General features: G+C 45.1%; 2 protein-coding genes and 1 long non-coding RNA gene across 6 annotated transcripts; 2 read left to right on the top strand and 1 right to left on the bottom strand.

Annotated features, from left to right (window-relative positions):
• Positions 1-30,143: 30,143 nt before the first annotated feature.
• Positions 30,144-119,841, bottom strand: TRAF3 (TNF receptor associated factor 3). 4 transcript variants are annotated; one of them, XM_083615126.1, is made up of 13 exons: positions 119,650-119,782; positions 118,011-118,070; positions 83,805-83,924; positions 75,412-75,670; positions 69,448-69,499; positions 63,879-63,983; positions 62,016-62,183; positions 60,378-60,458; positions 54,748-54,822; positions 48,713-48,805; positions 43,645-43,785; positions 43,103-43,277; positions 30,144-40,061 (listed from the first exon to the last, which is right to left on the bottom strand). In XM_083615126.1, exons 4-13 carry the CDS (start codon positions 75,648-75,650, stop codon positions 39,490-39,492), a joined length of 1,701 nt encoding a protein of 566 aa, XP_083471252.1. In that variant the 5' UTR covers positions 75,651-75,670; positions 83,805-83,924; positions 118,011-118,070; positions 119,650-119,782; the 3' UTR covers positions 30,144-39,489. The 4 variants fall into 4 exon arrangements, with proteins under 4 accessions (XP_083471252.1, XP_083471251.1, XP_083471253.1 ...); XM_083615125.1 differs by lacking the exon at positions 119,650-119,782 and adding an exon at positions 118,632-119,313; XM_083615127.1 differs by lacking the exon at positions 118,011-118,070 and having other exon boundaries at positions 119,650-119,841.
• Positions 76,905-77,789, top strand: LOC310766821. Its single transcript, XR_014550426.1, has 3 exons — positions 76,905-77,072; positions 77,150-77,250; positions 77,708-77,789. It is a non-coding gene; the product is annotated as an uncharacterized lncRNA (long non-coding RNA).
• Positions 117,893-123,119, top strand: LOC310746375 (uncharacterized protein; the record flags this gene model as incomplete). Its single annotated transcript, XM_083580112.1, has 3 exons — positions 117,893-117,897; positions 119,313-120,528; positions 121,687-123,119. 2 exons carry the CDS (start codon positions 117,893-117,895, stop codon positions 120,367-120,369), a joined length of 1,062 nt encoding a protein of 353 aa, XP_083436238.1. The 3' UTR covers positions 120,370-120,528; positions 121,687-123,119.
• Between the last annotated feature and the right edge of the window lie 15,876 nt (positions 123,120-138,995).

Raw genomic sequence — 138,995 nt, 5'->3', positions numbered from 1 at the left:
AAAAAAAGAATGTTATTCATCCAAAGGCCTGGTCGTAGAGAAACGTTGTAAGATTTGTAATGAAGGCACGAGGTGAGCCTCCTTGGAGAGCGCATTCTGCAAACAGGGAGCCACCAGAGGGGGCGAAAGTCCCGAGCACAAGTGGTTGTCTTGACCAATCCAAGCACCTTGTCCACATCCTCAAGCCTTATGAACTGAAACTCGTCCAACACAACAGGACTAGACGGTGCTCTGGACACCTCTTGAGATTCACCTGCTGGAACAATGGAATCAAGATCCCGGAGGATGTAAGTTATTTTGTCCTCGAAATGCTTTGCAAACAAGTCGCAATGAGCTACGTACGGTCAGCTCTGCCACCTCCTCTGGGCCAGATTGCAAGAGGTCCTGTAGAACTCTGCCGGATGGCACAATGCAAATGCAATGGAGGCAGCAAAGTATGCCTTCTTTGCTGCATTCGCTGCCGCTAGTTAGGTTCCATGATGCGCCCTCAGCAGTGTTTGACTGCATTTGACTGGAGAGAGAGCCTGGAGAGAAAGAGAGAAAGAGAGATCGAGAGAGATCTATAGACCACAGCAACTCTTCCTTCCCAACCCTAAAGTCTGCCCTGATACTGCACCAAGTACTCAGGGGCACATCTGGGTGAGACCAACTCCACCCTGCTCACCCACCCAGGTCTCAGTGATACAGACCACCAGATCAGCCTACTCAGCCTCCAGATCAGCCTCCTCCTCATAGATGAGGGAGGTCTTACTCAGAGTCGACCTGGCATTCAGCAACAGCCACCGCAGACCAGAGAGCTGGCTGATAGGTCAACTACAATTCCCCAGGTTGGAGGACGGGCTGGCACAGGGCACAGCCATGTTCCTCTCAAGCCTGGAGGACAGTCAAAATGAAGAATAGTCATGAGATCACCCCAGTCATGGCTTTGCTGGAATACTCTTTCCCAGAACAGCTTCCACCATCCCCACACCATAGGAGTCAGTGGTGGCAGAACAAGGCAATGGTCTTTTGCATTCCTCTGTCCAGGGTCCTGAAAGGTCTTGCCTTGCCTCCCCTCTGCTAAGAGGTACCACAAACATAACCTGTTCTCTGGATGCAAGTTTGAGCCCAGCTGGGAGGAGACCAGGACAAGTGCATCTGCTTTCAGCTCCTATTTCTAAAAAGCTAGATTATACAGAGGGAACATTAAGAATAATAATCACCATTCCAGATCGCAGCAGTTTCTTATTGAGGTTGCACCAGTTTGCCAGCTAGCTAGGGGCTAAATTCACGAGGAATCAGGCTTCCACATATGTCTCCCTAGGAAACCACAGGCACAAATGTTGGCTTAATGAGCAGTGCTTCTCTCTGTTCCTTCTGCCAGCGCTGTGCACATGGAGACATCTTTTAAAAATAAGTAGCCACACAGACCAGTTCTTTGGAAGGGGTACAAGGGTACAGAAGAATAATTACTCCTCCCAGCATGACTACTGATTCCCAAAGAGGGTTTCACATTTGAAGCCACAGCTACAGAGTGTGTCTATAGCTGGAAAGCAGCCTGCGTCTATTTCTGCAGTCGTGTTGATCCCTTTTTCTTGTTGACTGTGAAAAGGATGCATAAATACAGCCAAAGTGGTGTTCTGAGAATAGGGATGGGCAGACCTGCCAATTTCAGCTCTTATTTGTCCAGTCTTAAATGCGGTCCTCCACATTTCTGCAGCAATTTACATTTTCTTTAATTAAAACAAACAAACCCAAAACCCTCAAGAAAATTCTTCAGCCTGTTAGTGTGAATTTCTCCTAACAAACAGTTTTGACTAATGTACACATTGTTTTTGCAAGAAACTTCCTCTAATACTATGCACTTGTACGTTATTTTCACCAATATATTCATATATATATATATTGCGCCTATTCCCCTAACATATGCACTTTTGTGAATGGGCCTTTTCCGCAGTGGTCTCCTGTTTGTGGAATACTCTCCCCAGGGAGGAGCCATACTCCCCACAGAAGTGGAGTGGTGACCTACTTTGGATGGCTTTAAAAATGGATTAGACAAACCCAGGGAGGACAAGGCTATCCATAATTATTACTGTAGCTACAATGGCCATGTAGCTTCACTTTCAAAGGCAGTTTGCCTCCGAATATCAGTTGCTGGGAATCGCAAGTGAGCAGAGTGCTGTAGCACTAAGGTCCTATTTGTGAGGTTCCCATGGGTTGACTTCTGTGAGAACAGGATGCCGCATTAGATGGGCCATTGGAGTGACCCAGCAGACTCCTCTTACGTTCTTGACATTTTGAATTGCACTCAACAGCCAGTGCAGAAGAAGAAGAGTTTGGATTTTATATCCCGCCTTATCACTACCCGAAGGAGTCTCCAAGCGGCTAACAATCTCCTTTTCCTTCCTCCCCCACAACAAACACTCTGTGAGGTGAGTGAGGCTGAGAGACTTCAGACAAGTGTGACTAGCCCAGGGTCACCCAGCAGCTGCATGTGGAGGAGCGGAGATGCGAACCCGGTTCACCAGATTACGAGTCTTCCGCTCTTAGCCACTACACCACACCGGCTCTCAGTGCAGCTGTTTAAGCAACAGGAAGATATGTTCTGTATGACCCAGCTTGCTCCAGCAGCTGCGCTGCAGTAATTTTGGACCAACTCAATTTTTCAAGACATCTCCAAACTGATCCCATGCATATGGGGAGGCCGGGATATAAATAAAATATTATTATTATTATTATTATATCCAAATGCAATAGTCTAGCCTGAAAGGACAACAGCAGCAGATCTATCACTTTTTTAAAAAAAGTTTTTTCAAGTTTATACATTTCATTAATTTTACAATCAATTTAACATTTCAAAATCCTCTTTCTGCAGTTCCTTAATTATTATTTTTAATATCTTCTGCATATCCAAATTCATTTAATTTGCTCATTTAATTATCTACTTTAAATATATACTCTTATGAAACTGGAGGTTATTACAATAATCCTGCTGATGTTTTTATCTGTTTGCAATTTATCTGTAAATATTCAATAAACCATTTCCATTCTTTTATAAAAAGTTTGTTTATCTTGCTTTCTTATTCTTCCGGTAAGTTTCGCCATTTCTGCATATTCCATGTTTTTGTATCCATTCTTCCTTTGCTGGGACTTCTTTTTCTTTCCACTTTGGGGCAAGTAGCATTCTTGCTGCTGTAGTAGCATATATAAATAAATTTCTATACAATTTAGGTAGTTCTGTCCCTATAATTCCCAAAAGAAAAGCTTCTGGGTTTTTTTAAAAAAGAAAAGTTAATTTGAACACCCTTTTCAATTCATTGTATATCATTTCCCAGTATGCTTTAACCTTACTACAAGACCAACACATATGATAAAAAGAACCTCCTTTCTCTTAACATTTCCAACACTTGTTTTAGATTTATACATTTTTGCCAGCTTACTCGGTGTTAGATACCAACTACATATCATTTTCATATGATTTTCTCTTAAATCATAACATGCTGTAAATTTTATATCAATAAACAAGTCTATCACTGTTAATGAGAGGCCACAGCTGTTACACAATGCTGGGCAGTAAAAAATTGCTTAGTTCAGTGGTTTGAGATGGGAATCCAAGAAGGGTCAATTTTAAGAGCCTCTACCTACTCGCTCTGAGCTACAAACCTGATCTTTCCAGGGGAGTCCACATCAGGTTGAAGAACGCTCACCTGATTGACCAAACCACACCAATAGTATCTCCATCTTGTCTGGCTTGAGCTTCAGTCCACAGTGGGGGAGGCTAGCCTGGACACGGTGTATAGTGAATAATTCCTTGAACTTATTTCCCATGCATGGACTCAGGGTGGTGGATATAACAGGGGACAAGCTCCACTTTTCATGAACAGTGAAAAGACAGGCTCTCTTGTGTGTGCAAGGCAGAGCTAGGTTGCAGTAAAATTGTATGCCTTATCATAAGCCCATAGAAATTGGTGGGTTGCACTGGAAAGGAAGGCTAGCTCATAAAAGCTTCAGGGAAGAAGAATGGCTTAATTCAGAGGCAATCACAACAGCATAGCCTGGAGTGTGAGACAATGGCCGGTTTTACCATTCTGCAATGCATCTGGTGCGCAGCTAGGCATTCTCCAGAAAACCCTTAAATCTTAGCAAATATCCACATATAAAAGCAAACGTCAAGTCCCTGCATCCACTGGCGGGTTGCGAGTGCAAATGAAACACGAACCAAAAGGGAAGTTTCTGCTATGAAACTTGTGCTGTTAAAAACCACCTGAGAAGCCAATGGCAGTGTTTTCAAAAGCCACACCCTCCCGAGTCAAGCACAAGGCTTGCAGAAGCCAAATCTAGCAGCTTGCTCTTCTCAGTCTTTCTTGTCAAAAACACCGCTTGAACAAACTGCACTCACCAACAATCTAATAATAAATTAATAAATGACATGCCCAGTGAAGAAATGAAATGATGAAATAGCTGGCCATTTGCTCTTCTTTTACATTATGACCACAGTCAGTCACCTGGGCCAGGGTCCACACTCTATCACACTCAGGTAATGCCCCCCCCCCAATAAATAGGCATGAGAAATCATTGCCACCCATTAGGGATGGGGGGAGGAAGAAAGCAATCCAGTTCACTTTTAAAGTCAAATTTATCAAATTTGTACTTTCCAAAACAATATGGGAATCCAAGCACGCTCATCCTTCGAAATCCCCACTTATCTGAATTTTGCAAGCGTTCAACCAGTGTTTACAAAAATGCATATATCAGGTAAAAGGGTGCATCGAAATGAATGAATTGGTGAAAATAACAAAAATGTATTATGCAAAAAATGTGTACATAGGTCAAAACTGCAAACACAAATGTGTTATATCAGGAGAAACTCATACCAAAATGCTGAATAAATTTTCATGAGGATTTAAAAAAGAAAAAAGAAAATTCACCACTTGCTGCAGAAATGTAGAGATTGGAGTGTAAGATTGGAGAAATGAGAAATCGAGAGACCTGAAATTGACAGATCCACCCATCTCTTCTACCACCTATTTACTATTTCTCTGTTCTTATTAGTAAGTGTATCAACCTAAGTGGCCCTTTAATATGAGAACTGAGAGACATAACTGATTTCTTTTCTGTTTTGCTTTGACAGCTTTCATCCTGTTAACGAACACACAGGCTGTTATTATTTCTACGCGACGCAAGCCAAACTGAACATTTGAGATGGAAGATTGCTGGGATATCTTGTCTAGGCTATTAGTACCCCGCTGTCTTTGGCCACATATCTTCTCAAGGGATGCTGCAATCAAACCACTGGTGTCAAGTCGGCTGCTTTTAATGAAACCAGGATAAAGGAGCTTGATAAAAAAAAAAACACCAAGCTGCGTTTCCACTGTCTCATGGCCACTCCTCATGGAGCTCTTTGGCATTAAAGTTTCCAGTGCTGAAGGTTCAGTGTCCTAAAAGTCTCCAGGTGAGGAATAACCATTTGGAAAGGCAGAATCAAGGGAGCAGACTATTTTCTGCTTAACTCGAGAAGTGGAGCATTAGAGAGGCAATGGCTGGGGGGAAGGAATCCCTGTTGCACAAGAAGGCAGCCCTGTTTAGGGAAGCTTTTAATGTTTAATAGATTATTGTATTTTAATACAGTGGTACCTTGGGTTAAGTACTTAATTTGTTCCAGAGATCTGTTCTTAACCGGAAACTGTTCTTAACCTGAAGCACCACTTTAGCTAATGGGGCCTCCTGCTGCCGCCGCGCCGCAGGAGCACAATTTCTGTTCTCATCCTGAAGCAAAGTTCTTAACCCGAGGTAATATTTCTGAGTTAGCGGAGTCTGTAACCTGAAGCGTATGTAACCCGAGGTACCGCTGTATTCTGTTGGAAGTCGCCCAGAGTGGCTAGGGAAACCCAGCCAGATGGGTGGGGTATAAATATATTATTATTATTATTATTATTATTATTATTATTATTATTATTCAGGTCTTTCACTGGCAGGACTCAATTCACATTCATGTGGCCGTGCTTCACCCTCACTCCACAAATACTATATATAACACTGGCTGCTTCTAACAAGGTAACAGCAAAACTTCAGGCTCCCACACAAGATGGAACACACAAATTCACACCCAAGGTGACGCCAGCTCATGTTTTTATCTGCCTTAAGAGAGGAAAGGGGTTGTCTGTCCCACCACTTGGGTGGCCTGACATTAAGGCAAGTGACTTTATGAATCAAATGCAGAGGAAGGCAGAAACCAGGGTTTTCGCCAAACCATCTGTATGGATATTTAAAGAAATGCATTCATTTATGTGTCAGTGCTGTAGGAAACATTGGTATGGGTTGCCATACGTCCAGAATTTCCCAGACATATCCGGAACACCGCAGTTGGGAGCTCAAAAACTTCCATTTTCTTTGTGAATTTGCCAAAAAAAGCTCAACAACTTTTCTGTCTGGGTTTTCACTGTTTGAAATATGGCAACCCTAATAGACAGAGCAATTATATATGTTACATAATATTGCAGATTCAAGGAGGTCAGCCTGGATGATGTCGGTGAGTTCCTAACCTGCGATCTTGTATCTGAGAGGGTACAGTGTATAACAGAACAAGAGAATGGGCCTTTTCTGTAGTGGCTCCCTGGTTGTGGAATGCTCTCCCCAGAGAGGCTCTCCTGGCGTCGTCACTACATGTCATTAGGCCCCAAACAAAAACACTCCTCTTTACCCAGACACATGGCTATTAAATACTCTACGGCCTGTGAAAGAGCTGAGGAGATGACTGTTATTATGATGACTATTTTATTATTAGGCTATCTGTCAGTATGCTTTTTATTATGCTTTTATCACTGATGTTCTGGAATGTGCATTTAATGGGCTCTTCTGATAAGGGATGGCATATAAACTGAAATTATTTATTTATTTATACATACATACATACATACCCTGCCCATCTGGCTGGATTTCGCCAGCCACTCTGGACAGCTCCCAACAGAATATTAAAAACACAATAAAACATCAAACATTCAAAACTTCCCTGAAGAGGGCAGCCTTCAGATGTCTTCTAAAAGTCAGAGAGTTCTTTATTTCCTTGACATCTGATGGGAGGGCGTTCCACAGGGCGGGTGCCACTACCGAGAAGGCCCTCTGCCTTGTTCCCTGTAACCTCACTTCTCGCAGTGAGGAAACCGCCAGAAGGCCCTCAGAGCCAGACCTCAGTGTCCGGGCTGAACAATGAGGGTGGAGAGGTATACCAGTATACTTCAGGTATACTGGGTTGAGGCCATTTAGGGTTTTAAAAGTCAGCACCAACATTTTGAATTGTGCTTGGAAACGTACTGGGAGTCAATGTAGTTCTTTCAGGACCAGTGTTATATGGTCTCGGCGGCCACTCCCAATAATAATAGGAAACCAGCCAACCCAGTCCCTTTGTTTAGGGTAGTAATGATATTGGCTGACTAGTTATGTGCTGTCATTTACATACCCTAAGCAATTGCTGAAGAGGCAGATGGGAGAGCCTTTCTCCACTGCCCCTCACCTGGCTGGATGCCACACCATCCCAGTGTGCTGGTCCAGGGGGGGAGGTTACCGTGGGGCGAGGTCCAGGACCTGGGTCGAGGGTCGGCAGACAGTCCTCCACTGGCGAAGTGAGGTCCACAGCTAGGAGCCGGGCAAGGACAGGAACTCTGGGGAAACAGGACTGGATGCTGGCCGAAACAGCTCTTCAACGACGTTGTTCCCGCAACCTGGGACCGGACTGACTGGCCTTTATCTTCTTTGAGGCCAGGGGTGGTCCCGGCCCCCAGGTGACCCGCCTCTCCTGGCCTTAAGGCGAACACTCCTCCTGGGAGAAACCAGTTCCCTCCGCCTCTCTGCCCTGAGCCTCTGCAGCTCAGGAGAGGCCGGTGGGTTACTGGACCCAGGGGGAGACTCACTTTCCCCTGACAGGGCTGGGAGAGGCACACCTGTAGGCAATGGGCCCTCAATCACCTCCAGAGCCAGAGTGGATTCACCTGGTGCCTGCTCCTGAGGATCCGGCACAGGTGCAGGCGCTTCAGAATCAAGGCCCTGCCCCAGCTCAGCCGGCCCTGGAGGCGGGGACTCCTGTGCAGGCTGGGATTCCTCCAGTTCAGCCTCTGAATCGGATTCCCAGGCCATCACACCCAGGGTGGGGGACAATAAGCCAATGACTTTTTATATGGGTATTAGAGTTTTGGCTGGAAGCTGGAGACCCAGAAACTTGTCTTGCTCTATGCTGGATCCAAAGCTGAGACCTAGGGCTTCCCTGGAAACTTAATGGGGAAGCAAGGTTTGCAGGAGTGATAATGCTGTGAGCCTCTCCATCCTATGCTCAGGTTGTGTACAGGGCCGTCTTTACCCGGGGGTGCAAGGGGTGTGGTGCACCCGTGTGCCGAATTCGGGGGGGGGGCACCAAATGTATACCTACATCAGTGGCAGTGAAAAGCAACGGAGCAAAAGCCCCCTCCCCCTCCACCACCGCTCTGTTACTCCATAGTGTCAAATATTCCTGACGAGTCAGGAAACAAAAGCAGTTACTGTGACGTTAACATATGAGAGTGCTGGAGGTGAAATAGTTAAACAAGTTACCCAATCAGAACCCAGGGGGGTGGAGTCAGAGGGACTATAAAACCAGCTCTGGGAGGGGCGAAGGAGGAGTTCGTTGGGAGTTGGGTGGTTGGTTGGAGTGGGAGTGAATAGGGATAGAGTCTGTGGGCAGGTTGAGTTAGTGTAGCGAAATAAGCTGAGTCAGGAACAGTTAGGAGCTAGGAAGACAAGTAAATATCTGAGAGGCGGTTTAGTGAGTGAGAGCAGGTAGCGGAAGTTATAGGTCTGGATAGGCACCCCATGGCTGCAATTGACCGACACCGTTGATGAAACCACACGCTTGTTAAACTGCAATAAATAAACAGAAGTTTATGTTCCAGTTTAACCCTGACTGGAGCCAGTATTGTACCAGGTAGGGCCTGAGTGGTGGCAGCGAGAAATAAAGTGGTGGCACAGGGATCAATAGATGGTGAAACGTCCGGGGACCCTGTGTAATCGCCCGTTATTTCCGCTTTGTCGTTGTTACAGGTGAGCGATTTTCCTCCCCTAAAACAACTTTGGCTTCCCCCCTCCCAAACAAAAGCTCAACAACTTTGAGTTCGTCTCTCCTAAAAAATCCGGGGGCGGCTAAACAAAATTTAGGGGTGCTGGGTGGATCTTTGCACCTGGCGAATAAAAAAGAAATAGAAATACTTTATTGTCACTGTACCACTTGTTTACAGTGAGATTAAACGAGCCCCCCTCCCCCCCCACAATCTCTCAGTCCTTGTTACACTCTGTGTGCTGTCTTACGACCACCAACCACGAATGTCAGCTGCAATCTTCCATTCAGCAGCCTCACGGCCCACGGGTAGAAACTGCTCTTTAACCTGTTGGTGTGGCTTATCATGCTTTTATATCTCCTGCCTGAGGGCAGGAGATTAAAAAGGTGCTGGCCAGGGTGTGAGTCATCCCTGAGAATGTTCCTCGCTCTTCTGAGGCAACGGTCTCTTACGATAACATCTAGCGGACTCAGGGGACAGCCCATGATATCGTGTGCTGTCTTCACCACCCTCTGTAGGGACTTTCTGTCCATGGCTGTCAAACCAGTGTACCACACCGTAATACAGTATGAGAGAACGCTTTCTATCGTGGACCAATAGAAGGAAATCATCAGTTGCTGTCTAACATTGCTCTTTCGCAAGACCTTAAGGAAATGAAGTCTCTGTTGAGCCTTCCTAACCACCTGGGCTGTATTGACCTTCCAAGTAAGGTCTTCACTAAGATGGCCTCCCAGGAATTTAAAGGAAGAGACACTCTCCACACAGCCGTCCCTGATATACAACGGGGCTAGCTCCCCTCTCTTCCTCCGAAAGTCCAACACTATCTCCTTTGTCTTGCCAATGTTTAGGTGCAGATTATTCTCTGAGCCCCATGTGGATACCTTTTGAACCTCCCCCCGTACGCAGATTCGTCTCTGCCTGTAATTAAACCCATTATGGTGGTGTCATCAGCAAACTTAATACAGTGGTACCTCTGGTTATGTGCTTAATTCGTTCTGGAGGTCCGTTCTTAACCTGAAACCGTTCTTAACCTGAAGCACCACTTTAGCTAATGGGGCCTCCCACTGCTGCCACGCCGCCGGGGCACGATTTCTGTTCTCATCCTGAAGCAAAGTTCTTAACCTGAGGTACTATTTCTGGGTTAGTGGAGTCTGTAACCTGAAGCGTATGTAACCTGAAGCGTATGTAACCTGAGGTACCACTGTAATTGCAGTAGATGGGTCAGATGAAATGCAATCATATGTATACAACGAATACAGGTATGGACGCATCCCTGGGGAGTGCAAGTGCTGAGCTTCAGGGAGGTAGATGTAACAGGCCCAGTCCTCGCTATTTGTGCATATGCTAAAGACGGCCCTGGTTGTGTATATGTGTAAACAGAACCATATACCCTTCAGGCACCATAGTTTCCATTGACCTTCCTTTCAAGGAAAACAAACTGCTCAGAGATTGTGATGCATGCAACAGTAATCTGTGTAGCTGCTCCCTGTGCCTGGATGTTTTCTGCAAACCCAGGTTCATAGCTGTCAACTTACAGATTTGAAAATAAGGGACCAGCAGCCTCGAAAATACGGGATCAGCAGCCAAAATAAGGGATTTTGCTTAGCTTATACAGAAATCCGGCACTGATGGAGCCATGCTGCTTTTGCTGCGACTGACTGTGTTTTGCAGGGGGTTGGACTAGATGATCCTAAGGGGCTACAACTCCGACCAAAGAAGAGTGGGAGACAAAACTGATGAACGACATTGAGATGACAAAGCTTACAGGCAGAATTAGAAACCAGGAAGAGGACCTCTTTAATCAAGAATGGGGAAAGTTTATAATTTAGTTGAAAAGCTATTGTAAAGAGTTACATACATTGGTAGGATTGACAGAAAACTTGTAGTAAAAATTTGAACTATGGATGGACAAATGGTTTATAAAAATAGAGTTATGAAAGGGATGCAGAGGGGGAAATCACTACATTAAGATGCTGCACTGGTTGGAGGGTATGCTAAGCAGCACGTCGGGGCTGCCATCGTCCTGGTGCGAGGAGTTCCATCAGCCCTTCCCCACCTGAGAGAAAGGGAGGGAAGGAGAGAAACTCTTGCCCACGCCGCCCGCGAACCCGACATGAGGCGGTTGCAGCACTGCCACGGCCGCTGAAGCGCCGCCCTTCTGCATCCCTCCCCATCCCCTCCTCTTCCTCCTCCCTCAGCCGCCGCCGCCTCCAGCTTCCCCTGGCAGCACGGTGGAAGTCTCACAAGAGAGGGGCTGCCTGCAGGCCCACCGCCACCCGTCTCCTCGCGACGCGCCCCTGAGGGGGAAAAGAAGAGACAGAGACGTGGCAGGTCGTGCGCGCTCTCTCTCGAGGCGGAGGACCCTGAGCCGCTGCTTCCCTCCCGAGCCGGGTGAGCATGAAACCCGGGAAATTTAAGGGACATCATCAATAAGGGACAGCAGTGGGACACGGCGCTGGGATAAGGGAGTTTCCCACCAAATAAGGGACGGTTGACAGCTATGCCCAGGTTGCATCCTGGCACACACACATCCTCCACCCCCAGTGCAGAATCAGCCCAGAGTGACCTCCCAGCAGAGACTCCAAGGCCCTGGCAACAGATGAAAGAGAGATGACTTGCTTGGAGAACACCAGGACCATTTCTTTGAGAGCTGCAAGCATCCGCAGCCACCGCAACTGTTTTTCTTTTTTTCTGAACGTGGAAATGTCGTTCCCTGACAGAGAGGTGTGAGGCAGCGACAGCTCAGCTCTGCTGTTCTTGACTCGAGGTGAATCACTTCACCTCACTTTATTTTACCTTTCCTGTCTATAAAAACAAAAGCCAGGCAAAAAAGATTTGAGATAATGATACAGCTTGGAGACACAAATGGACATGAATTGTTTAAAACTACTATTATTTCCCAGGATTGACAGCCACCCACCGAGAAGGACAGCGCAAACCAGCTGCCCGTTTTCTCCATGGAAAGAATGTCAGCCATTTCATGGCACACATTCAATATATGTATTTGTTTGCTTGTTGTTGTTTTTAATTCTCCCCCCCCCCAGACATCTTTATTAAAAGTTAAAATGTACATAATTATATGTAAATAAAAGAGAGAGAAAGAAAAAGATAAACAGCACCAGTGTAGAAGGGAAAGTAAAGGGGGGAGGGGGGACACAAAACTGTATACTTTACAAAGTTGTTATTGTACTTCACCAGATAATATTAATATAATAATTATAATAATAATAATAATCTTAACCTATTACAGTATTTGTAAGAATGGATTCCAAATAGCATTGAATTTGTCCATGGCAAGTCTGCGCTTATATGCAAGTTGTTCATATGTTGTGAGTTTCTATAAGTCTTCAATCCATCGTAGAAATGAGCCTCGTTTTTATTTTTCCAATTCATCAGTATCAGTCTTTTTGCTGTAGTAATGGCACAGAGAGTCCACTCGTATTGTCCTTTTGTAAGGTTCCATGTGCTGGGTATATACAGTAATTCAAAAGGATATTTTGCTCTGTAAATGTAAGGCTGTTCCGTACAGTTCTGTTGATAGTTTCAGTTAACTTCTGTCAAAACTCTTTCAATATAGGACATATGTTTTAGAGAAGCATTATCCCTATTGCATCTCCAACAGTTAGATACCTTAAATAGCCCTTTTTTAAGCAAACATAATGGGGTCCAGTATAGTTCAGATATTAATGTTTTGTATGATCCTCAATTTAAGGTCCAGAGACGTCCTTGTTATAGCACTTAAAACAGATTCCCACTGTGTGGTCAAAATTAATAATAAATTATTATTATTATTATTATTATTATTATTATTATTATTATTATTGCCACTGACATAGCCACTGTGATCCACGCAATGGTCACCTGCAGACTGGATTATTGTAACTCGCTCTACGTGGGGCTGCCCTTGAGACTGACCCAGAAACTCCAGCGGGTGCAGAACACTGCGGCGAGACTCCTTACAGTGTTCTTGCTGCGGGATCACATTCACCCGGTGCTATACCAGCTGCACTGGCTCCCAGTGGAGTACAGGATCAGGTTTAAGGTGCTGGTTTTAACCTTTAAAGCCCTATACGGCCTAGGACTCTCGTACCTACGGGACAGCCTCTTCTGGTATGTCCCACGGAGGACCTTACGGTCTTCAAACAAAAACATCTTGGAGGTCCCGGGCCACAGGGAGGTTAGGCTGGCCTCAACCAGAGCCAGAGCTTTTGTGGCTGTAGCCCCGATCTGGAGGAATGCTCTTTCACAAGAGACTAGGGCCCTGCGGGACTTGACATCTTTCTGCAGGGCCTGCAAGACAGAGCTGTTCCGCCAGGCCTTTGGCCAGGGCACAGCCTGACCCCCTCCTTTGGCAATCCTCATAGAACTCTAGCCCAATGGTTGCCATCAATATGATCTGAACTGATTTTATAATGAATTGATTTTATAGTGCTCTATTATTTTACTGACCTAATGGTCAGGGGTCCCTTTACCTTTATTATTTTACTGTTGTTAGCCGCTCCGAGCCCGGCTTTGGCTGGGGGGTGGGATATACAGTGGTACCTCAGGTTAAGTACTTAATTCGTTCCAGAGGTCCGTTCTTAACCTGAAACTGTTCTTAACCTGAAGCACCACTTTAGCTAATGGGGCCTCCTGCTGCCGCTGCGCCGCTGGAGCACGATTTCTGTTCTCATCCTGAAGCAAAGTTCTTAACCTGAAGTAATATTTCTGGGTTAGCAGAGTCTGTAACCTGAAGCGTATGTAACCCGAGGTACCACTGTAAATAAAATATTATTATTATTATTATTATTATTATTATTATTATTATTATTATTATTATTATCTTCTACAGGAAGGTGGGGGGAGAGCAGCAGCACCTCCTGTCCACCAAGAGGCAGCAATGGGGGCACTGCCAAGGATGTGGCAGCTTTTGGTGCCACAGCAATGGCAGTAGTAGTGGGCAATGCGTTCCTTGGAGGCTGGATCTGCTGCCCCTGTAGATCCTGTCGCCTGAGGCAGCTGCCTCACTTTTGTTAGTGACTTGAATTGATCCTCAGAAACGTATGCTCATAGCAACAAGTTTGACCCTGGCAACAGGTCTTCCCCAGCAACAGGGTTGCCCTTAGCAAAAAAGAAAAGAAAAAAGGCTTCTTTATAAGGCAGGCTGTGGAGGAGAGAAGTGGTCTGTGGTGTGAAGGCTGTTAACTCTGGCCAAGATGGCTGAAGAGCAGTGAGACAGAACGATTCTCTGTATATAGTTCTATTTCGCTTTCCTCTAGACCAGTTATTATATAGGTTGTAGTGTTAATTCTGCAACAAATACTTTAAGAAGAACTGAAATGGGTGAGGTGGTTATTCCCACATGGGAGTTCACCAACCGATAAGCGGTATTGAGAAAGGAGATTCTGGAAGATTTTCTGGGTGACTCTGGTGACTGAAACGGGGAACCCCAAATGACTGGCAAGCTGCACTAACAACCTTGCCTCATGGGTGAGCCAGCCCTGGTGCCCTCTACCCGAAGGGCTGTCCAGTCCAAGACCAGTTTAAAGAACCACAAGGCAGGACTGAGCAGTTGCGCATCTGGAACATAGAAAGCTTATTCTGAGTCAGACCCTTGGTGGAATTTTCTGAGTATCACCTATTTTGACAGACAATGAGGCAGCCTTTCTCAACCTGTGGGTCCCCAGGTGTTGTTGAACTACAACTCCCATCACCCCTAGCTAGCAAGGCCAGAGCTCAGGGATGATGGGAGTTGTAGTCCAACAACATCTGGGGACCCACAGGTTGAGAACCACTGCCTAGAGGATGGCGGTGGCCATTCTCAGCCCTACTTGGATTGAACTTTCTGCATGCAAAGCTGAAATCATAGGAGCCAACTCCTAGGGGCCGAGGGGTCTTTCCCCCCCCAAAAAATAAAACATTTGCGAGGGCCGCCGCCCCCAAGTTGATGGGCATTCCAAATCTGCAACCTATTGAGGAGTCCCTTTCCTTTTTAGTGTTTTGCTCGCCCTTGCATATTGATGAGAGAGGCTTCCTCTTCTGCTTCCTTTACCACACCAGTCATTGCAGTATGTGCCTTCTTCACCCTTCTGCATGTAACGCTTCCTGCTCTCTGTCTTGTCTTCTCTCAAAGGGGAACAACCCCTGTCATTTCAGCCTTTCATCACAGGCTGCTCCTGCTCCCTTAATCGCTTTCCCAGAGCAACTTTTGCCAGCCATATGCCAATTGCTGCTCGGATGTTGTTGGGGAGGGAGGGCGAAAGGCATGCATGAGAATGTAACTGAGCTGAATTAAAAGCACTTTGCAAAAACGCACAGACCAGCTATTATAACCATGCAAGTCTTTGTAGTGATGCCTTTGCCAGATGAAAGGAGGCAGGGACATTACGCTGGTGACCTCACAAATGGATCCTGCTCAGTTAAGGCTGCATTTCAGGTCAGCTAGGTGAACCCATTCCAAGGACTCCCCCCCCCCCGACATAATGTATGATTCAGGAGCTAATGCAGAAGATTGTAGCTTCACGAACAGAGGGAAATGGCCCTGACATATGGCAGCCATCACATTATACTTCAGGATAAATGAAGAGGGGAAATAGGTCTTTCATTGGTTTAGCTAAGTGGTGGGGAATCATTTGGCCTAGGCACGTCAGATCTTCAAGCAGATTCCAACTACAGTGGTACCTTGGGTTAAGAATTTCATTCGTTCTGGAGGTCCGTTCTTAACCTGAAACTGTTCTTAACCTGAGGTACCACTTTAGCTAATGAGGCCTCCTGCTGCCGCGCGATTTCTGTACTCATCCTGGGGCAAAGTTCTTAACCTGAGGTACTACTTCTGGGTTAGTGGGGTCTGTAACCTGAAGCGTCTGTAACCTGAGGTACCACTGTACTACATGCTCCCCCTGCATGTGTCTCATGCCCACCCACCCTCAAAAAAATCTGATCCAGAGAACTGGGGGAATACCTAGAGCAGATTTGTGGCGTACGCAGGGAGAGGTGAGGGCAGAGATTTCCAATGCACAAATGGAAATCTTTGCACTGACGGGATGCGTTAGTTCGATACCGCCCTTGATCTCTCCCTCATCCGGCACTGTGGTCTAAACCACTGAGCCTCTTGGGCTTGCTGATTGGAAGGTTGGCGGTTCTAACCCCCGTGATAGGGTGAGCTCCCGTTGCTCTTTCCCAGCTCCTGCCAACCTAGCAGCTCAAAAGCATACCAGTGCAAGTAGATAAATAGGTACTGCTGCGACGGGAAGGTGAACGGCATTTCTATATGCTCTGGTTTTTGTCATGGTGTTCCATTGCACCAGAAGTGATTTAGTCCTGCTGGCCACATGACCCGGAAAGCTGTCTGTGGACAAACGCCGGCTCCCTTGGCCTGAAAGCAAGATGAGCGCTGCACCCCATAGTCGCCTTTGACTGGGCTCAACCATCCAGGGGTCTTTTACCTTTACCTTTACCATCTGGGCAGGACCACTCACAATCTTATGTAATACAGTGGTACCTCGGGTTACAGATGCTTCAGGTTACAGACGCTTCAGGTTACAGACTCTGCTAACCCAGAAATAATACCTCGGGTTAAGAACTTTGCTTCAGGATGAGAACAGAAATTGTGTAGCGGCAGCGCGGCAGCAGCGGGAGGCCCCATTAGCTAAAGTGGTGCTTCAGGTTAAGAACGGACCTCCGGAATGAATTAAGTTCTTAACCCGAGGTACCACTGTAATGAGATAGAAAGTCGGATTGTACTCTCCACATATCAGCTGATGGATTCAACTGATACTATGCCGGGATTGGGTGTGCAACAGAGGGTCCCTGACAGGCTGGAAGTTCAATCCTGCTTTGGGGGGGGGTTAATGCTTGGGGTGGGGGGGACATGGAGCTGTTCTTTTGGCAGAGCTGATGGAGTGAACTCTCCCCCTCTGCCATAGACAAATAGAGTGGCAACTGGTAGATGACAATGAGAAAAATAAAAACTCCTGCTGATCTTATGCAGGATCTAGAAGACGTCCCAGCCTTTTATGCCTGGCAGCTGGACAGCAATTCAAAAGCTGGCATGATCCTTTGCCAGCAGAAGTTGGTCCAATAAAAGACCAGCATTATTTTTGTTATTTCGCAGATTTGGCTTTCCGTCACAGTTCGTCAATAGCGGACTCTGAAAGGCGTCCTTTCCAACTCCCTTTATCCTTGCAGGTAGAATTAATGACATGGTTTGTGTGACAGCGGCAGCTGAAGGAAGCAGAGATGACTTTATCACACCCCTGAGATGTGGATGAGCTGGAACCATTGGAGGCCAAATGCATTAATTTCAGTTACTCTCTCTCTCGCCCAGCCATCCACTCCCAGTACAGTTTGTGATGATCACGGCTGGTACCTCTCCTTGGCAAACCTATCGGGTTCCAATATGTAGCCTGTGAACAACAGAGACGTATATATTACACTCTCTGCTGTCAGATGCAATAACTTAAATTTAGGAACAGAAGAAGAGCCTTGCTGCTTTGTTGTTGTTGTTTAGTCGTTTAGTCGTGTCCGACTCTTCGTGACCCCATGGACCAGAGCACGCCAGGCACTCCTGTCTTCCACTGCCTTCCGCAGTTTGGTCAAACTCATGCTGGTAGCTTCGAGAACACTGTCCAACCATCTCATCCTCTGTCGTCCCCTTCTCCTTGTGCCCTCCATCTTTCCCAGCATCAGGGTCTTTTCCAGGGAGTCTTCTCTTCTCATGAGGTGGCCAAAGTATTGGAGCCTCAGCTTCACGATCTGTCCTTCCAGTGAGCACTGAGGGCTGATTTCCTGCAGAATGGATAGGTTTGATCTTCTTGCAGTCCATGGGAGTCTCCTCCAGCACCATAATTCAAAAGCATCACTTCTTCGGCTATCAGCCTTCTTTATGGTCCAGCTCTCACTTTCATACATCACTACTGGGAAAACCATAGCTTTAACTATACGGACCTTTGTTGGCAAGATGATGTCTCTGCTTTTTAAGATGCTGGCCTTGCGGCTATATCAGGGCAAAGGCCCATCTAGTCCAGCATCCTATTTCCACAGTGGCCAACTGAGAAGCTCAATAGCACTCTCTCCCTCAGAACTGGCATACAGAGAGAAGCATTTTCCCTCTGACTCTAGAGGTAGAAGCTAGGTACTATAGCTAGCAGCTATATATTCTACAGTATGAATTTGTCTAGCCCTCTTTTAAAGCCATTCAAGTTGTCGGAGTGAATTTCATAGTTTGACTGTGTGCTTTGTGAAGAAGTTCTTTGTCCTGAACCTTTCAGCATTCAGTTTCATTGGAGGGCACTGCGTTGTAATATTTTCAGTGCCTACTAAAAACATTTTTCTATCCACTTGTGTATTAGCAAGTGTTTTAATCTGGGGTTTTTTAGCTTATCGATTGATTGATTTTCCCAAAAAAATGTTTCAAAAAGTTTTTTTAAACTACTTTTTTATTTTTTTACTGATAATCTTAATCTTATTTTGTTCCTTTGGTAAGCTGCTTAGAGGTTTTAAGGTTGGGTTTTTTATTTTGTTGATTGTAATAAATAAATAGCTATATAAAGTTGGGGGGGGTGAGAAATAAGCAATAAAAACTTCTATCCACTCCCAAACTGTGTGAATTTCACAAGATGTCTTGTGCTTCAGTTAGCGTAGTGTTTTGGAAAGGGCAGATTTGGTAGGTTCGCCTTTAAAATGCAAACTGAATCTAGGCACTAGATCCCTGTAAACTAGGTTAGGCAGGGGGCCACACATTTTTTTTGCGCCACGGTTGCTTGAGATTTTAAAAAGGCAGGAGGTACACAGGAGGCAACTAAGGCCAGCAATTCCCCTTTCCTCAAATAACAAGCATTCTGAATAAAACACAAAGCTCTCCATGGCTCTGGTGAAAGGGCTCCAAATTGATAAACTGGCAAGAGTTCAGCGATGGCTGAGGTAAAAAAAGGAGAGAATTTGAGGGTCAAACTGTGCTTTATACGTAATGCATAGTGTGTATCTAAGGTCTCTTGTTTTTCTTAAGTTAATTACAGCCACGGGGAGGGAGATGTTTACACTGAATGCCAACCCTTCCAACACAGCTATACGAGGCTGAACAAAAAGCAGAAATAGTTCCTGTTGGCAAATTAAGGTCAAATCTACACCATGCCTTTAAGACACGCGGCTTTCCCCCCCCCCCCAAAAAAAAAAATATTTGGAGCTGCAGTTTATATAATATATAATAAAATTTTATTTATAACCCGCCCTCCCCAGCTCAAGCCAGGCTCAGAGCGGCTAACAACAATAAAAGTAACACAGTTTACATAAAATCACAATCAAATTAATTGAAATGCATTCTAAAATCAATTCATTCTAAAATCAATTCAAAATCAAATTTATGGCAACCATTGGGGTAGAGTTCTATGAGGACTACAGAAAGAGGAGGTCAGACTGTGCCTTGGCCAAAGGCCTGGTGGAACAACTCTGTCTTGCAGGCCCTGCGGAAAGATGTCAAGTCTTGCAGGGCCCCAGTCTCTTGTGACAGAGCGTTCCACCAGATTGGAGCCACAGCCGAAAAAGCCCTGGCTCTGGTTGAGGCCAGCCTAACCTCCCTGTGGCCCAGGACCTCCAAGATGTTTTTGTTTGAAGACCGTAAGGTACTCCGTGGGACATACCAGGACAGGCGGTCCCGTAGGTACGAGGGTCCTAGGCCGTATAGGGCTTTAAAGGTTAAAACCAGCACCTTAAACCTGATCCTGTACTCCACCGGGAGCCAGTGCAGCTGGTATAGCATCGGGTGAATGTGATCCTGCGGCGAGGACCCCATAAGGAGTCTCGCAGTGGCATTCTGCACCTGATGGAGTTTCTGGGTTTACCCTCCAAAGCACTACACTTCCCAGCACAAATCTACAGTTCCTAGGATTCTTGGGAGGCAGCCATGTGCTTTCGATGTCCTTTAAATGGTGCGGCTGTGACCTAAGTGCAGTGTGTGGTTTAACTCTGAACACTGTGTATCCCAGTAGATACTCAGGTACATAGGAACCAACTTCTAGGAGCCAAGATGGTGCTGGGTGCTCAGCGCAGGGCTCAGCACAGCACCCATCCTTCTTCCAACCATAGGGTGCTCCAGCGCCCTGCACAGGGGGCTTGGCACAGTGCCCGGCCTTCTCCCGACTGTGCAATGTCGTGTGAGCGACTTCACGTGCATGTCGTACACCATGCATGTGACGGCACAAGTGCATGTTGCACGTGCAATGTCAGGCCCCCTCAATCATCGGCACAAAGCAGCATCGTGGCTGCCTGGCAGCATGTCTCTGTTAGGATATAGTTTCGTTCCACCTTAAAAAGAACAGGCATGACGGTTGTGTGTCACATGCCTGTTTACTTCCAGCAAAGTTTGCTGGGAACTTCCGTTGGTATATTGCTTTTGCTATTGCTGTTTGCTGGACACGAAGGGAAGCAGACATGTTTTCCCTTTGTTCCTGAACTATGCAGAATAAAGGTAAAGGGACCCCTGACCATTAGGTCCAGTAGTGGCCGACTCTGGGGTTGTGGCACTCATCTCGCTTTATTGGCCGAGGGAGCCGGCGTGCAGCTTCCGGGTCATGTGGCCAGCATGACTAAGCCACTTCTGGCAAACCAGAGCAGCGCACAGAAGCACCGTTTACCTTCCCGCCAGAGCAGTACCTATTTATCTACTTGCACTTTGATGTGCTTTCAAACTGCTAGGTTGGCAGGAGCAGGGACCGAGCAACGTGAGCTCACCCCGTCAAGGGGATTTGAACCGCCGACCTTCTGATCGGCAAGTCCTAGGCTCTGTGGTTTAACCCACAGCGCCACCCGCTGAATAAACGCCTGTAAATAATGCTTACACATGTCTCTGTCTGCCACTTCCATTGTGAGAAGTTAGTCACTCTGCTGATTAGAGAGTGCTCAGCTTCTGAACGTATCTGAAGCTTGTGTCGCTGATTGATGCTGTTTCGGATTTCGCCCGGCTGCCAGCCGGTGGCTGGAAGAAGAGTTTGGATTTGATATCCCGCTTTATCATTACCCTAGGGAGTCTCAAAGCGGCTAACATTCTCCTTTCCCTTCCTCCCCCACAACAAACACTCTGTGAGGTGAGTGGGGCTGAGAGACTTCAAGAAGTGTGAATAGCCCAAGCAGTTTTTGGTGTGTGGGGGAAGAGAGATGTACCTTCCTCACCCACAACTCCCCACCACTACCACAGTCTTGAGGTTGTGCCCAGGTTTCCCTGTAGCTAGGGTATTGTTTTTGTAAACTGCTTTGAGGGCAGTGTATACATGTAAATAAATAAATATATTACTGTTGTGCTTGCGTCCTGCTTGTGTTAGTTGATTTCCCTGTTACTCTAATCATGGTGACAAGGCCTCCACAAGACTTATCTGAAGCAGCAAATTGTACGCCAAGGTCCAAGCAGCTTCTACAGCAGACATACACAGATGGCACAGTGTCATCCATTTAGAGCCACCATGGCTGCTGTACTGTGCACATGGAATATACCATAACTGCTGGTTGTGGTGGCTATGTAGGCCTAGCAGGACCCAGATCAAGAGCTTATAGGATTCCCACAGGCATTTGGTGCAGCTGAACTGGATGGGGCACCTGCCAAGGCAGGAGCCCGGAGTCAGTCAGCAGGAGCTCCCAAGGTGTCAGTTTCAAAGAACAGCTCAAGCAACTCTTCCCAGTGGGCCTTGCCCCAATGAAGCAGTTGCAAGGACTTGTCTTTCCCACCACTCTCTAAGTCTCCTCCTCCCCGGGGTCCTTCCCAAGCGACCTGAGACTTCTTCACCTGGTGTGCCTTTGCTCTGCCCTCTTCACACCTCTTCTGGGAGACCAAGGGAGAGGGGAGCTGGTCTCAGTAAGAGGGGAAGACTCCCTGGCTCCTTCAGCAGCCTGCCTCATCTCTGCCTCTTAGCCTCCCCTCCTCTCCAGCCTCTGCTTCTGCTTCTGATTCTGGCCTGCTCTCTGCCACAGCCTCTTCCTGCTCACTAAACCCTGTTACCTCTTCAGCTTCTGATGCCTCCTCATCTTGTGCCCAGTTTTCCCACAGGCATCTGGATGGCCACTGTAAGAACAGGATGGTGGGACCATTGGCTTGATCCAGCAGACTCCTCTGCCCTTAGAATACTAGATTAGGTAGGACTTTGGTCTGATCCATAAGAGCAGATGGTGGGAGAGGGGCAGCTCAAATGGATTGATTTATTAAAATAATCAAACCCAGTCACCCTCTTCCTCCATTTTGTCCTTCTCCATGTCTTTAATTTGTAAGCCATCCATAGCTCTCAGATTTGGACCTAGCAGAATGTCGAAGTCAATGGCATTTTTGTATTGTCAGGAAGTCTGTTTTCCTTCCCTTTACAGATAAAAGGGAAATAATATCCACCTATATAGGAAGTAAATGAAAGGAAATGGGCCGGTGACAGATTGTGGTAAATTGTGAGAATGGAAGAAATAAAAAGAAGATGACTCTGAGGCAAAATCGTGTTTGACAAAACTATCTGTCACTTCTAAACTAGAAGCAGTAAGAATAACAAAAAACATTCCAGTTCCTGCATGTGATAATGAAAAGTCCCATGTGTGAATGAACAAGTAAAAAAGACTTCGTAGAATCTACATCATTAAGTGCGCAGTAAATCCCTGAAGATTTTGTGTTTTTGTTTCAAGTTTAAAACACTGGGAGGCGGGGAGAGGAATGACTCTTTACTTCCTTTTCAAGAAATTCAGGCTGCAGTTATCATTTCTTTCCATCTCCTGCTCATGCAGAGAGCTAGCATCACACACATGAGAAATCATCTTAATTATTTCAACTTCATCTGCAAAGGGCATTAGGATTAATCACGCAGAGGCTGAGACACAAAGCAGGCTTCAGGTTTGAGATGAAGTACCCTAATGATGATACTACAGTTGTGTGTCAGCTTCAAGAGTGCAGCCTTGAATTTGATTCAGGAGGTATCTGTAAGATTTGAAGATGATCCTTTGTGCATGCCTTGCTATGCCGCAGGATTCTATTCAATGTGGTGAACTGGTATGTTAATATTGAGCAAACTCAGACTGTTAAACCACGGGAAGCTGTGTGTAGAATGTCCAATTGAAGCATATCCTCAGAATGTCTCCTCATTCTGGAGCATGGACAGTTGAATGAGAGAACAGGTCATTCCAGTGGTGGCCCTACATTTGCGGAAAACTCTCCTCTAAATAGGTCTGTCTGGTGCCTAACTTTAATATATTTTTTGTGCCGCAGGGCTTTCTACATTTCTTAACAATTTAATGTTATTTTAATGCAATTCATTGTTAGCCTCTGTTTAGTGGATGACGATTAGCTGGTTTTAGCTCGGATGCGGGTCTTTTAAATTTTTTAAACGTTAATATGAGTGTGCAAGCGTTGATTTCTATTTTTTTCCATTTTGTTGGCTTTGTTATCGTGTTTGCATTTTGATGCTTTCATCGTACACCGCCTAGAGCCCTTCGCTGCATGAAATTGATAAATATACCAGACAAACAAAATTATGGAAAAGACTGAGAAAACAGCGTGAAGTCACAGAGCTGGAAGCTGTCCCTCTGATCCAGAGGCATGTATGGCTCCAACGCCTGATCCTTAAGAACTCCAGAGCATCTGTGCTGGATCAGAACAAAGGCCCAGCAACTTGTTTACCACAGTGACTAACAAAATGCCTCTGGGAAGCCTTAAAGAAGGGTATGAGGGCAATAGCTTTTTGTTTTTGCTCAGCAACTTCCGAGAGTGGAAGGAGCATATCGCCATGACGACTGATAGCCACAGCCTCTATGAATTTGTCCAACTCCCAAAGCATGTTCGGGGCAAAGGATGCCAGAACCTTATTTGGTGCAATCCCATTCTGCTTATAAACAATCTGCTCCCAAGAAACTGTGATGCCGAAACCTGAATACTGTACCCCAATCAAGTTCATAGCAGTACGTTACTTCCATACTCAAGTGTCCTGGGGAAAAGGGACATCGCAGCAACCTACAGCACAGAAAATACCACCATTTTATTTCTCAACAATGACATCATTGGGCCTTAAGGTCCGTAAATAGCAACACCCTAGAGGTCCCGGGCCCTAAGGAAGTCAGATTAGCCTCAACCAGAGCCAGGGCCTTTTCAACACTGGCTCCGGCCTGGTGGAACACTCTGTCCCATGAGACCAGGGCCCTGCAGGATCTGATTTCTTTCCGCAGGGCCGGTAAGACAGAGTTGTTCCGCCTGGCCTTTGGTTTGGAATCAACTTGATCCCCTTCCCCTCTTTCGTTTCTCCTTCTGTGATGGAACTCCTATTTGGGGACTTCCCTGGCTTTTTTCTGGCCCACGTAGGACCAGTCTGGATAGTTGGCCTTGGCAAAGATTTGACGTTTTCATCCCCAAAAAGTTTTTGAGTTGAGTTTCTACTGAAATGAGGCTGCATTTTAATGTTGTGTTTTAATCTTGTTTTTAAGTTGTATTTTAATCAATTGTTTTTATGCCTGGTGTTAGCCGCCCTGAGCCCGGTCTTGGCTGGGGAGGTGGGGTATAAATAAAAAAATATATTATTATCATAATCATCATCATCATCCAACTGAACTCCTGCACTTTCTTTTAACCTAGCCAATGAAGAGTTTCAATATGTAAAAGAATCTGGTTTAAAATGTGTTAAATATTTTGGTTTTTCTAATACTTCTTTGCTGCTCCACATAAGAAAGTCTCAGCTCTTAGTATATCACAACTTTCATTGTTTCATTTCATCCTTTTCAGATTTTCATGGTTTGCCTGTTTTGTTGCTGAGTATATGAAAAAGCTGTGAAAACTGATTGGATTGAATTTCATATTGTTGTAAGACCAGCTCTACAAAATATTGAAATCTTCCCACTACTGTATTGCTGCCAATTAAGTAAGATGCTATCCATTTCTTTGTCCAAGGTATTAAACTAATGTAGTGAACTATACCTGATAGGAATTGATTGAGAAGCCAAACTTAATAGTTCTTGTTTACTGTCACTCTCCACTCAATAATACACCAAGACTGAAATTGTATGCCCACTTTCCTGGGAGTAAGCAATGCTGAACTCAATGCGCTTACTTTTGAATAGGCATGCATAAGATTGCACTATAAATGAAATGTTGAAATCCACCATTTGTCAGACCTTGATAGTTCCTTCAAGTTATTAAAAGGATGTCTATGTTAAGCCAAGAGATAGCCTGCATGCAAAAATTGATCCAACACGTATCTCAGTGAAAGAAAATTCAAATCCTTTGTGGAAACAAATCTACACAGGATTGTATTTATCCCAGTGTTTCCCAAAATCAGATCTCCAGCTGTTTTTGAACTACAATTCCCATCATCCCTGACCACTGGTACTGCTGGCTAGGAATGATGGGAGTTGTAGTCTAAAAACAGCTGGAGACCCCAAGTTTGGGAAACACTGATCTATACACCATGAGTTAAGTTGTGGTTCTCCAGATGTTGGGGGACTGCAACTCTCGTAATTCCTAACCATCAGCTATAGAGATAATAATAATAATAATAATAATAATAATAATAATAATAATTTTTTATTTATACCCCGCCCTCCCCAGTCAAGGCCGGGCTCAGAGCGGCTTACAAGCAATAATAAAAACAAGATGAATGATTACAACTTAAAAACAAAAATAAAAAACAACATTAAAATAATGGAACATTAAAATATTAAAATGTAGCCTCATCGCAGGAGAAGGAAAAGAAAAAAGAAAGAGAGGGAGGGAGGGAATCAAATTGGCTCCAAGCCAAAGGCCAGGTGGAACAACTCTGTCTTACAGGCCCTGCGGAAAGAAATCAGATCCTGCAGGGCCCTGGTCTCATGAGGCAGAGCGTTCCACCAGGTCAGAGCCAGAGTTGAAAAGGCCCTGGCTCTGGTTGAAGCCAATCTAACTTCCTTAGGGCCTGGGACCACAAGGGTGTTGTTATTTATGGACCTTGAGGCTCTCCGTGGGGCATACCAGGAGAGGCGGTCCCGTAGGTACGAGGGTCCTAGGCCGTGAAGGGCTTTAAAGGTCAAAAGCAGCACCTTAAATCTTACCCTGTACTCCACCGGGAGCCAGTGCAGCTTGAAAAGCACTGGGTGAATATGCTCCCATGGCAGAGACCCCGTGAGGAGCCTCGCTGCAGCATTCTGTACCCACTGGAGTTTCTGGGACAGCTTCAAGGGCAGCCCCGCGTAGAGCGAATTACAGTAGTCAAGCCTGGAGATGACCGTTGCATGGATCACTGTGGCCAGGTCGGGGCGGGAAAGGTAAGGGACCAACTGCTTGATGCGGCGAAGGTGGAAAAATGTCGCCTTGGCTGTTGCTGTAACTTGCGCCTCCATGGAAAGGGAGGCGTCAAGGATTACACCCAAACTCTTAACGGAAGGCAATGGCACTAATTGGGCCCCCGCAAGAGAAGGGAGTTGGTCCCTCATCCCCATGCCATCCCGACCTAGCCATAGGACCTCTGTCTTCGAAGGATTTAGTTTCAATCGGCTCCCACGAAACCATCCAGCCACAGCTTCCAAGCATCTGGTCAGTGTGTTCGGGGCCGAGTCAGTGTGGCCATCCATCAGCAGATAAAGCTGAGTGTCATCAGCATATTGGTGACAGCCCAGCCCAAAGCTCCGGATAATCTGGGCAAGGGGGCGCATAAAGATGTTAAAAAGCACCGGGGAGAGAATTGCGCCCTGCGGCACTCCACACACCAAGGAGTGGCGCGACGACATTTCCCTCCCTAGTGCCACCCTCTGTCCCCAACCAGAGATAAAAGAGCACAACCAGTTACGGGCTATGCCCTGTATCCCCACGTCTGCGAGGCGGTGGTCCAGAAGATCATGATCAACCATGTCAAAGACTGCTGACAAATCTAAAAGGATCAGCAGTCCTGACCCGCCTCGATCCAGTTGTCTACGGAGATCATCTGTTAGGGCAACCAGAACTGTCTCTGTCCCAAAACCAGGATGGAAACCGGACTGAAATGGATCTAATGCCGATGTTTCCTCCAGAAACCTACCAAGCTGTTCAGCAACCGCTCTCTCAATTACCTTACCCAGGTATGGAAGATTTGAAACTGGGCGGTAATTGGATAGGTCTAAGGGATCTGATGAAGTTTTCTTTAAGAGTGGACACACCACTGCTTCCTTCAGTTCCCCTGGGAATGTCCCCGTGTCAAGGGACAAATTGATAATTTCAACCAGGGGGGTCCGCGCAACATCTGGACACTCCCTAATCAGCCAAGACGGGCACGGATCAAGGAGGCAGGTGGTGGGCCTACCAACTTGGAGGAATCTATCCACATCAGTAGGGAGTATCCGATCGAAATGGTCCAACACTGGACCTGAAGTCAGTCGAGGGGCCTCCAGTTCAGTCACTGTATCTAAATTGGCAGGGAGGTCACGGCGGAGCAACAGGACTTTCTCCGCAAAAAAGCTCGCGAATGCCTCACAGCTGTGGGTCAAATTTGTGCTTAAATTTGGTTGTCCTCCTAAGGACGTTATTGACCTAATTATTCTAAAAAGTTGTGCCGGGTGAGAGCTAGCGGATGCAATGGAAGCTGCAAAGTAAGATTTCTTAGCAGCTTTCATAGCCATCTCATAGGCTTTCATAAGCGTCCTATAAGATGTTCTTGAGGCTCCGTCACGAGTCCGTCGCCATACTCGCTCTAGCCGTCTGAGATCCCGCTTCATTTTCCGGAGCTCCTCAGTACACCAAGGTGCCCGGTTTCGACGGGGTTGCAGAGGGCGCTTAGGCGCAATCTCATCAATGGCTGCCAAGAGCCAGTTATTCCAGTCCTCAACACGGTCATCTAATGAGTCGCCAGGAGGAGCAGGGTTCCGCAAGGCTTGTCGGAATCTATCAGGAGCCATCAGTTTTCGCGGACGAGCCCAAATAGGTTCGCCACCCGAGCCGGGGAGGAGCGGGAAGTCAATCTTGGCTTTCAGAGCGTAGTGATCAGACCATGGCACTTCCACAGCGGGGAGCATGATCACATCTATGCCAGCCCCAAAGATCAGATCCAGCGTGTGGCCTGCTTGATGAGTGGGGCCCAAAACAAACTGGGAGAGCCCTAGTGTTGCCATGGAAGTCACTAGGTCCAGAGCCTGTGAGGTGGGAGCGGCATTGGCATGGACGCTGAAGTCTCCCAAAACCAGTAGGTTTGGGAACTCCAAGGCCCAGCCCGCCACCACCTCCAGCAGGTCTGACAGGGTGGCTGCAGGTGTGCTGGGTGGTCGGTACCCCAGCCAGACAGCCAAGCTCTCCTTGGTGCCCCACACGAGACCAACAGATTCAATGCCGGAGATTGCCGGTGATGGCAGAGCTCTGAAAGAGCAATCCTCCCGGAATAACAACGCTACTCCTCCCCCCCAACCCACAGTCCGCGATTGATGGAAGACAGAGAAACCTGGGGGTGTTATCTCATGTAGGGAGACTACTTCGCCTTCCCGTACCCAGGTCTCCGTCACGCAAGCCAGGTCAATCCCCTGTGAGACAAAAAAGTCACGCATGGTGGCGGTTTTGTTGCCTATGGACCTGGCATTGCACAGCACCAATGACGGAGGTGTGTAATCCTTGCTCTCCCTACCCTCATCCCTTGGGATGGGGCATAGATTGGAAGGGGTTCGAGGATCACTGCATCTCGAAACCCTTCGCCGATAGAGATATCTAGCCCCACCGCCATTCCTCCCTAGCCCTTCAATTGTGGAAATCCCAGATCCCATACTAGCCTCCCCAATAGATGGGTAACATCCCCTCAATAACAAGTCATCCTTGGGCCAGGACTTCTGGGTCAAAATGGTATGGGAAAGAGGTGGAGGTCTGATAGGGTAAGTATCCCTAGAAGATAAAACCCAACCAACCGCACCCCAAGCAGGGGGGGCAGTCCCATGGTGTTTCATTAACTGTCAATCCCCCTCTCCCTCCTGGGTTAATTGGAGGATTGTTGGTTCTATCTGTGGCTGTGGAAGTATTAATGAGGTATGTGTTATAAAATGTGGATCACTGGCCAACAAAGAGCCAGATTCGAATTCGAAAGATCTGTCCATCCTGTCTCGCCAGGACTACAGTAGAGAAGGCTGATCATTCTGATAAGTTTTTGGAACATTAGGCAAAGGTCCAGATGTAGATTTGGTGCTGGATTATCTCCAGATTGTCAGCAACATAGAATTCTTTAGGTGTTGTTGCCATAGAAATGTCGGAGGCGCCAAATTCCTCATCTAATTTGGTGTCGTTTGAAAAGGGAACAGGGAGTTGCACTGATGTCTTTCTATGGGATAAAGAGCTGTTGGACGTCTTTAAATATTGTGCTCTAGGCTCTACTGTCCTTATATTTTGGGTAGAAATCTCAGTCTTTATACTCATTAGCCTCTTCTTCAGGTCTTGTAATTCTAGGCTTACAAAGTTCTTTTCTTCCTTCGGGCAATTAGTATTTCTAGTGTTGAGCTTGGTTTCCTTTATCTGCATTAGCTTTGACTCTATGCAAGGGACCAATTGCCTCCTAGTTTCATCCTTAAATACCCTCACTGGGCGGAGAGAATGGAACCACCATAGGGTATCCTTTATCTCCATGAGTCGAGATGGGAGGGTTGATGACCTAAAGGTCATAAATAGGCGCATGGTGTTTCTCAAGGTAGGCAGGAAATGGAAATTTTCTAGATCTACATTTCGGTAATGGTAATTCAGGAGCTGAGACAAGGACATAGCAATTTGTCTGCGGTTCATCCACCTATGAGTGTATCGGTGAATCTCAAGCATTATCTGGTTCGTTTGCAAGACTTGACAGGACCTCACTTCATCCATAGTTTGAGTTGGTGAGTTATTAACAGAGTCATTTCTTATCATCCACAGATAAAGGGATTTCGGAGTCCAGGAACATCTCAGGGACCACAGATGAATTTTTTTTGGGGGGGGGGGGTTATTGGGTTGTTGTTGTTGTTTCGATTATGTATTTTGTGATTTTGTATTTTTATTTTCTTCTGTGAACCGCAGTGAGACCTCTGGGTATAGGGTGGTATATAAATTCGAAGAAGAAGAAGAAGATTCCCCATTTGTGAGAGAACATGTTTCTAGGAGCCATGAAAGTGAACTGGAAATGGCTCAACACCATACGACAAAATAAAAACACAATTCTGTTTATTTAAAAAATATCACTTCCTATTTAGGTTTATTTCCCCTCCCCCCTTTAATACAGTTCAGCATTTCAAAGTTTTGCATTCTACACACTGTTCTCATTTATTAGCATCAAAACACAAGACATAGCAAGACCTTCAAACACAAATAAATACCAAATAACAATACAACAAACCGAAGGACAACATATAATAATGCTATTGGGAAATCAGGGCTTGTTGCTAATCATTATTAACAACCTGGGTATTGCTGAGCAATAAATTATACACTTTAAAAGTTCTTTTCCTTTAAAAAATAAACATACAAAAACCATTGATTACCAGATTCACTTACTTGCACTGTATCCTTTATAGCTATCAATAATTAAGACAGGCAGAATATACACAGTCAAATGAGGTTGGCCTTCTTTGGTCTTTGTTTCTGGATCAGAAAACCGAACACAACCAATGTACCTTTTTACCAAATATGAAATAAAAAGTAGTCACACAAGTTTTATACAGACTGATTTTGTACACAGTTCATGATTACTGGTGTGTTTTCAACAGATATTTCTTCTTGGAAAAGGATGCCCATATTTTTTTTTCCAGCTCATTCAATAAATGGCATTTTATGGATGTTAAAAGGTTATCCTACTTGTCCTAAAGGAGAATGGATTCATTGCCCATCTCTTCAGTACGGGGGTGTCTCCCAACACCCCCTTTTTATCCCTAAATCATGAGAGCTTTTGGATCACAGCTGGGCGGGGAAATTATATATTTTCTTATAGTCATACAAAATGCAGAAGATATATATATCCTAGATAGCTACATGGAAAACAATACTATGTGAATGATTTGGTGCCTCAGCACTAGCAAAAGCATTATTCCCACCCCCGCCCCCAATTCTACAAGTACCAAAAACTCCGCGAGCAGAAGCAGTAATGGCTGGGAAATGATTTGCTCGCAAGCGCCAGCCCAGTTCATAGCTCTAAGAGTATTCTCTCTGCAGGGAATGAGATCCCTTAAAGTATGCCGATAAATGGTTTAATCTCTCTCTCTATATATAAACCAGTTTACCAAGCAATCTGCAGGCAGCACTGCCTTTTGTAAGAAGTTTAAAGTCCTTGCAGAACTAGCCACTGCAGTTAATAGTTTTGTTCTTAAGGACGACTTTTGAGTCCCTTACATGGCGGGTGGGATGGATGAAATCTAATCAGCAGAGTTAGGAAGGGAATCCCAATCTTAACTCCAAAAGCATTATGGGATTCCTGCTCAAAGCTGCATGCTTACAAATATTAAAAGTGTTAGCATGAATTCCCCATGAATAATAATGAAAATTATTGAATATTGACTCTCACTGCCTGATCCTAAGCTTCGATAAACCTTGCCGATCCTCGCTTGGAATATGGTCTCCTGACAGCTGGTCCCGCAAGTCACGCTCAGCGTAATGCCAGAAGTGCAAACAAATGTTTAGGATCAGGGCTTGAAACTGGGAAGTGGAAGACAAAAAAGCTACATAGTCTTGCCAATATGTCAGAAGGTAATTTAGGATGAAACAGATCCCTTTTGTGGTGTATCATTGCTTCGAAACAATGAAGGATGCCCCCTCATCAGCACCCACTAACGTACTTATTCCTACATCTGGCACAGATCTCAATAAAGCCTAGGGATCAGTTCCAACGTAATATTTTGCATCTGAAGGATGGCTCCTGGATTAATCATTCTCATGGGTGCATACTTGGAAAACACTGTCAGAACGGGCCAGTAATTCTACAAGAGGAGAATGGAACATCGAACTCCTCAGTATGCACATGTAAGTTATGAGCAAGTTATATAACCAATAAGTGCATGGATAGCATATACACATTCCTTGGGAATACATTTCAGTAGCCATGCTGCAGATGCAAGAATGTTACGTTGGATTAAAAGGCAGGAAGTAATAGTAAAGCCCTCAGTATTTTATTTTTGTTTAAAGTACATAATTAAAGTATTCACAGTGGAAAAGGTGACAGAACCAGAATTAAGTCATGCACTTAAAAATATTTTGAGTTTTCCTTGTCCAATAAAGCCCTTAAAAACTGAATCCTCTAAAACAAAGAACATAAATTGCTGTATCAGAAGATTTATTTTTTTTATAAAACCAAGACACAGGTTATCGTTTATTACTGGGCACAAGTGGGAATATGTTATGCTAAGCTTCTCGTTAATCTCATGAGCTCTGAAGAGTAAAAAGGGACACTGGAACATGGACAGCTGAGTCATCACATCACAAATACATTCCCAAAGCATGACAGCCGATATGTCAGTTATAGACTTTGCAATCCGTAAAACAGGTTCCTTGTCCCCCATCCTCCCCCCCCCAAATACCCCTTCTTTATGGGTTAGAGATCAAAAAGGATGTTTCAGTGGCCTGAAAGCAGCACAAGGAAGTAAGAGCTGGTGTTTACCATATAGCACCAACACCAGCTTTTCCTCTGTGCAACATTCAATTTCTACATAAATAAGCAATTCTATATTTATTCATTTTTTGAGGCTTGACTGACATTTTGTAAAGCAGTGCACAGATGAAAGATGCACCAAGCACCAAGAGCTGTTATTTTAAACAGACTTGAAATCCCAGGTTCATTGGCTTGTAATTGTTTTTGGATTTATAACAGTGAAGAGTACTAAACACAGTTAACTGTGGAAGCTGGTAGACATTCTCACACTGCCAATTTACTTATTGTTTTGTCCCTCCTGTCCCCGTATTCCATTTCGGTCTGCTGAGTTCTATGGTCAGTTTCTAGCTTGACCTTATGGCCCCTCCAGAGGCTCTCAGATATGGATGTTTCCAAGAAGCAAGCAGGCTGCTACTTCACATCAGCCAAAGCTGATCTTTTATGTTCTGGGCTTTTGTTGCCCCAAACTATTACTTACATCCATGAGCCCCTGACAATCACAGCAAAGGGAGGAGGTGGAAGGTAATTGAGCTACTAGGAAAGGACAAATTTCTGTGAGATTAAAGCTTCTGTCTTTTGCCTTGGAAAAAACCCAAACAGAACACATCATTTGTAGCAAACCAAGGCTATGATCTATTATATTAGGGTTTGTGCGGCGCCAATTTTAAGGTTTCTTTCGTGGGCTTATTTCACAGAACCACAGTTCCCCCACCCCCAGTGGGAACTGGTTTTAAAACTCTTCTTGGATTTGGCACAAAAACATTTCAAGAGGACAGCCCTGGCTGTGCACAGGAGCTAATTCTCCCTATCACCCCCTTTTTTGTGTACAAGGGACAAAAGGAAAGAACTTCTTTATGACCAGGTCAGACTATTTTGTTTCTGTCCACCTGGCTATTGTGATTTGCATGGGCCCCCCAGGAGAGGCCTTTGAAATCATCAGATACCTGGTCCTTTGAGGTGGAGATGCCAGGGATTTTATCCAGGACCTTTTGCATGTCAAACATGTGCTCTACCTCCCAGCTACTGCTTCTCTCCCTATTAAGGGACTTTAGAGAACAGTTGGGAGCAGCTATTGGGAGTATGTGCTTAGAAGAATTCCGGCATGTGCTACATGCCTTTAGGTCCAGACCTGGAAAAAACATTACCAAGTTGTTGTTGTTTTTCTTCTTAAAACCTGCCCACCTCTTTATACATTTGCATAGTTTGCATAAATGAAGGCATCAAGACTACAGGAGATTGGAACTTGTGTCATCGAGGTGCAGAAAACATCTCCTGTAGTGACTGCTCTATGCCAGCCTTTGCATGCACCAATCAGTATTTCTAAAGAGGCTGGTTTGTCAGTGAAATGCCTGTTCAGCACGATGAAAAAGAGATATAAACAGGTGAGGTTTTAGAGAGAGAAAAAGCCCACTCAAAGTTTTATAAGCAGGAGAAATTGGTAGTACAGTCATACCTCATGTTACGTTTGCTTCAGGTTACGTCCTTTCAGGTTACGTCCCACGGTGACCCGGAAGTACCGGAAAGGGTTACTTCCGGGTTTTGCCGCTCGCGCATGCACATAAGCGCAACATGACATCACGCGCATGCGCAGAAGCGCCGAATCGCAACCTGCGCGTGCGCAGACGCGCTGCTGCGAGTTGCGCTCTTTTCATGTTGCGAACGGGCCTCTGGAACGGGTCCCGTTCGCAACCAGAGGTACCACTGTACTTTGAGCAATACAATCCTAATCATTATACCAAATCTCTATTTGAATTTTGACAAAGATTAGTATGGCAAAACATAAACATTCCACATCTTTGAGTTTCCCTTCTCCCAAGGCATAAGGAAACGCAGCTTTTATAAAGGAACTGAGAGTGCACCTCACTTTTAAAGTTTTAAGAGATCTATTACATTCCATCGCTTGTAGAGCCATATCTCCACTTCTTTTCTTCCTATTCTACATTCTTCTCAAGAACAATGAAAGTTACAGTACAAGGCTGAAAGTCAATGCTGCATTTTAGCCGCTCGCATCTTACTCAATAATTGTGTCGTAAACAGCAGCTGAAACGAAATCAACAGAGAAGCAATGCAAATACAGTCATGCAGGAAGATCACACGTTGATCTTCAGGCACCGGAACAGTTTATTCCTGTTTGGATCTGAGACTTTAAAAAGAAGAAAATAGGAAACAGGGCGGATGCATGTGGTGCAAAAATTGTTTGATGCGGCAGTCTAAAGTGCTCTGTAGAAGGTAGGAAACAAAAGCTGCTTTGAAACATAGAATGGGGAGATAAAGAACAGCAGCAATGGGACTGTGCTTTCTTAAGCAGTCAGTGGCCAGAACTGTACTTTCAGCACTGAGTTCTATATACCCTCGTGTTGCAACACAAAAAGCTAGTTATGCAACACCAGTGCAACTGTGGGGTTATCACAGGAGTGCAGAAGGGTGACACCAATCAACTAATGAATGATCTATACATCACCAAATTGGCCCTACAAGGCCATGAAGGGAGAAGTGTGATTTTGGGTTGTGCTCCCTCACGAAACTGTAGGATCCTGACATTTGAGCATCTTTTCGAGCCATTTTAAGACCTTTAAACTGGGGCTGGCTTTTGCAATCAGAGTGGGGTAATTGCTTGCTATATTGCTTTTATTTAACTTGTTTTTTTATGACGCTTTTTTTAAACCTACCTGAGCATTTGAGATAGGCTACAAATGTAAGTAAAATAATTCTGAAAACTTGAGGAAAGTTAAAAAAAATATTAAAGAAAGGAAAAAGAAAGACATTAACCAATAGTGCAAACCCTAATCTTATTTGAAGGCTGCATCTTCAGAGAGTAAGGTTATCTTAATTTCAGGAAACTGCTTCCTCCCCAAACAATTGTCCTGTGTGGCAGGGCAGCCAAATTTACTGTAGTTGTTCATCAGAAAAAGTGAGCCAATCAAGGTATATTCTATGAGCCAGCAAGTACTTGGGCTTACATTTTTATTAAATATCGAGTACAGTGGTACCTTGGGTTTAAGAACAGCTTAGTTTATGAACAACTTGGATTAAGAACATTGCAAACCCAGAAGTAGGTGTTTTGGTTTGTGAACTTTGCCTTGGAAGCAGAAGAAGAGTTTGGATTTGATATCCCGATTTATCACTACCCGAAGGAGTCTCAAAGCGGCTAACATTCTCCTTTCCCTTCCTCCCCCACAACAAACACTCTGTGAGGTGAGTGGGGCTGAGAGACTTCAGAGAAGTGTGACTGGCCCGAGGTCACCCAGCAGCTGCATGTGGAGGAGCGGAGATGCGAACCCGGTTCCCCAGATTACGAGTCTACCGCTCTTAACCACTACACCACACATGTTCTGCTTCCTGTTGAGTGTGTTCCATTTGTAAATTGAGTCCCCCGCTGCTATGGGAAAGCACGCCTTGGTTTAAGAACGGACTTCCGGAACGGATTAAATTTGCAAACCAAGGTACCACTGTACTGTGATATATAACCTACTTACAACATGGCAGACTGCATACTTCACCTAAGATTAGTGGCCAGTATCCTGAGCTGAACATGATTTTGCTAAGATGCACAGCCCCCAAAAAACACTTGGCTTGAAGTGAGTGACAAAGAAAGTTGTGATGTGGAAACGGGAGTCCCAAAAAGTCATGTCTGTTGTAAACAGCACCATGTTTGAAAGTCAAAATCCCACCCAACCCTTTTGGTAGTCCAAGCTACCTCTTTTCTTGCAAGGTTGCGGGAGGGATTGCTTTTTAACAATGGAGAGAATCTGCACTATGAGTTATATGAGGAGCATTTGATATAATGAGGATGGCAGAAAGAAAGTAAAAAATCCACGTCACGATGGAGGGAAAATAATTATAGCAACCAGTGTCATAGCTGGTGCTGTATTTACTCTGATGTTCGGCCTTCTTTAAATGTAGTAACATTTAAATGCCGAGGTCCCAATCAGGATACGGCCCAACGAGATTTAAGCTTTGGGAAGCTGTTGACTTAATTTAAACACCATAAAGCGAAAACATAGAACTGTAAGCACGTCAGAGAGTTGACTTCAGAGAGCGAAAACATAGAACTGTAAGCACGTCAGAGAGTTTACAAGCTGAAAATTAGACTTCTGTGGACTCGGGAAAAAGAGAGACCGCACTGACTTCTACTCTGTTCACATTTTCTAGGGTTTCAAAAAGAAAGAGATGTTTTGAAAGGAATTCTGCACTGCATGGGGTCTGGGTCGTCCTCTAGCAGTATCATATTCAAACAGGACATAAACTGTTCGTAGAAGACCGCGCTCGTAAAATGCCCATGACGTAGTAGCAATGAGGAGGGTGAGCCCTTTGGACATTTCCACTAGGGAATCCTGTTTTCAGTAAAATTCTGTAATGCATATACAAAAGCTCAGCTGCCTACATTCATGACTATTAAAAGAGTACCACAAGCCAACTTAACACTTTCCTCTAAAGCAGAAGGTTATGGGTTTACACCGGCCTGCGTAAAACTGCGCCAGGTTGTCTCTTCGGCAGGAGAAGTCTTCCTTTCGTGTCAGAGCTAGGATTTTAACGCTTGCCTTTCTCACGTCAGTTTGCACCAGCGGACACAGCTAAGTTAGTACCATAAGAGAAAAATACAGTACTTTGAACCATGGAAGGCAAGAAGAGGAAGACAGGTTGCTACTGAATGCTTTGGCTGCCAGGCAGCAGGCAGTACTTAAGCAGGTGCCTGGGAAAAAAATAAAAATAAAAATAAAATAGCCCCACGAGGATCACTCGGCATGCACGGTACGTATATATTTGTTAACAGAACGAAAAGGGGGGGGAGCCTTTGGCAGGCACTGAGTGAAAAGGCACAGCCATAAAAGACAATGGCAAGAGCAAGGAACTTAACTACGATGACGTGAGGTTTCAACTGAGCCCTAGACATGGAACTCTGGCTATAACACCCGACCGAAGCGGAAAGGTTGAGTGGGTACAACAACTGACTGGTTAGGAAAACGGGGGCCACGATCCTTTTGCCCGCGTGCACGTCAGCTCTGTCCAGGGGGAGCACTCTCTTAAGTGTTACACAGCCACCCATGCAATTAAAAAGCAGCACCCACATGGTTGGTGTAGTACAGGTCAAGCGATGCCATTAGACTTACTAGTCGCACAAGGGACTATTAAAAACAGAAGTCGGTAAGTTCTGTGGGTTGCAATCAGCATGATTCGAAGGCTGGGAAATATGCTTCCTAGTAAAGGCTCAGGTAGTAGTTTATAAGAGCAGGGTCCTGTGGGTTTTCCCTGCAGGGATGCATGTCGCACCCGCCAGAAAACCAACCCCCCTGAATACATCCCCTTGCAAATTCTGAAACCGAGCCAGTTTGAAATGATGTTAGCTCTGCTACCTAGGAGCATGGCATCATTGAACAGCAGCTCTCCTTGGAAACAGGGGTGCTGTCAGAAGTCCTGGCTCCATAGGAGCACCGTGCACCAAATATATATATATAGCACCTGAAGAAGTAGTATTCCACAACACTGAGCGGATGGAATATCTGGTTAAGTCAGAAGCGCAGCTGTTGGGCTTCTGTTTCCGTATCTCGCGAAAAATATTGGCGTGGGTTTTTACAGACCAGTCAGCACATTATGCCTAAAGTCCAGTTTTAAAAAATGACCATTTTAGGAATCTGAACTTAAAATCTGAATACAAAGCTATGAGCTATAAAGCAGCACGTTACAGCTAAGGCACATGAATTGCATGCAAGCCACCGTTTCTCCATTTAAGACACTGCTTTCTCCTAACGGACTGTCCTCTGCACGATGCGGTGAATTCCTAAGCAGAGGACCAATTAGCAGGTTTCCTATATAGGTATTACTCAGCACTATGCCCCCTTCTCAAACACCAAAAATATGTTGCACATTTATGCTTTAGCAAAAAAATAGATTATATATAGATATATAGATATATTTTTATAGAGCTTGGTCTGAGCGCATGAGGCAGAACTTTAAAAACATACAGGATTCCGTTTAGAACTCCAAAGTTCAACAAATGCCCTATTTTAGGGTGAAAATTATAAATCTGATAATGATGCACAGCATCCATGAGTGATTATTTTTTCTTAATTTTGAAATAGTGTCATTAACTACGACATATATTGTTAGGTTTACATTTCTAAAGAGAAATAACAGCTGTAGTTGAATAGTTTCTTTTCATATCACAAGTGATAACCTGCATTTGATCTTTTTTTTTTCTTCCAAGAAATATCAGTCTATCAACAGTTTTAAAATAAAATGCTTTTTTTTCTGTAGCAATTAATAGAACTCTAAACAAAAATATGACTCTGATTTAGACACTTTCGAGAAGATCTGGACATTCTGTCGAGATCTTCTGGCAAAGTAGTTATTTTAAAACAGAGACCAGGAGAGGCCTTAAAAATAAACAATATACTGTATTTCAGACAGGATTGCACTTATCGATTTTCAAAGTAATAATATCTTTTAACTGCAATGTTACTTCATAATTTCTTCTTCTTCTTTTTTAACTTAACATGCTGACAGTTTCTAGCTAACCCACATGTGAACTTTTACTTTTGTTTTCTAGTTAAAAAGGAATAAAAGTTTCATGTCTTTTCCAGCACAGGATATTTTTGTCTTTTCCCCCCTTCCAACCGATTAGAGATTACCAATAAATTACGAAAAGGTATTCTGACTGTAATATCATTTGTCCTTGTGAGGATTAAGTGACTTGTCAGAACTCGAAGTGTTCCTATTAGTTTTAATTAGAAAATATACCATGGTATGACTTCTTAATGGGTTGCTACGTTTGCCATTGGACCCCTATGCAAATTTATGCCTCCAAACGCTTCCTTCTGATAACACAAGGTGGTCCCCTCTGAGCTTTAGGGACCTCTTATTGAAGACAGGTAGATATAAAAAAGAGCCCCAAATGGAGTTGTCTTCTGTTGAATCTGCCTCTCTGCTATACGTCAGGGGTCTGGTAGGTCCGATGTATCCACTATGACTTTAATAAAAATAGTATCATCTTTAATATATGTTCCGTTTTCTAGAACAGTCTGTGCAACGAAGACTGGGCAGCCAGAAGCAATATTCATTTCTCCGGTGGGCTTCTTGAAACTACTGCTGTTGGGGTCTGGTTTGAAAGCATCCCCTAAATGGCGCCTGGAAGGTCCTTGATCCATCAACATAAGGGTGACTTTTTGCTTGAAGGGCCATGGAAGCAACGCGTCGTATTCTCCCCGCATGATGACAAAGAACAATGACAAGTGCGTCCCTTTCCCCATGCCGTCTCCGTTGAGATAAACTCTGGCACACATCTTATAGCCGAAGTACCCCGTATAAAAAGGTTGACTGTATAAGGACAACGTCTTCCCCATCACCGCCTCTTGCTTCCGACGTTTATAATCTCGGATTTTCCAGATCAATATTCCATTGTAGCTGGCCGTTTCCAAAACTTGAAAGCGGAGATCCATATCAGCCAATCGGATGTCGTGGACGCTCAGCATCTGATCATGCCTAGATAATTGTGATTCTAGCAGACCTGGAAGGAAAAGAGAGAAAACCCAAACATTGTCAAGGAAAAACGTTTATTCGGGGGGTTTTCAGGTCAGTTTTTAAAAACGGTATTGGGCTTCTTTTCCTTGTGACCTGAAAACACAACGTGAACAATGTAATACGATGGATCTCAGCAGTTAACACACACACACACACACACACACACACACACACACACACACACAGAGTGGTACCTCAGGTTACATACGCTTCAGGTTACATTCGCTTCAGGTTACAGACTCCGCTAACCCAGAAATAGTGCTTCAGGTTAAGAACTTTGCTTCAGGATGAGAACAGAAATTGTGCTCTGGTGGAGCGGCAGCAGCAGGAGGCCCCATTAGCTAAAGTGGTACCTCAGGTTAAGAACAGTTTCAGGTTAAGAACGGACCTCCGGAACGAATTAAGTACTTAACCCGAGGTACCACTGTGTGTGTGTGTCTGTGTGTGTATTACTGCTCGTGCAGACAGATGTATTCCAAGTGCAAAAAAGATGTAAAAAGCTCAATATGAAATGTTATCAGCAACAAAAATGCAAAGAAAGAAAGCAATACTTTGACAACATGACCCAAAACACAGCCTTAAGACAAGGCACACCTCACTGCCAGTTTCTAATTAATGCTTAGTCCACAGCACTTTCACTGCGACATTTTGCTCTGTGAAAGTTGCAAAAAAAAAAAGAAAAACCTTGCAATTTTGACTAAGTGTTAAAGAAAGGTGCACAGTAGCATTCCACAGCAGGCAGAATTGGGTGTGGTGGGATGACTTACCTGGCTTCCCAACCCAGAGGTGGCTGCTGGGAACCAAGGAAAGAGGGGCAAGGCAGTGGAGAGGTCAGCAAAGTGTGGACACAGCAGCAGTAACGGCTCATCCCCTTCCCTGCTGCACCTGCCCCAACCTCTCCACTGCCTTGCCCGTCTTGGTTACTAGCAGCGACCTGGGCATTAGGAAGCCAGGTAAGCAACATCCCACCCCACTTGCCACTACTAGTACTTGTTAGTAATAATATAATAATTTATTATTTATACCCCACCCATCTGGCTGAGTTTCCCCAGCCACTCAGGGCAGCTTCCAATCAAGTGTTAAAACAATACAGCATTAAATATTAAAAGCTTCCCTAAACAGGGCTGCCTTCAGATGTCTTTTAAAGATAGGATAGCTGCTTATTTCCTTCACATCTGGTGGGAGGGCGTTCCACAGGGCGGGCGCCACTACCGAGAAGGCCCTCTGTCTGGTTTCCTGTAACCTCACTTCTCGCAACAAGGAACCGTCAGAAGGCCCTCGGCGCTGGATCTCAGTGTCCAGGCTAAACGATGGGGGTGGAGATGCTCCTTCAGGTATACTGGACTGAGGCCATTTAGGGCTTTAAAGGTCAGCACCAACACTTGGAATTGTGCTCGGAAACGTACTGGAAGCCAATGCAGATCTCTCAGGACCGGTGTTATGTGGTCCCGGCAGCCACTCCCAGTCTAGCTGCCGCATTCTGCATTAATTGCAGTTTCCAGGTCACCTTCAAAGGTAGCCCCACGTAGAGCGCATTGCAGTAGTCCAAGCAGGAGATAACTAGAGCATGCACCACTCTGGCAAGACAGTCTGTGTGCAGGTAGGGTCTTAGCCTGCGTACCAGGTGGAGCTGGTAGACAGCTGGTAGACTTGTAGGTATTTTAACAACGTAAGAACATAAAAAGGGGCTTGCTGGTTCAGACCGAAGGCTTACATATCATCCTGCTACGACAGCGGCCAACCAGATGCCTATGGGAAGCCCACAAGCAAAAGAGGAGCACAAAGCACTTCCTTGCTCGCAACATACAGCAACTGTGGTTCAAAGGCACACCAGAGATACTATAGCAATCAACTCAGAGAAGGAGAAGTTATATGCTTAATGCCTGTATATATTCTCTGTGATCTCAACTGAATAACAGACCTGCTCTATGGGACTCCAGAATCAATTTTTCAAAATTCATGGTCTCCAGCAACATAAGTCTAAATGGCTGTGCCCCATTGTGCCCCCCCCCCTTCAGGTGGCAAGGGGGAAAGCGCCCTGTGCGCTGGTGAAATTCCACCTGTCGCCATCAGGCACAACACCCCAACCTGAGCACTGAGTTACAGATCGATATACTACTGTTCAGCAATGAATGGACTGCATATTTACACAACAGTCCAAGCAAGGTGCATTAACAGATGGCTTATGCTTCATAAAAGTTTTTTTTTTTCCTTGCTGATTCGCGTTTGAAACAAACCGTATCGGGTAAGCCGCTAAGAAAGGCCTGCGTCATATTGCTAATTTGTGGTTTTTATTACTTTGTTCACAGAATAAGGCAACGGCCTCCTTTGTTTTATCATGGTGATGCTCAGATGAAACATCCCTCTGAACTACACATAAAAGACTGTAAGCCCTACAGTAAAAGCAGCCACAGATTATAAATGGGGAGACTATTAAGGATTGGGAGAGGAACTATGACATTTTTGAAAACCAATTATGCTTTCGAATACGGATTATGCTTTTTCCATCACAGTGGCTGAAAAAGCATACCAGCAACTTGTTTGAGAGGTACTAATGTCTGTATGAGGAGCATCTAAAAGCTGTTATTTACCATCAAATTCAAGATTAAAGAGAGTTAAAGCGGGTTACAACCACAGGAATAAGGTGGGCCCACAAAATTTCAGGTGTCAAAGGCAAGGTATAAAGAGGACTCATGATGTTCATTATTAAGGGGTCGGGCCAGACAACAAAACTGCATAGCCTGGTTTTCTCTGACAGCCACATGGTTTGGCAAGGGAATCGCATAGGCTAAGGCCCTCAATTGGCGCTGTAGCACAGACACAATGGGGATGAACTTCTGAGATGGCTATTAAGCAGACAGCTCTCAAGAAGCTACAAGGTTTGCAGTTATTGCTTGTCTTCAGAGGGAAACATCCCCAGCAGGAGTTCCACTTCAGAATGCACCTTATTAGTTATTTTGACAGGAACTGCCAGGCAAGTTCTTTGCTGGCTTTGTGCTCAGTTTTTTTTTTTAAATTATTTTTTACCTGCAGTCCTATTTCCTTGCCCTGCATTCTTATCGACGCTTTCCAGCTCAGTCACTCTGTTCTGGAGAGACTCAACGCTGCTCTTCATGCTGTCCGCTTCCTCCCAGTTCTGTCGGAAGGGACGGATCTCTTTGTCCAGTTCTTTCAGCTTCTCAGCTTGGCTGTCTATCACTCGCTTTGAATGAAAAGAATAAATAGTTTTTTTTAAAAAAAAAATATTTAAAAGGAAACCTCCAAAGGAAACAACAGACGAGGGAATACAGGAAGACTCGCTATTACTGAAGGAGGATGCGGGAACTGCTATGATGCAAGCATTTAAAGTAAATAAACGTGCATGGATTGTATTGAACAACCCACCCCAATAAGCCTTCGTAGCAGCAAAGTAAATGGCAAGAGACGTGTTCGACTGGACTTTATTCCTAGGAAAGTGTGTATAGGACTACGGCCTGAATTGTCATACTTTGCTCTGCAAACAGGAAGGCAAAGAGGAGAAAAATGCTCACGATGCTCTGCTCAAGCTCGGGAAGAAATCAATAACTTACCTGTAAGTGATGTATTTTGGACTCATTACTCCGCAGCATTTCCTTCTGTCTCTCAATTTCTATTTCAAAGCTACAAATCTGATTATGTAAAGTTTGTATACTCTTGTTCTTTTCCAAACTTTCATTTTGGAGCATGGCCACCTGGAGGGGGGGAGAATAATCTACAATTACTCCCACCAGACGTATGCAAAAAGAATCAGCCATCTCTCACAAACAAGGAGGAGCGTTCCAAATAAAATATATCTTCACTGTGTTTAGTGTATTTTCTAGCCCTTCCTGAAAGCAGATTTCTTCTTCTTCCTCCTTCCCCTGGATTAAAAGGAGGAGTACAACACTGGTCGTAACTCTTAACTTCTAAGCAAGTTTCACTTATTTAGTTGGTCGTTCCCAAGGCTTAGATTTCTGGAGATAAGGAAACTGCATTATTTGAGGGCAATCCATACTGGGCATCCAAGTCCTTTACAATAGACAGGCCAGTAGAAAGACTTAGAGAAGAAAACAATGACCGAAAAGGAAAATAGAAAAGAGGATGACACCCCACTTGGTGTCTAAAAAGAAATAGGCTGTGGCTGCTTTAAGAAACGTATCTGAATGGTTCTTCAGTAAAGGACACAAGTCAAAACCAGCCTGTAATGATTTCCATGAATGAAAGATACATACTTAGGGAGCAATATGAAAGAAGAGGGGTGTGCACTGATGATATCATCTAAAAGAAATCAGCTTGTGCTTTGTTGTCGGAAAATACTTAGCGCACCTACTGGACTGTGCTGGAACCACAAAGAACAGCTGACTATCATTTTTCAGTCACTGTGAGGATCTTTGCTCTATTCATCAGTGCTTTTCTTCCCTTCAACCATCTCACACCTGGAATCCTGCCCTCTCGTCCTGGCAAAACGTGAAGATTGCATTCAGCATTCATCAGCAAAACAGCCAAAAAAGGAAACAGCTAGAGAGGGTATTTATGTACCTGAAATACCACCACAGACTGCCTAGGACCACCACTTGTGATCCATCTTAAAAAAGTAGGGAAGGTTTCTCAAATGTTTCCGACACAATGCTGTCTATCAGTAACAGTAAAAGCACACCTGGGCCAGTATTGATAAGGATGAAAGCATCCGGTTTTCTACCACAAGAGGGGTCAAACTCTTTATAAAACTGGTTGTCCTTCATTTTGCAATAAAGCCACACTTCCTTGCCAAAACAAAAAAAAATTTGCTTCTTTCTCCCTGCCCCCAAAATGAAATTGTGTATGAGCAGGAAGCAGGTGCTTTTAAGATGCAGAAATACTAAGGAGGTGGGGGATTTGACAGGCAAATTGGTCGGCCCACTGAGATGGCATAACTCAAGGATAGTTTGTCAACCCTAGGATTTCAGCCCTCAATCTGCTCTTGGCTTTCCTGTTGGTTCCTGGATCTATGAGTAATTTGAGCATTCAGCCCAGATTCCTCTGAGACATCACAGTTAAGCGCACTCACCATGCCAACACGTATACCCAAGCCTAGGGGTTAAAAAAACAAAACAAAAACTAGAGCCGGATTTGTTAAAAGTAGTGGCAGAGATGAGGGCATAATACATGCTGGTTTTCTTTTGACATCTGAGAAGGGAACAGACCGTTGCCATCCTCAAAGGCATGGGTAGGCAAACTAAGGCCTGGGGGCCGGATCTGGCCCAATCGCCTTCTAAATCTGGCCCACGGACGGTCCGGGAATCAGCGTGTTTTTACATAAGTAGAATGTGTCCTTTTATTTAAAATGCACCTCTGGGTTATTTGTGGGGCATAGGAATTTGTTCACCCCCCCCCAAAATAGTCTGGCCCCCCACAAGGTCTGAGGGACAGAGGACCGGCCCCCTGCTGACAAAGTTTGCTGAGCCCTGCTCAAAGGGCTGACAAGGGGGTTTTCTTGGTAAACATCTGAAGAAAAACATCATTTTTCAGGTTCCTCTTCTGCACCAAAACAAAACAGAAACCCAAACCCAAAAATCTTGTGGCATTTGCCAGTTATATTCCAGCTATTTCGCACTGGACAAGCTGTCTAATACATTAGCACACTAAATTCCCTGATTATTTCAGAAGGCTATTTTTAGAAACCCAACCACAAATGAGCAAACTTCTCAGCTTGTACCAGATTTGATAAAATGCTTATCGCTATTGCCTCGGGCTAAAAGAATAAAATCTCTTTCATCAGCTAATAGGTTTTATTAGAGAGGGGGCGAGGGGTTCAAAATTTGAATTTGGATCGCTAGTTGCGAGATCCTTTTTGAAAGAAGTTTCCGTCTTGTAAAACTGGGGAGGGGTTGACATCCTACTTTGGAAAATTTTCTAAGTGAGGATTAATCTGGCAACTCTTCTCCAGCTGTGCGAAGACAACTTCAACCAAACAAAATGGTAAAATCAGTGCCAGTCTGAAGTACCAACTGTATAACTGCATCTGCAGATTATAGATACTACTCAGAGGTACTGCTGGGTCTTTTGAGAGAGCCTTTTTGAGTGAAAATGGTTGTGTCCCGTCCCCCGTCCCCCAATCTTTTCTACTATGCTACTCAGGGTATAGCTACGTAAGATGGCAGTTTGGTATCAGTTAATTGTGGCTTCCTCCGAAAAATCATGGGAATTGTAAGGAGAGCTGGACCATAAAGAAGGCTGATCGCCAAAGAGTTGATGCTTTTGAATTATGGTGCTGGAGGAGATTCTTGAGATTCCCATGGACTGCAAGAAGATCAAACCTATCCATTCTGAAGGAAATCAGCACTGAGTGCTCACTGGAAGGACAGATCCTGAAGCTGAGGCTCCAATACTTTGGCCACCTCATGAGAAGAGAAGACTCCCTGGAAAAGACCCTGATGTTGGGAAAGATGGAGGGCACAAGGAGAAGGGGACGACAGAGGAAGAGATGGTTGGATAGTGTTCTTGAAGCTACCAGCATGAGTTTGACCAAACTACGGGAGGCAGTGGAAGACAGGAGTGCCTGGCGTGCTCTGGTCCATGGGGTCACCAAGAGTCGGACACGACTAAACAACAACAAGGACATTGAGACCTTTTTAAAAGATCTTTAGCCATGCTCACAGAACTACAGTTTCCATGGTTCCCCAGGGAAAGGAGATGGCTTCTGAAGTCTGCTGCACAGATTACAGCTCAGTAGAGCAAAAATAAGAGCAAAAAGAAAAGATTCTTTGATAAGGGGACTGCTGAGGATGGCTGTTTTTTGTTTTTTTAATCTGTCAAACCTGCCTTTTATGTAGGCAGGATAGAAATCTCACAAATAAACAAACGAGACATGAAACAACCCTACAGAACAATCGTACGTAATTTTATTCCAGTAAGGTTGCGTTTTCTCCTTTGATTGCTAAGGATTTATAATTGTTCAACTTACTTTATGCTGATTTGGAAGAAAAAAAATAAGTTTTAAATTTTAACTTTGGTTAGTCCCGCCAACCAAACCTCTCACATCTTAAACCACATACGGGACTTCCGTTTTCTGAATACCTGATCAGTTTGCATTGAATTAGGTCAGGAGTCCATTTCCCCACCCAATTCCACTCCAGAGCTTTGTTTGCACCATGAACACAGTAACATGCAAAAAGGGAACAGGCCAATCAGGTTGGTGGTTTTTTTTCCCCTTTTGCTCTTGGGGGCTTTGGAGGTGGCAGCAATAAATGTGAACTATAACTACATATCAGTCCCTAAGTAGAAAAATGAATCAACTTAGAGCAACACCCATGGCTATTTCAAACCTAGATCTAGGCATCCAGGGAATTCTCCATTTTATTATTTAACCAAATTAACAAAAACCAACACACACAGAGACACGTATATTAAACTATCTAGTGGGGGAGGGGGCTATTGGTTTGTTTTGTTCTTATAGAGGTAAAGGGACCCCTGACCATTAGGTCCAGTCGTGGCCGACTCTGGGGTTGCGACGCTCATCTCGCTTTATTGGCCGAGGGAGCCGGTGTACAGCTTCCGGGTCATGTGGCCAGCATGACTAAGCCGCTTCTGGTGAATCAGCGCAGTTCATGGAAACGCCGTTTACCTTCCCGCCAGAGCAGTACCTATTTATCTACTTGCACTTTAATGTGCTTTCGAACTGCTAGGTTGGCAGGAGCAGGGACCGAGCAATGGGAGCTCACCCCGTCGCAGGGATTTGAACCGCTGACCTTCTGATCGGCAAGTCCTAGGCTCTGTGGTTTAACCCACAGCGCCACCCGCGTCCCCTGTTTTGTTCTTATTCTTATTCTTGTTCTTATTCTGCATTTTGTGTTTTTATCTTGTCTTTTTATGCTGTGAATCGCCCAGAGATCTACAGATGAAGGGTGGTATAGAAGAAGAAGAAGAAGAAGAAGAAGAAGAAGAAGAAGAAGAAGAAGACGAAGAAGAAGTCTTATACCAAGAAGGGGGGAAAAACATTTTCTGCAATGAAAGAGAGACACGGGTGCACTTATTCAAGTGTAGCCCTTCGTGGTACTCTCCAGATGTTGTGAGACTACAACTCCCATCATCCTTGAAGATTGAGCATGCTGGCTAGGGATGATAGGAGTTGTAGTTCAACAACATCTCGAAGGCACAACATTGGCTACGCCTGCCAAGTCTACCCAAGCAAAACCCTTTAAAACTGAGATGCCAGAGAATGGAAGTTGACACCTTGTGCCTGTAAAGTACGAGGGGTCTAATACTGAGTTATGGCCTCTCGCTCTACACCGAGCTGTTGGAAATTCCCACATTAAAAACATCCTTAAAATCAAGCAGCAATGCAGGTTTTAATAGCGTAGGTTTTTCTTACTTGCCTGTCTTTGTAAGGCAGCCCAATGGGGGAGAAATTATAATTAACCAGTTGGGAGTGAAAGACAAGTTTACCTATCTATATTATGCACATTCTACCAGTTAATGAAAACCTCTTTGGAAGACTTCTTGTTTTTCAAACCTTAAGAACAAAAATCCTGCAGCTACACAATTCATTGCTTTTGGAAACAGAGAAGTATTTCAGCGGCCGTTCCAAACTCCCACAATGGTATCCCTGCTAAACGCATAAAACATAAAAAGTAATGCAGATAAGGTGAGGAGGAGATGTACCTTATTTTCTAGACAATTACTCCACTCTTTCAATAAGTCTACATGCTGCACTGCTGAGGTGGCTTCATGTGCTTTAACTTGCTGGTTTGTTCCCTGTGACAAAGAACATGATTTAGCCAACTTCATTTCTTAGCCAACCCTGCATTCAATGTAGCACCAACCCACCCACCATAGGTCTGGCCCAATGATGCATTTTTCAGGCATATTTTTGCAACAAACCTGCTTTAATAATAATAATAATAAAGACACACAACACAGAGACCGCATTTGCACATCCTGCTAAGCCATAGGTTGGTGCAAGGTGCACAAGCAAGCAATGCGCCACAGGGAGCCTTGAGCTTGTGTGCTCCTGCTTTTCATGGCCCAGGTGTTGAAGCTAGATTGTTGTAAGGCAGCCTCCGCCAACCTGATGCCCTCTGGATGCTCCTGGACTACAACTCCCATCATCCTTGCCCACTGGTCATACTGCCAGGGCTGATGGGTTTTGTAGTCCATCAACGTCTGAAGAGTACCACGGCCATGAGGGGCAGCTACTTTAACCAAACCATAGGGTGTCTTTTCAATTGATATTTTATGAAGAGAATTTCTTTTATTAAAAAAAACAGGGTAAGAAAAGAAGTGAGAATGAACAAATAAAGAAAAATACTGTTGCATTACCACACATTAATATACAGATGAGTATATCCTTGTTATCCTAATACACATATAATTGTCAATAACCTAATATATTCTGTGTAGTTACAGATAGGTAGCCGTGTTGGTCTGCCATATTCTGTGTAAACGCATTCCAAATATCACTATATCTATCCAAAGAAAGTCTGCGTCTATAAGCTGCCTGTCCATATGTTGCCAATCTCACGTTGTCAGTCATTGATTAAGGGGAATTGTATCTCCATTCTTCCAATTTATCAGTATCAGTCTCTTGGCCATGGTTAATGGTATTTGCAGTTTGCCTGCCATGGCCAACTGTGGTTAAGTAACTGCAGAAGCAAAAGCTTCTGAACTCCTCCTGGCATGGGGAGTGCATGAGCCCAAGCCTTGCTGCAGCTCATTCCTGCTCATGCGCTTCACTGTAATCTGTGGCTTAGCATGATGTGCAAACACAGCCTGAATTCACCTTCCATTCAGGGATGCTGGAGCCCCACCCCAAACCCCTCCTGCGTGGCTTTAAAACTACCATGCAAAAAGAGGTTTTTGTTTTAAAATGCATTTCAGAACCATTTGTGTAACCACCAAAACACACACACACACACACACACACACACACACACACAACAGCCTTCAAAAGGTAAAGGCTCAATCCACCAAACCTTGCCCGTGGGAAAAAATATCCCTATTTATTTCATTTAAACGGTATGTTGAGGAGATGAACAAAGGGGCAGGAACCCTATTTTTCTACAGTGTTTTGTTAAGGCGAGACCTGAATCACTCAACTGCTTCCTCTACTAACCTGCCCTTAATTGCTGGCCATATAAGCAAGAGTTCTTCCACCAAGGGTCCCCGGAGGTAGAGGTGCCTCCACACAACCTGCTTATTAAGCATTCAACCAGCTTGCACGGTGGCTGTTACGGCATCTGCCAATTAGGAAGTGTCCAGCCCAATTAGATTTGCACGGAGGTTGTACAACTACCCATCAACTGCTTTTTCTCATAGAATCGTAGAGTTGGAAGGGACCCCAAGAGTCACCTAGTCCAGCCCCCTGGGGCTCAACTAAAGCATCCCTTACATACGGCCATCCAACCTCTGCTTAAAAACCTACAAGGAAGGAGAGTCCACAACCTCCAGAGAGAGACCGTTCCACTGCGGAACAGCTCTTACTGTCAGAAAGTTTTTCCTGAGGTTTAGTTAGAATCCCATTTCTTGTAACTTGAAGCCGTTGGTTGGAGTCCTACCCTCCAGAGCGGGAGAAAACACTCGTCCCACAATAGCTAAAGCAAGCATGTCCAACTCCCAAGAGACTGTGATCTACTCCCAGTATAAAAAAACTGGCAGTGATCTACCCATTGTTATTGTAGGGAGGAAGAGCACGCGTGAGGTGGGTGGATTGCCCAGAATTGTTGAGTTTTTTGGGGGGAGGATTGCACAGAGTTTTTTTAGCTTTTTCCATGAAACTTGTACACGATCTACCAGGATCAGCCAGGGATCTACCAGTAGATCATGATCTACTGGTTGGACACCCCTGACCTATAGCATGTTTCCCCATCCCTTTCCACTTATCACATTTTTTTTTTTTTTTTTTTTTTGCTGTGCAAGACTGCTTTAACCCATTTAACAATGCACACCTAAATTTGGCAGCCTGCAAATTCAACTGAACCCCTCCCGCAAAACAGCGAGCCTGGAAGTGACCTGCAATTCACATCATCCCTGAACGTTGGGCTAAGTTGACTGGAGATAATGGGAAATGTGGTACAGTGACATCTGAGGACCCAAGGGTAAAGAAGCTCTTGTAAAACCTACATCTACCCTGAAGACTCAGAACCCTAGAGATGTGGGGGCCATTCTCCAAAGGGCACAGACCCTGGGTTGCTGGGCTCTCTCTTCCACCGTTAAGCATGGTGTGGTCTGGAGAGAGTGCTTCTAACACTGGAACCCAAGGTCATCCAGTGCGGGTGATTGGCAGGAGATCCAGGTCAAAACAGTTTCTTCTCGCATAGCATTCTTGGGATTTGCTGCTGCGAGATGCTTATGATGCTGCTTTTACAAGGGGGATTAGTCAAGTACACAGAAGACGAGGCTGTCAAAGGCTGTGTGATACATCCTGGATCAGAAACAGCATGTTTCTGTATGGCAGCCCTAGGGAAAAGGCTGCTCCCTTCATGTCCTACTTCCCAGATGTGTCTAGCTAGCCACCATGAAAAACAGGATGCTGAACTGACAGGCCTTTGGCCTGTTCTCTCTTCAAACCTTTAAGGTTGGAAGCGAATCACAGATGTCCACACAGTCTGGCTTCACTGTGTCTGGGGGGCACAACAACGTAAGAATAGCTTGCCAGGGGGCAATTTTTACTTGCTCCCCAGCAAGTGGCTATTTGCAACCTGTCTTCCCAAGCAGCAGTTTAGCACAATGCCAAATTTAAGCAACAAATTAGCCAACAAATACCTTTCAAATCTACGTGCTCTATTTTATTTTACTTGCTTTTCTACTCTATGGTTATCACGTTCCCAGGAAAAGGAAGGAAGTGTGAGGCAGAGAGAGGGAGAATGGTGGAAAAACTGTGAAAAGCAATATGCCTTCTGCTCTCTTCCTGTGGCCAACGGGACACAGGTCTAGTTCTGCTGCTGCAAACCATTGCTCACAACCTGCTCTGAAGCCCCTGAACATCTTCACTCATTGGCTTAAAGGGTTAATTCCACAGGAGCAGAACTTGGTGGATTGTCTACCCAGGAAACTAGAGAAAGTAAACCAACAGGATTTGATGCTTTTATATATGGAAATGCTCATTGGCTGCATTTGGATATAATGCTAAACCATGGTTTAGTGTTACAAGGACAAGCTTCAGTGAGTCCTGCCCTTCCCCTTTCCCTCTTCTAATGCAGGTGCAAGGAGTCTGGAAGCTACCACTTCTGTTCTATATTAACAGCAGCTTTAAAAAGAAAAACTTATCTAGACCACTTTTTAAAAAAAAGAAAAAGAAAAATGTGTGTTGTAGCTTAGTGTTTTTTCAACTCTAAACTTTGGTTAATTTTAACTATGATTAAACCATAGTTAAAACCATAAACTATGGTTTGAAGTTGGTTTGTTTCCACTAACAACAGTTAAGATTAACTGCAAGGTTCAGATGACACACTAAACTATAGTAAAATAGAAAGCAGACACAGAAGCTCCGGGTTCAGTGAGGCTTATTCTCATAATGCATAGCTATGATTTAGCACGAAGCCCAAGCCAGTCCACTGAGTAAAAAGAGAACAAGATGTTTGTGGGGTGGGGGTGGGGAGCAGATTGAAAGATTAAAATTTAATTCATCAACCCTAGAAATGGCAGCACTGCTTCAATAGAGTGAAATTTTCCATTTTAGACAGTTTCCAAAATGCTCTGCTTAATGCTTTTAGGTAATCAGAAAATATGTGATCCTTACAAACACACACATCAGTATGAATAACTACTACATACAATTACACAGAAAACAAGTAATATGCAGAGTATGTACATCTGCTTGTTTCAGTCCCTTTAGGGGATGAGACACCGTGCAAAAAAGGTTTGTGTAAATTAACCTTTTAAATGTGCGTAAATTAAGATGCGAGTTTAATATTTCTGCGATTTCCAATGTACATGTTCTGTATAATAGGTATTCCAGTAAAATATATATCTACATACGCACAGAAACACGGAACATAAAAATAGTGATTGGTGATAAGGGAACAGAAAGCAGTGCCAACAAGACAAACTATTTCTACCACTGAGAGCAATTGTGTTTGTGTGCAAACTGTTGAATGCTTTGTTTCCCAGGTGTTAAGAACCCCTTGGAGGTTTCTTCACAGTGTAATCCTAATCAAGCCTACTCAGGAGTAAGTCGTATTAAATTCAATGGAGCTTGCTCCCAGGTAAGTAAAGATAAGATTACGGTCCCAGCCCTGTTGCTCCTCACTGCTCTTATGGCCTGTCTGTGCTACAGATATATAAAGGAAAAGGTAAAGGGACACCTGACCATTAGGTCCAGTTGTGACTGACTCTGGGGTTGCGGCGCTCACCTCGCTTTATTGGCCGAGGGAGCCGGTGTACAGCTTCCGGGTCATGTGGCCAGCATGACTAAGCCACTTCTGGCGAACCAGAGCAGCGCACGGAAACACCGTTTACCTTCCCGCTGGAGCAGTACTTATTTATCTACTTGCACTTTGAGGTGCTTTCGAACTGCTAGGTTGGCAGGAGCAGGGACCGAGCAATGGGAGCTCACCCCGTCGCGGGGATTTGAACCGCCGACCTTCTGATCGGCAAGTCCTAGGCTCTGTGGTTTAACCCACAGTGCCACCCGCATCCCTACTACAGATATATAACCCAGTTTAAAAGAATATTGAGAACTGTAGCTCTATATGGGATTAGGACACAGCTACTCACCACCCAAAAACCACCTGCAAATCTCACTAATTTTGGGATACCTGTGAGTTTTGGGGCTCACATTTGGGCTAAAGAGGGTTTAAAATTTTAAACTAAAAAAGCAATAAACTGCAGGTCTGCAGAATGTCTCTTTATATCCTTGTCCCGACACATTTCCTCAAAAGGAACAAGAAACGGGCAATTTATATTAGACTGAGCACTTCCCACTAATGTCCAACCGTCGATGGGTTTCACTGGAGAGCTAAGACAAGAGGCATGGCAGGAAAGGAAGAATCGATCTACCTGGCAAAAAGTCTCATTTTGAAGTTCACCGTCTTCCACACTCATTCTTGGTGGCTTCGTTTGCGCATGCCAAGGGTTGGACAATGAACCTACTCGTTGTAGGTACGAAGAACCAAGCTCATCCTTCCCCCAGCCCAGAATCCAGCAGATGTTTGGGGACCACTGGCCACACTGGGTACCCCGGCCTAGGCTGACACATTTTTAACTCCTTAAGGGACACTCACTAAACCTCCACATATACCCTGTTTAAACGCACAAAGGCAGAAATTGCAGGACAGCAGCTTATAGCAGGTTAAGCCTTCCGTGGATTTTATTGGGCACAAGCAGTATTAAGGGCCAAAAGTTTCATTGCAGAAAAGTAGTAAGCTTTGTGGAAACAACTTAAGTAATTGCAGTCTGCTTTCTTGAGGGGCAAACTGTGCCTTTCGAATTCCAAATGCAATGTATCTATTATGTTAAGCAACAGAGTACTGGAACCCTGACACACTGTGGTTCCTAGAAACACGTTTACACATTTAAATTTCTATGGCAGGTAATCTGATCATCACCCAATACATAACTTCAAAATCACTCAAGCCACTGGGTGCCTTTCTCTTAGCGGATAACGAGAGACGTCAAGCCCAGTCGAGAGAGCTATCAATAAGTATTAAGTTTTCTTATTGTAGACTTTCAATCAAGTATATAAATCATTATATACTGACCTGAAAAATGCAGCCATAACGCTTAAAACTACAGGTGCTTGGGGCATTAATACATTCTGACAAATGTGCATTCAACTGTAACGGGAAAAAAATGTGAGTTTTTTTCTTTCTTTCTTTCTTTTTTGAACGGAAAAAATGTATGCACAATAAGGTTCATAAGTATATTTGGGCACACAATGCAGGTTTGTGCATTGTGTGGCTTGGTTGTTTTTTTTTTGCTTGCTTTAAAAGCATGTGCTCGTATATTACCTCCAGTTGTACTTGAGGGGTATACATATACACATGTAATCACAAGAACATTCCAATAAGATATACAAAAGTGACACATTTACAGTGAAACCTCTTCGGGTGGCTACTGCAACCTGATTCGAAAAGGACCTCTGCACGCTTCCCGCGTAATTTTGATTTCTGACGAGAGACTAATTTCTCAAAGTTATCATGGTCCGCTGAGCAGCCACTCTCGACAGCAGTTTCACTGTATTAATAATGCACACACCCCCTCCCTCCTGCCCTCTCCGAAACTGTTTTTAATTCGGAACGGATTTTTTCCTCTTCCCGAAACGTGTCATGCAAAATTTCAGTGATAAGAATAAAGAACAGAGTGACAGAGACTTAGAACAAATATTGCATGAAACAGACATATACATTTTCAATAAAGAAACACGGGTTCTATATTTACAGAAGCAGCAGGCAGAAATAAGTGTTACTTAAAGTAGAGAAAGGATCTTTCACCCTCAGCATATATAAGCACCCTGGGATTTCAGCTAGTTTTGGCTGAGAGGGCAGCAGCTAAGATCAAAACAGAAGACAGCAAGGAAATGGATGAATAATAAAGGAAGCAAAGGTCCGTAAGTTTCCATGAAATGTTTTTGGACAGGCATTGCTAGACTACCACTCCCATAATCCCCAACCACTGGCCATGCTGCCTGGGGATGATGGGAGCTGGAGTTTAAGAACTTCTGGAGAACCATGTTTCCTGTTCCCTACATCTGCTTTAGGACCTTTGAGAGTCCTAATATTGCCTATTCCAGAGCCTAGGGCAGGGTATACCAAACTTGGGTCTCCGGCTGGTTTTGGACTGCAACTCCTATCACCCCTAAGTGGTCAGGGATAATGGGAACTGGAGTCCAAAAACAGCTGGAGACCCAAGTCTGGCCTATCATGTACATCTGGCCTATCATGTACAATCTCTCCAGAGCTTCAAACCGCCTCACTCCTCGGCCCATCCTTGCTGCTAATAAGAAGGCCTGCATAGCCAGCTTTTTGTTTGAGATTTGTAGCACATGGTGTGAGAGAAAAGCATGAGAAACAGCACATGATGTGTCCCTATTATCACAAAGCACAGAAATAATCTAGGAATTTACTAAAGGTCTAATCCTGAAAACTCTTTATGAACCAGAAGACTTAGTGAGGAGATGGAACTGATGGATTCATTCCTCTTACATTTATACCCCACCTTTCTTCCATCATGGAAACCAAGGCATCACACATGTTATTCCCAAGGAGTCCCCATTTCAGGCCACTGACCACATCCAGAGTTGGTTCACTTCGGCCTTACATGCCTCCAAAACATCCCTTGGAATTTGGTGCTGATCACAAATATTGTGTGGCCTCAAAAGTTCAGATCACCCAATTTGGGGCATTACCTCAGGTTTATTAAATTGCAATTTACCTTTCCAAGTTCACTACATTGTCTGTGCACAGTCTACACAGCCCAAACCAGGACAGCCCACAGGGAGATAAATCAGCTCATATAATCTTTGCACCAGATTCACCAGCGGATGGAAAAGGTGGCTCCACAGCACATCGATAATAATGACCATGCTCCTCTCTTTCAGAGATGCCTGTGGGATTGTTCCCCACCATTTTGGGGGGCGGGACTGAAACCTGTTGTTTCGTAGTATATTACTCATGAGAGAGCAGGCATTAATTATATGTTCTCTCTCTCTCTCTGCTCCCGACCTCTGCTCAGTACACACACTTTGACTTATGACAGGCCTGCTCCCCCAGTTTGAGAAATCACCTCTGTCGGTCGTGTTGTTGTGCTAAAATATTGATGTTTATTAGTATGTCCCGATATCAATACTGAGCATTCTTGGGGTGCTCTTGACTCTAGGGCCAGATTCAACTGAATCTGGCACAACAAGACTTCCCTCTCACTTGAACTCCCCCCAAATCAGCTCAGGAGAACCTCAGAACAGCATGCAGGGGAGAAATAGGGGAGATGGTTCCATTTGGCAAGTGAAATTCTTGTGTTGACGGAACAATCAACTTAGCATGATGCTAAGTTAGCATCTTCTAGGGTCTTACCTTACATGTCAGTGGACCATAAGTAAACAGGCTTGAGGATGTTATATCATAAGAAAGTTAACATCATTGATCCATAAAAAGGTAAAGGGACCCCTGGCCATTAGATCCGGTCGTGGCCGACTCTGGGGTTGCGGCGCTCATCCCGCTTTATTGGCCGAGGGAGCCAGCGTACAGCTTTCGGGTCATGTGGCCAGCATGACTAAGCCGCTTCTGGCAAACCAGAGCAGCACACGGAAACGCTGTTTACCTTCCCGCCAGAACAGTACCTATTTATCTACTTGCACTTTGAAGTGCTTTCGAACTGCTAGGTTGGCAGGAGCAGGGACTGAGCAACGGGAGCTCACCCCGTCGCAGGGATTCGAACCGCTGACCTTCTGATAGGCAAGTCCTTGGCTCTGTGGTTTAACCCACAGCGCCACTTGCGTCCCTCATTGATCCATACAGACAGCTAAATAGTATGCCTTACTGGACCATCACAAATACTATTTTCCCCCTATTTAATACCAATAAACTAATGTGGAACAACATGTGACGCTGGTCGATGTATTTCCATAAATGTGTGTGACAGTTAATGATGCGAGGTGCATTTATGTGCTCATACGAAAATGTCAAATGAGAACTGATGGGCAGAATATGGGGTGTTCCCAGAGATTTTCCGCTAGGGCCTTCCCTCCCCGCAGTTTGTTTTCAGTTTTGGACATGGTAGGGCACGGCAAGAAAAAAATGGCTGGACAGTGTTGCAGGGGAAAAGCAACAGACAACAGGCAATAGCTCCTCTACCCCTCCCACATCTTCCAGTTCTACCCTGCAATCCCATAGGATGTTCATTCTTACTTTCTGCAGCTAGATGTTTATCCTGAAGACTGCGTAATGAAGTCACTCTTAACGCTATACTTGAAAATGATGGTTACAGGAGCTGGATCACCTCTTTAAAGTTAAATTACCAGTGCATAAGTTTTGTTCCCAGTGACAAAAAAATTCCACAGGTCAAATTAAGTGTAGCAGGAGATGTCTGTCCGAACACAATATCAAATGCAAAGGGTGGTTGTGACGGACGGCCAAGCCAGACCAATCTGGTGGCGCAGTTCCCCTGAAACTCCACCAGAGTACCGAAGCCTCTCTCTGATTGGCTACAGAGTCGGCTAGTCACACAAGGGGGAGGAGCAGCACTTTGAGAGAGAGAATAAAAGGAGCGGTTTCGGAGGGAGAGAGTTAGAGAGGGCTAAGGTTCAGGTTATGTGACAGGGCTTGATTTGAGATGTTAGACAGGGTTTAGGTTGAGAGATAGGGCTTGATTTAAGAGGAGAGATAGGGCCGGATTTGAGAAGATGGACAGGGCTTGTTTTGAGATGGGAGTGAGACTGAGGGAGAACTGGTCCTGAGTTCAGTTAGACTAGGACAGAGACTTGCAGCTTAGATAGGGAGACTGGGCTGAGGGTCTGGGAAAGGTATACAGACAGGAGTGTCCTGGGAGGGCTGTGGCTGAACTGGGAGACGGAGAACCTGTGGGAATTCAGGCTAGCGGCATCTCTTTCTAGCCAGGAAGGGAGAGTTCTTCTAGCTCCAAAACTCCCAAACCAGTAACAAGGGGTGAGGTGATCCCCTGGGTCTGTTATGCTATTATGAAATACCTCAGGAGTGAGATTGTTAAGTGAGTGGGTAACTGGGGGAAAGTGCCCTTCTCTCATGATCCAGGGTAATAAATCTGTGAAGGAAGCTGTGTTGCAATAAAAGTATTTAATGGAACCGCCTGTCATAGCTAAGTAGCAGAAAGTGATTTAAGCATCTTACCAGCTGATTAATAGCGGCTGGAGTTTAAGAAGAGCTGTGCCTATACTAGTGTATTTAAGCCCGTGACATCTTTTCTGCCCACTTCTAGTAATAAGTTAACTTCTCTTTGTTGAATACACTTTCCTTGTTTGTTTGATCAACTCCTGACTGGGACTCTAAATCATTAAGTTTTCCCTCACACAAGTCCACCCCGCCCTCCCGACCCCGTGATAAATTTGCAAAACTCTGTATTAATTGATGTACGGTGAGGTGTGCACGCTATATTTAATAGGGGGCAGTTAGCGGGGTGAGTCCGCCACATTATTAATTGGCGATAAGCGGCTGGATCTGCTACAATGAGGTAGTTCTTGTTGAGGTTCTTTCAATTGCTGTTGAAAATCTGGTGCCCATGTTTCCCTTATCTTGCACCTACAGGTCTTGTAATTAATGTTTGAATGTCAAAGTGACCTGGCAACTGGCCAAGAAGGTCACTGTGACCTGGCAAAAGTGTGTTCGTTCTTGGGTATATTAAGAGGGGCCATGCATTGCCTTCTTGCTTTGCTGCAAGAAAGATCTGCCAGATTGATACTGAACTCTGTGCTGGATGTATGTTGTGAGTTGCACTTGCTTTGCATTTGAAGCCTGCCCCTTCTACTACGGATCTAGTGGAAGCATATAGCGTATTGCAACTGCCTTAAAGCTTTGGACCTGGTCAGTAAAGGACTGAACCGACTGAAAAGCTGGGAGTCTGACTGAATTTCTTCCAGCACAAACTGGGGAGCTGCACACGTTTGGTACATGCCATACGCCAACAGTCCTACTGGTGCAAAGACTTCTGGTTGCATAAAGGAACTTTCCATCCCCAACCCCCTAAATCCGTTTCAGGGTTTCTCCCAACCATCCAGAACAGATATGGGGAGAGCGCAGAGGTGCACAGAGAGCGTAGAGAGCAGGGATTTGTACTAACAGAAATCCTTGTGCTAACGGAACTGCTTTGTTTGGGTACTACACAAAACATTTTTAAAAACTGGGTCTTTTTGTAAAAAACAAAATCCAGCCTCAACGTTGGAGAAGCAGACTGCAAGACTACATATTATGAACTCTAATTCAAATTATTTTAGGGTGTTTTTTTTTAAAAAAAAACTTTTAAAGCATTTAAAACTACAACTTAAATTCAGAATACGAACACCACCTAGATGATGCAAAGGTTACACGGTGCCGAGAAATTCTTCTTTGATACCTGCAGTAAGCATTTTGAATTTAGCTCTAACTATGACTGAAGCGATGAGAAAATAGATGGGATCGATGCCAAAAATTTAGGAGAGGGGGAAGCGGAATTTGCATTACAAAATCAGAGAAGTCTATAGAGATTTCTTTATAACAGTACGAAGGTTTGTTTCCTTTTTACAAAAAAAAAAAAGCACACTAGAGCTGCTTCTCGCAAATTTCTTGCACGTTATTACTAAGAACAACATTCTAAGCAGAGTAATATGACAGGCTATTCTTCATTCTTTCATTTTCATGAATGGCTGTGCAATATGATCTCTTACCTCTTTTCTCAGGAGCGCTGAAACGCTACATTTATGAGGACATGTGACCATAACGCAAGGGCAGTCTGCATCTTCATGTTTCTAAGCGGAAGAAAGGGAAAATCACACACTTGAAAGTCCATTAATAATTTTTGCAGGAGGACATTAAAGAACCAGCACGTCTCTCCTTCGTAATTTACATCTCAAGACTCTGATCTTCGGAGACATATTGCGGTGTTTATGAAGTCATGCAACCCTCGTTACTGAGGTCACACTTAGAGCATCAACACACTTATTTCCTTTCTGATATAATTCACAAGGGTGCACATTATTTTAAAACGAATTATTAACGTAAATAAACTAAAAACCCTTGCTTCCAGATGTAGCACACTCTTCAACCTCGGGTCCCCAAATGCTATCATCATCATCATCATCATCACTACCACTATTTATTAGATTTCTTCCCTACAACTTCTCCCCCCGCCAAACTCCATAAAATATTAACTGCATGGATTTCAGACTATATAGCTGCAATTCCGATGTTACAGTTTTAAGCCATTTTAATTTTCATTGCATTGCATTCCTTAGACACAGTTGTGATTAGGTGATATATGAAATCTATAAATAAATAAATATCAGACATGCACAAGGGGGATGGGGGGCTGACACCGTGAATTTACAGTTCTCTGTTTGTGTTGTGAAGTTTATTATTACTATTACTGTTACTATTATTATTATACCCTATACCCTAGGGTCAGTTCACAATATAAAATCACAATATAAAAACACAAAATACATAATGAAAACAAGAACAACAACCCAATAATCCCTAACACATTTTAAAAGGGCATTGGATGTCAAACAACCAAACACCTGGTTAAAGAGGAAACGTATTTTGCCTGGTGCCTAAATGAAGTTAAACTAACTGATTAATTAACAGGCTTCTATTACACTGGTCATCAGTGCAGATACCAGGGCACGATACAGAATAAAGCAAAGCATTTGACATATAAGAGACAATAAAACAAGCTGACAAAACGGAAAAATTAGGAACCAGTGCAAAAGTCGCCAGGCTCTGGAAAGCTATGGAAAATCGGTTTGTTAGTTCTTGAGCTACAAAGGGGATTTCCAACTCTGCGAGGCATGCAGAGTCTACGAATCCTTGAGTTCTAGCTAGCAGAACAAAAGATATTTAAAGATCTCGTTTGCATAACTTTGATTCCCTTCCCTCCCCACAAAAAAAACCCCTTCCCCCTTCTGAAGGGCAGAGAGAATTGTTTGCTTTCTTTTCATTTTCAGAATGTCACTGGAAGGCCGCCTGATATGATAAAACATGGATGGGTTTATCTTGTGACCAAAAGAGGCGCCTCCAAGGAAGCAGCTGTTAATTAAGAGCAGGTCTCCTTTTGATCAGCTTAAAATGTTTCTCCAGTAAAGAGAAGAGGTGTCTTCCTGCACTGGGCACAGTGTCCCATTTACTGCGGATCACATTAGATTCTAAGCAGAGATCACAGGTTCTATAGTACAGCACCATTTGTGGGTCCAAATGCCTCCCTACTGTTATAAAAACCAACCTTTTTAAAGTTTCTGCTATACAGAAGTTGAAAAAACAACGACAACTTTTAGCAATGAACTATTTTAGTGAAAAGCAACACTCACCTGTATCATAATCATTGGGACTTGGTTTTTACAGTATTTACACGTTGTTTCCCGATATTTACAGGTCTTCTCTGCATGGTCTGGCAAGTCTCTTCGCAGTATTTTTTCCTTGCAATCAGCCCGAGGGCATGGAAGCTCTTCAAACAGACAGTCATTTCTCAGGTGGGTCTGAAGCAAACATGTACCAGGCGGTCATATACACTTTTGGGTTTCACATTTTCTCACTTTAGCCATTAACAGGTGAATCTTACCAAGTTAATTTAAAGAGAGATAGCACCACTCTTTCTCAAAATCAACCCTTTCCCTCGTTTCAGATTAAGTGCAAATATACCGTATTTTTCGCTCTATAAGATGCGCCAGACGATAAGACGCACCTAGTTTTTGGAGGAGGAAAACAAGAAAAAAAATATTCTGAACCCCAGAAGCCAGAACAGCAAGAGGGATCTGGCTTCTGGGATAGCCGTGCAGCCTGCATTCGCTCCATAAGACGCACACACATTTCCCCTTACTTTTTAGGAGGGAAAAAGTGCATCTTATAGAGCGAAAAATACGGTAACTAACCAGCACAAAGAAAAATCTCAAGACACCTGGCTACCTACACACCTGCGGTTGCCACCCAGAAAAGCTTTAAATATGACTTTTGAAGAAGTGGTGGTTGATACCTTTGAGGCTAACTCCTAAATCTTACCAAAGTAGCACCTAGAAAAGGTAAGGGGGTTTCCCAGCTTTGTTCAAAAAAGCAAAATATTGGTACCTGACATCTTTCGTGACCACACAAATCCTAACGGCACAGTTCCAGACATCTTGCCTCCTCTACCCACCGTTCCAAACACTTCCTTTTCACACACATTTAATGAATTAAATGCCCCACCTTTCCTCCCAAGGGAGCTCAGGATGGTAATCATACAAGCGATAAAACAATCAAAAAGTCGAAAAAGCAATTCCAATAGATGCAGATGAAAATGTAGGTTCTGCCAACGATGCTTGGATAACCAGCGCCTTTTCTCACATTGCATTAGGAGCTGGTTTACAACACCCCCTGCCAGATAGTCACTTTATTCTGGTGCTTTGGTTTTGATCTGACAGGTCACAAACAGTGACTGGAGTGTGACCTGACTGAGGGCTGGACCAGGAGAGAAAAAGCAGGGGGAGTAAGTGTTGGGAAAAGCAAGAGAAAGATGCTTGGTCTGTTTTTTTGAGATCTCAAAATCCACCCTTAATGTTTTCAACAGGGAATGATATTCGAGGTTTCGTAGTCTAGAGGTCATTAGCCGCTCTGCTTTCCAACATTCGTTCCCTCGTTTTGGTTAATAGGGTGGACACGTTTGCACATCACAATAAGCCAAGGTTTCTGGCGTGCCGTAGTTTGCTTTGGATGAACGGCAGGCTTGCACATACTGCCCAATCACTCCCTCCCTGTGCATGAGCCAGGAAGCAAAACAAGCAGCTGCAGTTAAAAACTGGTTTCCCATCGCATCCAAACCCAGGACTGTGGTTGGCTCCTCCCTAACAGGCTAGGATCTGCTAAGCCTATTGACTAACCATGGCTTAAGTCAATATCAAACCACGGCTTAAGGTTGAGTAGCAACCCTGCCTTATTAAGGAGAAATAAACGAGATGTAATGGGAAGCCATTCTTAGATGCAACTTCCTTTTTCATTTCTCCCACTTGCACCAGGGGAGGGGTGACGCAGGAGCATCTGGGCATCTCGTGGGTATTAAAGTGCGTAAGTGAGGAACCTTGGCTTACCTTAATGTGCAAACACAGCTGCTGGGGAACTTTAGTTAGTTGACCACAGAACACAGACCACGCCATTCTGTAAACTGGGGGGGGAAGTAATTGCAAGATATTCCAACTACTTACAAGCAACTGTCCCAAGGTCAATTGTTCTCTGCAACCTTTGTTTTCATTCCTGCAGAATATCTGAAGGGCAAGAAGCTCCCTCCGACAGCAATTATCTTTAAATATCTAGAATTAAGAGACATTTAACAGATGGTTATAGCAGTGGTCCAAGTCTTCACACTATTGCAGCTCTGCTGCATGATTGTAAGTGGCTGACTGAAAGGCCAGCTTTTTAACAGCTATATAAAGACACACAGAGATTCGCATGAAATGAGGAAAATTGTTTTCAGAGCAATTTCTCGAGAACAATATCGGCTAACACCAGTTTTGAGCGCGGGTGGTGCCGTTGTCACCTCGTGCCGACAGGCTATCAATCAGCACAATGAAAACATCCTGATTTCTGCATGCACAGCAAGACAACAGTGTTGCTGCGATGTCCAATGTAGCCTGGGAAAAAGCTCTTTTTTATTTATATCATGTTCTTCTGCTGTGCTATGAATATAGGTCTGAAGGTTGTCTACACTTTTAGAACACTTGTTTCTCAGCTCAGATAATTTGCCTTTTTTTATTAGCAGGCGCACGAGTACAAAAAGCTAGGACACAAGCAGGTTTGCTCTTGGTTTTGTGCAAAGCAACGTGAATGAGGAGCTACAAATTTTTTAGCTGGCATCCCAATGAATCAAAGGGGAGAGCATGACTGGCTATTCCAAATTAAATCAGAAGATTGCTACTGAATATTCTCTGTAGGTAACCTTTCATATCCTCAGCTGGTACAGATTTATACTTTAAAAAGCCCAGCCATGAAGAAGCCTCTTAGACTGAAGACACTGAACAGCCACAACATCACAAAAACTGGGGAAGAAGGTTCTGGAGTGATCTACGTTATTTGACTGTGTTATTCCTCACCTAACCTTTTGCGGGGATAATGAAGTGGCAGACCACAGACCACATCAGCCCAACTGGCACCCTTCCAAAGGGACTACAATTCCCATCATCCCTGACCAATGGGCCATTGCTGGTTGGGGCTGATGGGAGTTGAACAACATCTGCAGGGCACCAGATTGGGAAGGCTAGATTACATACACCAGTAAACTTGCTTTTATCTTGTATTTTAATCTGTGGACCGCCCTGAGATTTTAGAATGAAGGGTGGTATATAATAAATAAACAAAATTAACTGATTTTGAATCACCCAGACAGTTTTCTAGGCCCCATGGAGCCAAGAGAGCCTGAGTGAAGTCAATGAGCATTCATTCCTTCTGACCAATATGATGCCCACAGGTTTATTGTGGTGTATGCACAGACAAAGTAAGATCACAGGTGACTGATATGGTCCCCTCTACATATGCCTCCCAACATAGGTTGGAGTTGAGGCTTGGGCTGATGACACCTGGAGAGAACCAGTGTCTACCCCATCACAGGTGGCAGACACACTATGCTTCTTGTGGCCCAGCAAACACCCAATTCTCTTTTCCGCAGACCACACAGACCCAAGTTTAGAACATCTGAAGATAGGACAGATGGCCCGTGGGAAAGGAAATCGGCTTTATGATGAAACAAAAGCCTACACTGGGTTATAGAAATCTGCCATGAGCAACCAGGGAGGAGAGAAACGCAATAGGACAGTGAAGAGTGTGCACCAAAAACGCTCTGTAGCCAAAATGCAACAAGCTCAGCTGCAGTAGCAGCAAAGGAACAGAGAATGAGAGAAGGGATCAGGTGGCCAAACCCATGATGGAGTGAAGAAATATGAAAACAACCACAAAACAACAGTTAAGATTTGTCTTTACTAGGCACTGGAGAAGAGTCAACACTTCTAAGAAGCCTCCAGCTCAACTAGCTTTGGCATGGTGATGCATTATCAATTCCCACCTCCCTTCCTGCCCTCCACTCCAATAAGGAAGTAGGAGGAGTCTTCCTGGATGATGTCGTCAACAACTGCTGACCACTGCTCCATGTGGCAAGCCATCTCTCTACAGCTTCTTGAGGAAGAAAATTCCAGACTGGCCTTTAGCTGCTCCTGGGGATGGCAGAGTACAAGAGGGATAGCTGCCTTAGTGGATATTTGCTTGAGCAACAGGGCCTACCTGAGCTGTTGCTCACCTTGTGTTTCGCCATTTTCCTGCATTATGTTGGGATTCACGTTTATGTGCCTCTATGGGCATTAATTGCCCTTGAGCAGGCACCTTCGATTCTCTGGACCAATGCCCAGTCTGACGTCAATGCTATTGTTATATCCTCCCTAAGTGTCCAACATTTGGCCCAGGTGCTTGTATTAACTTGCTTGGGTATGGTTTTGGAACATGAGGTGTGCCTTGTGCACCTACCTCTGATCCCACACTGGTCTTGATCACAGATCATTGACCATAAAGCCTTGATCTTGACACTGATTCATAGACCACCTGGTTTTAAGGATTCAGTCCTGTTGGGTTTTCAAATGACCCAATTCTCACAACAATGCAACGGAGGCATGGGGCTGGTATTGACAGCCGTCCTTTTTCCTACCCTGCATGTTTCAAATACAACTACTGCAGTCTTGGTGCCCAGCTCCAGTCTGGATACCAGGACTACCTTCGTATGAACAGTCTCAGTATCCTGCTAAAGCTGTAGTACCTAGAGCATTTCTTGGCCGGCTCCAGTTCAAGCCTAAACACCTGGCATCCCTTGGATCTGGAAGTCTCAGTAGCCAAGCACATGCCTTGGTACCTAGAGTGTTTCTCTAAACTGGCAGTCTTGATGTTTGACTTGTATTCTGGTCCTACGGTTCCTCAGCACCAACTCATGCCTAGTGCTAGTCCCAATATCTAGCCTCTCTCTCTGTCCTGACAGGTTTGAATCCCAGCTCAAGTCTCAGTTATTGGGGTTTTTTAATGCAAAGTTTCTCTGCTTACATTCCAATTTCAGTACCTAACATTTCTCAGCAATGATGGTTTCAGTGGCAAGTCCCATCCTTTGCCCCTGATATCCAACTCTATCCTCGGCATCACGTGTTCTCTGTACAAAGGGTGTTCAAGCTTCAGTAACTCCTGTCTTCTCATTACTGGTCGCTCTAGGACCCGGACTCAAGCCTTGGAACCTCGCATCCTCTACATTTTATGGGCTCAATGTGGGCATCTTCTTTGGTACAGGTGGCCTTGACACCTACGATGGTGTCCCTGGGTGGGCATGAACCACCAACCTACTTCAACACCTAGTAGCCACTGGTGGCCTTGACATCTGATCTATGACTTGGTGCTCATTACAGAGGCAGTCCCAGCCAAAGCCCCTGTGCCCTACACTTGGCAACCCTTGGCGTAAAGCACATACAGTTGAAATGCACTCAACAACATAGGCACCACGTTTTCTGGGTACATAACTGCTTTTCCCTGAATGATCTGGGTTCCCAACAAGTTCTAGCACAAAGTGTATGCTGTAAGGTGAGAGGAACCTTAAAATGTGGCCCTCCTTGCATCTCCATCTGGTCCTTGGGGGTCTCACCCAGGCCTCACCTGTCACCAGCCCTGCTTAGTGCCTTCCTGGAGTGCTCTTGCCTGACTAAAATGTCAACAAAGTTTTTTGCTTGCCATGATGGGAGGCAGGTAAGTGTGCTACAAAACCTCTGGCTTTTGCACAATCGTCAAGAGTTGCATGCAGCTTTGAGTCTGGCCCCACATGCCACTGGCATCTGGTCCCCAGAAGCCTGCCCATGAGCAAAGGCAGCTCTAGGGGCCAAAATTGTTCCCTACCCCTGCTGTGCAGACTTGCTCCAAAAAACCTGTAGCCTTGTAACCTGGCTTCAATCCTGGAGCGTGCTGCCTTTGAAGGAGCATTTGGGTCTGTGATCCATACCACAACACTTAGCCTTCTGCAATGAAAGCTTTATTTGCACGGCAGGCTTTCTTCTACTCCTTCTGCGCTGTCTGCATGCTCCTCAGCATCCCTCCAATTTGATTCGCCTTCAAGTGAACTTCATCAGCAGCCCACGTCTGCACAGCCCTTTGTTAGCCTCTATCTGCATGACTGCACCTCTCTGGGACTGCGGAATGCAGCACTGTTCTCAGAGACCGCATGCTGTTGACTACCTGGCTGTATATATCGTTAAGGCTGGAGTTCCTATCTGCCTGTCATTCATTAGCCTCATCCCAGTAGCAGCAGAGGAGCTGTCCTTACGAATCAAAGCAGATTACACCACGGCTGTGTGTCTCCTGATCAGGGACAATGTGCACCTGCACACTTTCTGCATAGGGAGCATCTAACCTTCTAGGGCTTCTGGGACATGCCCTGCATGTTTTCCTTCAGCAGATGCACCTACCTAGTTGTCTTCCAAGCACCTGCCCAGCTTGAGTGTCAACGCAGAGCCACTAACTGGTGCAGCAGGACCAGAAGCAGGGTTTTCACGGCAGCCTCAACCATCCCACCAACTTTTGCCTAGTGACAAATCTCCATTAGATGATCGCTGCCAAGCATCACCTGCTGACTTTGCTACAAGACGAGTCAATACTTGTACTTGAGAGGAATACCTGCTCTTTTATCACTGGATGCAACTTCCTCTACTTCCCCCACGGGGACTGGACAAACTCCACACTAGTAGAATGTGAAGAGACAAGTCATTCTAATTTTTAACCACATTGATGCTGCCATGGGGCAACTATGTGCTTCTCTGGTGAATTGACCATGATTCTATAAACCTTCTACAGCTTCCCTTTCTTGCATGGATCCACATCCATGAGGATCTATTCACCTGCACAAGCAGAACGATTTCCACTTGCGCCAAGGGACTTCCTCCTCTCCCCCTTCCTTTTTCCCCCACAACCCCCAAATCTGCTCCAGAGTGTTGTGGGAACCTCCACAATAGGTTTAGGGGGTGAATGGGGTGAAGAACGTTCTGATGCATGAAGAGAAATCATTGCACTGATAAAACATTCCCCATAGCACTCTTGTGAATATAACCCATGATCCTCAACGCTACTAGCTCCTACGTTCTTGGGGAGAACTGCAGGGGTAGCCAATGTGGTGGGGTTCTCCAGAAGTTGTGGGACTATAACTCCCATCATCCTTGGCCATCGTCTCCACTGGCTGGGGCTGATGGTAGTTGCAGTCTAACAGCATCTGGAGGGCACCACATTAGCTACCCGTGGTGTACTGTTTGCAAACTCCCTACTGCAGAACTATCTTGTCATGCTTGCCTTGCTATAATAGAACTTGTGCAAGATAACTACATCTCTACCCGCCTGTTATGGATTGTTGGCTACACGCACCTCGGCTGATTCCTCAGGGAAGAACTGCAGTTATGTGTGAATGGCGAGCAAGTAAGGAGACAGTTCATCATTAGCTGTCTGCTATCAGGAGTTAGAAGATCAGCTATAAGAATCCCGCTCTACCTGCTTTCCTGGGGGTCAGGTGGGCCCTGTTTTTGAAAAGGACAACCCATACAAGAACTGCACTCATGAAAAATTCTGGAGCAAGAGAAAAAGAGCTAGAAATGCATTTACACTGCAGAAAGTAAAGGCCAATTTCTTGTCTGAGATAAGCAAAGCAACCTAGTTTAAGATGCACAATAAGGTGGTTCGTTTTTGGTTTTTTGGGGAGGGGGTGGGGAGATGGAACTATACCTTATCTTTCACTATTGTTTCTTGACATGCTGTACATTTTGGAATTGCAGAGCTAGAAAAGAAAAACAACAACAACAACTGATCTTACACCAAAACTTTGTTTGCATACATGTAGCATTTCATATATGTTGACAATAAATTTAAACAGAGGTCAGTACATTTAAAAAGGGGAAAAAAAGAAAACTAGGCAAAGTTTGGGACCGCACTGGTCACAGAGGTTAAATGACACACATACACACAAAAAGCAGGCAGAATACAAACAATCAAATCAAAATGCACCTTATAAGTTGAATCCAAAACTTTCTCCTGTATGAAAGGGCAAAGGAAACATTGATCCAACAGAGGCTCCCCACCAGTGAAAGGGAGCAGAGTGGCAATTTCTATTGGTTGTCCCTTTCCACTGCAACCCCCAGCACAAGCACCTATGCTGTTCCAGAAAATAGTCTCCCACGAGAGGTGGTGGACTCTCCTTCCTTGGAGGTTTTTAACCAGAGGTTGGATGGCTGTCCATCATGGATGCTTTAGCTGAGATTCCTGCACTGCAGGGGGTTGGACTAGATGACTCTCGGGGTCCCTTCCAACTCCACAGTTCTATGATTCTACGACCCCCTCAACACTCTGGGCTGAGCATCTCAGGGGGCTACAAGGAAGAAAAGCACTCAGCCTCACATCCCATCCTTCCAGGACAAGGAGAGCTCTGCTCAGTCTGGGCCCAGACCTGTGATGTTCAGAGCACCTTTCCTTCAAGCAGAATTTTATTATTTCCCCTTCCTTTTTGTTTGTTTGTTTTGTTTAATCTGCATGAATCTCCTGGTATTAATCTCCTGGTATTAATCTCCTGGTATGCCCCGCAGAGGACCTTAAGGTCCACAAATGACAACATTTCGGAGGTCGCAGGTTGCAAGGTGGTTAGATTGGTCTCAACTAGGGCCAGGGCCTTTTCAGTACTGGCCCCGACTTAGTGGAAAGCTCTGTCACAAGAGACTAGGGACCTGCAGGACTTGATATTTTTCCCCAGGGCCTGCAAGGCAGAGCTGTTCCACCCGGCCTTTGGTTTGGACTCAGTCTGACCCTTATGTTTCCCTCCCCTTATGGTCTTGATTTATTGGCTACTTTTAAAATGACGCTGCATTTTAAATTGCATTTTAACCTGTATTTTAAATTGGTTTTCTTGTTCCCCCTATTATGTTTTTAGTGTGATTTTATTGGTGTTAGCCGCCCTGAGCCCGGCTCTGGCCGGGGTATAAATAATATTATTATTATTATTATTATTATTATTATTATTATTATTATTAACAGCTCAGTGAAGACTCCCAAGAGAGGTTGTGCCAGCTTCCCTTAACCAGGTGCTTCTTGGTCAGGGATGATGGGAGTTGCAGTCCTAAACAACTGGAGGACACCAGGTCGGAGGAGGCTGGGTTACACTATTTACGGCTATTATGAAAGTTTATGACATTAAATGCCTGGACAGCTCAGTTGATTAGAGCGTGGTGCCGATAGCGCCAAGGCTACAGGTTCAATCCAGCTGCATATTCCTGCATTGCAAGGGGTCCCCTTCCATCTCTAAAATTCTATATTTTAAAAATGGGAAACCATAACTTTATTAATGATGTAGCAAGCTTACTGTTCCGGGTCAACTTTTAAAAGCATGGCTATAAACAGTTTTTTTTAAAAAAAAAACCTACTTGCGCCATAAGACTGTCTACCTGCAACACTGAGCCAAAGCTCTTGCAAAAGCATCATAATGCTATTGCAATGCTCCATTCACAATCACTTGTCGGCTTTGATGCAACAAGAAGATTACCTTAAGAGCATAACAGAGTGAAAGCTTCCTTTCTTACTGACAGCAACAACGCTGGGAGATAAGGTTGCTTCGCAGCTGATGCCTTCAGACACACTGTGTGCACACACCGTTCTTCATGCATGGAGGGCGGTCCACTCCCGTAGAGCTCACTATGCCCCCAACAGCTGGACATGCACAGTGCTAGCACAGCGATAAAGCTGGGGGGTAAACCTTCCTAAGGGTACCTGCTGGCATCTCCCAAAGAGGTCCAACATCTGTGCTCTTCTCCAAAGCTCCAGTGCATAGTCTGTATGCATGCCAAAGTTTCAGCCCAGATTGTCTGCCGCTCAATGGATGAGTAGGATGCTAGCAATTCAGTTGTGCAAAATGCAGCGGCAATTGCTGTTCTAGATGGTGCCCTTGCATCACCTACCGTATTTTTTGCTCTATAAGACTCACTTTTTCCCTCCTAAAAAGTAAGGGGAAATGTGTGTGCATCTTATGGAGCAAATGCAGGCTGCACAGCTATCCCAGAAGCCAGAACAGCAAGAGGGATTGCTGCTTTCATTGCGCAGCAATCCCTCTTGCTGTTCTGGCTTCTGAAATTCAGAATATTTTTTTTCTTGTTTTCCTCCTCCAAAAACTAGGTGCGTCTTGTGGTCTGGTGCGCCTTATAGAGCGAAAAATACGGTATATTAGCTACTTCAATTGTAGCCCTTGATTACTCTAGTCAATTTAATCCTCATCTTTTAAATGCTGTCATGCTAACAGCAACACACTTCCTAACGTCTTAGTAGGCCCACAAGCTTAACATGAGTTAACAGAGTGATGCAGCAGCAAAAAGAAAAGAAAGCTAATGCTATTCTAAAAGTAAAGGGACCCCTGACCATTAGGTCCAGTCGTGACCGACTCTGGGGTTGCGGTGCTCATCTCGCTTTATTGGCCGAGGGAGTTGGCGTACAGCTTCCGGGTCATGTGGCCAGCATGACTAAGCCGCTTCTGGCGAACCAGAGCAGCGCACGGAAATGCCGTTTACCTTCCCGCTGGAGTGGTACCTATTTATCTACTTGCACTTTGACATGCTTTCAAACTGCTAGGTTGGCAGGAGAAGGGACCGAGCAACGGAAGCTCACCCCGTCGCGGGGATTCGAACTGCCGACCTTCTGATCGGCAAGTCCTAGGCTCTGTGGTTTAACCCACATCGCCACCCGCTATTCTAGGCTACATCAACAGAAGTACAGTGTCCAGTTCAAGGGAATAGTCCCACTCTGTTCTGACCTGGTCAGACCACACCTGGTGTCCAGTTCTGGGCACCACAATTTAAGAAGGATGTTGACAAGTTGGAGCGTATGCAGAGGAGGGCTACCAAGATGATCAAGGGTCTGGAAACCAAGCCTTTATGAGGAACGGTTGAAGGAGGTGGGTATGTTTAACCTGGGTAAGAGGAGACTTAAGATGAGATGTGATAGCCATTTTCAAATAGCTAAAGGGCTGTCAAATGGAAGATGGAGCAAACTTCTTTTCTCCTGCTCTGGAGGATGGGACCTGAACCAATGAACCAAGTTACAAGAAAGCAAATTCCAACTAAACATCAGGAAGCGCTTTCAGATGGTAAGAGCTCTTAAGACAGCAGAATGGACTCCCTTGGAAGGTGGTGGGTTCTCCTTCCTTGGAGGCTTCTAAGCAGAGGTTGGATGGCCATCTGTCATGGATGCTTTAGTTGAGATTCCTGTGTTGCAGGGGGTTGGACTAGATGACCCTCAGGGTCCCTTCTACGGTTCTATGATCTCCACTGACTCTCTTCATTTCTTTCATCTCTAATTTCCCGTCACTTTGAGATGAGGATAATGCAGGAAACTTGTGTTCTGCATTAGAACAAATACCATTCATCTGATACTGTGCTATTGTCTCCTAGTCCTTATTGAATGCACTCAACCATCCTGTTTGCTCTTTTAAACTACTGCTGCATACTGAGCAGTAATCTTCACTGGGCTGTCTTCAGTGGTTCTTGTCTCTCTATCCTCAGATGACCCAGAGAGAGAGAGTGCTAAAGGCTCCACGGCATAATCGTTATATTCTAACAAGTACACGAGAACCGAGAATGGAATTGCTTTCCACCCACAGCTCCAAACCCAATGCGGTGGCACGCTCTCCATTCATTTTAACAGTCGGGAGTTGGAAATGGAAGCGGAGCCCACACAATCACTGCAAACAATGATTCTAGAAGAATTATACAGAAAGGGGTAATGGTATGCAAACAACAATGCACGAGCAGCGAAACACCACAAAGCCATTTACTCTTTGCAGCTTTCAGGTTATTTGAAATTCATATTATTATTTCATTCACACACACACACACACACACACACTTTCAGAAGGCCATTTGCTTGGTACAACACAGAAAACACAATTAACATTCAATCACATATCTAAACATCTTAGGGAAGTAGACGCCCACCAACTTAGCATTTTGGATTACAAGTCTCATTCTTCCCAAATTGATTTCATCATAACAGGAACATTTCCCCCCCACATCTTTCACTTTACCTCATCTAATTATTATTAATTTTTTTGCCTCCCTCTTATCAGCTGTTAACAGTGTGAGATGACAGCATTCTACTACGGAAATTGTGTGTGTGTGTGTATGTATGTAAAGGAACCCCTGACCGTTAAGTCCAGTTGCGAACGACTCTCGGGTTGCGGCACTCATCTCGCTTTACTGGCCAAGGGAGCCGGCGTACAGCTTCCAGGTTATGTGGCCAGCATGACTAAGCCGCTTCTGGTGAACCAGAGTAGCGAACGGGAATGCTGTTTACCTTCCCGCTGGAGCGGTACCTATTTATCCACTTGCACTTTGATGTGCTTTCGAACTGCTAGGTTGGCAGGAGCAGGGACTGAACAGTGGGAGCTCACCCCGTTGCGGGGATTCGAACCACTGACCTTCTGATCGGCAAGCCCCAGGCTCTGTGGTTTAGACCACAGTGCCACACACCCAATATACACAAACAACTTTCATCTCTAATATATCCTGCATTGCAGGGGGTTGGACCGGATGAGACTTTGAGTTCCCTTCCAGCCCTATGATTCCATTATACATATATCCAGGAAGAAATAACTAGACTTTATCCTTTATTTGCAATAAAACAGCACTTTTGTAGGACTCAGTAAGATTTGTTTCTGATGCCTGCATATTTACAGTGATGGATCAAGAAGGACAAGAAACCTAGGTGCTGCACAATGAGCTTAACAGCAGTAGCGAGCAATTAACAACTGCCTAAAACAATATTGCAGCCCATCATTCCAAAAGCTCAGAGCCACTAGGAAGGCCCTAGGGCTTGGTGTCTTCTTCACTTCCCTGTTTTCTTCTACAGCTATATAATCGTTGACGTTGATGTTTCATATCTATCCGGCAAAATACGAAAATGTCAACTCCTTCGTTTCTCTGGACTATTTCTGAACCGGCAAATAATTTATGGTAATGTTATCAGCATCATCTTACAAGAGATGCAGTTTAAAATTAGCTACTCTCTCAGGTGTTTCAAAACTCTTTCTTTGGTCTCTGGGGAAAATATAATCCCATTCTTTCCAACTATCTGTCTGTCATAAAACCACAGAATTGTAGTGTTGCAAGGGACTGTGGGGGTCATCTAGTCCAACCCCTTGCAATGCAGGATTTTTTTGCCTAATTTGGGACTTGAACCCACAACCCCGAGATGAAGAGTCTCATGGTCTACCGACTGACCTATCCAGTCTGTCTTCTCTCTCTCTTTCTCTCAGTAACATGTATCAAGCACTAACTAAGGAGCAAAGGAGTTTTGGTTGGCCTTCACAGTCAACCAAAATATATGGTTCCCCTAAGTGAGGTGGGGGGCAGAATCTCATACCTGGTGTCACATAGAGCACTGTTTTCTGGAATGCCTCTGAAGTCCAGAGTGAGGTCACAGGGGAGCCCACCTGCCCACTTTGACCCAATTAAAAAATGACTGGTGAGCTCATTTGTGGATTGCTAGATATAAAACTAATCCAGGTGTTTGCTCTTTACTTTATGCATACATATCATATTCAACATGCAAAGTTACTTCATGCCTAGAACTTGACCACGAAAGGATTTAGGTTAGAAAGCCAGCACCTTGCCTTCAGTACCGTTTTACCCCATTGAAACAATACCAGGAAACACTAACCTTAGCAAAGCATTCATACAGGTCTCGCAATACCGATGCCCACATTCTGTCTGCTTTGGATTGCACAAAATGAGGTGGCACTTTTCACATTTGTATTTGTCCTCCACTGCATTCACAAATTTCTCTTTGTAGCCACCTTGTTCGGGCACGTAAATGGATGGCACTGGGCTGCGGTCGGGATTTGCCTTTTGGACCAGTTCCACTGACACCGGGGGATCTGTTTTCTTGCTTGCGTCCATGTTGCAGTTGATAAATATTACTAAAAGAAAACACATATCCACACATGCATGAAGAGAGAGTCTTGTACCCACACAATTCAGATGAGAAACAAGTGCGTATTTCATGCAAACATTTGTCTAACGTTCCTCCAACACCATGAGCATCGGAACATATTGAGTACACAGAAATATGCAAAAGCACTTCCCTCTCCTTCCTTTGAAGACAAAGTGCACACATGCAGATTCACTATTCAAGAGCTGCAGCAGCAAGTGGTGATTTGCATGCATGGAAAAGCAGCTTCAGACAAAACTCCTGTATCATCTATCGCCTCATACACAATGCGGTTGTTCCAGCATTCAGTTGCAAACGACCAAATGAAAAGTCACCAACTTGTGTCATTGGTGGGGATCCTGCAGCCCTGATTAGGTCCATCAGACCGCTTACCTGAAGCCACAGTCACCTGCCCTACACCTGACATCAGGTATTATGTTAAGGTGTGGTGCAGATAAAGACACAGCTCCCTGCTGAAAGGAAGGTTTGAAGACAACTGCAAAGCCATTCCTTTTATTCCAAACTATGCTGGCAAAGGAAACACATCACCTGACTTCAAGGTGATGCAAGGTATTGACAGGTGGGTGGCCAGGTTGCAGCCCACCAACCAGATCCAGTGCCCCCACCCCACCCCAGCTTACACTGAAGATGTTGGAATTTGATATAGGTGCCTAGTCTGAAAGTAGTAAGAACCGATTAAGCCTGAAATATACTTATTTTATCTAATATATTTATACGCCACCCTTGGAAGCAGACTCGTTCAAGGTGGCTTCCAAAAAAAATGCCAATTAACAATACAGGCGCAATAAAATATTAACAGGTCAGCAATTAATATGACTTAGGCCTCCAATTTTTGAATTATGGTGCTGGAGGAGACTCTTGAGAGTCCCATGGACTGCAAGAAGATCAAACCTCTCCATTCTGAAGGAAATCAGCCCTGAGTGCTCACTGGAAGGACAGATCCTGAAGCTGAGGCTCCAATACTTTGGCCACCTCATGAGAGGAGAAGACTCCCTGGAAAAGACCCTGATGTTGGGAAAGATGGAGGGCACAAGGAGAAGGGGACGACAGAGGACAAGATGGTTGGACAGTGTTCTCGAAGCTACCAGCATGAGTTTGACCAAACTGTGGGAGGCAGTGGAAGACAGGAGTGCCTGGCGTGCTCTGGTCCATGGGGTCACGAAGAGTCGGACACGGCTAAACGACTAAACAACAACAGACCTCAAATATTTGAACGGACAGCTCCTGCCCTACAAACCCTCTCAGGTTGTAAGGTCAACAGAGGGGGTCTTCTGGGTAGTCCCACATCCCTCAGAAGTTCAGGAAGGGTGGCCATGAAGAGGGCATTCCCAGTGGCAGCCCCTGAGTTGTAGAATTCTCTTCCCATAGAGGTGTGTCTGACATATTCAACTTTTGGCAAATGTTGAAGAGGCACCTCTTTGACTACCCGAGATGTGTGTGTCCTCAGGGCCCATCCTATTCCTGTGTCTGTACTGCATTTCAACCGTATTTATAATTCTGAATTTTAAACTCCTGTCATATGCCCCAGGACCCGCTGGTGAAGGGCAGGTAATAATCATCAGCATCATCCCAAAACTACTAAAATATGACCAAAAAACCCCCCAACGATAGTCAAAACCCTAAACTAAAACACCTTCTGTGGAAAGCCAGCAAGAAAAGATGGGTTCTCCGACATTTTCAAAAGGCCTAGAGTGCTGGGTCTGCTGGGGCCCAATTGGCAAGATCCTCAATGAAGCTGGCAACACTAAAAACCACAAGGAGTAGCCAATATTCTCCTTAAGCTCATTCACAGCCCCAAAGAGTTAGGGTCATTACGAAGACAGCGAAGAACAACAGAAGCAGTAGGCTATCTACTCTGTAGCCTCCATTGCCTCTAGCCCTATTCTGTCCGAGAATACGGTGTTAGGAGACTGAAATATAGTAGCTGTCAACATACTACTGCAGAAACATCTGACCTGGTTACCTCTTGTTTATCTCTCTCCCTGGCCTTCCCCTTCTGTCCCAGTTCCACACTTCAGTCAACTCAGAATGCCTTGCTCTTAGATCAAGGTCGGCCAGTTCCTCAGAGGCGATGTAACGAGATCTTCTTACAACTGACAGCTAGAGGGCATAAATTAAATTTCCTGCCATCGCAGCCTTCCCAACAGTCTGCGCTGTCACCAGAATGCCTTCCCTCCTGACTCCAGCCTACTAAGCATTCCCGGAGGGCGAAGAAAAATCACATTTCGAGCCGAGAAGGGTAAAAGAACCAACGTACATCTCCACTGCACCTCAATGGCTACAACCTTCTTGGAGCCATTTCTATTCCCTCTGTTTAAATTATTGTGAGCCACTCTTGATGCTAGTCCCTAGACATAACTTAGCATGTCCTTGGTGTTAAGCAATGAACAGTAGCAAACAGTTACACACTGCAAAAAATCAAAGCTTATATTAAAAGCCGTTATAGAATTCCCTTCCCCTCATGCCAAATCCGAGGGTGCACGGCCATTTTGTTTCCCAAGACGTTTAATGGTTGCTAACTTATTTTGATCAGGGCTTTGGCTATGTTAACTGCTTCCCAAAGAGGCTGCTGCTGCTGACTTGAATAGTTCTTGTTCTTGTTTATCGCTTCTTTTAATTTTTTTTAAAATTAATATTATCGCTTCTTTTTAATTCGTTTGCAAATTCAAAGGAAAAAGAAGAGGGAAGAGAACTTTTTTTAAAAAAATTAAACATAGTATTGTTATTACGTTTGTGTATTTTCATTTGAAAAAAATTATTAAAAAATCAGTATTTGTGGTTTTTAAAGAAATTACAAAGACTTCACAGAATGTAAAATGTTATGGGAACTTTAAACAAAAAGGCAGGATAGAAACTATGCAAAATAAATAAATATAGGTGATAGATTATGGAAACAAACAGCAAACTCTTTATTAGAGGAGCAGGCTTTCTGCACCAAATGGAAGTACTCACTATCTATCCAGATATACTCTCTTCAAATCCTCTGCTCTCTCATTCTTAAAGGTAAAGGTAAAGGACCCCTGACCATTAGGTCCAGTCGTGAATGACTCTGGGGTTGCGGTGCTCATCTTGCTTTACTGGCCGAGGGAGCCGATGTTTGTCCGCAGACAGTTTTTCCGGGTCAGGTGGCCAGCATGACTAAGCCGCTTCTGGCAAAACCAGAGCAGCGCCCAGAAATGCCATTTACCTTCTCGCCGGAGCGGTATCTATTTATCTACTTGCACTTTGATGTGCTTTCAAACTGCTAGCTGGGCAGGAGCTGGGACAGAGCAACAGGAGCTCACCCCGTCGCGGGGATTTGAACCACCGACCTTCTGATCAGCAAGCCCTAGGCTCAGTGGTTTAAACCACAGTGTCACATTTTGCTAATGCTTGTACAGTCAATATACACCCGAACCCATTTCTGGTAATATAAGAATTCATCAATATCCCATTCATACACAAGCTTCCCATGCTTTGCTTGGGTTGCCTTTCAATGGCTAACCTTGTTTAAGATAAATTTTTTTCATCGAATGTGTTTAAATCAGGACTACTTTGCTAGAAGAAGAAGAGGAGGAGTTTGGATTTGATATCCCGCATTTCACTCCCCTTTAGGAGTCTCAAAGCGGCCAACATTCTCCTTTCCCTTCCTCTCCCACAACAAACACTCTGTGAGGTGAGTGAGGCTGAGAGACTTCAGAGAAGTGTGACTAGCCCAAGGTCACCCAGCAGCTGCATGTGGAGGAGCGGAGACGCGAACCCGGTTCACCAGATTATGAGACTACCGCTCTTAACCACTACACCACACTGGCTCTCTAGAGAATTAAAAGCAAATGAAACTGGGTTGTTACACAGTGCTTGGATTAAATACTACATCTGCCTCGTGCAGAATCTCATGCAGAATTCATGTGGCGTTTGAAGTGTGGGTATTTCTGCAGAAAACGGGAGAAAACCCAAGCACTGGTCACTGAGATGGCACCTGTGATCCGCCGCATGTTCAGCTTATGTCACTCTTTGCCTCTGAGGCTCCTGATTCGGCGGTACCTGTTTTATGGCGGGGCAATTTCATTTTAACATTTTAACACAAGTGCACCCCCCAGACAATTGCTCATTTGAGTTGAATCCGATTAATAGTCATATGTTGCCTTAGAGCCAGGGCGGAGAAACAGATCCGATCACAGGACCGGATCCTGATTTCCTCAAACTCCAACTCTGACAAACCCCTGACTGACACCTGTCAAAAGTTCAGAGGAGGGGGGGGTTACAGCAACCTCCTTCCGAGATGCTCCCTGCAATTGCCCACTGGCTGATCACAACTTGGAAGTCATTAGAGACAGGGAAAAGCTTATTGAAAAAGGAATATTTTCTCCTCTGCTGAGAAAGCGGTTTGTATTTAATGGACTTCCTCCAGTGCCTAGAATATAAACTCCTTCCTCTGGGAAGAAAGAAAAAGATGCTGTTTTCCTTTTCTTTCCAAAGGTTGCAGTTTGTATTCAAAGCTCTGAAGGAAGCACCATGAATGCAAGTCGCTTCCTCCAGCCCCCCGCCCCCCTGCTATGCTAGGGAGTTTCCAGAGGATTAGAGCAGTTTATCCCAGCTGATTTGGGCAGCTTTGGCTGCGCAGGTCTCTCTTAAAGCTCTGACAATCAGCAAGGCTCTTCAAGGAGCCTTGCAAAGGGGCGTGCAGACTTTCTGGCCCAGCCACGATTTTACCTGTTCCACACCTGACATCACATAGGGCATCAGGTGTAAGGCTTGTGGCCATGTCTACCTGGTGGGCCAAATGGGAAGGGCAGGCCAGCAGGCCAAAGGTACCGCACTCCTTTCTTACAAGTTAACAGGCAGTGTATAACTTACATTTCAAAGAAAATAAAATAATTTATTTCTAGTCCCTTTTTATGGAAGAAAGAAGTATTATTATTTATTAAATTTGTATACCGCCCAATGCACGCAGGTCTCAGGGCGGTTCACAGCATAAAACCACAATATACAGTGGTACCTCGGGTTACATACGCTTCAGGTTACATACGCTTCAGGTTACATACGCTTCAGGTTACAGACTCCGCTAACCCAGAAATAGTGCTTCAGGTTAAGAATTTTGCTTCAGGATGAGAACAGAAATCGTGCTCCGGCAGCGCGGCAGCAGCAGGAGGCCCCATTAGCTAAAGTGGTGCTTTAGGTTAAGAACAGTTTCAGGTTAAGTATGGACCTCCAGAACGAATTAAGTACTTAACCAGAGGTACCACTGTAGAAGCATAAAATATGTGATAAAAAATAAAAACAAGAACAACCCTATATAGTCATACCTCATGCTACATTTGCTTCATGTTACGTTCTTTCAGGTTATGTCCCGTGGTGACCCGGAAGTACCAGAAAGGGCTACTTCCGGGTTCCGCTGCTCGCCCATGCGCACAAAATGACATCACACGCATGCGCAGAAGCGCCGAATAGCAACCCGCGCTTGCGCAAATGCGCCGCTGCGGGTTGCGCTCTTTTCATGTTGCGAACGGGCCTCCAGAACGGATCCCGTTCGCAACCAGAGGTACCACTGTAATTCCTCCATCCTCAGCACATTTTCGAAGGGCATCAGATGTCAATCAGCCAGAGGCCTGGTTCAAGAGGAAAGTTTTTGCCAGGCGCCTAAAATATAATGAAGGTGCCAGGTATACCTTCCTGGGGAGAGCATTCCACAAATGGGGAGCCACTGCAGAAAAGGCCCATTCTCGTGCTGCCACCCTCCAGACCTCTCATGCTTAAATAGCTGTGCTTAAATGAAGCTGCCTCATAATCTGCCCTCTCGATCACCTATCCCATCTATAGCAGGATATTAGCAAACATGAAGCACTTTTACAAGAGCTCCAGTTACAGATAGGTAGCCGTGTTGGTCTGCCATAGTCAAAACAAAAAAAATAAAAAATAAAAAAATTTTTCCTTCCAGTAGCACCTTAAAGACCAACTAAGTTAGTTCTTGGTATGAGCTTTCGTGTGCATGCACACTTCTTCAGATACACTGAAACAGAAGTTGCCAGATCCTTCTATATAGTGAGAAGGTGGGGAGGGGTATTACTCAGAAGGGTGGTGGGAATGGGTGGTTGGCAGATAGCTGAGATGAGCCTGTTGACGACTCTTAACGACTGCAATAGGTCTTACAGGAAAAAGCAAGGGGTGAGAAGGTGAAAAATGGCTTTGTCATGTATAATGAGATAAGAATCCAATGTCTTTGTTCAGACCAGGTGTCTCCATGGTTTTAAGTTTGGTAATGAGTTGCAATTCAGCAGCTTCTCTTTCCAGTCTATTTCTGAAATTCCTTTGTAGTAATACAGCTACTTTAAGGTGCTACTGGAAGGAAAAAAATTTTTTTACAAGAGCGTTTTGCAAAACCAAACCAAAGCAAGAATTTCCGTGAAAACTGGAGAAAGCATATATATTCAGTTTCCTCTAGTCCTCCTCACTACTGCTGCCACCCCTTGGTTTTGCAACATCTACTTGTCTGTAAAAAAAAAAAAAAATACCCAAAATTTCAAAAAGAACGGTAGACGGGACAAAAGCTGTCCCTCTCCTTCCCATTTTCCACTCCCAACTGCAATCCTTCAAGCTTGCCTTTCATTTAAAAAATAAAATAAAAGAAATTGAGATCAGGAGGGAAGAGATCAGGAACTGTGCATCGTGTATGGTTTGGCCCTGAGGAGAGGTGGGCAGGTCAGCGGCTGATTTAGGGACTCATCAGAAGAGGTTGTTAAGAATTCACCTGAGCAGATGAGATCACCAAGAGAAATAAGCGTGGGCTTAACAAGTTTCTCCACTCCTGAATAAAGCATAAATTGGGGAAGAGAAGGTGACTAGAGAAGGCGATGAAGAAATGGTTTTACAATTGAGGAGAATTACAGAGAGCGCAGGATGTCAGGGGCAGAAAGAAGACAGCCATTCAATGTTTAATAGACACGCAGCAATCAAAAGAAGAAACAGGAAAATAGCACAGACCCCCCCCCAAAAAAAACCCCTCCCAAATAGCAGTATTTTGTCATATGGAACTAAACAACTTGATACAAAAAGGAAAGTGGTAAAACACTGCTATTTGGAAGAGTTTTCTGCTGCTATATTTTTTATAAGTGCCTATTCACAGAGGCTCAGAACCAAATTCAGAAAGAGCAGCCTACGAGGGCTTTCTCTAAGCTTTAGGCAGCTTGATTGTCAGCTGGCAAATCATGTTTCCTATCAACTCAAGACATGGCTCCTCAGGGTTCCATTTTATGAAATAGCATATATTGGCTATCGATTTCCAGAAAACAGCCAGAAAAAATGCACCAGTAAGCTATATCTCAGCAGGAAGTAGTGCTGACATACTAAAGACTTTGACAGGAGGCAGAAAAGTAATGCAAGGTGCCCAGGAGGAAGAGAACTTCACCCAGGTGCCACCCTGGATTCTTGGCTGCGATGGGAAAAGGGTGAGATTGTCCACAAAATTTGGAACCGACTAAAAATATGAATAAACAATTCAGTATAATTTGAACACTACACTTACAAAAGAATTAATCCAGAAAATGAAAAAATTGCACTCATATGGGTCTGTATAGTTAAAGCTATGGTTTTCCCAGTAGTGATGTATAGAAGTGAAAGCTGGACCATAAAGAAGGCTGATCGCCGAAGAATTGATGCTTTTGAATTATGGTGCTGGAGGAGACTCTTGAGAGTCCCATGGACTGCAAGAAGATCAAACCTCTCCATTCTGAAGGAAATCAGCCCCGAGTGCTCACTGGAAGGACAGATCGTGAAGCTGAGGCTCCAATACTTTGGCCACCTTATGAGAAGAGAAGACGCCCTGGAAAAGACCCTGATGTTGGGAAAGATGGAGGGCACAAGGAGAAGGGGACAACAGAGGATGAGATGGTTGGACAGTGTTCTCGAAGCTACCAGCATGAGTTTGACCAAACTGCAGGAGGCAGTAGAAGATAGGAGTACCTGGTGTGCTCTGGTCCATGGGGTCACGAAGAGTCGGACGCGACTAAACGACTAAACAACAACAGTATGCCTCTATACCACCAATATTCTTGTTTCCCTACACAAAATTTATTCATTAAATTTGTATACTACCATTTCTCCCCAAAAGGAGCCCAACAGCTTACCTGTATAATGGCAGACCAAAGGGGCAAGGACATCTACGTTCGAACAGAGAAGAAAAGGCAACAAAAAATGAACTGTGAATCCGTTTCCCAGTTGATACTGTCAAATATTGACTCCTGTAACTTAAGAGACAAAAGAAAACTCATTTTAAGTCCACGTGCAAAATTGAGATTGAATTTAAAATCACAAAAACCTCCGGAAAATAGGGATAGGACCTTGTGAAATTTGGTTCTCTTAATTTCTTGTTTTTCCAAGCTTAAAAATCCAGTTTCCCACATTTCCATAGCAATCAGCATTTTATTTTTTTAAATCCCCATGAAAACTCCGTACACATTTTTAACTAAGGCACGTGTTTTTGCAAGCAATTTCCCCAGAGCTTCAAAAGGCGGCGAGGAGCAAAATGTGCCCCCTAACAAATAAGCCTGGGGCCACCAACCCTCTGGCCCTCCCCACACAATGCCACTGCATAGATTTATTGATGACAAACATCCTAGCAGAACATAAAAGGACAATGTCTTGCAAAAACGAAACAGGGGAAAAACCCCTGATACTTTTCAATCAGATGCCCAAGCGTACTTTGTACTTGGCAAGCATGAGAACAGATTTTTAATGATCACAAGCAGTGCTACTTCCAGCACAGTTACAGATCTCGATCAAGACTGATAGGTTTAGGTGTGTGCTTTATGAATGTCGTTTAGGAAAGCAGGTCACAGGACCAATGAATCATGTAGCCTTGCAGCTTTGCATATCTGGCTCACATTATCCTTCGTGGAGCCCCATGACGAAGACATGCCCAGGCATCCTGAAACACAACGGCAAAATCGACACCTCCTAGTTATAAAACAGAAGAAGCAGCTACACCTTACGCAGGAAGAACCAAGAGTTCAAAAGGTCTCACTTGTGAATAACATATTCACAATCTCACCTCCTTTCCCCCCCCCCCCCACATTCTGTCAGAATTGCTTTTCTGCGAGGGGAAGAATTTGAATTGTCACAAGAAATGCATCTTCCCTGCTCCACTCTAATGTATGTGAGTAAATCGGGATAGCATCAGTGCCAGATTTACATATAAACTAAACAAGCTATAACTTAGGGCCCCACTCTCTTGGGGGGCCCCAAAAAACTTAAAGGGAAAAAACCCTGGATGTACATTTCCAAAATATAAGATAAAAAACAAATAAAATAAAGCCTACGTACAGCAACAGTGTTTTGTGTTGTGTAGGCTCCTATGATGTAAGTCATGGGCCCTGCCTGCTAGCCTGCTCCCTAAAATATCACTGGTTTGCTCATTTCTATATATAGGGTGCCTACACTCTGCATGTGCAAATGGCTTTAGATACCTATTAGTTACATAAATTACCATATAGCATATATTCAACACAAAAAACAGCAGCAATTTGTTATTGACAAAGGACAGCTGAACATATAAAGGCCCCATTACCTTCAGTAGCTTAGGGCCTCATCAAACCTAAATCCGGCCCTGGCTAGCATGCAATGTTGCAAGCCTAATCGAAAGGACATCGTTATGTTTGCAGGTGCACAAACACACCTCTGCTTCCCCAGGTAAGGATCAAGCCTTTGCCAGCTTTCAACTGAAATGCAGGTTTAAAAGCCTAAGCTTTCTCAACAAGTCTTGTTTGAATGCTTTCAAAACAGCTTGGCGGGCGCGAACAAACCACTCTCCTCCACTTTCCCATCTCTTCCTGCTACGAGGTCCCAGAAAACGATCTTTGGGGCAGAGAAGAGATGGGTAGGGCAGGTTAGATAGCAGCAGTGAGCACTCCCCAAAACCCTAGCCAAGTGGCATTTCCTGCAAGGAATGGGACCCTCTGTCCCAGAAACCCCAACAGAAATGACTTAATAGCATAGGCTTTGCACCAGGGATTCTAAATGACCTTTGGAGGATACTTCAAACAAAAAAAAACGCATTTTTTGTAGCAGACAGTGCCAAGAGCAAAACAATACTGTAGGTTTCTGTGTGTGTTTAATGGCTACTTCTGAAAGACGCTTAAATCGTGTTACGGGGAGAAACTGGGCTGCCTCCTTGTACTTAGTCCTGCAATAAGTTTCTCTAGTGCTGCAGGTACAGTGGTGACTTTCTAGTAAGTATAAATTGCCCAGCTTGACATCCTTGCCTTCAACATTTTAGGTTATAGTTCATTCCAAGGGATTCAGTAATCTTTCTACCCACCCTTCCCAGCAAGATGCCTTTCAATATTTTGGCTGCAAAGAACAAAGCTGTTCGGCTGAAAAGAGTATGTTCTAGCAAGCAAAACATCTGAAATGTTTCAAAGAGAACCTTGATCCCTTCCACTGGTTTAGACTAAACTTGCAGTACTACTATCGAAAAGTGTACTTTAAAACAAATATATATCAGTGACTGGGACGCAGATGGCGCTGTGGGTAAAACCTCAGTGCCTACGACTTGCCGATCACATGGTCGGCGGTTCGAATCCCCGCGGCGGGGTGAGCTCCCGTTGTTCGGTCCCAGCTCCTGCCCACCTAGCAGTTCGAAAGCACCCCTAAGTGCAAGTAGATAAATAGGTACCGCTTTATAGCGGGAAGGTAAACGGCGTTTCCGTGTGCTGCGCTGGTGCAGGCTCGCCAGAGCAGCTCCGTCATGCTGGCCACGTAACCCGGAAGTGTCTTCGGACAGCGCTGGCCCCCGGCCTCTTAAGCGAGATGGGCGTGCAACCCCAGTCGGTCATGACTGGCCCGTACGGGCAGGGGTACCTTTACCTTTATATCAGTGACAGCAGCCCAGCGAATATAGCACACGTATATTTCCACTAGCTCTGACAAGAAGAAGAGGTATTTATTTCACTTAACTTAGACCTGGAACGCCTTTACCATAGTTTGCCTAAATGTGGCCTAGAAGCAGTAAGAGTGCCTGGTGATTGATTGGGTCTTAGTAAACCATAGACAGAAACATAGAAGGGTCCTCTAGTCCAACCCCCTGCAATGCAGGAATATAAGATCAGCTGCTTCTGCTGCTGAATGGAAAACTACATTCCCATTCACTGCATATTTCCTTTTAAAAAAAAAATTCAGGGAGCATATATCTCAACTGATATTTCTACCTGAAGGAGCATCTCCACCCCCATCGTTTGGCCTAGACACTGAGGTCCAGTGCCGAGGGCCTTCTGGCAGTTCCCTCACTGCGAGAAGCCAAGTTACAGGGAACCAGGCAGAGGGCCTTCTCGGTAGTGGCACCCGCCCTGTGGAATGTCCCCCCACCAGATGTCAAAGAGATAAACAACTATCAGACTTTCAGAAGACATCTGAAGGCAGCCCTCTTTAGGGAAGCTTTTAATGTTTAACAGACTATTGTATTTTAATATTCTGTTGGAAGCCGCCCAGAATGGCTGGGGAAACCCAGCCAGATCGGCGGGGTATAAATAAATTATTATTATTATTATTATTATTATTATTATTATTATTATTATTATTATTATTCCCAGGAACGTGTGCAGAGGAAGGCAACCAAGATGACCAAGGGTCTGGAAACTAAGCCTTATGAGGAACGGTTGAAGGGTATGTTTAGCCTGGAGAGGAGGTGACTGAGAAGAGATATGATGGCAATCTTCAAATAACTTTATGGAAGATGGAGCAGGCTTGTTTTCTCCTGCTCTTGAGCATAGGACTTGAGGCAATGGCTTCGTTACAAGAAAGAAGATTCCCACAAAACATTTGGGGGGAAATTACAGACATTAAGAGCAGTTCGGAAGCGGAACAGACTGCCCATGAGATGCGGTGGACCCCTGGAGGTTTCTAAGCAGAGGCTGGGTGGTCATTTGTCATGGATGCTATAGCTGAGATTTGTGCATTGCAGGGGGTTGGACAAGATGACCCTTGGGCGCCTTCCAACACTATAATTCTATGAAGCCCAACTGAGAAGTATTGTTGCTCTACGAATGCTTCTGCAGAAACGTAAGAACAGCCTGCTGGATCAAGCCAATGGCCCATCTAGTCCAACATCCTGTTCTTACAGTGGTCAACCAGATGCCTGCAGGAAACAAGTGAGCAGAACATGAGCACAAGAGAATTCTCCCCTCCTGTGGTTTCCAGCAACGGGTATTCAGAAGCATTGCTGCCTCCAACTGGGGTGGTAGAGTAGAACCATTGATAGCCCACTCCTCCTCCATGAATTTGTCCAATCCTCTTTTAATGTCATCCAAGTTGGTGGCCATCACTGTCTCCTGGAGAGCACATTTCATAGTATGACTATGACCATGAGGAGGTATTTTCTTTCAACTCCCCTTAATCTTCCGATGTTCAACTTCATTGGATATCCACAAGTTCTACTGCTATGAGGGAGAAAAACCTTTCTCTATTAAATTTTCTTCATGTCATTGTAAGTTTTTATAAACTCTTATCATGTTGCCTCTTACTTGCCTTTTCTTTAAACTAAATAGTCCCAAATGCTGCAACCTTTCTTCATCCTCTTGATTATTCTTGATGGCACTTTTCTAAACCTTTTCCAGCTCTACAATATCCTTGTTGAGGTGAGGTGGCCAGAGCCTACAGCTTGTGTGCTCCACTCTCCTCTTTCATGAATCAGAGAGAGATTGAAAGGTTCTATTTTCAGTTTCAAACAGACCACAGTTCCCGGTGACCTCCAAGCTCTGTGAACTGTGGTTTGTTTAAACTAGGGTTTAGTGAGAACAAGGCAAGATCTAAATCCCTTTTTACTGACTTTTCAATAAACATAGTTTAAACAAATGATGGTTCCCAGAGCTCAGACACCACAGGCAACTGTGGTTAGTTCAGAAGTGGAACATTTCAGTCTTATCAATGAACTCAGTGGGACTTACTACTGAGTAGAGGTGTACAGGATTGTGCTGCAAGGGTTGTCAGTCTGAATTTAGAACACCTTTGCATTGTAGCACACATAAACCTATGTGTCACGGGGATCAACAAGGGCCATGTATTGTAGAACAAACCCATCCATTACAGAAAATAATTTAAATGTCAAGGAACAAATCTAATTGACCTTATGAAATTTGCAAAACCCCTGTTCCAGAAAAGAAGAACGTCTTGTCTAGGGACACAGAGTGACAAATGTAGAAGCCTTTTAAAGGCAGATACAAGAGAAGATTGTCCTCTATTACAGCATTCTCCAAACATGTGCCCTCTAGAACCACAGCTCTCATCCGCTCCACTCACCATGGCCAAAGCATCTGAAAGGCACCTTGGAAGGCTGCTCTAATACAGCTTTTCTGCCATAACTTCAAAAACTATCTTTCTATACATTACATGATTCTTTATTTCAAACTCACATGGAGGTTATTATAAAAGAGAAGAGTTTCACATAGCACGTTATCGTAGGGGTGGGGTGGGGGAAAGAGCCCTAATTTGCACCTCTGAATGAATTATATAGTTGAATTAATTAATCAATCTATCTTGAAATCTGCATTTCACAGTATATTTCACACTTATCAACTAGCAAAATATTAATCAAAAAGGGAATTTCGTATGAAGGAGTTGTCCCGGCTATTGCTCCTCTCTGTAAGTCCCTGTTCACTCTTGGCTTTCAACTTCCATCCCTTCCAAACAATCAAGTATGGTGGTTCCTGCACCTCTTCTTAACATGAAGCGAGTTGGTTGCTAGACATGCAAATAGATTTGAGGTGAAGCTGAAGAACAGCAGCACGCCAGCTATGGAATGCCCTCCCCTCAAAGATATAGCTGACACTGGATTGTAAGCAAAGAGTTCAAGTCTTTGCAGGGGGTTAATGCAATGCAGCCAGTTGTAAACCAATAGACTGCCTGTAAACCCATGGTGTTTACAAAATCTGATGTTTTAACTTTTACATTGCAATGCTCTTTGTGGTTGTAATCCTTTGTGTAGGTTCCATGATGCAACCCACTGTGGGATTGTGTATCAATGAACAGTGGACTAGAAACTGAATTATTAAAATTATTTGCTCCTGATGGCACCAAGGCAGCTATGGCTCCTTTAAGAAGGAGAACACCACGTTCCTCTATGTAGTTTGGGGTGTGTGACCTTTTAGAGGCTCTCTGCCAGATGGAAGGATATGATCTATTATCTCCCACCTCTCAGTTTTCCCAATGGTACCTCTTCACACATCCAAAAAAAAAAAAAAAAGAGAGAGAGAAATAGCAGATTTCATGAAGTCTTTTGTCTGCTGACAATGCATTGGTCACCTTTTAAGATGTTGTACCCAAATTTTGCAGAACTGCTCCTGAGATCAAGGAGCAGGTTTTCATTTATGAACACCACTGGGAAGCCATTTTGAACCAAGATGGCAGACTTTTCAAAACTGCACTGGTTTTTCGGTGTCTCAGAATTCCTGAGCAATGCCAGGTACAAGGCTGCTAGTAGTTCATGCGAAGAACAGCAAGGAGTGGACAGGTAGGATATTTCAAGAAAACCCAATGGAATTGGGTGGCAAATCCACTGACACACGCCCTTCTCCTTCCTGCCCCCAACCTACATGAGCTGTGCCAGGGAACAAGGCTCTAGACAGGACAGTGGCTGCACAACAAATCTCCCCTACTCAGGAAGGTTGCTCTGACCATGTCATGAAGTCAGAAAACTTAAGTTTTATTTATAGAAATCCTTTGCCATCTTCAGATCCAGAAGTCGCTGCTGGCAAACACTAATGGGATAATGGAATCCGTTGCCAACTGGTTTTTGAAGCCAAGGAACTTTAAAATAAAATGCATTAATAGCCGTTTGGCATTTAATAAGTTTTTTTTAAAAAAAAAAGAAAAGAAAAAGAAATTAAGACATGAAGCCCTACGTAAGCTGCTCTTGCAATATAGTTAGCATCACTGGAGGGTCCACAGGGATTTCTACTGACAGCGATTTGTCTGGTGGTATTACAAGAAGCTGTACAAGGACGCTAAAGATATTTGGGATGCATATAAGTAGCAGCTTCTAACTGGGAAGCTGCCAGAGTCAAAAGGTACCCAGAGGACACCCGCCATTTTTTATCCTGCAAGTCATTACAGCATAGCAGAGGCTATGGAAATAGATGGTAATAAATGCACTGCCTCAGCAGCTACGTCTATTTTAGCTGGTGGTAATCAGGATTTCTTCAAATAACCAAGATTAATTTTTTTGTATAAGCGAATAAGCAAGGAGGCTGGGTTGGAGATCCAGAACTGGTTGGCCCCAGTTCCATTGCTTGAGAAGTAATCCAGCTTCACCCCCCATTGCCTAATGATCCAACATTATCAGGTAACCACCTCCTCCTTTCCCTGAACCTGCTCTTCAAATCTTAAGAAACGTGTGTGAAGCAATTATTCCCTCGGTAAAACGTTAACAGGCTGAATCTCGCAGAAAATCTGCAGGGCTATTTCACCCATACAAATCAGCAATTTCTGTTAACGTTTCCATAATTACTAAATGAGACAGTGTTAAAAGACAAGTTAATTGGCAAAGGAGGTGTAGCTGTCGTGAAATAAATTATATTAATATACTTCCTGTGTGGATTTCCTTGATGCCGTCATGGAGCAAGGGTGGGCAAGCTGTGGCCTTCGGCCTAATTTCGCGCACGTGTGGGTGACTAGAGGAAGAGACGCGGGACAAGAGGAGAACAAAATGTGGGAGAGGGCGGAACAAATGGTGCAATGGAAGGGGAGAACTCCTTGGTAAGAAATCAGAGGACAAACATCTGCAAGAGAGACTTGTATGTCCCTTGGCAGCCCACTCAGTGAGGAGATAAGGAGAGAAAAGTGTCTGGTACGCAGAGAGAGATAAATGGGTGGTAGTAAGTTGCTCCCCAACAGATTATCCTAAATTAATTTATTATTACAGTGGTACCTCGGGTTAAGAACTTAATTCGTTCTGGAGGTCCATTCTTAACCTGAAACAGTTCTTAACCTGAGGTACCACTTTAGCTAATGGGACCTCCCGCTGCCACGTGTTTTCTGTTCTCATCCTGAGGTAAAGTTCTTAACCCGAGGTACTATTTCTGGGTTAGTGGAGTCTGTAACCTGAAGTGTCTGTAACCTGAAGCATTTAGTCGTGTCCGACTTTTCGTGACCCCATGGACCAGAGCACGCCAGGCACTCCTGTCTTCCACCGCCTCCCGCAGCTTGGTCAAACTCATGCTGGTAGCCTCGAGAACACTGTCCAACCATCTCGTCCTCTGTTGTCCCCTTCTCCTTGTGCCCTCCATCTTTCCCAACATCAGGGTCTTTTCCAGGGAGTCTTCTGTTCTCATGAGGTGGCCAAAGTATTGGAGCCTCAGCTTCACGATCTGTCCTTCCAGTGAGCACTCAGGGCTGATTTCCTTAAGAATGGATAGGTTTGATCTTCTTGCAGTCCATGGGACTCTCAAGAGTCTCCTCCAGCACCACAATTCAAAAGCATCAATTCTTCGGCGATCAGCCTTCTTTCTGGTCCAGCTCTCACTTCCATACATCACTACTGGGAAAACCATAGCTTTCACTATACGGACCTTTGTTGGCAAGGTAATGTCTCTGCTTTTTAAGATGCTGTCTAGGTTTGTAACCCGAGGTACCACTGTACTACTAATTAAATTTGTATACCGCCCTATGCCCATAGATCCCAGGGCAGTGGACAACACAGAATGTGGCCCTCAATAGAGAGGGGGGGGAAAGATTACTCAACCCTGACATAAAGAGGTTGCTGTTTTCCCCAAAGGTTTTTGAGGGAGGAATCAGATTTCTAAATCCAAAATAAATAAAACATGCTATGCTTTCAAAAACATTTCAAGATGCCCCCTGTACAAATCCTGCTAGAGGCACAGTCTCCACCAGAAGCTGTCGCAGTCAGAGAAGGATAACACAATGGAGAACCCTCCTTCGGTACACTTTGACATTGCCTCCATTTAGACTCAAGATTAAAGAGTGATCTCAGCACCACCACCCAAAATATGAGCTCCAGAGAGTTGGGGGACCCTCCAGAACCGGGTGTGGAGGGTTATAGGAGAAAGGCGAGTCAGTAAAACTCCCTTTTTGCCTTCGTCATTCTGAGCACAAGGCTATATACTGTCCAATGAAGTACAAGCATCCCCCCATGTACGCAAGTTTGAGCGGCCATATAAATGCACAGTGCCAGGAAATAAATAATTCAATTCAAACTTGGAAATGCTGGGAGAGCGCGGGAGAGTCCTCGTGGCTTGCAAGGAGAACCTCCCTGGAACCCAGAGAGGGTGTTGATGAGGGCAGAGGGATCCCCAAAGAGACCAGAGATGCAGCGGCACTTTGTTGAGGCTGCTCAGCCTCCCCGGCGAACAGCTGGTGTGTGGGGTTGCGCAGCAGCCGCTTCTCACACATCCTCCAGCTAGACCCAGAGCTTCAATGCTAACTGTGGATATTTTAGATACGGTGTTTTTGTTTGGGATTGGCGAGAGAGCACCAGGGAGGGCATTTGAAGGGTGCGCCCCACTTTACGCAATTTCACTTACACACGCAGGGGCCGGGGCATAACCCCCACAAAAGTGGGGGGCAGGGGACACCTGTATATAATGCAAAGGCGCACACAAAATAAAAATCAAAGGCAGAAATCCCAGGCATTGGAAACATCTTTATTAATATGCCTAAACACAATCTTCCCAAGGTACTGTTTGCAAGTCATGGCTTCACATTTCCTAGCACAATTAACATAAACTGCACCCAAGTATTTTAAGTTCTGTTTGCACCATTCACATCCATGTGGCCAATTCAGTTTAAATTCAGAATTCTGACCAACTCAAGTTTGAAACAGGTGTTTGAAAGATAAGTGATGGGGAAAACAAGCAACAGGTAAAATATGGATCTGCAGTTGCTAAATCCCTCCATTTTATAGCTATAGTTCAGAGGTCAGCAAACTTTTTCAGCAGGGGGCCAGTCCACTGTCCCTCAGACCTTGTGGGGGGCCGGACTATATGGGGGGGGGATGAACGAATTCCTATGCCCCACAAATAACCCAGAGATGCATTTAAAATAAAAGGGCACGTTCTATTAATGTAAAAACACGCTGATTCCCGGACTGTCCGTAGGCCAGATTTAGAAGGCAACTGGGCCGGATCTGGCCCCCGGGCCTTAGTTTGCCTACCCATGCTATAGTTCCTAGCAATAATATCCCAAATCCCAAATCAAGAGGAGCAACACTATCTATAGTGTGAAAATGGTGTGCATTAGTCGGAATCATCTGCAGCTAAGAGAACAAATCTTACCTTAATCCAATAAATGGCCTGAAAAGAAAGCATTACTGTTTAACAGTACCGTTCTGGTATAAAATATGGCGAAGGCCCATATGCTGAATTTAAGTCCAGTCCACTGAAATAGACCCAGAGAGATACACATGTGCAGCCCCTGATATGCAGTAGCAAAACTTCACAGAAAAAAGCGTATTTCTAGTTTCTTGCCTAACAGTCAAGCCTCAAAAATTCCCCTGCACATAACACAAGATGCTACCTTTCTGACTCATGAGCTGCACACCTGCCTGCCCCTCCTTTGCAAGTGGGAAGGGGCAGTCAGAGGAGTAGAGAAATGTTACCATAGACTTGCACTTTTCACTGTCTAATACTAGCTCACACCAATTACTGCATTGCAGTCTTCCTTGATGGCTATACAATCAAGTCAGCATGGGAAAGAGCTTTAGGAACACAAGTATACAGTAAACTGCTTTTGCAGGAGCCATATAATTAAGCAGATTACCTTCAAGGCATTGCAAATTGAGTCAGGACAGAGGTTACCAAAGTAGGGTGGAATTTTCATGGCCTGGCCTCTCTATATTCCTTCCTCCCAGCCCCTTTTTGCTGCTCCAGGAAGTGTTTCTTCACTGAATTGTTCATGGAATACCTATTTCGCATGACCAAAGCGGAATTTGTGAAGAGGAAAAACCAGATTTTTATCGCTACTTAGCTCCAAGCAGATTTTCTTTCTTTTCACTCTAACACATTTCTCTCTCTCTCGCACAAAATAGTGCTATATAAGACATTCGTCAGCAAGCAAAGAATTTGACCCGGCATTCCATGTTGCTGCAAAGCAAAAGGTCCATTATCTGGTACTGGCCAATACTTTTAAAAAAGGGGTAATTATGACAATGATCAGCTTTGGGAACGCAGCAACACCCACCACTGTGTTAATGAAATATGGAACATAGCAAAATGTGGGGGTAACCACCTTGAGATCAGCCCGGGCTGAATGGATTTTTAAGACGATTCCACTGAACACAGCAGAACCACCAATTCTGAATTCCATCACACTGCTTTTCCATTACTGACACGTTCATTTTGCCATAGGAAACATGGGAAGGTGCCTTATTCCAAATCCAACGACTAGCTCAGTAAAGCCTGAGAGCCAGTGTGGTGTAGTGGTTAAGAGCGGTAGACTCGTAATCTGGTGAACCACTCACCTCATAGTGTTTGTTGTGGGGGAGGAAGGGAAAGGAGATTTTTAGCAGCTTGGAGACTCCTTAAAGGTAAAGGGACCCCTGACCATTAGGTCTAGTCGTGGCCGACTCTGGGGTTGCGGCGCTCATCTCGCTTTATTGGCCGAGGGAGCCGGCGTACAGCTTCCGGGTCATGTGGCCAGCATGACTAAGCCACTTCTGGCGAACCAGAGCAGCGCACGGAAACGCTGTTTACCTTCCCGCCGGAGAAGTGCCTATTTATCTACTTGCACTTTGACGTGCTTTTGAACTGCTAGGTTGGCAGGAGCAGGGACCGAGCAACGGGAGCTCACCCCGTTGCGGGGATTCGAACCGCCGACCTTCTCATCGGCAAGTCCTAGGCTCTGTGATTTAACCCACAGCGCCACCCGCGTCCCTTTTGGAGAGCCTAGCCCTGTCTTAAAAACTGCTCTCTTAAACTTCCAGCTGTGCTAAGATAGGATCGTTTTAAAGTATAAAATTCATCTTATTCTGGTGTGCATGGTCCCATGTGAGGGCGAGGGCCTGGAAGTTAGCCAGTAAATACTTGAATAAAAATACACACACACATATATGTATATATATTTAAACGACCACCTTTTTTCTTCTTCGCCAAGCAACTTTGTGGAATATGTGATTGGTGAGAGAACTGTAGTGTAAACTATTCCATCTGGCTGCTAATTAAAAATGTTCCTACGAGGTTAACTATGTCCTGGTGAATGAAGCTTGCTGAGGGTTTCTCATTTGGAATCAGAGTTGCCCCAGGCTGTCGGATCTCATCCCCCATTATCACTGGAGGCACTATATGGCTTCAAGTATTCAGCAAATGCATCACGTTTCATCTGGTTGTGCCAGGAGGTGCCCAAAGGCTCTTGTTTGGACATTTTGATAATATCTCCTTTGTTTACTTGCCACAGACAAAACATTTATTTCTGTTTTTATTTTTAAGAGCGGGGTTTTGCCTGCTAATATGAAGAGGTTTATTTGGCTGTAAAAACCAAGTGTTGGTGTAGTTTTTCAACAGGTTAAACCAGAGCTTTTCATGCTGGTGACACACTTTTTAGACATGCATCATTTCGCGACACAGTAATTCACTTTTACTACTAGCAAACCAGAGGTTAAACACAAACCCCTCTCCCGCCCTGGGAGGAGCGCACGCACGACACACCTACACACTGCAGCTGATACACTAACATGTTGTGACACACAATTTGGAAAGCTGTGGGTTAAACTGTTAAGGTGGCATTCAGCATTTGTCAAGAGCAGTCTTTCTCAGTCCTCGGCTCCCAAATATTTTTGGACTGCGAGTTCCATAATGCATAACCATTGTCTAGGATGACTCTGGATAATGGGAATTGTGTGCTGGATTTCTCTTCATTGCCCTTATAGTTCAGGAGCGACAACATGGTGCTAGCAGGCACCTATGTGCTTGCAGCTGTCTCCCCTGGTTGACCACAGAATCTCCTGCCCCTGCTAAAATTGGGCATGAATTCAGCGTATAAAATAGGTTCAAATTTTGTGATGCCTTCAACCAAAAGGGACATACAAAGAATGCACATATTAGGGGAAAGTATGCATGTATTAGCACATGTGTAAGTGAAAATAACAAATAACAAAAACATTATTTGGAATGCTTGCAAAAATGCGTAGGAGGAACATGCAATAAAATGCAGGCGAATTTTCACGAGGACCTTCAGAGTGGTGTGGAATTGTGGCAAACAGAATTTAAGGCTGGAAAAATGAGAAACTGAAACTGACATATTAGTCTCTACACTGTAGTGTGTTGTGTTGATCTGGGCACTAGTTGGCAGCATAGTACATGCTCTGCTGGAAGTAAACAGTAATGAGCTTTGTGCTTCTACAGTTATACGCCTGGGAATTCTGATGGACGCCTGCCTTCAATGTGGTGAAATCCTCCCTACCTCTTGGCAAAGCAATAGCAATTCAGATGATCCGCTTTGCAAATGATTTTCGGGCACATTGTGGTAGGGATCATCCACCTCGGATTGTGGCACGTGAACAGTGCTGTCAAAACGCTTCTGGGTTCTAGAAGCATGTGCACGAAGTTCCTGTTATGCAGATGTGGATGTAATATGGAAGGGAAGCGCCACCGCTCAGTGCAGGACATTTGCTTTGCATGAAGAAGGTCTGGGTTCAATCCCTGACATCTTCCAGGTAGGGCTGGGAATATCCCCTGCCCGAAATCCTGTTGCCAGTCAGTGTGCTGTAGAAGAAGAGGAGGAGTTTGGATTTGATATCCCGCTTTATCACTACTGTAAGGAGTCTCCGAAAAGGGACGCGGGTGGAAATATTCCTGCACTGCATGGGTTTGGACTAGGTAACGCTCATGGTCCCTTCCAACTCTGCAATTCTATGATTCATTACAACCCAGCACTACCTCTCTTTTAAATCAGAACCACTGAAGGCAGTGAAGGTCCTGTGTGAGTGTCTGGAGGCAGTTGGAGGATGGATGGCAGCTAACAGATTGAAGTTGAATCCTGACAAGACAAAAGTACTGTTTTGAGGGGACAGGCGGGTGTGGGGGACTCCCTGGTCCTGAATGGGGTAACTGTGCCCCTGAAGGACCAGGTGCGCAGCCTGGGAGTCCTTTTGGACTCACAGCTGTCCATGGAGGCACAGGTCAATTCTGTGCCCAGGGCAGCTGTTTACCAGCTCCATCTGGTACGCAGGCTGAGGCCCTAACTGCCCGCAGACTGTCTCGACAGAGTGGTGCATGCTCTGGTTATCTCCCTCTTGGACTACTGCAATGCGCTCTACGTGGGGCTACCTTTGAAGGTGACCCAGAAACTACATCTAATCCAAATACGGCAGCTAGACTGGTGACTGGGAGCGGTTGCTGAGACCACATAACATTAGTCTTGAAAGACTGTTATTACGTTTCCAAGCACAATTCAAAGTGTTGGTGCTGCCCTTTAAAGCCCTAAACGGCCTCGGACCAGTATACCTGAAGGAGCATCTCCACCCCCATCGTTCAGCCCGCACACTGAGGTCCAGCTCCGAGGGCCTATTGGCAGTTCCCTCACTGTGAGAAGCCAAGTTACAGGGAACCAGGCAGAGGACCTTCTTGGCAGTGGTGCCCACCCTGTGGAACGCCCTCCCACCAGATGTCAAGGATATAAACAACTATCTGACTTTTAGAAGACATCTGAAGGCAGACCTGTTTAGGGGCGTTTTTAATGTCTGATGTTTTATTGTATTTTAATATTCTGTTGGAAGCCGCTCTGAGTGGCTGGGGAAACCCAGCCAGATGGGCGGTGTATTAGTAGTAGGAGGAGGAGGAGGAGGAGGAGGAGGAGGAGGAGGAGGAGGAGGAGTATTACAAGACTGGGTTCCAATGTAAACACTAGGCCAAACAACAGCTTAGCTCCCAGGAGCGTGGCATCAGCAGCAAGGGAAAGGAGCAAAGCAGCCACAATTTTCCCAGCATGCTTCCTTGTTTGACCTGGTTTGCACGTAACACTAAGCCAACGCCATGCTTTACATGGAGACAGCAGGCAAGGAAGTCAGGAATTCAACATGGATTTCATCATTTGGCAGGGAGTAGCAATGTGCCATTTGTAACATCCAACTCTGCCTTTTAAGACACTTAGAAGTCTTGCAGACTTGGAAATTCTGCCACAGTCCTAACTCCATTCTTCCTGCCTTCCAGAAGGGCCATGGCTCAATGGTAACAGTATGTGCTTCGTTCAGTCCTCAACATCTCAAGTTAAGGGTGGGTTAGATCTCCTGTCTGAATCCTTGGAGGGCTGCTGCCAGTCAGAAGCACTGAGCTATACAAATACCTTGGGTTACAGACTCTGCTAACCCGGAAGTAGCACCTCGGGTTAAGAACTTTACCTCAGGATGAGAACAGAAATCGTGCCGCGGCAGCAGCGGGAGGCCCCATTATCTAAAGTGGTACCTCAGGTTAAGAACAGTTTCAGGTTGAGAACGGACCTCATCATCATCATCATTTTTTAATTTGTATAACATCTTTCTATCTTACAATACTCAAGGCGGTTTACAAGCTGAAGAAACAAAAAATGCACATCTTATAACAATCTAATGCAATACAAAAATGCGATAATAAAACTTTAAAATAGGCAACCTACATCAAAAAAGTAACATTCAACAATCATTAGAATAGTATTAAATAATAACAACATATAAAAGTTAAACAGAAATCTACTCAACAGTTACAATAAATAATTTCTAAACTATAATCAGTAAAACAAGGGCAAGCCACAGTACATAAAATAGTACAATTCAAATTGAGAAGCAGAGACTAGAGGGTGGGGCAAGGCAGGTGGACCTCCGGAACGAATTAAGTTTGTAACCAGAGTTACCACTGTATAGGCCATTCAAGCTCCACAAATTTAGTAAACCGGGCTTCTTGTTAAATACACGTCATTCTCTTTTCATAAGACTGCACTACTGGAAGAGTAAAGTAGAACTCAGCTGCTACAAAAGGAAGGTAGTTTGCCTGCGCTGAGGTTCCCCGATGCCATAACATAAACAAACAACGGGCTTGAAAAGTTGCTAGGACCTTCCACCCGCACTAGAAGAGGCTATCCATTACTGCAGAGTAGCAAAGCATGATGCAAGGCCCCACTCCACGTTTCCGAGTGATAAATACATTATGTACTACTGCTGGAGAACTTGGTCCTGTTTCTATTGGAAATTTAAACACCCAGGGGTTTCCTGCTGGGAGACAAACCCGCAAAGCTCGCTTTAACTGCCTGCTATTAATATGCACAAGCTATAAAGCAAGCCTCAAAGGCAGACAATAAATAGAAATTTGGGCATACGCCGCATCTTTCCAAAGTGTGTACACAAATATTGAGACTACATTCCCTATAAACATTTCTCTCTTCTGACTGCTACTACCTACATGGGTCGAATCCAATGAAACGTAGGGGGAAATATTTCACTCCAATACCGAAGCATCTACAAACAATTGACAGCATAGTTTTGAGCTACACATCTGATTTATCACAGAACCATAGAACTGTAGTGTTGGAAAGGGTGCTTAGGGTCATCTAGTCCAACCCCCTGAAATGCAGTAATCTCAACTAAAGCATCCATGGCAGACGGCCATCCAACCTTTGCTTAAAAATCTCCAGTGAAGGAGAGTCCATTCCACTGTCAATTATATGGGGCTTACGCAAATATTACGTTTAGACATAGATATCCAGGAAGCCCAAAAGTGGTGTCAACAGATGGATCTAGTAGGCAAGCAAATACAATTCTACTTTGCCTCCTGATCATTGCCTGTGGTTAGCCTGTGGTCATCCAAACCGAGTGAAAGAAGCGCTTGCAGGAACGTTGAACAATCTGGGCTCTACATTTTGCCAGGACTCTGAATCCGATAAACATTCAGGCCGTCACTTTTTTTCCTCCTTGGCAATCATTAAGTATTTTCATTTTATAATGGGATAAACTTTACGCAGAATTTTTTTAAAATAATAAAAATAAAATTTTATTTATATCCCACCCTCCCCAGCCGAAGCCAGGCTCAGAGTTATAAAAACATTGCAGCAATTAGTCATTCTGAAATATTTATTATAACACATTCTGGCCTCCTGGTAGAGAATGCAAACTGATTTTTTAAAAAAATAAATATAAACTTATAAATGAAATTCTGGCTCCACCACGACCATGTAAGCTGGCATACACAGGTACGGATGGGTCCCCAGTGCCTGAAACCCTGGAGAGCCACTGCCAAAAAGTGTGGACAATATTGAGCCAGACGTGCTAATGGGTCCAATTCAATGTACCTAAGAGACTCCCATTATTTTCTTCCCTTGCAGCTATAAAAACTGAGTGTCAGTCACTTAGCAGCAGCCAGCTACAGTTATTCAATATTATTTTGATATCCTTTGCTTGATCGTAGTGGAGACCTACCAAGAATGTGCATCCTTACTTGCTTCAAGGCCCTCCATCAAACTTCGACAATCGAGATATGGAGCCAACACTGAAAAGGCTCTACCTGTGGGGCTCGTCCAATGGATGGATGGAGTTGGGCTCCGTCTTTATTAGTTTTATACAAACCTTAAAAGCTTATTTCAATATTTTTTTATTATGAACTCTGTGAGCAGGATGCATACTGTTTTTTAAGTGCTGCTGTTTTCAGCTTTATCTCTGGATTGTGGAAAAATTAAACAACTGTTTCTTTAAAACATAAATTGCTTATTTTAATTGTTTTAAGTAAGGAAGGGCTTGGTGCCATACAGATATTGGATGGAAGTATTTCATAGGGAGAGAAACCAACTGTCCCACATAATCACCACCACCATCTAGACCTCCATAAACAGAAAAGGCCCAAGATTTCCCTACAATAGTTGTTTAACTTACGCACTTCAGTATCTATTGAAACAATGTGATTGCTGGTGGGGTTTCAGCATTCCTTTAGAGGAATTATATTCTGGATTGCCAATTTGCGTTGTTAATTGCATTATCGTAAAAGATACTATCTTATTCCCAATTTTTTGCAAGGAAACTCAAGGCAGCCAAACTAATCATTAACACACTGTGTGTGTGTGTGTGTGTGTGTGTGTGTGTGTGTGTGTTTTAATCCCCAAACTGGAGCTAAGTACATAATAAAAAATAATGACAACAAACTCAGAACAAATAGAATAATTCCAGGACAGCCATCAGATCACCACAAAATGTAAGCTGGGACAGGTATAACTATCCATCTGCAAGCGTTTTTGCTTGGCAGGCGATTCCACAGAGTGGACTCCACAGCAGAGAAAGACCCAAACATGGCTGATACCAACCTAATCTTAGACAACATCAGAGAAAGCAGGCAGGGGCATATCGCTCGCCTCTTGCTGAATTGCACATCCTCTTCCGTTCCTTTTAATAGATTAAAATGGAAACCTACCAGCAAACTATTCAGTCACTTGCCCGATCTGAAGGGTCTGGAGCATCTGTGCGTCGCACAGATGGAGATTACAAAACGCTTCAAGGGGGCTTCTTCCCAGCTCTGTATTTAGTTCATGCATTCAAGTGACTTAGCTCTTCAAAGGCTCGCCTGTGTTAAGTGTTACAGCGATTCTATCCCGTGTGGATATTGGTACCTCGTTTCTAGATTTCCATAAACTGGTGCTTTCCTTTCTTCTTACATGTATCTGTGTCAACCTTGAGGGACCGTAAATGCTAATTGTATCTGAAAACTTCCTGCTTGATTTCCACCCCCCATCCCAACCACCAGAAACACTAATTCCTCATTAGGCATTAATTCCTAATTAGGTGCTGTTATATATTTAGGAAGGTGATGAATGTCAAGGTATAAACTCCTTCAGCTCGTGCTTCAGAACACATATTTGTCCTCAGGTGCAAGCTAAGTGAATCGTCAAGAGGTTCTTCAGAACGAACAAGAAGATTTCAGTTCAGAGACTACAGTGCTTGCTGGTACTCCAGGCTTGAAAAACACCTTCATTATCTTCTCCACGCTGTGGATCTCTCAGCAGCAAGGAATCAGGGATCAAGCTTCAAGAACGGTGCAGACTGTAATGGAGTTAGTTTGCTCTTGTAGCAAAAAGCATTAACACAAAGAATTTCTTCACCCACCACTCTGGTGTTAAAGCAACAACTGATGCAGAACACACCACCTCTGGGACGGTGCCTTTAGGACACAGGTGGAGGAAAAATGTGGTTCTTCATGTCTTGTGGACAATTCTCATTATCCTTGGCCACTGGCCATGTCACCTTGGGCTGATGGGTAGTGTTCGAAATTAGCAAGGCGCCAGGAACATTTCGCACCCGGCTTTTGACCACTTGCGACCACTTGAAGATGCCTGGACGCCAGGATGGCGTCTGACATCTCCACCATCTGGAGGTGCATTCCTGGGAATCCTTGGATCTGAACTGTTTTCACGGAATTCTACCTGTTATATTTCATCTGCACAATTGGAATGAATTTCTGGAACCAAAATGATTTTTTCTGAGCAGGGGCAATCACACTTAAGAAAAAGAAGTCAGAATAAGCCAAAATATACGTGGACCGTCCTTGGATCAAGGGACTTTTCTTATTTAAGTTCTCAAAGCTCTTAACTTAGCTGAAGGTGGTCATCTGAACTAGTCAGATGTTTATTGGGGGGGGGGGAATAAGACTTAAGAACCATCTTGCCCCAAAATGACAACTAGACATTCCATTTTGGCATCTCTAACCTTGGTTTAGTACACCCCAGGTAGTGTTGTTGCTGACCTTGAGCCAGACATCCTGGAGAGTGAAGTCAAATGGGCCTTAGAAAACACTGCTAATAACAAGGCCAGTGGAAGTGATGACATCCCAGCTGAACTATTTAAAATTTTAAAAGATGATGCTGTTAAGGTGCTACACTCAATATGCCAGCAAGTTGTAAAGAAGCTGGTAAAATGCGGTCTTAACTATGCTACCACTCAGTGGATTTGTAACTGGCTGACTGACCGAACCCAAAGGGTGCTCATCAATGGTTCCTCTTCATCCTGGAGAAGAGTGACTAGTGGGGTGCCACAGGGTTCTGTCTTGGGCCTGGTCTTATTTAACATCTTTATCAATGACTTGGATGATGGACTCAAGGGCATCCTGATCAAATTTGCAGATGACACCAAAATGGGAGGGGTGGCTAACACCCCAGAGGACAGGATCACACTTCAAAACGACCTTGACAGATTAGAGAACTGGGCCAAAACAAACAAGATGAATTTTAACAGGGAGAAATGTAAAGTATTGCACTTGGGCAAAAAAAATGAGAGGCACAAATACAAGATGGGTGACACCTGGCTTGAGAGCAGTACATGTGAAAAGGATCTAGGAGTCTTGGTTGACCACAAACTTGACATGAGCCAACAGTGTGACGCGGCAGCTAAAAAAGCCAATACAATTCTGGGCTGCATCAATAGGAGTATAGCATCTAGATCAAGGGAAGTAATAGTGCCACTGTCAGACCTCACCTGGAGTACTGTGTCCAGTTCTGGGCACCACAGTCCAAGAAGGACACTGACAAACTGGAACGCGTCCAGAGGAGGGCAACCAAAATGGTCAAAGGCCTGGAAACGATGCCTTATGAGGAACGGCTAAGGGAGCTGGGCATGTTTAGCCTGGAGAAGAGGAGGTTAAGGGGTGATATGATAGCCATGTTCAAATATATAAAAGGATGTCACATAGAGGAGGGAGAAAGGTTGTTTTCTGCTGCTCCAGAGAAGCGGACACGGAACAATGGATCCAAACTACAAGAAAGAAGATTCCACCTAAATATTAGGAAGAACTTCCTGACAGTAAGAGCTGTTCAACAGCGGAATTTGCTGCCAAGGAGTGTGGTGGCGTCTCCTTCTTTGGATGTCTTTAAGCAGAGGCTTGACAACCATATGTCAGGAGTGCTCTGATGGTGTTTCCTGCTTGGCAGGGGGTTGGACTCGATGGCCCTTGTGGTCTCTTCCAACTCTATGATTCTATGATTCTAAGTTTGCAGTGGCCAGAGGATTGGAGAAGATCAGTCTACATCCCAATCCCAAAGAAGGGCAGTGCCAAAGAATGCTCCAACTACCGCACAATTGCGCTCATTTCACACGCTAGCAAGGTTATGCTTAAATTTCTACAAGGCAGGCTTAAGCAGTATGTGGACCGAGAACTCCCAGAAGTGCAAGCTGGATTTCGAAGGGGCAGAGGAACCAGAGACCAAATTGCAAACATGTGCTGAATTATGAAGAAAGCTATAGAGTTCCAGAAAAACATCTACTTCTGCCTCAGTGACTACGCAAAAGCATTTGACTGTGTCAACCACAGCAAACTATGGCAAGTTCTTAGAGAAATGGGCATGCCTCACGTGTCTCCTGAAAAATCTCTATTTGGGACAAGAAGCTACAGTTAGAACTGGATATGGAATAACTGATTGGTTCAAAATTGGGAAAGGAGTACAACAAGGCTATATATTGTCTCCCTGCTTATTTAACTTATATGCAGAATTCATCATGCGAAAGGTTGGATGGTATGAATCCCAAGAAGGAATTATGATTGCTGGAAGAAATATCAACAACCTCAGATATGCAGATGACACAACCTTGATGGCAAAAAGTGAGGAGGAATTAAAGAACCTTTTAAAGAGGGTGAAAGAAGAGAGCAAAATATGGTCTGAAGCTCAACATCAAAAGAACTAAGATCATGGCTACTGGGCCCATCACCTCCTGGCAAACAGAAGGGGAAGAAATGGAGGCTTTCTTGGGTTCCATGATCACTGCAGATGGTGACAGCAGCCACGAAATTAAAAGACCCCTGCTTCTTGAGAGAAAAGCAATGACAAACCTAGACAGCATCTTAAAAAGCAGAGACATCACCTTGCCAACAAAGGTCCATATAGTTAAAGCTATGGTTTTCCCAGTAGTGATGTATGGAAGTGAGAGCTGGACCAGAAAGAAGGCTGATCGCCGAAGAATTGATGTTTTTGAATTATGGTGCTGGAGGAGACTCTTGAGAGTCCCATGGACTGCAAGAAGATCAAACCTCTCCATTCTGAAGGAAATCAGCCCTGAGTGCTCACTGGAAGGACAGATCGTGAAGCTGAGGCTCCAATACTTTGGCCACCTCATGAGAAGAGAAGACTCCCTGGAAAAGACCCTGATGCTGGGAAAGATTGAGGGCACAAGGAGAAGGGAATGACAGAGGCCGAGATGGTTGGACAGTGTTCTCAAAGCTACCAGCATGAGTTTGACCAAATTGCAGGAGGCAGGAGTGCCTGGCGTGCTCTGGTCCATGGGGTCACGAAGAGTTGGACACGACTAAACAACGAAACAAAAACCTTGGTTTAAGGTGCCATTTTGGTACCTAGCTTATATATCTGAGTTTCTAACGCTACTTATGGGAGTTGGAGTCAATCTGCATCTGGAGAGCCACCAGTTCCTCACCCCTGAAGCTAGTTGTTCAGAAACACACACACATCTGCAATTTACATTGGGGTGGCGGAACTCCAATTAAAGCAAATGGGAGCTTTTTTCCTCATACAAGTTGCAGGTGCCGGAGTTTGATTTGGACCAAGGCTCTGGCATGAGCAGGGGAGGGTGGATTAAAGCCACCCACCATGGTTCCAATCCAGATCAGGGACTCGCTGTGTCTGCAGTTTTCAGGTCTGTTTGTTCCTCTTCTGCAATGCGATGAACAATCCAGGGCGGAAGAAGAGTGTGGGATCGAGGAAGAGAGGCCATATGGGCTGAACAAGAACTCTCTAAAAGCTACCACCTTAAAGATTTAACGTATTTATTGAGAAATGCTCTTCTTGGTTCCTGCAGGAGCCAGTTCCGCAAAGTTTAGTGTTATTTTCCAAGAATTTTGTTGTTGTTGTTGCAAAGTTCAACGGTGAAAACGCATGTTTGAGGAACACGCTCCCTCCCTCCCAACACCGAATTGTCACTGGAGAGTAAAAGCAAGAGAAGCAACTGAACCACTTAATCGAAATCACAGTATGTAAGAGTTTAAGAGGCCGATAGGAAGAAGCACCCTCTGGACTGGTCATTGATCTGGTTCAATTTCAGGGCATTTAAGCACCACCACATCCTTAACTTTCCTTTAAAAAGGGGGGGAAAGAAAAACTTTCATGGTACCTGCTCATTTGCTTACAAAACCACAGCCTCTCTAGACTGCAGGAAAGGATGTCTTCTTAAAAGAACTGGCTGAAGATGCTTGGCTGATCAGCTGCCCCCAATGATGTCAAGGAAACATCATTCACAAGCACATAAGCTTTGGAAAGCTATGCCCAAGTTAGGCAAATGGAAATATCTTGGGGATCAACAAGTGGCTGAACAACATGAAGCAAACAGTAGGAAGAAGTACAAAGGGCAAACAAGCAATGAAATCCCCTGAAGGACCTGTATTAGGAGACTGTGAAAAACTCCAGGAAGTGTCAGCATCGCCCTTGAGCCAGTGCCACCAACTGGACTCACACACTTCAGCCCCGACTGGGCTAGGCGAGCTGGGTAGCACTTCCAGAGACCACCTTCTGCACAGGAGCAGGTCAAAGTGCTGTGGACTCACAGCTTAGAGTTGTGAGCACCGGATTCACTCCAACAAGAAGACAGTCGTCGCACAGCAGAGTATAGCAGAGCATAAACGACTCGGAGAGCAGCTCTGTAGAATATCTTCTTTATTCTATCTACAACTATAATACACAAGTATGTACAGAGCTAAATGAGGTCTAAACGAAAATGCTGAACTGCACTGAGTGTCTGCAGCTGCTCTTAGCAGCAACCTTATCTATACACACGATCTCTCTCTCTCAGTCTCCCTCTCTCTCTTTGATGTGAGGCTGGAGCGGAATAAGTAGAGAGCAGAAACCGCCCCCTCCTCTCTCGAGAATCAGCAGAGAACATCAGCAGAGGAACAAGACTGCATGAGGAGCAAGTTCAATGGCCTTGGTACCAATACTGAGAAGGATTCACCCCGTGTCTCACGACCCTCCACTCTTTCAACAGAGGGGGGCCCATCCACCTATCTTCATTAGAATCTTTGTGATTTTTCTAAATTAAGAATGGTGTACAAATGAGCCTAATAAAGCAAGTACATTCCTCCAGTCCAAATTACATTAAAAAATATAGTCTTTTATCCCAATCTAGGTCATTAATAACCTTCATGCCATTAGGCTGGTCACATGAACAAACACAAATTTCAAGAAAGGAAATTCCCACCAACACAGCAGAGTCCAAAATCCTGACATAATTTAGACTGACATCTGAACCATCCACCAAGTATAGTTTGTTTGCTTGTTTCTTTCTTTCTTACCTTCCTTCCCAAATCATTTTCAGTGGTGGCTGGTGTCACACATTTCAGGAGGCATGCACAGAGTCCTCCCTCTGGCTGTACTGAATAGGCCCCAAGGAGCATTTTGGGCTCCATTATCACAGGTTATTGCCACCCACGTCTGCCTCTGAAGAATTACTTTCAGGGGGGGAAACAAAACCTGAAATTGCTTTTATCTCCTTTGCCAAACGCAAAACTCAGAAGGAAGGTCATATGAGTTGAAGAGAGCATACACTTTTTATACAGAGGTTCCCAAGTTCAGGCACCTCCTGGTTAAAAGGACCAGGTAACAGGTGATGGGGACGAATATCTGCCCAAAATCCTGGAAAAACCACTGCCAGCCAGACAACAACAGGCTAAACTGACAAAAGTCTGATGTGGCACAAAGCAGCTTCTAAAACGCCAATTTTTTTATTAAATTTATATGATCGTCTATCGGTTAAAATAATCTCTAGGCACGTTACAAAATCAAAACCATTGTATACACAAATTACAATAATGAAAACAACAGAAGTCTCACACCACCACAAGGCTTTCCCTAGTGTGGATGGAATAAAAGAGCTTACAGCTCACCTTAAAGCCACACCAACACATCTTTTTTTATAATTTTTATTATTACTTATTTCTAAACCACTTCATATTCTAAAGAAATGAATCTCAAAGCGGTTTACAATATAGACATAAGATTTATTTAAAACCATGTTAAAATAACGAAGACTAAGGTTTGTTTTAAAATGAGATGGGGGGGATGTACAGTGGTACTTCGGGTTACATATGCTTCAGGTTACATACGCTTCAGGTTACAGACTCCACTAACCCAGAAATAGTACCTCAGGTTAAGAACTTTGCTTCAGGATGAGAACAGAAATCGTGCTCCGGCGGCGCAGCAGCAGCTGGAGGTCCTATTAGCTAATGTCGTGCTTCAGGTTAAGAACAGTTTCAGGTTAAGAACGGACCTCCGGAACGAATTAAGTACTTAACCCGAGGTACCACGGTACAGTAAATTCCCCATCAGCAGTTACAAGAAACACAGCCCAAAGATTTACAGACTGCAAGAGAATTAAGCCCCAGTAAATAATAATGATTTATAGGATTAAGTCTTCATGAGAAACGCATGGGTAGCAAGGACAGTGCCAGAACCACAGCTAGCGATTTCTCGTCTTAAGGCATGGGTAAGCCCTTCAAGCTGTTGCTGGACTCCAGATCCCATCAGCCCCAGCCAGCATGGGCAACAGTTAGGGATGATGGGAGTTGTGGTCCTACTACATCTGGAAGACAACAGAGTCCTCATCCCAGACCTGGGAAACAATAGAGCCTGTGGGCATGATGGCTATGTTGAAAACACATAGAAAATTCCAAATCTCACACAGCTTTGGGCTTCGCTCACAATACACACTTAAGGCACATAGCTTTTCACTATGTGCCCTGGGAACTGCAGTTTTGGAAGCGTGCTGGGAATTGTAGCTCCCTGAGAGGTTAAGCTACGATGCTTTAGGGGAAGCTGTCGCTGTTAAAGTAGCACGAATATGCTCTAAATGTATTGCGCTCATGTGGTGTTGGTTGAGACTCAAATTTTGGTGGCTCGTGCTAACCAAGTTCTAGGTAGGCTGCTAAGTTAAATAAAGGTGGAGTTTTCACCCGAAATAACTCACATTACTCAAAAAGATTGGACATACGTACGGCAAATACTTGAACTATACTATGCCCCACTTCTACATGGGCCCAAGAGAAATTCTGCCACTCTATATCGAAAGTAAATAGCCTTTCAACCCCTATTCTGAGTGCAATGAATCATTCTGAGAAGGTAGAAAGCCCTCATGCAGTAAGCCAACCAAAGTTTTTCACGGCCGGATGTGATCCATCAGGAAAAAAGAAGTGAGAGAAAAGTGGCTGAATTGCTTGCAACGTACTTAAGCCTCTCAACAACTGCTTCCATCGTTTTAAGCAGCACAATGAAAACGGCATTGCAACTACTACCCACGTATAACCAAAGAAAGCAAGAAATCTACTAGTGAATCTCTGGCTGATCTGCAGCGCCCTCCTCTCTCTCCTTTTCTATCATGTCTATTGGGGAGATGTGCAATAAATCAACAAGGGTTTTCATTTATCAGTTGTTGAATAACAGCAACACTGAAAAGGTGTTGTCGTCCCTGACCCCACACAAAAAATAAAAATAGGCTGCTGACACAAAGAAAGCTTTTGGGGAAAACCTGGAGTGGATTTTTGTATGAAAGGATTGGAAGCTGTGATCTAGTTGGAATGGAACTGAATGGAATCCAATTGGTGCCACTGTGCTCATGCAAGCACTTTAGACCCAGCTCTGCTAATGAGAATGAAGGGGTTTGGGTGGAGGTTTTTTTTTTTTTTTTTTTTGCCTATTTTCTGTTGAGAGCCAGTGTGGTGTAGTGGTTAAGAGCGGTAGTCTCGTAATCTGGGGAACCGGGTTCGTGTCTCCGCTCCTCCACATGCAGCTGCTGGGTGACCTTGGGCCAGTCACACTTCTTTGAAGTCTCTCAGCCCCACTCACCTCACAGAGTGTTTGTTGTGGGGGAGGAAGGGAAAGGAGAATGTTAGCCGCTTTGAGACTCCTTAAAGGGAGTGAAAGGCAGGATATCAAATCCAAACTCTTCTTCTTCTTCTTCCCTTGCAGCACCCCACCACCACATTCCACTGTGTTCTGTAGGGTTCCCTGGCAGTCAAGACCTTTCTTGGGTGCAAAAACCGCTTCTTCCTCTTTGATTCTCAAATGTGTCTGCTAGATCAAAAGCCCTTCCATTAAGGGCCCTTAACAAAGCCAAAGGCTCAGACACCAGGAAGCTTCAAAACTATTTAAAAATACCACTTTTACATTATTTTTTAAAGAAGACTCTATAGATAGCAATGCATGTCTTCAGCAAGCCTTACATGAGGCAGGCCCCAAGGGAGATTATATTTTAATGTCTCCTGGATTTTATGGCAGAACTCTGAAATGTGCAACTCTATTAAATTCATGAAGCCAGAAAGTTTCAGCTGTTGCTCCACAAAGGATGTATTGCCACACAACGGAAGCCTCCTCTTTCGCCTTCAGCATCTGTCAAACTCTTCCCTTCATCTAATTTCTCTCTCCCCTCACCGTGATAGTCTCTGTCCTTTGAATACATCTCTACATTGGCTCCCTCTTCCCTCCTGGATTAAGTTTAAAGCTTCTTTTATTTTGCTTTAGTGCCTTTGTAGTATCAGCTGTTAAGAGTTTTCTTCTTCCTCATTTCGGCATTATTCTCACTTCATCATATGATAAAGATGCCTTAAGAGCAGAGGTGTGTGGAGTTTGTAGCCCTACAGATCAGCCTTTCTCAACCCTGGGTCTCCAAGCTGTTGTTGGACTACAACTCCCATCATCCCTAGCTAGCAGGACCAGTGGTCAGGGATGACGGGTGTTGTAGTCCAACTGTTGTTGGACTGGGCTGCTCTAGATGTTGCTCAATGCCTGCTCCCATCAGCACAAGTCAGGGTTCATAGAATCATAGAGCTGGAAGGACCACGAGGGTCATCTAGCCAAACTCCTTGCAATGCAGGAATCTTTTGCCCAACATGGGGCTTGAACTTGCAACCCTGAAATTAATGGTCTCATGGTGGGAGGGGGGGGGATAACATCTGGAAGACTTCAGGATTCCTATTCCCTGCCTTATATCATTGCTACACCCAGCTCAGTGTTTCCATCTCCGACAACATTTCCCCAGGGTCTTGAGAATGGATCCTTCCCACTCTCACTGCCTGACCTTTAACTTCTTTCCACTCCAGCACCACAGGTACTAATAAACCATGGTCCATGAAAACAAGACCAGACCAAGGAAGCACCCAGTATCACTAGCATTCAGTGTGACTTGAGGTCACACAATATAGGTCTGCAATGCAGGCAAGCAGGCAATTGTGTGCAAAATCCCAGGGGTTCCAGGCACTTAACCTGGGGTTCACATTTCTATTTGGAAACGAGGCACAGCAGAGACTGGGGTGGTTTATTTACACATATAGTGGTACCTCGGGTTAAGAACTTAATTCGTTCCGGAGGTCTGTTCTTAACCTGAAACTGTTCTTAACCTGAAGCACCACTTTAGCTAATGGGGCCTCCTGCTGCCGCACAATTTCTGTTCTCATCCTGAAGCAAAGTTTTTAACCCGAGGTACTATTTCTGGGTTAGCGGAGTCTGTAACCTGAAGTGTATGTAACCCAAGGTACCACTGTATATACAATCTGAGCCTGCGGCGGAGCGGTTCACAGCATCAACACCCCAAGGGGGTCTTGTTTCTTCCATAGCATCTGCCTTGGATTCAAACATTAATCAACCATCATGCTCTGAACCTCACTGCAGCTTGCCGCCTTTACCAGTGTGCAACCTTTTTTGTCCTCTAGAGTACATCACAGCCAACTCTAAAATTCTACTCCAAATTCTGCCTTTGTCTTCTAAGAGCTGGAGGATGTGCCCCCACCCACTTGCCCTCTGTCACAGAGCCCCCTCACCTTGGATTTCCTAATGGCTCGTCACCTTTATTTTGTTCTTCTGATGGCCCATCACCTCCTCAGGAAAAGGGCCAAGCTTACATTTTAACATTTGTTGAATCCAGGAGTGTGTGCCACCCAGAAACTCTTAACATGGGGGAGTCTGAAACACATAGCACAGGGGAGTCGGGCACCCACAAACTCACAACAATATATATCTGCCTGTGTCTGCGGAGAGGAAACTCTCTCCTTTATGGTACTCACAATAGCACACAATCAACGGTGCTCCAGGATCAACATATAATAACTAACAATCCTTGATTGCCCAGATTTTATCCCAAGCTACCACTGAGCAGGCACATCAGAACCTGTCTCGTATCGCCTAGTATAGGAACCCTGACTTGGTCTCTTTCTGAAAGCAAGTGTTTTTGGGTAGGTCTAATGACACAACACTGGAAACTTCAATGCTTCCTTTGCCACTACATATTCAGAGTTACACCATGGATTCAAGTAAGGCAGGAAACGTGGAGTTTTTTGGGGGAGGGATAGTATTCAAATATGGGTTTTCTCAATTTTGTGTGGTATTAACATTTTACTGGTTAATGCCATTGTTAGCCACAGAACGAAGACTTATAACTGGTGGGTGATTTGAGTCTCTTGTTATTCCTGGCTGAAGGTCTGGTTTTCAAAGTGATAATAAGTTAATGTATTGGAATGGAGGTGTCCTTCTGAAGATCTTGAAGGAAAGGGTTCCTTATGTGTAAGGTAAAATAACCATGACACTAGAATGATGGATGACTACCTCTCACCATCTTCAGAATTGGGTATAAACCATATTTAACAGAGTAACACAGAAAAATAGTTTCAACAAGATCAATGTCTGCTGGTATTTTGAAAGTTATTAATCCAGACACATTAATTTCAGAAGCTGGCTCCTTTCATCAAATCTTATTCAGAGAAGAACTGGTGCATCTACGCAGCCTGTATGATGACGACAGCAGTCAGCGGGAGTTCCAAGTGACAGAACCAGGATCAGGAGCCTGTAACCCTGCAGTTCTTGTGGGACCACAGCTCCCCAATCCCTAACCACTAGTCATGCTGGCTGGAGCTGATGAGAGTTAGAGACCCAAAACACCTGGAGAACCACAGGTTTCTCACTGCTGTCAGCACTGGGAATCTAGAAAAGCAGGCAAGCTTTACTTCGCAATGTATTTATTAATTGCATTTGAAGCAGCTGTTTCAAGTATAGCATCAAAACTAGTGTGGTACAACGGCTAGAGTTTTGAGCTTGAAAATAGGAAACCCGTATTGAAATTCCTGCTCCATGAAACCTTGAACAAGTTGCTGTCTCTGTCTCTCTTTTTCCCTCCAACCACAGTGGTGAGTTGCTGATCCAAGTTTCCTGGAGGAACAGCTGATACAAAAATCAAAATAAATAAATCAAAATAAATGTCACCTGGAGTTACCAGTGGCTTGCAGCAGCAGCAGCGCCAAATCAATGGACCTGTGTTCATTCACAACCCCAGTCTTAAGGGTTGATCTCCCAGCCAAAATTCCACTTCCTCCAAGAAGGCTCTGGGATGAGTAGTTAACTCTGCAGTATGGAGATAAATCAGCTGACTGCAAGCATCTGCAAAGAGTAAGGAGCTGGTTCTGCTTCTTCTTAGAGGGGAAGCCCCCTGGAAGATATTGCTGGTCATCTTCAATAACTTCCTGGTGGGACCTGCAGGCTTTCTTCCTCCACCACAGTGCATGAAAGGACACAGGGCGAGATACGTAGGTTTGGGGACAGAAAGCAAGGCCATCTCAATAGTGGTTTGTAGGCTGGGTAGTTCCTTCCTAAGCGAGATTCAGAGCACTTCCTCACTAGTGTGTTGTATGGGCAACATTAAAAAAAACCCAAAACTTGTACCTTTGTAGAGGGTTTGGAACAAATTGTGGATAACTGATTGTTCCTACTTTTTTTAAGCCTAGCTTCAAATACACTGGGATGAGGGAGTTTAAAATTAATACAAATTAACTCTCCGTTTTTAAAAGGCTGTACAGGGATCTAAAATTATGCTCTTGAATAAATGGTAGGGATCTGCGTTTCAGGGTTTGTTTTCAAAAAACGAATCCACAAGGACCCAATGAAAGTTTCACGTTGGCAATTCTCTCGCGCCTGCCATGCGGCATTTACACAAAGTCTCTTTGAATACGTGCAATACTTTCCGCTAGTGGGGTGGAGCTATAAACTCAAGGTACAGTCCTGGTTGTACCCTAAACATTGATTGTTTTTGCTGCAGCAACATTTTAAGTTTCGTTTGAGGAAAGACAGCAACACTTCTACCAAATCCAGCCATATGGAGTAGAGTCTGCAGTAAGATCCAGAATTAGCTCTGAGCATCCTTAGGAGATTCTTTTGAAAGCAGGAAGGACCAGTCCAGAATTCTACACACAATATAAATTGTTAGCTAGAACGGCTCTGTCAAACAAGGCTGACACTATTACTACCTTCTACAATCCCAAGAGGCATAAAACAGTAAATCCCGGAAGAAAAGGCACTGGCATGAAATTATTCCTGAAACAATAATACCATATATGTGCATGCAGACAAAACCACACACCTTAAAAGGTTACCAAAGAATTTGCCATGATGGGAGTAAAATCGGATATAACTATTCTAATGTTGTGGGGGGGGGTTGGAACCCCCAAACTGAAGTACTTTAGGGTTTTCCATAATGAAGAAATCCTTTTTTTAAAAATAAACCACTTGGCTGCAGAAGAAAACTTTGTACCCATTTTATAGGTGCATTTCAGAGATCCCATTGACCACTGCTACCCAATGGGCTAGCTCAAGCTTATTTCACCACCACTGGAGAAGGGGAAGCAAGGTCACACTCTGGCACTTGCTAAATGATCACATCCGTAAAATTCCAGCTGATTGCACAGATCAGGACCGCATGCATTCTATTTTGTACATTACCCTTTTCATTTTATACATGCACAGGTCCTATGCCTATTTTATGCCCACACGTGGGTGTCTACTGCGCCTGGAGGTGGAACAGGTGTGCGCGCTGGGAAAGGCAGAAAGCCACAGCCGTGCTTGCATGCCACAGAGGGCTTCTGCTTGTCGGGAAGTCCATGCAGACTGGCCCAATGGCTACGGCCACGGGCAGTGAGGACAACAATCTCACTTTCCACTAGCTAAGAAATCTACGAGGCTAAAAGAAGCCTGTTGAAAAGAGCGTGGAGAGTGCCACTGAGTCAAGACACTGAGTCACGAAAGGTCATGTCAAAACATTTCAGAAGGCAATTTGCGAGCAGCCGGCTTTGCTGTTGTTGTCGTCTGCTGCTGCTTATGTAGACTTGTGTTGATTTTAAGAATAACTGGGATCCAAGCCTATATTATTGTTATTAATAATAATAATTATTATTATTATTTAAAGAAACCCATAAAGGGAAAACAAAACTTAAGAGCACATTGTGCTATTTAATTCCAGCGTGAATATTCCAACTGCTCCACTGCATCATCCCTTTTCCTTTAACCTACAGCCTCTTTTCCATCTCGCCCAGTGTGTATGTATTGCGATGTAAAAGTCACTTGAGGGCACGGAAATAATTCGCATGAATTCAGGCATTCTGAAATGCATCCTCAGCACAGAACCCCTGTTTCCTTTAACAAATCCCTGCCGGTTTGGGAATTTTCATTGATGCTCTTCTCTACAAATTCATCCCTGGTCATTGAAGGAAACAGCTCTCAATGGCTACTACTCACAATGGGTATATACTTCCTCCAGATCAGAGGAAGCATGCATCTGAATGCCCGTTGCTGGGAAACAACAGCGGAAGAGAATTAACGTCTCCATGTCCTGCTTGCGAAGCTTTTCAGAAGCATCTGCTTGTCTTGACCACTTGTGTAAAAAAGGGATGCTGCGCTGGATAGGCCTTCGGCTGGATCCAGCCCAGTTCTTAGGTGTCTTACTACACGCTGACAATTACTACAGAATTCCTTGCTTTTAACCCCGTGATGTGTTTCATACCCACTGATGACTAGATGGCAATAACATACACATTAATTCAACTGAAATGTCTCGTGTACGGCAATCCCAAATCGTCTGCCTATTTCACTTCCAGAATGTCTGTGTCCAGCTGTCACAAAAGATCAGCCTTCCTTACTGCTGTATTCCAGGAAAGCTCTGGAAGTCAGTATCCTTCCTCACCCACATGCTGAATTGGCTCCTTTGACACCATACGCAGAACATGTTAAATGTTCGGTGCTACCGAACCAAAAAGCATTTCACTAACATACCATACAACAACAATGAACGCAGCTTGCATTTAGAAGCATGTGCAAAATCCTAACTACGAAGATAACTTTAGCTGCCTAACCTCAAGTAAGATCACTGTTTCCATTATTAACCAGTATTCTCAGGGGCTTCCCAACAAGACCAAGAAACCACACGTTCAGACACGAAAGTGATTTTGCCTCATACGCTTAATGTCTTTCCTATAAACACTTTAAACTAAATGCACGCATGCTATATTCACAAGCATCTTAATCCAGAAAACGTAACTTTGAAAAACTGCCTTCTCTTATTTTAAAGAGCTAAATATACGCCAATTCAAAACCATAAGCTGGACCTCAGAGATTAAACGAGATTGTGGGGTGGGGAGGGAGGAAGACATCTGTAGATGAAAATGTATTCATAGGTTGCAAATTCAGCTACCGTACCCCCCCAGTAAGTATCTGAAATGAGCATTTTGCACTAAACAGCCAGGGTCAGAATGCATGTTGAAAGCCATTCATAGTACTGCAATTCAACAGCATATGCTAGAATAGAAGCTACACCCCTTTATGGACCGTACTTTAGGATTACAATACCACTGGTGCAATCCTAGCCTCAAAGACGTCAAATTCAGTCACCTAGGTCAGTAACAGGCAAAATAGAGCCCAAATTCATCTCTTAAAAGTAGTATAACACATAATGCTTTTCTGTAAACTCATTGATCACAGTGCACAACGTTCAGCCATCGCCAAGAGACTGACAACTCTTCTTCCCTCCTCACCCTTACACACACACACAAATACACAAGCATTCAATATCCTTAAAAAAAACAAAAAACCCCGATGATGCGTTGCGGATCCTTCCCATTCTGCTACTGGGAAATGGTAAGAGCAAAGAGGCTTAACTACAGCTGGAAGCAAGGGCTCCTGCAGCTGGAAGACCATACAAATCCTCTATCAGCAATACCCTGGTACAACACTATGGAGACATGACCAGAATGCTAAGCGAACTACGATTTTCCAAGTTTAATCATACCTCCAAGCATTATCTAAATATACATCTCTGTGACTGATCAGTTACTGGCTTTTCCTTCCTGCCTTAATGGGGGGGGGGGACGACAAAAACATAGCAGTTACTGCTTTTAACAAAAGATTTCATCTGCAGAGGAATGACTCAGGATAAAACTTTTAAAACCCCCATTCCCTTTCGTTACACTACGACATGACGTAATCATACACAAGTTAACATTCCCCACATGTTAAAACCATGCACATCTCAAAAGCACCGTGGGTTGCAAACGGCAAACCAATTCATAATGTGTAAATGCCATAATAGATACCTTTCTTTCTGTGTCCTTTACAGAAGAGCTCCTTCTTCCGCACTGGCTACAAGGCTATTCCTATGAAAGAGCACACAGACACACACACAAGGGGTTTTTTTTCCAATAGGAGAGGATGCACGCACCCATATTACAGATAATTTATCCTGTATCTTGTCCTAGAGCTCTCCCTCCACTTGCAACTGCAATGTTCCCTTATCCTGCATGGCTGCTACCACTGATTGAAATTCAACATGCAACCTACTGCAAGCATCAGTGCAGTCACCGCGAAGCAACCAAGCCAAGAAATAAAAAGGTTTAGCCTGTGGGAACATGCAAAGTGGATACAACAGGAGTTTGCCACAAGTGAATTAAGACAACCCCCACCCCAATAAAAGGTTTGCAAGGCAAGACACTTCCCCTTTAAATACCTACGGCCCGCCCACACGGACTGCATATGGAGGGAGTCAGAAATTAAGAGAGCATTCTGCATTCAAACAGCACATCAAATGCATGCAGAGACACCTTTAAGGCACAGCAATGGGAGAGGAAGAGGAGGGGGGGTCGAAGCATGCTTCCTTCACCAGCAACCCACATATAGACATAAACCATTCTGAATTTATTTATTAAAAAAAGACTTACTGCTCTGATCCACTTTCCAACACCGAGACGTTAAGGTGTGTTTTTTTCGGCCTTCCAAAGTAGTCTCTCTCAAAGAGCAATAATGCACACCCAGGCGCGCGCACCCCCGTCTCCAAAGCAAGCACCGGGGCAGACTGAAGCGGCGGGGGCGGGGGTGGGGGGCGAGCAGCGATAGCAGCAAACAGCTGGAAGGATGAACTTGGGAGATCTGGAGATCTGAGCAAAGCCAGTGGCTCAGAAGCAAGCATTTGCTCCTGGCGTCGAGAGCAAGAGCAGCAGCAGCAGCAGCGAGCGAATGGAATCTACCTCTGAGCCCCAGAAGCCTTTTCCCCGGCAGTCAAAGCATGGAGACCGAATGGGGCAGAGCAACAGAAGCAACCGGGTCCCTGCATAGTCCCCGGGCGCAAGACCCCCTTCGCGGGCAGCTGCCTCGAGTGGAATGAGGGGGTGGTTTGGGGGGGGCGCCAGAGAGGGAGAGCGAAGCAACAGCCGCGAAGCGGGAGAGGGGGGCGGGCAAGCGGGCGTCCCCTCGCGCGCCCTCAGGCAGCCCCGACGGCTCCTCGCGCGCTCCTGCCCGCCGCGGCGCAGCCCAGCCCGCCGACCTTCCTCGGCTCTCGCCCTGCCAGCCCCCCGCAGCAGCAGCAGCTCCAGCCCAGGAGCCGAGGCGGCGCCACCATGAAGGCTGCCCGGCCACCCAGCCGCCCCTCTCCTCCTCCTCCTCCTCCCTCACGCCCCCTTCCCTTTTCCCCGCGGAGGCTCCGGAAAGGACCTCCGGCATCCACCACCTCCTTCCCCTCACAGCCTGCGCGCAAATGCAGCAGCGGCGGCGGCGGGAGCAGCCAGCAGACCAGAGGCGCCCCCCGCCCGCCTCACACACACAACACACACGCACCCCTGCGCGCGCGCGCGCACACACACACACACACACACCGCCTCCTCAGCCGGAGGGGACCCCCCTCGCCTCCTCTCCCCGGATTCCGCCTGCGCCTCGAGGGGCGCAACAGCCCGGCTGCCCTACCTGCTTCCTTCTCTCCTCTCCCTGCGCGAGGAAGGGAAGGGAAGGGGAGACGGAGGAGAAAAGAGCCGTCGCTACCAGCGCCGCCGCCTCCTGCTGCACCAGCAGCAGCCCCGCCAAACGCAGCAGCAGCCGCCGCCGCCTCGCTCCGGCTGCCTGGAAAGTCCCTGGTGCGCTGCCCCGGCTCTCTTTCTCTCCCTCACCCCGCCCCGCACTTCCTCTCCCGCCCTCCCGAAGCCCAGGCTGGAAATCCCCGGCACGCCGCGTTCCCTTCCTCTCGCTCTCTCTCTCTCTCTCTCTCTCTCTCTCGCCCTGCCCGGCTTCTCGCTACGGCGCAAGCACAAGCGCCAGACAGCAGGCGCGGCAAGCAGCTCACAGTCGCAAGCCAGGCGGGGAGGGACTCCGGCAGGCGCGCGCCAGCCCCTTTTCTGGGCGGCCGGCGCAGCGGACTGGCTGCCTGCCCTGCCAAGCAAAGAGAGAAGCAGCGGGGGTGCGGGGGGTGGGAGGGGCGAGCCGCTCTTCCCGGAGGGATTTCATTCAATCCGTCTCGCACGATCCGGCCCGCCTTTCTCTTGCAGCAAGCGCGCGGGGAGGCGTCGGGAGAGGGTGCCCCCCACCCAGCCAGCAGTAGGCCAGGAATGGCTTCAGGGGCTGCGCTTTTTCCTCTCTTGCGCGCGTACAAACACACACACACCGCCGGGATTTATAAGCCTGCTGCTGTGAAAAGCCGATGGCGAGAGTGGCACCTCTGAGCATGTGCTGAGCGCTCCGCCCTCCTTGCACTGGGGACCCGGTTCCTTGCAGGCCTGGTGGTTTCTAGCGCTACCCAGTCGTTGCACTTTCACTGTGTTGCTCTTGCACGTTGATCTTCCGGTCCTTAAGGTAAACGGGGAACTGCTTTCCGCAGTTTGGGAGGTATTTTGTGTGTGTGTGCATCCTGCTGCATTCCATTCGCACTAGTGGGTGTGACCCACTAGGCAAGGAGGCGAGGAAGGGACAATTCTGAGCATGCTCCTTTTTAAAAAAAACAAAAACACAACAACACACGTACACGTACAAAACCACAATTCTTCAATTTGGACTAAAGTGCTTTTTAATTTACTAATCCCCACTGCATATTGTGGAACCTGTTCTGAACAAGCAGACATAGGTGTGTGCTGTAAACTATTAAATAGGCATAAACGTGTCTGTGAGTTTGAGTTGTTCAATTGTTCCAAAGTGAAAAGGCATGATTAGTTTTGGGGTGATGCGAAGATGATTCATAAGAGGCACCCACTTAGAGGTCCCTTCGTTCTCACCCAGAAAGCGCATGCCTCTTCTATGACGACACTTGCCATTTGCAGTTCGTATCGAAAATACCGTATTTTTTGCTCTGTAAGACTCACTTTTTCCCTCCTAAAACATAAGGGGAAATGTGTGTGCGTCTTATGGAGCAAATGCAGGCTGCGCAGCTATCCCAGAAGCCAGAACAGCAAGAAGGATTGCTGCTTTCACTGCGCAGTGATTCCTTTTGCTGTTCTGGCTTCTGAGATTCAGAATATTTTTTTTCTTGTTTTCCTCCTCCAAAAACTAGGTGCGTCTTGTGGTCTGGTGCGTCTTATAGAGCGAAAAATGCGGTAGTTTTCCACCAGTTACTAATCTAGCCCAGCCTTCGCCAAGCGGGTGCCCTCCAGATGTTTAAGACCACCACAGCCATGGTGATGGAAGTTGTGGTTCAAAACATCTGGCAGAGATACCAAGTTGGCAAAGGCTGGGCTAGCCAATGTTCCATCGCTACTTATTTTCCAATCGGGTTATGTGGAAGCAGGGCAGTTGTTACTCAATGGCACACAATATGTTTCAAAACTGAGCACTGAAATTTGGGTTCTGGGTCTCAGGTGATGTAGTCAGCCTAAGCAACAACCCAAAATGTCACACTTATGGCTGGGCTAAAATCACACTCACACATGATCCCACCCCCAAATATTGTCCTCTTGCAAAAACTGGGCCAATCTGCTGCTGCTTTCAGGACAATGGCAGAATTTCTCTTGATTTTTTTAGGAGGGAACCTGGTTTACCGGGTCTCAGCAGGAACTGTGGCTTGCAGGAAGTAGCAGAGAGTGCCTTGCACCACTTCCTCCTGGCGACACTTCCCAGCATGCCTTCGTTGGTCCAAGACATATTGGCACCCGAGGTGAACCACAAAATGGCGCCCTCTCCCCGCCAGAGAACAAAGGGTGAGTTAAGATCTACATCAGGGACAAGGGAGGAATAAATATCTGATTGGGATCTGCGAATCCGCCCCTCAGACTGAGGCGGTCACTTCACCTTGCCTCATAGATGTGCCGGCCCCAGCTTTGGGAACAACAGGATTCTGGAAACCTTGGCCAACAAGAAGCTGAGCCAAGAGCCTTGTGCCCTCTGCAATGAACTTTTTTTTCTTAAGGGGCACAGAAAACCCTTGTCCACCATGTGATATTAAGTTCAGTAAGCAACAGTCCCCTTCTGAACACTTTGAAGAAATTCCTTTCTCTACTCCCAACCCCTTTTCTGCAAAGAGTTTTGTTTAGTTCCCCACCCACCCAACAAATGGTTGAAAAATATATTTTTGCTGCAGTTCACTACATGACAGTGACGGCAGGGACTACTGATTAAGTACACGTTTGTTCGCAATGTCTCTCTAATATTTTTCTTACGACGTGTAACTTTGTGATCGGTTGGGTGGCAAAAGTACAACAAGCTTATGTGCATTGTTGGGCTTGCATCCCACACATCTCATGTGTTGTGTTGTGTCGTGTAGGATGCTCTGCCAGTAGTGTGTGGTACCTTCCAGAGATGCAGGTGAAAGGTCAGGAAGGAGGCAGAGACCAAGCCTGTGAATACGTGATGATGATGATGATGATTACCATTTATTTATCAGCTGTCTTCTAAACCACCCTCTCAAGGCGATTAACACACAAGGTGGTTAGAAACCATGAAAAACACAGGAGCAACAGATGCATTTAAAATATGACTAACGAGTGGACCCACATAAAGACCCGTTCATCCAACGGGGGAGGCTGTCAGAACGAAAATGTCCTGAATTGTTTCCAGAAAACGCTGCTGGTGGTTGCCTGTCAAATCTTGACAGGAATGCTGTTCCACAAAATGGGGGTCACCACATTAAAAGCCCTGCACTGAATTACTGCGGAACGGACTTCTGAGATCTTTGGATCTTGCAAGGGAATCTCTCCCTCACACTGCAGCAATCTACTGGGTATATAAGGAGGAAAGGCGGTCTCAAGAAACCTGTCCCTGAGCTGTACAGGGCATCATATTATAGGGCCAACAACTGGAACCTGGCCTAGTTTCAGATTGGTAGCTGGTGCAAATCCTGAAAGCAAGGTGTCATCTGCTGGTGGTAGTTTCCCCCCAGAGGCAGCCAAGCCGCCATGTTCTGCACCAGAGGTATTTTTTTGTGAAATACGTGATTTGATGCGTCCCCCCCCCCACACACACACCAGCTAACTTCGGTCCAAACTGTAGCCTTATTCAATCCAAATTTGGACTGAATAATGTGCAAATTTGTAACACCAACTTTCTCTTCCATGGCGGGGGGCGCATGTCCTCTGTGCACATACACAGATCATAGAATCATAGCACTGTAGAGTTGGAAGGGACCCCTGGGGGCATCTAGTCCAACCCCCTGCGATGCAGGAATCTCAACTACAGCATCCATGACAGTTCACCATCCAACCTCTGCTTAAAAACCTCCAAGGAAGGAGAGTCTACAACCTCCCGAGGGATGAAAGCGATGCTTAATTTTAAATCCTTTCCAACAGCTTGGGTAGTGAAAATAAAGGTGGCATCATGGAGGACAAGGCTATCAATGCCTAGCGTTCACAGTCGGAGGCTGCAATGCTTCTGAACACCAGTTGCTGGAAACCACAGGATCCAGGAAGAGTGCTCTTGCACTCGGGTCCTGCTTGCAGCTTTCCTGCAGGCAATCCGGTCAGCCACAACTTGCCAGAGTGGTGCATGCTCTAGTTATCTCCGGCTTGGACTACTGCAATGCGCTCTACGTGGGGCTACCTTTGAAGGTGACTCGGAAACTGCAATTAATCCAGAATGCGGCAGCTAGACTGGTGACTGGGAGTGGCCGCCAAGACCACATAACACCGGCCTTCTCGGTAGTGGCGCCTGCCCTGTGGAACGCCCTCCCAGCAGATGTCAGGGCAATAAACAACTATTTTACTTTTAAAAGACAACTCTGAAGACGGCCCTGTTTAGGGAAGTTTTTAATGTCTGGTGCTGTATTGTTTTTAATATTTGGTTGGAAGCCATCCAGGGTGGCTGGGGAAGCCCAGCCAGATGGGCGGGGTATAAATAATAATAAATTATTATTATTATTATTATTATTACTATTACTGGCTGCAGGAAGCTGGCCAGCGTCGCAGAAGGCGGTCCCTGCTCTGCTCCGTGCAGAGTCCATGGGCCGGTTAAACAACCCCCATGGGCTGCTTGTGGCCCATGGGCCTTAGGTTGCTGACCCCTGTTCTAGCCCATAATACAAAGCTCTGGCTTCCTAGCTCCAAGTGCCTGTAGGCTTAGCTTTTCACAAGTTTGCTCAAGAAAGGAGACAACGTAGGTGGAGGGATGGGGGTAACCAGCCAGGCAAATCGCAGCAGACAAATATATCTCCACCCACTAGGCAAGGGGCAACATGGAAACATGGCCAGGTATACAGCAACACACAAAACTGAACTGAAACACAGTGAGGGGGGCAGCATGCTAGTCCTACTGCAGAACAGGACTTCTTGAGAACATAGGCAGGTTCCACTGCTAGTCAGTGTAGGAAATATGGAGCTAGGTAGACCAATGGTCTGACTTCAGACCAGCTTCCTAGGTACCTATAATGGTATTTGGATTTTGTTTGGTGCTTGGCTTAGCATCCCCATTTGAGTGGCTGTTGCCTTGCGGCCGATGCTGAGCTCCCATGTCTGGTTCGCATTCCTCGTGCCACCCCCTGCCATGAAAACCAATGCGTGCACAATCACTATGGGACTGTTAAATGGTGAGCTCAGCTGGACTTAATGGCTAGCAAATTCGCTGGTGACTGTAAGCTTAATATGTAGAATTATTGTGCGTATGAAAAATAAATGAAGTGCATGTTTCTATTTAGAAAAAAATGAATCGAGGGAGGCCTCAGCCTTGTTCTCTTTCGTTTTGGTTCATGCTATTTCAGCCTGCAGGAGAGGTCTCATGTACGCCTTCTACCATATGAAGAAACTCCAAAGCCATACGATTCTTCGCCTACAGAAATACAGAAGTCAAGGGGGAATACTCTGGCCAAACCTTCTCCCCAATATACTCATATGCAGGACCACTCAATCATAAGAGTCTCCATCTGCAATTTGAAAAGTATAGTCCAGAAACAGGATCGTCATCACTTTGGTGTTTTTAAGGACTCCAGTATCTCTGTAAAAGGAGGAACATGGGGTAATAATAATAATAATAATAATAATAATAATAATAATAATAATAATTTATTATTTATACCCTGCCCACTCTGGGCAGCTTCCAAAAAATATTAAAATACTGTAATACATCAAACATTAAAAGCTTCCCTAAACAGGGCAGCCTTCAGATGTCTTCTAAAAGTCTGGTAGTTGTTGTTCTCTTTGACATCTGGTGGGAGGGCGTTCCACAGGGCGGGTGCCACTACCAAGAAGGCCCTCTGCCTGGTTCCCTGTAACTTGGCTTCTCACAGTGAGGGAACTGCCAGAAGGCCCTCAGTGCTGGACCTCAGTGTCAGGGCAGAACGATGGGGGTAGAGATGCTCCTTCAGATATACTGGGCCAAGGCCGTTCAGGGCTTTAAAGGTCAGCACCAACACTTTGAATTGTGCTCGGAAACGTACTGGGAGCCAATGTAGGTCTTTCAAGACCGGTGTTATATGGTCTCGGCAGCCGCTCCCAGTCACCAGTCTGGCTGCCGCGTTCTGGATTAGTTGTAGTTTCCGGGTCACCTTCAAAGGTAGCCCCATGTAGAGCGCATTGCAGTAGTCCAAGCGGGAGATAACTAGAGCATGCACCACTCTGGTGAGACAGTCCGCAGGCAGATAGGGTCTCAAGCCTGCATACCAGATGGAGCTGGTAAACAGCTGCCCTGGACACAGAATTGACCTGTGCCTCCATGGACAGCTGTGAGTCCAAAATGACTCCCAGGCTTCGCACCTGGTCCTTCAGGGGCACAGTTACCCCATTCATAAGGTTTTAATTAGGTACGGTAAAGGTAAAGGGTAAGGTAAAGGTAAAGAAGGCTAAGAAGGAACAGCATTCTCCAATGTGGTGCCGTCTAGATGTTTTGGACTACAACTTCCAACCACCCTGACCATTGGTCAAGATGCCTGGGGCTGATGGGAGTTGGAGTCCGAAACGTCTGAATGGCACCAGGTTGGGGAACGATGAGAGAAAATGTTCGGCACGGCTGGTTCTGTGCAGAATGAGGCAGAGGCACGCATCGCTTGGCAGCATGTGTGGGGCGTCATCAGAGGGTGGCAAATGTATTCCGCAAGGCAAGAGGCCCTTTGGGATTTTCCACCTCATGTGCCGAGTTCTACGCAATCGCTGGAGATGCAGACAAGAAGAGGAAGAAGGAGCATCGCAAATGAAAGCTAAAATGAAAACAAGAGTCATTACCACACTGAAAAAAGTTAGTCTTTAGCCAGTGCTGGGAAGTGTTTGATACCATGATCTAATCAGGGTTCAAAGTTACTCATTAGCAACCCAGGGGTCATTTGGTGTGTGTGTGTGTGTAACTGAAACGAATCAAGTACAGTGGTACATCGGGTTACAAATGCGTCAGGTTACATACGCTTCAGGTTACAGACTCCGCTAACCCAGAAATAGTACCTCAGGTTAAAAACTTTGCCTCAGGATGAGAACAGAAATCATGCAGCGGCAGCACAGCAGCAGCAGGTGCTTCAGGTTAAGAACGGACCTCCAGAACGAATTAAGTTCTTAACCCGAGGTACCACTGTATATGAAGAGAAAGAATTATATCAAGTGTTAGTAGACCAATCAAAACAAATTGATTTGACAAACAGGTCCACTGGGTTTAATAGTCTTATGCTGAGTAGTTACATAGTTGGACGCAGTGCCATAACTAACCACAACTGCTCCTGGTATGCACCATAGAGTGTGTCCTTTCCCCATATCACTATTTCTAGAAATCGGTGCTATTTTTCTAGAAAAAGAGGTGCCGGAACTCACCATGAACCCTGCCCAGGTTCTCTTAGAATGGCAACGGCGCCCAACTGAGAGGTGCCGGAAACAAGTTCCGGCTGAAGAAAAGCCCTGTTACAAACTATAATCAAACCCAAATTGTGATTTTTTCCCTTGGCAGCAGACAGCCACTTTGTTAACATATTCAGTTATTTTCTTTCCACAAGTGATAGGTTGATGGTTCAATTGCTAGAGGATGATGAGACTCTTGATGAGACCCAGGTTTCTGGGTGGGAGTTGATCACGGTGAGGCTTTGCCAAATGTGCCTTCCTCTTAGCTCATTTCTCCTTTTCACCCTGAGTTTGTGCTTCTTCAAAGTCCACAACACCTTTGGTAAAGGCTGTTTTCCAGTTGGAGCGCTCGCATGCCAGTGTTTGCCAGTTATCAGTCCTTATACTACATTTTTTTTTAGGTTTGCCTTGAGAGCGACTTTAAACTTCTTTTGTTGTCCACCAGCATTTCGCTTTCCACTCTTAAGTTGGGAATAGAGTAGCTGCTTTGGAAGACAATAATCGGGGATCCGAACAGCATGAATCCAAACCCTGATTAGATCACTAAATTAAGAAGTGAAACAATCTCACCCTACAGTCGAAGGTCAAAAAGCTGTTGAAGAAAAGGCACTTGGTGGCTTCTGAACCCAAATCCTATACAGTGGTACCTCTGGTTACATATGCTTCAGGTTCCATACGCTTCAGGTTACAGACTCTGCTAACCCAGAAATAGTGCTTCAGGTTAAGAACTTTGCTTCAGGATGAGAACAGAAATCGTGCTCCGGTGGTGTGGCGGCAGCAGGAGGCCCCATTGGCTAAAGTGGTGCTTCAGGTTAAGAACAGTTTCAGGTTAAGAACGGACCTCCAGAACGAATTAAGTACTTAACCCGAGGTACCACTGTATAGGCTTTCATAACTCCACCAATAAGCAAATACCTTTTGTCTCAGATGCTAGGTAACATGTATAGTACATAACTTTCTTTTGCCTAATAAATATTATCCACTGGCCATGTCATATTTGTGTGTGTGTGCTATTGAGGGTTATTCATTTGTTTTCTTAGCAGTGTGGTGATAAACCCATAACAAAGGAAATGCCCTTTGCCCATTGCTGGAAACTGCAGGAAAGAAGAATGCACTAATGCTTGGATCTGCCTTGTGAGTTTTCTACGAGCATCTGGTCAGCCACTGTGAGAACAGGATGCTGGACTCGATGGGTTATTGGCGTGATCCAGAAGGCTCTTCTTTATGTCCTTATAGAGCAGTTCTGTTGATGATAAGGAATTTGGCTGCTGGGCTATGGCAGAGAGAAGACAGAAGATAGCTCAGATCGCTGGTGAACATTGGGGAGCAGGGAAGAGCCATTAACCCCCAGCAGAGCAAGGACACTTCCTGTAGGGAAAACATTGGGTTGCTGGGGACTTTTTAAAGTTATTTCATGACAGGCAAATAGAGCAGAGCTGAGGATAAGCTCACTTGGCTCAGCTAAAGGGCAGGGATAGGTCAATTGCAAGCTAGAGTTCTCTGCATAGAAACTAGCATAATACTGGACTACTTCAGCCAAGAGGAATGTGCAAAATTATATAAGGCTTTGTTGCCTACACTAATTTATTTTTTAAAAAAATGCTGCGCCAAACCTTGCTAAACAAAACTCACTGAGAAGAGAGAGGGGTCTAGGTGGACAAGGTGGCAGTTTCTAATATAAAGGGGACCCTTGACTGTTAGGTCCAGTAGCGGACGACTCTGGGGTTGCAGCGCTCATCTCGCTTTGCTGGCCAAGGGAGCTGGTGTTTGTCCGCAGACAGCTTCCGGGTCATGTGGCCAGCAGGACTAAGCCGCTTCTGGCGAACCAGAGCAGTGCGTGGAAACGACATTTACCTTCCCGCCAGAGCGGTACCTATTTATCTACTTGCACTTTGACGTGCTTTCGAACTGCTAGGTTGGCAGGAGCAGGGACCAGGCAACGGGAGCTCACCCCGTCGCGGGGATTCGAACCGCCGACCTGATCGGCAAGCCCTAGGCTCTGTGGTTTAACCCACAGCACCACCAGTTTCTAATACAGTGGTACCTCGGGTTAAGTACTTAATTCGTTCCGGAGGTCCGTTCTTAACCTGAAACTGTTCTTAACCTGAAGCACCACTTTAGCCAATGGGGCCTCCCGCTGCCGGAGCACGATTTCTGTTCTCATCCTGAAGCAAAGTTCTTAACCCGAGGTACTACTTCTGGGTTAGCGGAGTCTGTAACCTGAAGCGTCTGTAACCCGAGGTACTACTGTATAGTGATATCCAAAAGTGAGATGGCATATTGGCAGATAAAAAAGAAGTGACATTGCTTGTATAATATTGTATTGTTAGCAGGACAGTCTCAAGCAAAGATGGGCTCTCCCAAGCCCACATTTTCCCAGCAATTTCGCATTCCTGTCTCAGTGACATTTATGCTGGCTTGGACATGTCCACAGAATGGAGGATGGCAGGATCCCCAAGGACGTGCTCCATGGGAAGCTGGCATCAGGCGCCAAAGGTGTCTGCAAACATGAAGGTTGGCAACATCAAGCCAGCTATGTGGGAATCCCTTGCAGACGACCACAGTGCCTGGAGACAGACAGACAGACAGGTTGTGTACCCACAGCAGTGACCAGAGGAGGAATTGTTAAGGTGTGAAACCTAAGACGCTGGCAAGTTAGCAATGTCATGTGACTTTAAGTAGTCAAGCTCGTTAAGTTGTTAAGTTGCTCAGTATATAAAGAGTGTTTGTTTTCTCTGCCTGTGGGGCGTGAAGCAAAAATGTCTGAAAGCTCCGGAGGTGTTTCTGTTATCTTTCTGCAATAAACCTGTCTTTGGAAAGACAGGCTTCCCTGTGTCGTTATTTCTTTGCTGCTGAGACTTTGAAGCTTGTACTGCAACAAGAATCTCTGCACTGGACTTAATTAATGCTCTGCAAAGAGAACTGTTGCTGGTGGCGCAGCGGAAGCGTTTACTGGACCAGTACACAGACTCTCTTAGGAATGACCGCTGGGAGGAGCCCAGAGAGAAGAAACACCATGTTGCATCAGCAGCAACACAACCGGACGCCTTCATCTGCCCCAGCTGCAACAAAACATGTCTTTTCTGTAACAGTCTCTACATCCACAGCAGGCACCGTAACTCTCCAACAGTTTGACTTAACTCCCAAAGGTGTACTCTTCCATTATGTCCGAAGAAAGATAGCTGCTGACAATAGTGAACAAACGAGAGATTCCCCTGTAGATTTTTTTTTAGGTACTATCTACAATATATTGTGCTTGTGGCAGTAAAGCCTCTAACAGTGATTGGCTGAGTGAAGCAGATTATTCCTCAGAGAACACATTTGCAGACCAGCTTCTGTGAGGGAAGAGGAAATTGTTGGTTTGGCTGGGATTGAAAACTCACATGCAGACAAGCTAAGAATTGAAAAGAGGTCCTGAATGTCCAGAGACTAAGGATAGGAATCCTAGAGGCAGGTAAGCTTAATGGACTGTGCAGACTAAGCTAATGGATTGAGAGAGAGCATGATAGAAGGATAGGTGGTTTGGGAGAAAGGGCAAGCAACTTGGTGGGGGGGGACATCATAGCAATGAAGGTCAGGGGAGAAAGACAAGAATGCTAGGAAGTCTGACAAGTAGTTAAAGGAAGCAGTTGCTAGACCTATCGTCTAGACCCTAACAGGGGAATTCTGGCTTCTATTGTTGAAGAAGTATTATGACATAATAAGGCAAAGGGAAGCAGCTGGGGGCTGAAAAGCTGTGGAAGAGAGCCTGAGTTGCAAATGCTTATTTAAGAACAGGAGAAGAGTCCAGCTGGATGAGGCCAGTGGCCCATGCGGTCCAGCACCCTGTTCTCACTGTGGTCAACTAGATACTTAAGGGAAACCCACAAGCAAGTGATGACCACAAGAGCTCTCTCCCACTTGTGATCCCCAGCAGCTGATGTTTGGATGCCCTAGTGCAGGGGTGTCCAATGGGTCGATCTACCTGTCAATTGCGGGGTGTACCTGGTCGATCTTCTCCCCCCAAAAAAGCTCAACAACTTTGGCTGATCCTCCCCCAAAACTCTGGTCAATCCAATGGGTAGATCACTGCCAGTTTATTTATAGTGGGAGTAGATCACAGTCTCTTGGAAGTTGGACACCCCTGCCCTAGTGCATTGAAGGCTGAAGGTAGAACGTGGGCATGAGAATTAGTACCCACTGATGATATTATCCTCTGTGAATTTGTCCCAAGTTGACGGCTATCGCTTCATCTTGGGGGAACAGATTCCATAGTTTGAATAATATCTTCTGTGTAAACAAACGGGCTGGTTCCTTGGCTATGGGCTTCTTGTTTCACAGTAATCTAGTCCTTCTTGTCCCTTGACTTCTGGGTTGTGGCACTGCTCTGAAGAAAGTCAATATATTCATGTACCGTATATTGATTCCCCCCCCCCCGAAAGTTTCTCCATATCACCACCACCATGACGATCGGAGATTTGATTTCAGCAAGGAGCATGATGTGTCTGTGAAACCTGCCTGTGGAGATACATGGTGCCTCCCTCCATTTATTTATTTCATAAAATTTATATACCCCACTTGAGCATGAAGCTCATGCTATTATAATGATTTTAAGCTATTGGCAGTGGCCACTACTTGACTGAGAACCCAGTACTGGGACACCAGTTGTAGCAGACAGGTAACTGGGTGGGGTGGAAATGGGGGTGGGAGGAGGCAGAGAAGATGGGTAGGTGGAGAAGGAGAACTGGACCCCATCATGCCCTTCGTTGCGAATGTGGCAGGAAACGCAATGTTCACTGCAGCATCTATAGCTAGAAAACCACTTCATGTCTTATGTTTTTGAATGGCTTTTCCTAGCTTCAGTCAATCTCAGTGCCAATTGTGGGGCACCCACAGTGGGCATGTTTGAGCACCCAGCACAGCTCCATCATTTCCAAAGCCAGCCAGACATTTGGTGGAAAGATGCCCAATTTCTGACCACCCCCAGCGAGAACCTTTAAAAACAAATTACGATGTTTCAATATCCTATAGCAACTTTCAGAACCACAATTTTAGTATGAGACTTCGTCCTCATCGAGCCTTTCGGAAGTGGCAGAAGAAGAAAATGGTTCTTATCAGATCAGAAATGTGTTACAATAATGTTCACGCCTCGTGTTTTGCCTGTTGTTTGTTTTTTATCTCTTTCAACATTAAGCTGGCCTGCAACCTTAGGCTGCATTTACACTCCACAGTTTGTTGTGAGTTTCCATTGCCAGTTTTTAATCCGTGTTCACATGCTGGATGAACTACATTATCCTGTAGTTTGTTGTAAGATGCGACTGTTGGATGTATTGCTTCTCAAAACAGCCTCACTCAATTGGAGTCCTTAAGCCACCTGTCTCTGGCCAAGTGTGAACACCTTTGCCTAGGGGCAACCCAGTCAGATGGATGACATATAAATAAATAAATTTATTATTATTATTATTATTATTATTATTATTATTATTATTATTGAATTTGTATACCGCCCTATACAAATGCAGGTCTCAGGGCAGTTCTCAACACAAAATCACAATATGAAAACACAGAATAAATACAGTGGTACCTCGGGTTAAGTACTTAATTCGTTCCGGAGATCCATTCTTAAACTGAAACTGTTCTTAACCTAAAGCACCACTTTAGCCAATGGGGCCTCCCGCTGCCGGAGCACGATTTCTGTTCTCATCCTCAAGCAAAGTTCTTAACCTGAGGTACTATTTCTGGGTTAGCGGAGTCTGTAACCTGAAGCGTACGTAGCCTGAAGTGTCTGTAACCCGAGGTACCACTGTAATAAAAACAAAAACAACCCAATTGTCCCTGCCCCCTTCCCCAACACATTTTAAAAGGGCATTGGGTTTAAACAAAGGCCTGGTTAAAGGGAAACGTTTTTGCCTGGTGCCTAAAAATATATAATAACGGCACCAGGAGAACCTCAGATGGGCAGCCACTGCAGAAAAGGCCCATTCTCATATTGCCACTCTCCAGACCTCTCGTTGAGGAGGCAAACGAAGGAGGGCCTCAGAAGATGATCCCAGGCAGGTTCATATGGAGAGAGGCAGACCTTGAGGTACAGTGGTACCTCGGGTTACATACACTTCAGGTTACAGACTCCGCTAACCCAGAAATAGTACCTGAGGTTAAGAACTTTGCTTCAGGATGAGAACAGAAATTGGGTGGCAGCAGCAGGAGGCCCCATTAGCTAAAGTGGTGCTTCAGGTTAAGAACAGTTTCAGGTTAAGAACAGACCTCCGGAATGAATTAAGTACTTAACCCGAGGTACCACTGTATTACGGTCCTGAGCCATTTAAGGCTTTATGTCAAAAACAGCACTTTAAATTGGGCCCTATATTATTATAGGGTAAAGACATCCCTGTAGGAAACAACTTCACTGTACGGCGGTAATGGGAACACAGCCCTACAGTGAAAAGCAGGGTATAAATACCACCCCTCTAAAATACATGCATGAACAAGACATAATATGAACTGTGAAACAGCCCTGGTGCTTTCCAAAGGATAGGGGTGGGTGTGTAAATAATCTGAGCCAACGTGGTCCAAGTTTGGATGGGGAACAATATGAATTACAAGATGAGCTCTCATTATTCAAACTCACACCCAGCTGTATTTTAGGCCTTCTAAATCAGCAAAAGCTAAATTATTGCACTGACATCTCTGGGCCGGCAGCCAAATAAAACTTTCAAAAACGAAAGTTCAGCTGATGCCCAGACAAATAATAATCGGGTTAGGGTTAAATCCATTCTGTTTCAAGCAAGAAAACAAACAGGGGGAAAAATGTGGGAAATGTTCCATGCAGACATGCCTGAAGTCAGGCAGTCAAGCAGACACAGCATCAAAAAATATACACTTAAGGTGGCAACAGAACCATCACACATCACCATGCAAACCAACAAGTAAACAGAGTGCAGTGACTGACAGAGAGAGAGAGATGTGCTGATGTTTCTTTCTCCCTGTATCCAGAAAACAAGGAAGTCTGTTGAGTTTGTTGTCTTCGGCTATCACCAGTGACACAAGTTTTCCAATTAAATACAGTGGTACCTCGAGTTACAAATGCCTCAGGTTACAAACTCTGCTAACCTGGAAGTGTTACCTTGAGTTGAGAACTTTGCCCCAGGATGAGAACGAAAATCGTGTGCCAGCGGCACAGCAGCAGCAAGAGGCCCCGTTAGCAAAAGCATGCTTCTAGTTAAGAACAGTTTCAGGTTAAGAACGGACCTCCAGAATGAATTAAGTTCGTAACTAGAGGCACCACTCTAGTTCAAAATAACTTCATCTTTCCCCACACTCCATCCCAAGGTGGGTGGGGGAACCCTGTAGGAAAGGAAATGTGTTGTTGTTGTTGTTTTACTATTATCATTACAGTGGTACCTCAGGTTAAGAACTTAATTCGTTCTGGAGGTCCGTTCTTAACCTGAAACTGTTCTTAACCTGAAGCACCACTTTAGCTAATGGGGCCTCCTGCTGCTGCCGCTGCGTGGCACGATTTCTGTTCTCATCCTGAAGCAAAGTTCTTAACCAGAGGTAATATTTCTGGGTTAGTGGAGTCTGTAACCTGAAGCATATGTAACCTGAAGCGTATGTAACCCATGGTATCACTGTATTAGGATAGTATTTATAATCCACCCTTTACCAAAAGGTACTGAGGGTGAATATATACAGTCTCTAAACCAAATTGAACGTTAAGGTTAAAACAGCATAGAACAAAGATACAGACTTCAGTTACAGATAGAGCCAGCAGCAGCAACAGAATTGTATTCTATTTATTTGTAAAAGTATTTATATACCACAACAGTGGTACCTCAGGTTACATACGCTTCAGGTTACAGACTCCGCTAACCCAGAAATATTACCTCGGGTTAAGAACTTTGCTTCAGGATGAGAACAGAAATTGTGCTCCGGCGGCACGGCAGCAGCAGGAGGCCCCATTAGCTAAAGTGGTGCTTCAGGTTAAGAACAGTTTCAGGTTAAGAATGGACCTCTGGAACGAATTAAGTACTTAACCTGAGGTACCACTGTACTTTCTTTGATTTGTCTGTCATCTTGCAATATCCACTAGACCATGAGTTCTTGTGTTATGAGAAAGGAAGGAAAACTCTTCCGTATCAGGGACTGGACATTGGAGGAGGAATGGTGGAGACCACCTCCCACTTCTCTTGGACCTTCCCGAGAACAGGAGGACAGTACATACCTCATGTTACGTTTGCTTCATGATATGTTTTTTCAGGTTGCATCCCGCAGCGACCCGGAAGTACTGGAAAGGGTTACTTCCGGGATTCACTGCTTGCAAATACACGCAAAGTGACGTCACACGCATGCACAGAAGCGGCGAATCGCAACCCGCGTGTGCGCAGACGCCCCGTGCGGGTTGCATTCTGCTCATGTTGCGAACGGGCCTCTGGAATGGATCCCATTCGCAAGCAGATGTACTACTGTATAGATTTAGAACAGTGGTTTGCAGAAGGTCATCGTTCAGAGGCTACAGAGTGGAGAAGCTGGGAAATATTGGGAGAGGGGCAGGAGGAGAAAGAAGCACCAGGGGAGAGACAGCTGACAGTCGTGTCTTTAGAAAGCATTCCTGACCTCCCAGGACCAGGACCAGGCGGGCATTGAGAGTAGGAGAACGGAAAGCTCAGAGGCAGAAAGCACAGATCAGCTGATGCAGGAATGATATGGAATAGGAGAGGCGGAGCGGGTGGGACTTTACTTGGAGCAACACCATTATCAAAGAGGCAACATCCTATGTCCCTCTCTGTGAATATTAACCATAGTAAGAGCTTCCTGTTTTCTCGTTACTGGCAGCCTGCCATGAGGGAGGGAGGAGGATCAGACAGCCATGCAGAATTTTACAAACTCCTATCACGTCAACTTCTTCCTCGCCTAACTAAAAAGTCCCAATCTGCAACTTTACCTTGCAGGAGAGCTTCTCCATCCCATTTATCGTTGTGGTTGGGTAGTAAATTAAAATAACAGGAACGGTAGTAATAAAGGATGGGGAAAGGTTTCTAAGTGGTTTGTGATGTAATAACCAATTGTTATGAAAGAGCTCTCCCACCGGTTATCTTGACTGACATTGCAAGTCCTAGCGTCAATCAAACACACACGGCAGCGCCGGATTTCCCTCATTCAAGAACCCCAGACAGTGTTGCCTTCTTTTGCAAATTGGCAAAAACCGTAGGCATGGGGTACCATGGGGAGAAGCAGATAGGCCACCACTAAGCTAAACAGATTATCTTTCCTCCGGGATTAGGCTTTGGCGTGTTAGAAAACTGCCAACAAGTGCGCCGAAAACCAAACAAAGCATGCTGTGCAACGTTGTTCTGCCTTAAAACACCATCTGCCATTTTCTAAGTGCACGGCAGAAACGTATCATTATGACACTCAGCTTCCACAACAAATCTAGAAAGCCAAGAACACAACAACAAACAAAAAGAATGGTGCGTTATTTTGTTTGTTTTCCTCACTAGAAGGGATCTGCATCCATTTAAGTCCTCTGGACTTGGTGGAACCTAACCAAAGGACCTCAAAGGACCTAGCAGGAGAAATCTCATTCTATTTGAGAAGAAAGGGACAGTGGCATTGCTTCTGCTCCACACAATTCTACACTATGGTCGTAAGGCTAGTGGCATAGCGTGGGTTGCCAGTGCCCTGGGCTGCGCAGAGGGAGGAGGATGGAAGGAAACGGAGTACGCATGCACATTCAACTGCCTAACGGCATCCATGTCACCCAGCTGCAAAGATAAGAAAAGAGTTGTTCTGCTGTCTGGAGAAGTCACTTTCTGGTTCGCATGGAGAAGCCATTTTCAATGGAGCCCAGCGACGGAAGCCACAGGTGTTGAAATTTTGCAGCCCCTAACAATTTTGCACCCGGGGCAACTGCCCCTGTGGCCCCCTCTCACACTACACAACTGCATAAGGCCCTTCAGCATACAAGTGCCCTCTCAGGACTAAAGACTGTGTACCAGTACATACTCAAGCATTTCCTCCTGAGGAGTTTCAATGGGGCCAAAATGTATAGCACGCAGGATGTACTGATGTTCCACGGTCGTTTACCCCCCTCCCCATTCCACCTCTAACTAAACACAAGCCCAGCAGCCCAATCCTAGGCTTGGTTACATGGAGGTAATGTTCCACTGCGTTCAGTGTAGCTGCTTACCAAATAAGTCTGCATAGAATATGCATATATACTCTGAAGTAAGTCCACCCTGTTCAGTGGGGTTGACTCCCTAGTAAGTGTGTTTTGGGTTGCAGCCTTAATGCATCCAGTCTTGTAATATGCAAGGCCTATTGAAGCAGCGCTGCACAGTGCTCAAAGCATAGCTTCCCTTCCCCCCACAGCCATATGAACACTCGATAGCCTTTTGAATCTGAACTCAAGCGTCAGCTAGCATTTCTAGGTGAGAAGTAATTACATGCAATTATGTAAGCAGCAAACCCCGTGTAAGAAGTCTTGCTCTCAGAAACACACAGTGTTAGTTTACTAAACCCTCGTTCAACAGCCAGAGGCAGAAGCTGACAACCAGGACTGGCCCAAGACATTTTGCCGCATGAGGCAAAACAGAAGATGCTGCCATCCCACTGCCTCCTTCTCCTTCTCCACTGCCTCCCGCCCCCAACTATCTGAGGCAACTACAGGCAGCCCAGGGCAGAGAGGAGCAGGCAGGGGGGGGCAGAGGCAGCGGCAGCGGAGGATGAGGCAAGCAACACTGAAATATACTTGGAGTCGAGAGTGGATTTCGTGCTCTTTATTCAGCTCATAGTGGTGAGGAGGAATGGAAATTCCCCCAGAATGTCTGCCTTATATACATTATTTACACAATGGGCCCCACATGATTGGCTAATTCCGGGATTCTCCTGTAGGCCAATCAGGTTGCAGATTCCCTTCCACCTGGAGCTGGATTGGGTGGCTCCTGCAGACCAATCATTCCGCTGCATTGTTCTAGGACCAATCAGACTGCTGCATTCTGAATCCTATTGTTCTAGGACCAATCAGACTGCTACATTCTGAATCCTATTCAACTCAGTACATAACAAGCACAAACCTGCTGTTCCCAGCTGCCGCCCGAGACAACTGCCTCACCAAGCCTGATGGGTGGGCTGGCCCTGTTGACAACAGTAAGTTGTTGTGAGCCACGGTGAGGATGAGGAGATTTCACCCCTCCCATATCCAAGAATCTGCTGATGTTCTCTGCTGATTCTCCAGAGAGGAGGGGCGGTTTCTGCTCTCTACTTATTCCGCTCCAGCCTCACATCAAAGTGTCGGAGAGAGAGAGAGACTGAGTGTTAGAGAGAGATCATGTGTAGAGATAAGGTTGCTGCTAAGAGCAGCTGCAGACACTTAGTGCAGTTCAGCATTTTTCGTTTAGACCTCATTTAGCTCTGTATATAGTTGTGTATTATAGTTGTAGATAGAATAAAGAAAATATTCTACAGAGCTGCTCTCCGAGTCATTTATGCTCTGCTATACTCTGCTGTGCGACGACTGTCTTCTTGCGGAAGTGAATCCGGTGCTCACAACTCTAAGCTGTGAGTCCACAACACTTTGACCTGTTCCTGTGCAGAAGGTGGTCTATGGAAGTGCTACCCCAGCTCGCCTGGCCCAGTCGGGGCTGAAGTGGATGAGTCCAGTTGGTGGCACTGGCTCAAGGGCGATGCTGACAGAGAGACACATCAGGGCAGATTTCACATGCATTTTTATCAGGCTGATTGTGGTTGGTGATTTGCATGTGTGAAGGATGCTCCAATTATTTACTGCAAATAGAACTTTCACCTCACCTGATTTCAGACCCTCCAAGTGTCCCTATTTTCCAGGGACGTCCCTGATTTACAGAAGCCGTCCCAGGTTCTGATTTGATCCCAGAATGTCCCACGTTTCCTTAAAGGTACAGGTAAAGGGACCCCTGACCACTAGGTCCAGTCGTGACTGACTCTGGGGTTGTGGCGCTCATCTCGCTTTATTGGCCGAGGGAGCCGGCGTACAGCTTCCGGGTCATGTGGCCAGCACGACTAAGCCGCTTCTGGCGAACCAGAGCAGCGCACGGAAACACCATTTACCTTCCCGCCGGAGCGGTACCTATATATCTA

The sequence above is a fragment of the Podarcis filfolensis genome, assembly GCF_964270895.1.
Source record: "Podarcis filfolensis genome assembly, chromosome: 1".
Classification (NCBI taxonomy): Eukaryota; Metazoa; Chordata; class Lepidosauria; order Squamata; family Lacertidae; genus Podarcis; species Podarcis filfolensis.
The sequence above is the reverse complement of the archived record's forward strand: the minus strand, read 5'-3'. Positions and strand labels throughout refer to the sequence as shown.

Coding starts and splice junctions, on each gene's coding strand:
- TRAF3 (XM_083615127.1), bottom strand. CDS start 75,650: ATGGACGCAAGCAAGAAAACAGATCCCCCGGTGTCAGTGGAACTGGTC. Junction 62,184..63,878: donor TGACCTTGGGACAGTTGCTT/GTAAGTAGTTGG, acceptor TGTTTGCTTCAG/ACCCACCTGAGAAATGACTG. Junction 54,823..60,377: donor CAGCGCTCCTGAGAAAAGAG/GTAAGAGATCAT, acceptor TTCCCGTTACAG/TTGAATGCACATTTGTCAGA.